Source organism: Vanellus vanellus (genome assembly GCF_965231255.1).
Source record: "Vanellus vanellus genome assembly, chromosome: 18".
Classification (NCBI taxonomy): Eukaryota; Metazoa; Chordata; class Aves; order Charadriiformes; family Charadriidae; genus Vanellus; species Vanellus vanellus.
The window spans coordinates 12,819,688-12,961,367 of NC_138923.1; the positions used below are offsets into that span (position 1 = coordinate 12,819,688).

Sequence of the window (141,680 nt, forward strand, 5' to 3'; positions counted from 1 at the left end):
CCGCAGGGTTGGTGGCTGAGGGGCCAAGCACTCGGGTTCTGTTCCAAAGCGGCACACAGGTATTGCACCGCGCGGTGTCTGATTCACGGGGGAGGCACGGCCAGGGCACGGGGAACTCACCACCAGCGAGCGGGAGAGCGGCAGCCGAGACCCACAGCCTTTCGGGTAAGGGGGAAAAGGCTCAGCTCCGGGGAGGCCGAAGCCTGGCGGCTGCTCCTGCCCGGCTGGGGTTGGAGCACCGCTGCCCCGGTTGCTGCCCGGGCACGGAGTGGGGACCCCGGGGCTCAGGCTGGTGTGGGGCGACCCCAGCAGCCGGCGACCGGTGTGTGGTGGGCGCTGTGGCCGGGGATGGCCGGTGGGCGGGAGGCAAGCGGTGCCTTGGGGAGCAGGGCAGGAAGGTGGCAGAGAGCCGCAGCGAGCCCGGCAGTGCTGGGTCCCCACGGCGCAGCTCGCAGTCTCCGTGCAGAGGCCACTGGACTGTCAGCAGTTTGCACGCGAAAAGGGTCTTATAATTTTGTCCTAGGTAATAACAGGTTGCTTCCCTGGCTGCGATCCCCAAGGGCGTAGGATTGGCCTCTCCTGGCCCTCTGCGAGGTTTCACGCCCATAAATGTCAGCGCAGGGCAAGAGGTGGACGCCGCCGGAGCCCCTGCGTGGGGCAAGCGGAGAGCTGGGGCTCAGGTGGGCTCAGCCCCCTCCTGCTCACGCTGCCCCGGCGCAGCCGCCCGGCCCGCAGGCTGTCGCTGCCTCGATCAGGAGCAGAATCGCCCGTTTGGAGCATTTAGTGCTGCTTTTCGCACACCGGCGGTTGCCGCCGCGCTGGCTGCGAGTGGCGGGCTCCCCGGGTGTCTCCCCCTCCCCTCGCCTGGCGCGGCTGTCGGCGCGGTGACATGAGAACAATACTTTATGTAAATAACTTCCAAGCGGAGTTACTCATTATTAATGCAGACAGTTCTGAAGGCGAAAGCAAACAGCATTTGGCAGCAAGAACTTTTAATGAGAATGTCATTAAGGAATTCAGACTGCGAACCAGAGAGTGATTCCTGGTGCACCCGGCTGACTTCTCTGCCTTCCCCTTTCTTTCCTGTCCACTAAACATAAAAATGTCATTTGTTTTTATAACCCCGGAATCCAGGCTTTCTCTCTCTCCTTTTATTAACCAATTTATTAGCAGGACAAGAGCAGCCAGCTGGAGTTGGAGGGCAGTGCCCTATGAACCCTTTTTTTGCAATCGCCCTAATTATTTATTGCTATCAGACATCAGTGTTTCTATAAATTAAACCTTCTTTTCCCAAAGCTGCCCCATGGGTTTAAATCAATACCGTGCATCTCACATAATACACGATTATTAATAAGCAATGGTTTGAGATCATTCTGCATAACATTACTCCTCAGTCTGGTGTGTGCTGAAACAGGGGGGAGCAAAGGGGGGGTGGAGGAGGCAGAGCATCCCCGGCGTGGGGGACGTGCCGCTGCCCACAGCGCAGGGGCTGCTGCGGCCTCAGGAACCGCATCAGCCCTAAAAGCAAAGCAAAACCTGGTGTTTGAAATGATCAGAAATCAGCGATTCTGGTCTGTGGAACATCCTGGCACTTTGAAATGCATTTTCCTCTTGAATTGGAACAAAACTTAAATATTCACCATAGAATAGGGAAAAAAAGCAAGCAACCAACCAAACCTTAATTTAGAAGACTCTGAGCTGCCTTCTTCATAATATCAAATTGTTTCATTATGTACAGAAATATATTATCAAATACAACATGCTGTATACTATAATGCTAAATATTTAATATTATATGCAATTTTAAGCAAAAGTAATTTAAGTAAGAACAGTGAATGTATTTATTTTTAATATTTTACCTTATCAAATCAAAATTTTCAACCATATATAAAAAGGAAAAAAAATGTTTAATCTTTCTCCCATCAAAGGTGTCATCAAAACTGACATCCCCACAAGTATTTCCATTTCAATGAAAATGCTTTCCTTGATGGAAAACTGCTCTCCTTAAAAAAAAAACAAAAACAAAAACCTAAAAAAAAAAGAAAACCAAGAGTGTTGCTGCCCTGTGGGTGCCTGTCCCACGGCTCAGCGGGGTGTGGGTGCAACGGTGTGAGCCGGGCTCCTTCCGGGGGAGCTCCGGGGTGATTCCACCCGGGGTCTGGCCCAAAGAGTGGCATTTAATCAGAACTTCTGTGCTGTGATGTGCACTGAAGGCAGAATGATTTTCCCCTGCAGGGATTTGCGGGGACAGCGACCGCGAGCAGGCAGAGCACGGGGGGACTGGACAGCTCGGGAGGCTCCGCATGGCCAGTGCAGAGCTGGGGGGACCCAGGGCAGGGGGTTCCCAGGGCCGGGGCATCCCCACACCAACGCTGGCAGCAGGAACCTGTGCGTGCTCCTGCTTCTTCCTCCTTTCCTGCTTTTAGGTTTAATTGCTCACATGATAAACATAAATATCATTTCAGTGTCATCACTGCCCGGGATATGGCTCAGACACGGGCAATGAAGGAGGCTTTAGCGGTCCAGGCATTAGCCGTGAGCGTACGGCTGTAGTTCACCACTCCCGTTCGCTGCCAGTTGCCGGTTCCCCGGGTGCGGGGAGGGCCCCACTCCCCTCCGTCCCGCTGTGATTCCCCCCGGGGTTTGCTTTGTCGCTCCCCTCCGAGGGCTGGTTTGGCCTTCGCCTCTCACCTGCCCATCGGGTTTGTTACAGGGAAAGAGCTGAACGCAAAATCTTTGAAGCGATCACGCAGCTGAGCTCGAGAAAATGAAAAATCCTCAAAGTTGGCTGTTTCTGCGCTGACGGGTTGGAGACATGCAGGGCTGTGGGACACGTCACCGCTGGCACTTTGCTGGTGGTTCCGGCGAAGAGACACCCCCTTTGCTGGGAGTCGCGGCACCCGCCTGGACACCGCGCTGGCCCGGAGCGCAGCGCCACTCCTCCCCCGGAACCCGGGTAAAACTGTAAACGTGGGGCGCAACATGGGTTTTCATGAGGACTACTCACAATTGTTAAAAGAAATTTGTGGTGCCCAGCGAGGGACCCGTTTTGTCAAGTTCCTCTGGGCACAGGTGTCGGGCAGCCGCGCTTTGACGCACAGCGTCAGCTTTTCCGACGGGATGGTGCCATTTGCATTTATTGTCACCGAACCTTTATCTGAGGTTTGAGCTCAGGGCGGGGGCGGCGCCGGGCTGGGGCTGGGGGGGGCGGGGGGGGGCGGGGGGCTCGGGCGGACCGGGGGCCGTGGGAGGAAGGGGCGGCGGGCACAGGCGGCACCGACGGGCGCTGACGGGGCGGCGCAGCCCCGGGTTACCCTGCGGGGGGCGGAGCGGGGGCAGAGCCCGGCCCGGGGGACACCGGCGGCCGCCGACCCCCCATCGCACCGGCCGCGGCCGCCGACAGCTCCGCCTGGTGGGCACTGCCGCCGCGCGCCGCGCGGGGACACGGGGCACGAGGGGACACGGGGACACGGGGAGGTGGGGCACGAGGGGACACGGGGAGGTGGGGCACAAGGGAACATGGGGGATGTGGGGGCATGCAGTGCACGGGGCACGAGGGGACACGGGGGACATGGGGAGACGGTGCACAAGGGGACATGGGGGATGCAGGGCACAGGGCAGACGGGGACACAGGGGACGGGGCGTGCATCGCCGGCAGCACAGCACGCAGAGCACCCGGGACAGGCCGCGCGAGCGGCACTGCACACACGGACATGCTGCACGGCAGCGATTGCTTATTTTCCTCCTTTTTTTACATCTTCTGCCTTTCCTCTCCTCCTCCTCTCCCTTTACTCTCTGTTCTTCTCTTTCTTTGCTTTCTTTTCTTTCTTCAGTCGAGATTAATTAGTGGGTCATTTCTTCCAGGGAGCGGGAGGCTCTGCCCAGCCATCGCTTGGGCTGCTGCCAGGGTTTCATTGTGCCCGTTCTGCAAATCCCATCTGTGGCAGCCTGAGAAAGAAGGGAAAAGCACCGGTTTGAAACACTCGGAGATTTTGCCCCTGAAACGAATTGCACGGTCTTTTCAAGGACATCTTCGGGAGCCACAAATATTAGCATAAATGCTACATGCAAATAGAACAGGAGACTGTACAGCTCTACTGCAAGAGTTGTTCTCTCCAGCACAATGCGCGGCATGATCACTGTTTGGGAACAGCCCTGCATTCAGAGAGCAGTTGAAAAAAACAACTTTTTCTTGTTAAAAATAATTATATCTTGTCAAGTACGGTGGCATCTGCAAAATATCTGTTAATCTAAATTATATGATACTTAAAGAGCAGAACTGGAAGCTGTACTGATGGTACTTTTTTTTCCTTACACTTTTAGAAATGGAATTAACATGTTCATACGGTCTGTGCTCCACTCAGTTAGGAGCTGTAGGAGCTATAGGAGCTACAGGAGCTGTAGGAGCTGCAGGAGCCAGCCTGTCCTGGGGGTTGGTCCCTGCCCCCTCCCCGTGCAACACCTGCCCTAGTGCAAAGCATCACCCTAAAGAATGCTGCATTCTGGCTGAGCATCCCCGCTGGGGGGTCCTCGGCTGTGGCCTGTGCCAGCAACGGGCCCCAGCGGTGGCTGCAGGTGGGGCAGAGCCCCCCGGGCTGGGCTGTGGCGCGGGGCCGTGTGGGGGACCCCCAGCGGGACCGCAGTAAAACGCCCAGCACCGCGGTCCCGGAGCGCCTCTGGGCGTGAGGCCCTGCCCGGCCTGGGGGGCTGGGTTTGTTCATCCTTCACAGGCTCAGGCGTCCAAATAAGAATCCCTTGGGTTTTGCACACCAAGTGAGCGTGGGCAACGGCAAAGCGTATTCAGCCTCCTCTCTGCTGCGCAGCAAAAGCTGTTCCCTGTCCAGGACTTCTGGGGCACCGCCTGCGCATCTGCTGGTGGGTGTCCAAATATCAAGGAGGGCTCCAGACATGAAAGAATCCTTCGGGGAGCCCCAGCTCTCTCCCCTTCTGCTTCTGCTGCCTGGGGAGAGCCCCTGTACGTGCAAAGTCAGGGTGCCTGGAACATCGCAGCTCCAGTAATAGCAGGAGTGGATGAAAATACCTGGTGCTACATCATGAGTCCTGATGAGCCTGTGCACACGTGCCAGGGAAGCAGAAGCTGGGAAGGACCAAAGAGAGGAACGTGGCTAAAAGCAGATTAAAAACACAAAGCCGCCCGAGCCGCCTGCAGCCGCTGGGACTGCGCTGGAAGAGCACGCGCTGCTGCCCCGAGCCGGCTGCGGCTGATTACCAGCGACACATCCCGGGCTGCCTCCGCAGCAGCACAATGAGCCCTGGCACGGCCGCCAGCCTCCTGGCACCTCTGCTCTCCGGCTCTATCTGCACTCGCACATCTGTGCCGCTGCCGCTGTGTGCCAGCCGGGGGGAGAGCCAGTCCCGCCGTCGAGCAACATCCGCAGCCGTCGTCCTCCCGGGCGCCCGCTACGCACAACACACTGCTCAGCAGCTGAGGCCAACAGCTCTCCCCGGCCTGAGAGGATGGGGAGCGTTCAGGGCGCGCTGTGCCTGGACGGTCCCTGTCGCAGCGCACAGGCAGGGGCTGTGCCACGGCGCCCGCCTGGGCCTGAGTCAGAGGGATGTGTGGGCAGAGGGAGAGGGGCTTTGGCTCCAGTGCGCCGCTCATTATCAAAACCTGTGAGACATTTGTTAGCTCGTTAGCACTCCCGCTCTGGACTGTGACTCGCGGGCTGGCAAGAGGGCACAGGCATGCGGCTGTGGCGCTCCGGTGCCGTGGGCTGCTCCCGGTGCAGCGGTGCCGGGCACCCGAGTCAGGGCACTCCTCTGCTCCCGGTGCTGCCGGTGCAGAGGCCTGGAGAGGAGTTTGCTCTCCCGACTTTGTGGTCATCATCCACCAAAGAGCAGAAAGCGGAGCCAGCTGCTCCCTTCTCAAGTGCCGGAGATGTCAGAGGGAGGTGTGGAATTCGGGTCTGTCCTTTGAGGGTGCTGACCAAGAGCAGACCCCGAGGAGAGGCCTTGCCTAAATTGGGACCTTGCGCTCACCAGTTTTCTCTAGTCCTTTTTACTGTCTGTGTGCAGCCGTGAGATGTGCTGCTCTCGCAATGTGAATGAGGTGCCACTGATGCAGAGGGGCACAGAAGCCTAATTGGGGCACGGCACAGTGCTACAGGGTAAAGGCAGAGGGTCGTGGTCAGAGGGTCGTGGAATGCCCTTAAATTCCTCATTGATGCTCAGCTGCCACAGAGCAGCATGACGGGGAAACCTTCCCAGTGAGTGCCAGGAGCCTCCCGTCGTGCCAGGGACGGCCCGGCCTCAGCTCCTCGTGGCAGCACCTACAGCGGGATGGCGGCCACGCAGTGCCTGCAGCCAGTGCCAGTCCCGGCCGCGTGAGCACGGCGGCTCTCCTCTCTGCTGCCACCCCGCTCTTCCTCAGCCCCGCCGCCTCCCCGGCTCTACCGAGCACAAACCGCAGACCCCCCCACATGGCACCCCTGCCCACCCTCGGGGAGAGGAGACCACCCGCCACCCCATCGCCCGCCACCGCAGGGCGGCTCAGGGCCAGACCAGAGAAGGCCCAAGTGGCGAAGGCTCGCTGGACAGCAAAAGGCATCTGGGCAGGAGGTGGGATGGGCTCGATGTTGGGCAGCAGAAGGATGGGATGTCCATGGGGTGGACGCGAGGCGGGGCTGGGCGGGAGGCCCCCGGCACCACGAACACCCCTCTCAGGCAGAGCCGCCTGAGGGCATTTGTGTCACCCGCACGGCGCTGCCCAGGGTGAGAAGAAACAGGTCCCCGAGGAGCGGGCGCAGATGTTTCGGGTTCAGCCACGGCCCGGCAGCGCCGGCAGCAGCACAGTGCCGCACTGAGCTCCACACGGAGCCGCTGACAGCGAGGAGGCAGCGCTGCCCCGAGCCCTGCCGCCGCGGTGAGACGGCGGTGAGTGACAGCAAACACCGGCGCCGCGCCGAGAGGCAGAGCGGGCTCTGACAAACACTCACTAGAAAATAATAAAGTGGCAAAATAATTCTGTATCGGACACACTTACCAGAGCATAAAGAGTCTGAAAAGGAGACAACATCTTGTATCATCTATCTTCCTTAAATACCCAAGCTGTGACAAAGTGGAAAGCAAAATTATGATGAATGATCGGACATATTTAGTCTGTACCTGTGCTCTTTAACTAGGCCTGGTGAAATGGGTGCTAATGAAAAGCAGAACACCTACCAAAAAGAGGAGATTTCATTGAAAACAAGTCTTTATTACAAATTGGCACTTCGTTTTCATAAAGTGCATAATGAAGGTGCATATTGTGACATAAATTAAAACAGGCAAGTGATGGGTCAGCACTGCAAAACATTACACAAAGACAAATCACCAGTGAGCCCTCGACAATGGCTGTATCTCATTTACAATTTTTCGAGTACATTTTCAGATTGTGAGGGAACACGGCTAGGTTTTGTTCATAAACGGCATGCCATCATTTATTTTACTGCCTCATTTGAATATGATGAATACTGTAGCCCTTTATTTGTTCACAACAACCAAATAATTGTAGATCCGTGGGTTTCTGGGCAATTAATCACATTTTTTCCTCCAACAATCCACTATAAACATGACATTGAACAATAAAGTACATTAACCTCTGCTTTGCACAAAAACTTTGCTTATTTAAACACGAGGGTATTGGCTCCCGTCCTCCTTCAGGATGGATCCTGATGTGCCGCCGGGCACTCTCCCGGTGGGGCCCGTGGGATGGTGCTCGCCCGCAGCCCCCAGGATGCCGGAGGGGTGAGCATCCCACCCCGCACCAGCTTCCCGGAGGGACGGGAGCCCTCGGGGCCGTGCCCGTGTCACACCTACGGCACCATCACAGCCATGCCGTGACACTTTCTGCCATCTCTGTTCAACGCTAAAAACCCCTCGGATCAGCCAGGGGCTGCGCTGGGTGGCAGTGGGACTGGCGAAGAGCCGGGCGCGTGCAGGGACACAGCGGCTCCCTGGTGATGTACCGGGCACTGGGTGGTTTCTGGATGGCATCCAATAAATACAGCTGCACTGGCAGCTTGGGAATCCCATGGTCAGTGATGAGGCGCTGACTCCTCCTAACTGCTGGTGACCGACTGCGGTGTCCTCTGGCAATGGGCACGTGGGCAGCTGTGGCAAAGCTGACCTCGGCACCCACTCCCGGCAGACATCCGTGTGCAACCCTGGGAGTGGGACAGCCGCGGGGACGGCAGCTCCTCTGGGATGCAGGGGAGCGCGTGAGGCTCTTCTGCTTGTGTGCGGAAGGCTCTTCCTTTGGGCCGTACATTAGTTGTGGGCAGCACCGCTTCATTGAATTTCCTGACTCCGAGGAAGTTGGCAAAAAAGTTTGTCAGTGATACAAGTGTTCTCTTTTTAAAAAAAAGGTCCCAAATTTTCCTGAACTGAGAAGGCTTTTTGGCACACAGCCCCAGCTCAGCCGGCCCGGGGGCGAGCCCGAGCAGCCCTACCCTGTGGCCAGTCCATCTCACCCCCAGGACGGTCCGGCGGGGCCGTTCCCGCTGCGGCCGCTGCCAGGTGAGGAGGACCCATCACCGTGTCTGTATGTCCAGGCATCCCCCCTGGCCTGCTGGGTTTCAGCTGACCCCCATCCCACCCCGGCAGCGGCATGAGGGGCTCACGGCGAGGGGGGCTGCCTGGAACCCACCCGCTCTGCCGTCTTAAACCAGAACATATCTTTCTTCCACGTTGTTGTTACTTTTAAAATTTTGAAAAATCCTGTCTGTGTTTTTTTGGTTTGGTTTTTTTTTTTTTTAATCCACTGCCTGGAAAAAAAATGGGAGTGCAGCCACTGTTAAGCCATGAAAAGCAGCAACTGGACTGTTATCTAACACTGTTGTAAGGTTACTATTTATCTAGAGCAACTGAAGTTGGCACTCACATCTGGCGCCTGGTACTTAGTGCAATTATTTATGATTTCCACCAAGATTTAAAAGCTCATCGCCGGCCTTGTAATGCAGTAACTGATTGCACTGCTAATGTAATTAAGAAAAGATTATGATGTCCACGTGGCACACCAGATGGTGGCATTCATAGCAATCGGCACACACAACTGGCAGACAACTGCACAAGGGCAGCGAGGCACAGGCAGCTGGAGCGCTTCGCTTTGCACCCTCCGCGTGCGGGCGAGGGAAGGTTTCACACCGCTCCTCGCACGGGACCGCTGCTGTGCCCCCCCCATGCACCCGTGTGTAGAGCACCCATGGGGATTTCTGCACATGGGCTGCCCCGTTCACCCCTGCAAACACCCCGTAGGGTGTTTGTGCAAGGAGGTCCCTCTTGGTGGGTACATGCATCCACCTTGCGCAAGCCCACCTTCGTTACGCCTGGGCAACCTTTTGGTAGGAGCGGTCTCCGGTTTGCCACTCATCACCAGTTTCGATCAAAGCTGTCCCCTGGGAGATGGCAACTCTTTCAGCTCCCCGTGGCATTTTGGGGAACAAACCTGGCTTTTTCCTCAAGCGAGCGCAGACAACATCATGATGCTACCACTGGCCAGGGCACCCTGCGGTGGGAAGGTGTGAGCCTCTCTGCACAACGTGCACCAGGCTGTGGAGGTCCATCCTCGCTATGGAGTCCTTAAAACAAATTAAGTCACCACCGGGTAGGCGTCGAAGGCATTTCTGCCCTGTAGTAAAGAGGGACTTGGGTCCTGTGACCCCAGTGCTAACTCCCACGCTAACTGGGACTGCCCCAACCCCATGTCGCTGCAGCAGGTCCGGGTTTGATCCCCCGTTTCTCCTGCCCAAATACTCAGGCAGCAGGAGGGCAAGATACAGGTCAGGCTCCGAACAAGAAAGTTTGGTATCTGCTCACCTGTTTTGTCATCTGATGATGGGCTTTAGGGAAAATTGTGTTTCCACTTAAACGGGAGGTTTCTGGCTTGTGGTGGGAGTCAGGTCCCCGAGGGAGACACGTCTCTACACATTTTGGGGGCAGAGGTGTACCCAGGGAAAGCGCCGCCGCTCCGCGCATGGCTGACTCAGCTTGTGGAGCTGGAGACCGGGAGGTGACCGCAGAGGCTCCCCGAGGAGCCGGCTCAGAACGCAGGCAGCGGCAGGGACCCGGCTGGCCCGTCACGGGGAGCTCCCTCACATCGACCCGCCGGGGACAGAGGCCCTTCTCCCACCACGGAGCTGAATTTAATCCTGCAAAAGGAGAGTTCTGCTGCGCTGCTCCAAAGCGTGCCTCGGCCTGGGACCCTGCCAGGCCCGGCAGGAGAGCCTGCCTTCCCCGGAGTTTTGCATTCCCCATGAGCGGGAGAGGTTCGTCCCTGACATTGCCGGATCCATTATTCAGGATTAATGCCCGTTTGCTTGTTGCACCTTCTGTTGCGGAAATAATGCCGCAGCTCTGACTTGCTTCCAGCAGGGCAATGGAGAAAGCAGAGTTAATATTGTGTCAGAGCGAGACAAGAGCGGAGCGTTTCTTCTTGGAAGCAGTAATGTATGCAAGGAGCTTGTGTCACCTAAAGCCCATTCAACATCGTGCGTTGCCTTCCTTGCTATTGCGTGTGAATTTAATAAAGTGGCTGTGACTCATTTGCTCGCGGTAGTGGAGCTGACATAAGTAAATACGCAGGCTGTAACCTAGCTGGAGATTTTATACCATCTGTATTTACAACATGAATATTTCAGCAAATTTGACATTTTGGAGACTTCTGTCTTCCAGGTTTAGTGACGACGAGTATCTGGGTCAGGAGTGCTGCAGGTTCACAAGCAGCATCCTGTCAATAATTTAATGCTCCGAGTGCTAAGCAGCGCTAGCAGGACGCGCGCCGGCACTGCAGGGTTTGTTGGCTCATTGAGCCGACACAGCTCCGAAGCAACATAAAAACAGTTTTTGATCTCTTGCTGCTGGCCTCTGCCTGAAAAGCATAAAGCAGGAGGCAACCCTGCGGCGGCTATTCTGCTAATGTCACCATAATATGGATGCTGTTTTACTGTCACTTTTAAGATGAAAACAGCAATACATGGGGCAGGATGGGACGAGGCGTTTCTCAGCCCTTTTTTCCCCGCTGTCCGCGTGCGCGAGCTGCCGAGTGCTGGGGGGAGGAGGGCAGCCCGGCGAGCGCTGGGACATGCTGCACAGCTGCGTCACTTGTTAAATCCCGGCACGCTCGAGCAGCCCCCGTCCCGGCACAAGGGCGGTGGTGCCACCCATGCTCTCGCCTCCAGTCGCTGCCCAGACCTGAGCAGGCACCGCCGGAGCACAGCAGGATTCCCGTGCACCCTGGGGACTTCACAAGGTTTTGTCTCTAATTAGTTTAGATGTTTTTTGCAGGCACAGGGTCAGAGTCTCCAGTCACCGTGTCACCGGAGAGGGCGGGCAGGGTGCCCTGAGCACGGCTATAATTGGGGTCCCTTTGCTGGGCTGTCACAGCAACACCTGACAGCCTCTATCCTGCTGAGAACAGGCACAGGTCATCACACCTGTGGGAGATGGCAGCATTTCCTTGGAGAGATCCACCCAGAGCGTGGGGCACTAATTGCCCCTCCTGGGCCCCCAACCCCCTGCCCATGGGCCATGGAGCCCACTGAAGCTCAGCTGTGGGCCCTCAGCCCCTCCCTGAGCTGTGTTGTACAGGGCCATGCCTCACAGACCCAGGGGTCCAGCCCCTGACCAGCAGACGGGCCTGGCGTTGGTCCTGCCTTGTCCCCACGGTGCTGCCCTGCAGCCACAAGACCTGCCCTGTGGGCCGGCTTAGTCCGGCCTCAGACTTGTCATGTGCCATGGACTTACCGGGGGGTCCAGATGGGGTGTTGACCCTGGCCACGGCCAGCCCTGCTCGCGCGGCTCCGGTGCTGCGAGGGGCTCCCGGCGCGTGGGGTCCCTGCCCTGCTGCCTCGCAGAGCCCCAGCACCTCCCCGTGCGCGCGAGCTTGCACACGTGTGCATGAGCTTGCACGAGCGCTCGCTGCACTGCTGCTGCTGCAGCGGGGAGCTCTGCTCCGGCCCCCGCGCAGGGGCACCCACCGCCCACCCGGCCGGGCCCCGGGACGGTGCCTGTTGGTGCCCACCGCGGCGCAGAGGCACGCATTCCATCCCTCCGCGGAGGGCAGAGTGGCACCCACGGGAAAATGGAAGAGCCGAGAAATTAAATATGAGAGAAGTTACTGTAGTAAATCCCACAGTCGCCCAAGAGACAGAGGAAGCAGTGTCCTGCAACAAGGCTTTTGACAGAAAAAGAAGGAACTCTGTGAAGGGACTTTCCTGTTAAACAGGTGAGAGTTTTTTCGTTCTTATAAAAAACCGTTCTTAAAATATTTACATTGAAAAAATGTGCCACTTTCCATATGAAAGCTGCGTTTGCACAAGCATCCTCTGGCTAGAAAGGAGCTGGAAGAGCCCTTCTCTCTCTAATGTCAGCTCATTATCGCGTTGTTGAGGCGCATTATCCGCCCTGAAAGGAAAAGCGCTCTCCTGTGTTGAATGTCCCTTTGGTTGGAGGGAAGGATGATTTCGGCAGCAGGGGAGCGGTCCCGCCTCAGAAGTGTCTGCGCTCTCGGGATGCGCTTTGAGGGAGCCACAGGCCTGTAATTGTGGAACAAAATCCTCAAAACTTACGTAGGAGTAAACGCAAAGCTGGAAAGAAAATAAAATGGGATGTCAAATTATGTATTCAAAGAATGGCTTCTCATTAGCGATGCCGGGTGATCTGTAGACTCTCCCATCACACGATACCCATCCTCTTGTACCTCCCAGCGATGCAGAGATCTTTCTGAGGGAACCAGCTGATGCGCTTCATTTTGGTTTTATCTCCCTCCTTGTAAGGATTGTTAAGTGTGTTTTCCTAAAGGGATCCTACAGACGTCAAGTCTGACTTCAAGTATGGGTAAAGCTGGGAGGACATTAAAGCAGGTGCTGAGAGTGCAGCCTCCCCCTGCCGCTGCTGTAGCTGCCTGCGTGGGGATCTGCCTGCGGTGGCACCACGGTGAGGCTCGGAACCACTCAGCAGAGCCAGGGCTTCTGCCTCAACCCCTGGCCACAGTAGGTTTAGGTTTTTCCGTGGAAACCCCATTTCTCGTCCTGAGCCTCAGCTACGTAATTCCCCTGGCCAGATCCTGCCCTTACCCAGGGGGCTGTGATGCCCTTGAGGGGGGGGTGACCTTGTGTTTGGGGACAGCCAGGCGAGGCTGGGGGGGCTCTCGCTGTTCCCGCTGGCTCTTCATTAAGGATATTTGGATTGCAATTTTTCTGCTCTCCCAGTGATACTGTAATTGTCCAGTTACGACTGACTTTGGCATCGTTATCCACACTGAGTCCTGTCAGACGGATGAGGAACTCACTGGGGTGCTAATATGCACAAGCCGCAGTAGCCAAGAAGCCGAGCAGGAGCGTCTAACGCTGCCAGCTGGCCTGGGAATTGCGACAGAGGGAGACGATGTGCTCTTGCGGGAGGGGACGGGGCGCTCGGCATCACTCAGTGCCGCTGTGCTGCCGCACGCGGGGCAGGGAGCAGGGCTTGGCGCAGGAGCAGGGGGTGTTCATTCTCTGGCTGCGGCAGTTTAACCAGTATGTTAATGATTTCTTTCTGTTCAAGAAGAGTGAAGGGTGCTGGCTGTGGCCCCGCTTTGGGGAGTTTGAAGACCAGAGCTGTATTTTTGGGGTCCTGCCTGGCTAAATGGAGAAGGGGCTGCACCTAGAAAGAGCCTTGCAGCAGCAGCTGAACCGTGGCTGACTTCCCAGCGCTGCCAGCCAAATGGTCGCCCATTAACTTACTCTCCAGCTTTCCTCCGCACAAACACCCCATCATCGGAACGCCGTCTGCTGCCAGCATGTTCCTGGGGCCATGGCTTCGCAGCCCTGATCGCCACCATCCGCGGACTCTCCCCATGCGTACCGCAGGGAAGGCCGTGGCGAGACAGTGAGCAGCGCGCGGCCAGTTCGGCTCCCTCCACCCCACCGGTGGCAGCAGAGGGCAGAGGCCCCGGGCAGCACTGGGGGACAGTGCCCACCCCTGTGGGAAAGCAAGGCAAGCAGTAGCATTTAATCAGAGGAGGTCTGCAAAGAAAACATTATTTCCCCAAATGTGTTCATCATTCAAAATTATTCAAGCAAAAGTTTCCATCTCGCTGTGGCTATTATTCATAATCTGAGAACCTGGAAGTGTGGCTCTCCTCAGTAATTAAGCTGCATGGAGCTTTTTTTGCCTTCTCTTTGGGGGGAATGGCAGTTGTACCTCAGTCCAGGGTGTCTCTGCGGAGCAAATGGGGATGGTCCTGGCTGCAGGGCCTCAAAGCAGTGCTCGTACATCCAGATGTCAGCCTTGTGCCATTAAATGGTGCCAGCTGCCCGTGCACCTCGGGGCAGCAGCTCCCTGACACCCAGGCGGGTCGCAGGATGCGCTGGGCCGTGGTTTCCCAGCCATGGGACGGAGCTCGTGAGAGTGCCTCCTCCAGGACCACCTCTGCAGATGAGGAATGCCTTAAGCCTCCTTAAAGGGCTGTTGGGGCCTGAAGGAGCTGCAACAATTTATTGTCATTTAGACAATCACTCTATCACCTGATGACCCCTTCCCCACCTGGGAAGGGGAATCAGGAAAAACAAGGAAACCTGAGTTTCGTGGTTTAGGTTTAAATAGAAACAGTTTCAGTAGAAAAATACTAAATAATTAACATTAATAATACTAAAGAACCAATGTTGATCCCAATACCAATATAAAATATACCACGATTATCCTCAGCCCATTCTATCAGCAGAAACTATGCGCTCCCAGCAGGGGACAGCAAGTGTGGCTTCGGGAGGAAGGGACGGGCTCAGGGCCCCGGCACCGGGGCGAGGAGTTCTCCTTTCTCATTAATATCATGTGCCATTCGTGGTATGAACTAACCCTTTTGGCAGCTTGGGTCAAGTGCCCAGGTCTCGCTCCTCCTCATCCCTGCACCCGGCGAGCTCGAAAACACCGAGACCTTGAAACTCGCACGCCATAGCTGGCTAGAAAGTCAATATTTTCACAAATTCAGAGTCTTTGAAAAATGCAGTTTTCCCAGCATTAGAAGAGACCTTACTGAAAAGTAAAATTACTGAAAGATAAATTAATCCTGTGTCGCTCAAACCAGGATGGGGGTCGGGGGGTGAGGCTGAACATCTGCCCTGGCTGGAGCAGTCGCTGGGTGCTACGTAAACCCGTTATCGCTGGCAGCCTTGTGTATTGCTGTTCTGTATGTCATAACTGAAACCGGGAGTATAATACAAATGTGAGGGCTTTCCTATGCAGCATTGAGGCTGTTTAGTAACAACTATGGGATAGAAAGTGAACAGGAAATAAATCAAGAACTAGTGCCTTTTCCAGATTGCTGTGTCCATTCCAGAGCTGATCCCTAAAACAACAGGTCAGACCAATTTTCTGCAAAGGCTATTTTGGTGACTTTCCAGGCATTGTTCATTCATGTCCTATGAGTGTGACGCTCCAGGTAGTGAATACACTCGCAAACAATATTTTCCTAAGCATGTGCGTGGTGGGAAGGGAGGAAGTCGGCTGCCGGCCAGAGCTGGGTCCCCTGCAAGGTCCAGGGAACATGCCTGCGGGCACCAGCAGGATTCTGACCTGCGCGAGAGGGTAAGTGTCCCCCCTACCCCCACAGCCAATGCGTTTTGGGGTGTCCAACGATCCCCTCCTTAGGGAGAGGGCTCAGAGCCAGTGGCCCAGGACCCCACTCGCCTCCACCCCGTGCCCACCAGGCTCTGAGCCCACCCACCCACGGCGAGGGTGCTGGCACGGTCCAAGTGCGCTCAGCCCCACGGCTGTGTGCCCCACGGCCGCGCACGTCCCCGGGGAGGGACTCACCCTCCCTGCGGGAGCCCGGCAAAGCAGGGACGCAGCCGTGGCTTCACCACTCCTGTTGGGGCTGTCTGACTGCGCGAGGCAGATGCGCAGGCTCGTTCCTTTGGGGCTGCTGTTGAGTCACTGACCCCGCAGCCCTTCCTCTCATTCAGGAGCTGGTTAAGCACATGCTTGAGACTGAACACTCTTTTTAGTGCTTTGCTGACCTGGGGCTAAGTGAGGAGCTGATAACACTAAATACAGCATTTTCCTTCTGCATGCAGGCTCCGCATGCACTGCTGCGTCTCCTCGGGACTCAGCAATAGCTGCTGCAGGAGCTGTGACACAAGCATGAGGGATGGGGCAGGGGAGTGCACCTTCCATTCTGCTGGAGGTCCACCCCCATCCAGGTCCGAGGTGGCGCTCCTGCCCCCGGGACACCTTGTCCACCGGGTAGGACAGAAGTCAGAACAGAAACACCGACGGGGAGACATTGCTCCAGAACCAGGGCTGTTTGTTCTCTGTGCTGATGGCCAAGCGGGATGAGCCCCTCTGGAGTTCCCAGCCTTCCCGGGGCAGGGGGCTGCGTGAGCGTGCTCCGCGCTTGCCGGGAGGGACCCTGTCCCCGGCTGCCCGCAGCACCCACCCACCACTCCGGTTCCCCCGGTGCCAGCCTGGGCTCCTCGCCCCCAGGACGCGGCCAGCGCCAGCATCGCCCTCGGTGGCACCCGCCTGCGTGGGGCTGCCGGGAGCAGTGTGGGGACCTCAAGGTGTGGTTTGCCACTGTTGGAAAATTTATGAACAATTCATAAACATGTTTTACAGACAGCTGTTAGTATGTGCTGAGCAATACTCATTCTGTCAAGGAAAGCTAGTTACAGGGTTATAGCCATGCCACTTAAATATTATGATCCATAATATATAAATAGTGGGCTGAGTGCTGCCTCTGCTTTGTGCTGCAAAGAGCCCTGTGCACACTGCAGTCCTGCGCCCGCTGAAGGTGCTGCCAGCCACGTCCTCACACACACACTTGGCACTCACACACACACTTGTCACTTCTAAAAGTCACTTTCCACCCCATCCTGGGGTCACGCAGCGCACTCACTGACAAAGCTGCGGTTGAGGGGAGGATGAGGTCAGCGGTGGGGAGAGGCTCTCTGGGGGGACAGCAGACGTAGGAGCTGTCCCACCCGCTGTGGGACAGGCCCCCGGGCTGCCACTCGAGATTTGCGTGCATTGCCCCAAAACTAAAGACGCAGTGATGCCGTGTGCCATTTCACTCTTCAGCTTAAATTCAGAAATGATCTGTTTAACCTCAGCTGGAGTCTCATGCTTCCTCGGTGCTGTGGCCACAGTGAACCAAAAGGGACAGAAGAAAGTGGTGGCACAGATGTGGCGGGGAACCAAACGCTCGGCCAGGCGGCGAGGTGCGTGCCTGCTCCGGCCAGCGAGGAGCTCTGCCTGGGCTGCAGCCTGGCGTGCCAGCCGTGCCACGCGCCCGGGTGCATCAGACAGACAGCCAAAAACGAGGACTGCAGTAGTGAAATAGTGAGCTATTTTCCCCGCAGGAAATGTTACACAGCCTTGTCGAACAAGAACAAAAGATTAAACTCAAAGTAAAATGAAATGCAAAAATGCTGTAAAACCTGGTGGGTGGTCTGGGGGTTTCTGACTACAGCGAGCTCCTGAAATATCCCCACATCGCTCCTCAGGATCATGTTGCTACCCAAAATGCTTTGGGATTGCTTTATTAAAAAGCAACCCCCACACATCCCAGTGGAAAGCAGGTGCCTACTGCAGTTTGCAGGTCTTTAAGAACCTTCGGAGTGGCTTATTTGCTTTAGTTGAGAACTTGCCACTATTGTAAAAGTGGGGGTTCAGCTCTCCCGTTGTTGATGTGCCAGGGCCAGGCTGTGCCCCAGGCTCTGGATACGGCTGAGAACAGAAGGATGGCGGTTCAGTAACTTCTCGGGGTTTCTGGCAGCCCCTGCCTGGGTGTCCGTAGAGACAAAACCACCCGGAGCCCTCTCAGGGCAGACCTGCTGCGCAGCTGCGCGCTTCCCTCCTTCTCCCTGCTGGCTCTGGTCCCTCAAGGTGCTGTGGTGACCGGGGCTGGATGTTCGCGGACAGCCACAGCCTTCCCACTGCCAGGGGCCTGAATTAAAACGTGCACAGGAGAGAGGAGGACTTTTTTGTTCCTTTTAGAATAGTCAAGATTTAAAATAGAAATATAGAAGGGAAGTTGTAGCTGCAAAGAGACATTTTGGTGCGCTAAGTTAGAGGCAGCAAGGTTTAACCTACCTCCAAGAAACCTTTAAACCAGGCAGCCGCTGAGCCACAACCTGCTGCCATTCCTGCACAAAACTAAACTCTGGGCTGATTTCTCTCCAAAGGCAAGCATGGAAAAAATGGTACGTGCAACAGTACATTAAATGTGGCTACAGAGAGAGATGAACTCCTGCAATGTAAAGGATTTCCAAGAAACAAGGGCTCGAGGTTACCATCAGGGTGAGGCTGCAGGATCCTTTAGGTTGTCAGAGTGTTTACCCCTGCAAACTGGGATCTTTTTTGATGGTGAAACCTGACCAGCCATTGCCAGGAATTTCTGCTCCCCCGTGGGGATGAGGGACAGTGCCCCCTGCGCTACCCAGCAGTGTCATGCACCCCCATCCTGGCACCAGCGCACCCTTCCAGCAAAGCCGTGCTGCTGCCGTCCAACGGAGCGCGTTAACAGAAGCAGAGCAAGTCCTGCACTGCAAACAAACCCGGCTAGCACGCACATTTGTTTGGAACACTGTTCTGGAGGATGCAAATTTTGGTGTTCATCCACTCAAGGATGAGTAAGCTGCATTTGTTCAGCCACAGCTACAGCGTCACGGCCAAGAGTGACTTAAATTCATCCTATTCAGCGTCCTGAAAGCAAGACACTGGTACGAACTGGACACCACGTACGTGACTGCAGAACTCGTGAGAAAAGACATGCTCTGAATAAACAGAAGTAAATAAATGCATTTTGAAAAAGATTTATGTAAAATATTCAGAGGAAAACATTATACTTGCAAATATTTATGCTTTTGAGTAACTTTACACTGGTAGATTAACCAACTCCAGTATAGTTACTCATGTACCTAACACCAAGCGTGCAAGTATTTGCTGATTTGGAGCCTGTGCTTATGCTCTGTGAGAGAGAACAACGGTGCCTCTCCACAGCCTCAAACTCTGCCGAGGTTTAAAGCTCTCCGTAGGGAGCAGTGCCGAGAGCTCAGCCGGAGCCGTGCATCCTCCCCGGCTGCAGCAGCGGCTCCCTCGTGCAGGTGGTGCTCTCTTCGGGCAGCTTCTCCGAGGGTAAAACTGAAGCAGCAGCTAAACTGCGCTGGGAAGTGACTGTCCCTTCGGAGAAAATGTTATTGCCGATCATGCCACAGACATGTTGGGATATATTTTTGCAGTGTATCTTAGAATATTTTGTGGATACTAAGCAGCAATTAGAGTCTTCCTTTGGAATCAATTCATTTCCTACCACCGTGGTAGCAGGGAGGATCTTACTGAAACTCTAGGATTTTTAATATTATTACACTAAAGACTCTCTCAGTATCAGCATCTCCGTGGGGGAGCATTAGCACACTGTAATGTGTAACAACTTCTCCAGTTCAGGAAATCTTGTTGTATTTGTAATAGGGCATTTGGGGCATATATTATGTATGGGACATATATTTCTCATTTCCACCAGGCATCATCTTTCCTTCTCTCTAAATTACTCTCCAAATCAAAAAAATGCATTGTATTCCTTATCACTCAAAATATATATATTTTTTTTTAATCTTTGGACCCAGAAGCCACTACCAGCCATGAGGGCTGTATGCGGTAGAAGCCAGAAAGCCTTGGCTGAACAGTGAGGGAATACAGCCGTAGTGAAGAATACACCATTATTACCACAGTTCAGCAAGCACGAGTCTAACGTGCTTTACTGGGGAGAAGCACCAGGAGGGAGGTTTGCTCCCAGTCCAGGGTTCTATCCAGGAGTAAGTGGGATGCCAGGATTCTGCTGTTGCTCCGTTCAGCCTGGCTGAAGGGATGTACACAGACAGAGAGTCCAAACAGGACGGAAGAAGCAAATGGTTATCCAGGTGGGAAAAGAAGAGGCTGGACAGAGTTCCCCAAAAGATGACCAAATCTGAGCAAAAAGAAGATGGGAGAGGGGAAAAAATCAGGACAATTTGGGAATTAGTAGTGTAGTTAAAGGCAGAATATCAGACAAGGAATTGCCCTGTAACAACAGAGATTGACCATCCATTAAATGTGCCATCCCTTCAGATAGTACCTGATTTTGCCAGGGAAAAAGAGGAGCAGTGGGAGGAAATTTGGGTGACACCATCCAAGTGAGATCTTTCTCCTCTTACAAGTCACAGAGGCCACATTTCCAGCACAAAGGAAATCGTGGCTCCACGCAGGCAGCATGTCACGAAAATAGAGGAAAGCAGCTCTAGAAAGGACCAGGGAGACCTGCCCAGCCCCTGCCCTGAGGGAAGAACTGAGTAAATGTCTGGTAAGTGCTTTTAGGAGGGCTTTCAACTTGACCAGTGTTAAAACCTCTCTGAGCTGTGCTTCACTGTCTTTGCTATTGTGAAGTTTGTCACTGTACCTTTGCAGAATCTCTTGCTGCACTTCACACCCATCACTTCCTAGTCTAGCCCCAAAGACAGAAGAGGTTACTGCCCTCCTCTCTAATTCACCTACAAATTAACATGTTTCCCCCTCTCCTTTATTTCCTTCTTCACCCCAGGATTTTTTTTCTTTAGATTAGCAGCTCCAGCTCCTTCAGTCTTGCACCAAAGGCCATTTGATGCCAACCCTTACGTCAATCCTGCTGCTTTCCAGGTTATCACTGATGACCTTCCTTGAGGCAAGGTGCTCAAAGCCAAATGCAGGACAGCTGCAGGATTAGTTCATATGATTATGGCTACAGGCCATGCTACTGCTCCAGGTTATGCTGTGATTTGCATCATCTGCTAATTTAATAAGTGTGTTCTCGATTTCATCACTGGTATGTGATAGTCTTGAGCAGGAGCCCCCTGTGACCATCAGGTCAGGCTGGCTGCCGTGCTGCTCATGGCTTGTGGTGACCCAACCAGCCTGGCAAATGCTGACCCCTCTGGACTATATTTGCTCAGTTTTTCATGCCGTGGTGCAAGAGAGCATCCAATATCTTACCGCAGCCAAGGTACCTCCAAAGCTGCTTGTCTCCAAACCCCGGGGGCTGTTTTCCCAAGAACACTAGCTTGTTTTGACACAACTTGCCCTTCATCAGCCCACGGCAGCTGCAGCCCATCTCTTACATGTTGGTTGTTTTCGGGGGCAAGACTGCGGTCACCATAATTCAGCTTTTTCCACCCGGCATCGCCCACCTCGCGCAGGGCCGCAGCTCAGGCCCAGGCCGCGCCGCCCCTCCAGCCCGGGGCACCGGCGGAGGAGCCTCCCCCCAGGCGGGGGTGATTGGACTCATCATTTTCTCTACGAGGTTGAATTTTTCGGGGCACGGCGGTCGCAGGGGCGCCTCCCCGAGCGCCGGCTTCGCTGGCGCCGGGAGGCGGTGGAGAGCGGGCCGAGCGGCGGCGCCGGGGGTGCGGAGCTCCGCGGAGCCCGGGGCGCGCCCGCCCGCCGTGGGTGGGGCAGGGGCCGGGGCCGGGGCCGGTTCCGCGTTGGGCCGTGCCCGGGCGGCGGGAGGCAGCGCGGCGCACAGTGAGTGCCCGTGGGACGGGACGGGACAGGACGGGAGGGGGGTCTCGGCGCGGCGGGGGTCGCGGTGCCGGCGGGGCGGGGCGGGCTCTGGGCCCTGCGCGTCGCGGTCCGGCCGCGGGCGGGCGCGGAGCGGAGGGGCCTGCGCGGCGGCGGCGGCGGGGGGAGCCCGAGCTGCGTCGCTGCGGCCCCCGCGGCCCCCGGCCCCGCCGCTTCCCGGGGCCCGGCGCGGCGCGCTCCGCCGGGTGAAGGCTGGGCGCGGGGCCGGGCCGCGGCCTGCCCGCCGCTCCCCGCCCCGCTCCGCTCCGCCCGGGCCCGTAGGCCGCTCCCCCGCGCCGCCGCCGCTCCTCCCGCCGGGCCGCGCCGCGCCGGCCCCGCCGGGCGATGAGGAGCTGCTTCTGCCTGCGACGGGGGAGCCGCGACCTGCCGCCCGCCGCACGGGCAACAGTTAAGTGTCCCCGGAGCCGCCGCGGCCCGGCCCGGCCCGGCGCGGCCGCCGCGCTGCCGGGCGGAGGGCCGGGCGCCCCGGGCTCCTGCGGGGCGGCGCGTCCGAGAGCGGGGCCCGGCCCGGCCGCCCCTCCCGGCCCCGCGGTGGCCCGGCGGCGGGGGCGCGCACAAGGCCGGGGCCCCGGGCAGGCCGGCATCCCCCGCCGGCTTGGGGCGGCCCAGGGCCCCGGTCTGCGGGCCGGGGCAGAGCTCCCCCGGGGTGGCCGGCTGCCCACGGTGGAGGGGCCGGAGGGGCCCCCCGGGCTGGGGCGGGGACCGGCGGGGGGCCGGCGTGGCGGGGAGGCCGCGCCTTGGCAGTGCTGCGCAGCCGGCCAGCGGGCGGCATGGCAGGGGTCTGGTCCCGAGGTCCCCGGTGTCCCCCAGGGAAGGTCGTAGGGCTCTGCTGGGGCTGGTGGTCGGTAGGAGGGATAGCGTCGGTGACCGGCGGTGGGGCAAAGCCCTGGTGACCTTGATCTGCTCAGGAGTTTACTGTGGGTTATGTTAGTGACTGGTTAGAGAAAAGAACAAAAAACCTGTGTTTTGCATGGTGTTTTGCTGCAAGTGTTTCCTGTGTGGGTTTAGCTGACTGCCTGCTTTTCTCACCGGTTCTCAGGTTTCCGGGTACCTGGCGGTGATAGTGTGGGGTCTCTCTTTACAGTGCTGGCCGGAGCAATGATACTGAGCCGCCCGTGGTTTATATACGCACCTCTTGCATTACTGAGGCCTGTGAGCTTTCACTGTGGTTTCTGGAGAGGTTCTCAAAGATTCACCAAGCTTCAGTATTTACAGTGCTTTCTCTGAGCTAGGACGTTGACGGCTTGATTGTGGTAATGCAAGCAGAGTCCTTCAGCTGGCATGAGATGAGCTGGGCTTCAGCAAGTGTTCAGCTGGGCAGGCTAAAACTTAGGTTTCTCCATCTTGTGTTTTATTTTAACTGAGTCAGAACATGCTAACGTGTGCCTTAGTGGAGCCTGCACATCATGTGGCAGGCTGGCAGTGTCGATCCTGTAATTTTTAGTTGAGATAGCCTTGCCCGCTAGATTTCCTCACCCTACTGGGATAAAGGCTTAGTTTGAGCTTCTGGAGGTGTGAAGCAAAACATACAACATTTCGGTCTTGTCGTGCGTGCTGCTCTGACACAGTGAACCTCAGGCTGAAGGGTTCCGCTAGCCCCCAGGGACTTGGTCACACACGTGCCAAGATAGAAATAACTGAACTGAATGTCATTTAAATTTTGCTGCCCTGGTGCAAGGCTATCTGTGTATGGAAACCTATTTTGGTTTGAAATAGGACACTCTTTGCAAATGCCTGTCCATAGTTAGAAGTGCTGTGAAGCAATACAAGATCTCAATTTTGCTCATTCCATGACTTAAGTTCCTGTTTCCATCCAGTTCAGTCACAAACTGTAGAGATTTCGCAGCTGATAGGGGGCAGCTGTCTTGAAGATGGGAGCCTGGGTGCAGGGGTGATTCCAGACATACCTTTGTTTGGGGCAAAATGCGAAACTGAAATTCTGCCTGCTTGTGATGGAGGCCTCTAGGGCCCTGACCCTGTGTCTCGCCATGGTCTCCTGTTTTTCTTATTGAAACTATGTCCTATTCCTGAACAGAAATAGAAAATTGGCTGCGGTTGTGTCCTGTTCCCGGACACTGTGGGAGGACCAGGCATGTGGAAGAGTACGTCAGTGTAACTTCTAAGCGACCCGCATTGTGCCAGCAGTACCTACCGCCTTTTCAAAATGATGGAGCGATAACCCAAGCGTGCGAGCGAGGGTTTTAGCAGTGTGTCTGCTTTGGTTTGATGGGATTGTTTCCCGCAGGGTGCCGGAACTCGGTGAGGTAGTTGATAATTTTTTTTCCAGTTTTGCCTTAGCTCATACTTTTCTGCCTGTGGGAAGAGCACGTCGGTGTCAAAGTGCAGGGCGTGTAGTTAAAGGAAGAAACAATAAGACCATTCTCTCTCCCAGTCCCTTGCTACTTAACTTCAGAACTTGACCTGCTTTGCTGGCAGTGTGATGCTTCTGTAGCAAATACATCATCAGGCCTGATCTGATCATGTACCCACCAGCTCTTGAACTTGCCTAACTTGTTCAAAAGGACCACCGAGAGGGAAAAATACTCTACAAATTCACAATAATGCATTCACTTCCGAAAACGTATTCCTTTGCTATGTATGTGTCCCAGCCAAAGCCCAGCAGCGTGTGTGGTCAGTCACCTCAGTGGAATACTTGAAACGGACAGTGAAGCCAGCAGAAAAGCATGCCTGAGATAAACTAATAAAAGTGGAGATGAGCTAGCAAGAGAATGGGGGAAAGCGAGTGAAAAGGGCGTAATCAGACAATCATGGGGGTGCTGGGAGAAGGGGAGGTGTGTATGACTGCAGGACAGCCCCTCTGGGGTGACGAGCTGCCCTCTGCTTTGCCGTCTGCGCAGGGTGCAAGGCTCGGGGTGCTGAGGCAGCTACCTGGAGCTGCACTGCCTGCCGGCAGAGGGCTTTGCACTGCCAGGGCAGCACGGGCCCGTGTTACACATCTCCTCAGGAGCAGCCCCACCGTGTGTGTTGGAAGTGGGTGCTTTGCATCAGGAGCACCGGTGAGCACTGTGTGTTGAAGGATCAAACCGAGACCCTGGCTGGGCTGTACCTGTGTGGCTTTCTGCCTAGCTGTCACTGCCTGCACTCCTCCGCTCTTCTCCCCTGCCCGTTCCTGCTGGTTTGCCCTGTGGGCTGGCAGCCTCTGGAGTTGGGGGTGTCAGGACAGGACAGGGTACCGCTTGCTCCGCTTTGTGTAAAAGGCCATCTGCGCCCTCTCCTCAGACTCCCTGGTGCAAAGGCTTCTGGAAGCCTGGTCGGCGGCTCTGCCTGGAGCCTGCCCACTGCAGGGCACCCCAGCACCCAGCACAGAGCCATCTCTGCTGGGCTGGAGCAGCGGGCCTTGCTGCACTGCTGGGGGAGCAGGATGAGGCCTGTGCCATGCACCTGCAGAGGTGACTGTTGGGGCCAGTCTGGCTCCAGCCATGCTGGCCCAGGCCTGGCTTGGTGCCACACGGAGCAGTTGGTCCCCCAAACACTGAGCAGGAGGAGGCAAAGAAGATAAAGTGGGGCCTTGGCTGAGGGCAGAGGGAAGAAGGCAGGATGAGGGCAGAGGCTGGCAGAGCCCCTGAAGGCCTTTCCTGCAGCTGGGCGTCAGGAGTCCCAGGACCCCTGTGCCTCCTGCCCCGTGACATGGCCGGTTCAAGGGGGCGGGAAGCATTCGGGATGGAGCCAGCAGCGTGGCAGCTGCGTGTCAAGAGCCTGTTCTCTGCATCTTGTCCTGTGGCCATCCCGCCGCGCTCTGCTGCATGCTGCTTCAGTCCGGTGCCGGCAGGATGCGGGGTGACTTTCTCTGATGGAGGCACATCCTTTCCCTGCTGGCTTTGTCTGAGCAGCCCCGTGGTGTTTTGAAGCTTCTTCCTGCCCCAGGGCTCGCATCCGGCTTCCCTGTGCTGCCTGGGCGTGCTGGGGGCTGGATGTGGCCCTGCTTGAGAACGACCTCCAGGGAGCTTGCTCCCAACTAATGGGAAAAATGTTCTTCTAATTGTTTTGGGCTGTTCCCAGAATAACCCTGCAGTGGGTGGAGTGGCAGAGGCCCTTCGGCAGAGCTTGGCAAAGGCAGCTTAGCACAGGATGGTGAAAGGCCATCTCCTGGTCAGCTGGTTTGAGTTCTCGGCCACCATGATATTAGGCAGGTGTCTATGTCAAACTCGTGTTGTTTAAAGAGAACTTCATTAAAATAACAAGCTGTCTAATAGGAGTATTTATAGAATCCCGCTCCTTAATTTAATCTGTTCTTTCAGTGTTTGTTTTTTATTTTTAAGTTCAAAGGCGCGATAGAAAAGAAAACCAAACTTTGCAGATGCCCTGAGGGAGAAGTGCAACGTAACTGATTGTCTGTATGATTGCCCGGCCAGAGACTCCCCTCTGACCTGTGCAGAGTTCAGAAAAACATTTATCTGAGTGTGCAAACTGATTGCTGCTGGACGATATCTGTTCCAGATGTGTGCCTGGTGCCACCCGCCCGGGGGAAGCTGCCCCGAGTGCTGGGCCTGGTGCGGCAGAGCTGTGTGGTGCGGCGGTGGCCGGGCAGATGCTGTGCTGGCTGCGGGCTCGGGCACAATCCGAGCTCCGGGCAGAGGAAGGTGCCGGGTGCGGGGAGCTGGGCTCGGCCCTCGCTGTTGCGGGGTGCTGCTGCAGGCCCTGTGCCGGTGCCACATGGCGTCTCACCCCGTGGTTTCTGCTTCCCGCCCTCCCTAGGCGGAAAGCCCTGTTCTCCATGTTTGGCTGCTGCTGCCACCATAGAGGGACTTTGTGTGAGCTGGCACAAAGTGGGGATTGATGCTGTGTCCCCTCCCCCTGCTGTGCCGAGCGGCTCCGACAAAGGCATCCTTCTTCCTCCTGCCGAGGCTGAGGGGGCTCTGCCCAGCGGCACCCCATCCTTCCTGCGGTGGGGCCGGAGACCCCCAGGGCCCTGTCCCAGCCTGCCCCAGGCTGACTGCGCTGCTGCTGCTGCTGAGGTTCCTGCTGGGGCCGCCGGGCCTCCCTGCAGCAGGCCCCAGCGTGGCGAGCCGGGGCCTGGGCAGCATTCGGTAGCAGGTCCCTGGCCTGTGTTAGTTCATCACCGCTGCAGAAGAGGAGGGAGTGCCGGGGCTGCCCGCCCGCCAGGGCTCTCCCAGGGCCTGAGAGGGCACACAGCCCCTCTGCCTCACCAGAGGTGGGCTGTCAGTGCCATCCCAGCCACCCCCCTTCCCCTCGCCCCTGCAGGGGCAGCCGGTGCTTCCGCAGGGCGGGTTTGGTGGAGGCTGGAGGCAGTGGGTGAGTGGATCTGCTTCCCCTCGGCGCAGCTCTGCTGGAACCTGCCGTGCGGTGTTCTTAGTGCGCTGGGGAATAGCATCACTTACCTGGATTTCAGTTCAAAGTGGCCGAAGAGAGGCTCATATCAGCATTCATTATCTCCTAGCTCCTCCCCATGTGTAATAACAAGTCATCACATTATTGAGAGTGACTTGGAAAAGTTTCAGAAAACGTGCATCTGTGTGAAAAACAGATTGTAAGTTCTTTGTTAAATTCATATTGTGTTTGCTTGGTACTGCGCATTTTAGGCAACTGGTTCTGGATTATTTGCAAGGTATCTGGATGAGCCAGTGGAGCAGCACGGGCAGCGGTGTGGCATTTAGCTGGGCTGTGCCGGGTGCCACCAGCGTTCTGCGGCAGGGTCCTCGGCTCCTCGCCCACTGGGAGGGGAGAGCGAGCCCCTACGGCTCAGGGTGCGCTTCCAGTCGTGCTTCGGAGGCTTAAACTGCAGTGGGAGCAAAGTGGGTCTGCATTGCTCTGTGCGTGCTGGATGCTTGTCTAGGTGCCGAAGCAGAGCCCTCTCCTGGGTTTGGTTCATGGGCAATAGTGTTTTCACCATTACTGGTCACTCGCTTCTGTTGTTCTGGACTCTGGGGTAGTCTGGCTGTTTGTGTGACACTATCATTATTTACATAGGGCCCAGACTTGCTCTTTTTTGTTGCCTGCAGCACGATGTTTGTTCAGACTGGGCATTGTGAAGTGTAAACCCAGGTTCCACTGGCACCAGCACTCACCTCTGCCTTTTCTAGAAGCAGTAAGTAACCAGCTGTCTACGTGGCCTAGAAATGCTGGGGTTTAATTGCTCTGAGGAGGGAATTGAATTAGGTAGCTCTGGTTCACGGCTTGTCTGGCTGCGCAGCAGTGATGCTTGTTTACACAAAGCACTGCCTTTTTATCTCGGGGTGCGTGGGGGGCGGTTTCCTGGGGCATTCCTGCCTGAAAGCCAGAGAAGACTTGTCCTGACTGGCTGCCTCTGCAGGAGACCACATGCTGAGGCAGCGGCACCTTTCCCTATCCTCCTCCTCAGCGAGTTGTTTGAGCAGCTCTCTTGTCCTCTCCTCCTGCTTCCTGCAACAGCATCTCTCCGAAATTGGTTGGTCTTACCTGCTTCTGTCCCTTTTTGCATATCTCCCTCCCCTGAAGTACTTGGTGGTGTCTCCCTTCTCCTGGAAGATGCTCGGGCCTCTTCAAGGCCTCTGTCTGCTTTGCATCAGACCATCCTGTGCTGTTTCATCTGTGTTCCCCTGGTGTTGAGGCTCTGCAGCAAGCGCAGTTTTGCATACAGCGCCAGATACATCTGTGCTGCTACACGAAAATGGTCTGGTTCAGGAGGGCGTGATGGGACTGAAGACTTGCGGGGGAACCCCCAGCATGTCTAACGCCCGTAGTGGATGGGGAACCTCCCGATAAAGGCATTAGGAGCAGATTTCTTGCTGCTTAAAATGGCAGAGCTGCTTCAACCAGCTTGACTCAGGGATGAAATTTGCTCTGTTTGGGAGGGAGGGGAATGAGCTTGGGTTTTGCCGTCATTGGTAGATGGAAACCAGCCTATGCTAAGTATCCTGGAAATGTCAAAATTAATCTCAGAATTTTGCTGGCCCAAATTCCAAACCTATTGGGCATTGCACAAATGTACCCTCTTATCAAAAGCAAATGAAAGTGCAGAAGGTGTGTCTGGCCTAATCCTGTGTTTAACTTGGCAGTCTGTGCTGTGTCAGCACAGGCACAGTGGCATGCATGTAGGCTCTCGGTGCTCTGTGTCTTCTGCTGGGGTGTGCTGCTGAGCAGCCCTTTAATTCTGCTCCTTTCTTCCAGGATCAGTCCATAATGCCTGAAGTGCGAGACCTCTCAGATGCCTTGCCCGACTTGCCAATGGATCCCATCACGGGTGTTGGTGTGGTTGCATCCCGGAACCGAGCACCGACAGGTTATGATGTAGTAAGTAGCGCTGTTTCAGCTGCCGTTGCTAATGCTTTGGCTCTGCACTAATGAGGCTTTACTTTGCTGGGAACAGCATCTCTTCCAGAGAGGGCTTGCCTTCAGATGTGTGCTTTGAGAAGTAATTTGATATCCAGCTGCCCACCTCTCAGCCCACAGCACTTAGTGCTTTCCCTCAGTGGAGGTTTGTGGGCACAATCGTGCTACTTCATCTGTGCCACTCCAGAGGAGCATAATTACCTGGAGGAGGGGTTTTCAGAAACAGCTGGCCACTGTGGCATGCAAATTTAATAATCCTAGTAACATTCATCCTGAAGGACTCCTAAGTATTGCACAAATTATATCTCTGAATAAATGGATCCCGCATCAGCTGTTTAATCCCACATATCAGCACTGCACAATGACGATGAGAAGCTCCAGAGTAGGAAGCAAAGAGTTTCACATCCAGCTGAAATTGAAAGGATGATTTTGATGGACAGAATGCAAACCTCTAAACTAGGGTTTGGCAGGAGGCTGGGCAGCAGAAGGCAGCTGGGTACAGCAGAGATGAATATGGGAATGGATAAAGGGGGGTGGTGTCACTGTTTAACAGCTGCTTGTTCCTCGGATTAGTTGCTGTGTAACCAACAGCATGATTTTTCTCCCCATAGATTAGTGTCCCAAACATTGAAATATCATAAAATACTGACCTTGCAGAGCTCTGTATGGAAAGATTTGGCCCGTAGTCCATCTGCTTGCGTCTCTGTGTATCCTACTCCAGCTGTGCTACATCACATCTTGGGTTTCCAGAGTCGCATAGCTTGTGTGGTTGGGAGTGGAAACCAGTTGACCTGAGGCTTTACTCGCACCTTTTCAGTTCTGGATCACTGCATACCCTGTTCGGTGTGAGAAGGAAGAAAATGGATCAGGCTGAAGTAAGGACATGAGGGAAGGAATTGTGAAAAGGCTCCTTAAAGACCTGGAAGGGTTTTTGCATTTACTGCATTTTTCTGAGTGCTGATTACCTGTGTGAGCCAGGCTGTGTAATTAGCTGCTTGCCCTGATAAAGAAGCACGGGACAATGTGAGAGTTGTGATAACAGAATTGCATTCTGCCTAAATGACTGGGCAGAGAGAGCGCTCACCCCAGATAGCCTGTCTGTGGTTTAATAGGGAGCTTCAGCACTAACACAGTTTAAACTAAACAAGATAAAAGAGTCTTCCTGTGGCTTAATCCAATTACGGTGGTGTTGTAATAATGCTTGTGAATGTGGGTCGCTCTCTCCTAGGGGGCACAGAGAGGAGGCTGCCTTTCCTCTGGTCCTTTTGCCTTCCTCTCTGTTTACAAGGAGCTCTCCTCTGACCCTGGGCCAGCAGTGCCCGCTGCAGGCCAGGGGGAAGTGCCTGCTGTCTGCACTCGTCCCACTCTCAGCACGGCTTCCGCACACTTACTCCTCCAGCCTCACAGGTGGCGAATCAGCAGTCCGGCTCCGTGCCTGGGTGCTGTGAGCCGTGGATGGCGTCCGTTCCACCATACAGCACCTGCTGTGATGGGGCTGCTCTGGGTGCAGCCCTGATGTGACAGGATGTGCTGATGCCCAAACCCACGGGACAGAGGTGCGCAGGGCTCTGCTTTTCTTTCCTGAGTGTCTGGGAAGGCGGCTCCTCTGTGCGAGTCAGGGCTCTGGAGCAGCGCGTGGTATGTGGGAGTGCCACTTCGCTGTGACCTCTCTGGAACCCAGTGTGTCCTGTCTGAAGGCATGAAGCTGAGTGTGCAGAAGTGCACTTCTCAGTGCAGTGGAGAAACTCATGTTCTGAGACGTGGGCAACGCGCGGACTTGGGTGGTCTCAGGCTCTGTGTTTCTAGATACAGTTTCCCTAATGAGACACCAACAGCTGATTGTTGCTTCAGGGTGTAAAGCCTTGATGAAGGCAGCTGTGGCAGCTCCATCCTAGGAGTGTGTTCCCTAAAGCCCTAACAGAGGTTCAGACTGTACCCTGAAAAGGAGAACCACTCTCGTCCTTTGGGAAGTGTTAACACCAGTTTATCTTGGGATGTTTTTGTAGTCACCATAGGGATCCAATTGCTTTGCCTTTTGCTACAGCATCCTGCAGCATTCAGTTCTACAAGTGGATTCAGGGTTGCGTGGGAAAGTATTGCCTCTTATTACTGATGAATTTGACGTTGTGTAGTTTCACTGATAGTTTTGAGTTTGGTGGTGGTGAAATACCCAGTTCTCTCTTTGAGAGCGCTATGTTATTCATAGGCTTTACCCAGTTTCCCTTTCATTCACGTCCTTTCTCCAGTAAACAACCATTGCCATATTCTTTTCCTTCCTTTTCCCTTTGCTACTCTTTAAAACCAACAAGCAAAGGTGCTTTCAGCCCATGTGTAAGTTAAATGCCATGGGGATGTCCCGGTCTGTTTCCCAGGTTCGCACAGAGCTCTGGGGTTCCGCCCGGCTGGAGGTGGTGGTGTGGCAGAGCCCAGGGTACCAAACCTGGGGGAATCTTGGTGAATGGGTCAGAGATCTTTTTCCCTCAGTAGTTTTTTAATTACTCAGAAACCTCCATTGCCTTTGTGTCTTCTTAGAAAACAGCTACTGATGCTTTTAATGACTAGCCAGGTCTTTTAACAGCTGAAGCACCGAAGACTTGATTTTGCCAAAATGTACAGAGTGCGTCTGAACTTAGATTCCTGAAAATCTGCCCAAACTGGCAAGACTGAGCATATGGGTGGGGAGGGAAGGGAGGAGAGGTGGGAGGCATGGAGCCTCGGGTAGGAGAGAGGTGTGGTTCCCGTGCAGCCGCGTTCCTTGCTGCGGGCTGGACGCCAGCTCTGCGGTGGGGTTTGCTCTGGGGCGAGAGCCCGGGCATGCTGCTCACCCAGGGCCGTGCTGGAGCAGGGACGGCGCTGCACGGCAGGTGGTTTAGTGGGCCCGTTTGCCAAAGCCTGTCCTGCGGTAGCAGTAACCCCGTACTTACTGCTGGGCAGCAGGTAGATCACCCCACACTTGGAGGGGTGGGCTGGGGGGACACCTTCCTTACTGAGTGTCACTCCATCAAATCATCTGTTTGTATGTAGCACGTGCTTGAGGAGTGTCTTCCCCCAGCTCTGTGAGGAGAAGGACCATTCCCTGTGCCTGGGGTGCTGGCTGCCCAGTGCCAACTGCTATGTCCTCCATCCTGCACATTTTTCACCTCTTAGCCAAGTGAAGGAGGTGGTGAGCTGTGGCTGCACATCACTGGTCCTGCTGGGCAGGTTGCCTTGGCCTCTCCAGGTTGGCTCCCTTCCTGTGTTGCCCCACCGTGGGCACACTGCCATCGTGAAGCAGCGCTGCTCAGGCACAGCTCTGCTTCGAGAGGTGGTGGGGATCCTCCTTGCCTGCAGGAGCCCCGCAGATGATGTAAGAAGTTTCCTGTTTATATTGCTCTGTTTTCTTTCCCCATGAGTTTTCTGACAAGTTAATGCATGCTTACGTTCTCCAGGCTTGGAAAAAGTCTTCAGGAGGATGATGCGGAGGCACATTGCTCAGGGTTAATTGCTGGGGATGTTGCCTGTGACTGTTGCGTTTCTGCAGAAGCAGGAATGGTTTTGCTGGCATTCCCATGGGGCCCCAGGGCTGGCAAGCTCTTACCCCGGCTGCTTTTTGCTCCGCAGCTCCCATTCTCCTGTGAGGCTCCACAGGTGGCACAGCATGGCCTGCTTGGTGCTGCTGGGTGGGGGAGCATCGAGTGGCTGCTCAGCAGGGACCCTGTCCCCAAGGGCAGCGCTGTGGGTCAGGCCTGGCACTGCTGGCTCCCAGGAGCTGAGGGTCTGGGTCCTGCCATCTTTGCCAGCAGTGCCCAGCTCCCACGCTGCCCGGGCCGGCTGTTGGGCAGGAGCAGGAAGGGGAGCGTGGGGTCAGCCTGGACTGTTGTGCCTCCCTGGCACAGGGTTGGGTGTCTCGCTGCGTGGCTCCCCGTGGAACCAGCTTGGGTCTTTCTACTAGATATTTGATGGGTTAGAATGGCTGGATTGTTCCTACAAGGATGTGTGGTGTGGGTTGGAGTTTTGGGGTTTTTTTTTCATCAGTAAGTCAGAGTAAAACAGTGCTGGGCCTCCCTTCCTCTGGAGGGGCAGCAGTGCCAGCGTGGGGACCTTTCACATGTCTTTCTGAATTCAAGGAATAATAAAGAAACCCACCAAAATCCTGTTTTAAAACTTTACTGTTTAAAAATGATTCGTGTTTCTTTGCAGAAGCCTGAGCGCAAAAGCTGCGTGTGTCATACAAGAGCTTGAGCTGAGCAGGGGCTTGTGAACAGCAGTTGCCGATATGTGAAGAGCAGCCAATGCACTTTGCTCCCTTTGCTGATCAGAAAATAAACATGCTTTTCTCTCCTGCACTTTGGATAATTTGAGGGTCTTGTCAGCACACATCTCTTGCTTCCTGCGCCCTGTGCAGTCACTGCTCGACAAAACATGGGTGCAAACAGTAACAACAAATGTCAGCTCTTTGTTATCAGGCTGCTCTGGGGCCAAGGTCTTACTCAATTCAGTAAGATTAGACTTGGAAGAGCTGCAGTGGAGCAGTTTGCCCCCATCTGAGAAGCATTAGGCAGAAGTTCAGCTGTGCTTCTGCATAGCTTCAGCCCATGCTAGAGTCTCCTGTTGGGAGTCATCAGTCAGGCGTTAGTCCGGTGGGATGATCTTATTTCTGCTACCCTTCTTCTTGTGTTTGCCTTCTTGTCTCCTCTTTTATTCCACAACAAACCGTTGGGGCAGGGGCTCTTACCAGCTCGCACCGTGCAGGCGAGTGCCTGGCTGTGGGTAGAGCAGAGCCCTTTCCCTGGGCGTGGGGCTGCCTCATGCCCACTCCTTGAATCAGCTCAAAGGTGAGATCTTCTCCTGCTGTTCTCTTCCTGCACGTGCCCAGATCTTTTCAGTAGAGGGCCCAACGTCTGTTTCCTTTGCCCTCCATGCCGTGTGTGCCACTGATTCGACTGGACACATGGTTGCATTGGAGAGGGACATTTGCAGGGTGCATCCTCGGACATGGCACTGCTGCTACAGTCTGCGAGTGACCAGGGCTTTCCCCAGCTCTTTAAAGCAGCTTTTTGGCCTGGGAGCCAGAATTCCTCAATGGCTTTTCTGTGAAAATAATGCTGAGATTTGGCAGTTTCCGTGCTTTGTCTACACAGACCCCTCCTCACAGCTTGCCCCTGTGTGCCCTTGTGTGTAGGGTGGTAATGAGAGCCTCGATATGCTGACTTTTCCAAACTATTGTTTAGAGACTGCAACCAAAGTTGCTCTTGCCTCATTAGAATAGCCTTTGTCAGAGCATCTTTAATCAACAGACTCCTGGGAGACAGCGTTTTTAGAACTTCTTTTTATACCTCCTCTTGGAAGTTCTTTGCACTGTACCTCGTGAAGAAACTAATGAGATGCTGTGAGAGTTCGGGCTACCGTTAATTAGAAGAGGTCTGAGGAAGAAGTACTGCACATATATTAACTTTATCTTGGCTCACATGTCTCCTCTCTCCCTGTCTCTTCTTTGCAGGTTGCACAAACAGCAGATGGCTTGGATGCTGACCTCTGGAAAGATGGCTTATTTAAATCCAAGGTCACACGATACCTGTGCTTCACGAGATCATTTTCAAAAGAAAATGTAAGTCTGTTTGCTGAGTGTCTGCATGATTTGCATCTGTACTTGGTATGCTCTTACCCATAGGATGATTCATTTTATGGAACCAATTATAATTCAAGCAGGCATTTCACTGAGTTTGGGTGAGTCAGGAGGCAAACTGCAATGACTAGATATTTACATTTTGTCTATGTTCTTCATGGAAAGAAATTTCTGGCAAAACCTGCAATAAAAGCAGCAGAAAAGGGAATGCTTGCATTTCAGCAACCCCTCACGCCAGCGTTTCCTGCTGTAGCAGTGGACACATCATGCTCATGGTTCCGATGAATTTCTAACTCCACCTAGAGAAGCACATGCTGCAGGTAGTGTCGATGAAGGAAACGTTAGTTTCTGAATCCAAGGGCATCATAGATATTTTCTTGCAGGATTAGCGTTTCTTTCTTTGTTGTTTTTGGTGCTGATTCTTGAAAATTTGCCCACATTGTGCCTATGTTACCATATTCTTGTAATCTTCTAGTATGGCTATGAAACATAAGTTAATTTCCAATTAGTGGCACATGTCTGCCCACATCTTCCATGGAGGAGAGGAGATGATGTGCAGTGAGAGCTTGATGCCTTCTACTGTGTTTTTGGTTGAGGATAGTGTGAAAACTTCCTCTTTTCTGGAAGAACTATTTAATTCTACAATGAATGCACTCCATCTAGTGGGTAATCCTGCTTTTCGTCGTGTTTTGGATATTCACAGTGACTCAGTTATCAGGGTATGGAGATACCATTTTGTACTCGTGCTTTCACTGACGATGGGAGCAGAACCGCAACTGCAACTTCAGAGGCTGATCATGGGTCCTGACAGGAAAGCCGGGGGCTGCCAATTTCCAGCATTTAACCTTTATTCCATCCGCTTTCCTGCCTGCCTCTAGATTAAAATAAAGCTCCTAAGCTATGGGAAATAGCTTCCTGGGGTGGATGGACAATAATTGTGCTTTTCATCATGGAGTACCTGCGATAGCAGGAATAATAGCCCCAGAATAGGCAGGGAGGGTATTAGAAAGATTTGTGATGGTTTGAGTATTAAGTTTATCTGTGGCTACCTTAAATGTGAGGTTGTCAAAAATAATTACAGGATAGCAGCGACTGCTGGCTACCAGAGACCATGTAAATACCCTCAGTCAGTGCCTGTTGGGCTTTTGGCATGAATCCTCTGCTCGGCGCGGTTTGGGAATACGTTCCTCATATTCATGAGGAGTGAGTTAAAGGGAGCATGGGGGGAGGACTGCCGGTCCCAGCAGCCTGGTGTGCGAGGTGGGGCGTGAGCCGCTGTGTCCCGCATGTAGGTTGTCTCGAGCCCTGCGTCAGTGGCACGTTAGACCCGCAGGCGCTTCTGGCAGCACTCCTGGGCAGCAGCCTGCGGGCAGTGCTGCCTGTGTTTGGGCGCTGGCATGGAGCCAGTGCTCCTGTGGTTCACTGCAGCCGTACCCAGTGGACGGAAGCAGGCTGATGGGCTGGGAGGAGGAAGGGGATGGGACCAGTGGGGAACAGCCTTCTCCCCTTGCGCAGGGAGCAGGACCCTTGGCCCCAGTTAGCCCAGCAAGAGCTTTCCCTCCCCTCTTGGTCCTCTCCGTCCACTCAGGGGTCTGATGTGCTGCCCAACTGCTGACCTCTGTAGGTTGAAGGGCCTGGGTCCTCCCCGGTAGCAGTGACCTAGAGCTCTCATCCAGGAGGGAGAGGCTCCTCTCACCTGAACATTGATGTGTTGCTGCACTTTCGTTTAGAAGTTTCACTGCTCAGGGGTTTTTGTTTTTAACAAAACACTGGGAACTGTTTGTCCTGAAGGATGTGTTATAGTTAAAGTTAATGCACCTCAGATACATGGTTTATAGCGGAGATGGTCTGTAGTGTCTCTTTATAAGAATCATCATTCTCAACAGTTTACAGTATTTGACAGATTATGAGGACGTTGCTGGTATTTGAGTGTCATGGTGAGGTGACCCCGAGTGGTGCGTCTCTCAGGCAGGGAGGCTTTGTGCCCTTTTCTCCTGGGTGTACAGCAGAGCATCGATGCTGACTCCCGGTGTTTCAGCAGCTAACGAACTTATCAGAGGCATCTCTCCTACCTCTCTACTGTTGATAGAGGAATGATCGTTGGTTTAGCTGAAAGCTGCACGCTGATGTAACACAGCCAGCCAGTTTGGATAAATAAAACATGAAAGATGAATCAGCAGCGACCACTTCATCTACCATTTGCCGTGCCAGGACCACATTAACTGATACATTCAGGCTTTGCAGCATCCAGCATTGCTCACTCTGGGATGCCCTGGCCAAAGCAGCAGCAGAGGCATGTGGGGGCTGCTCGGCCTCAGCCACTGTGTGTGAGCAAAGGATGTGTGCCATGCCTGTGTGTGGTGGGACAGGGCTGCAGGCGTGGTGGCCCTCCCGGTGAGGAGCTGACTATGAAATGCAGAACCTCCAAAAAGTAAACTCAGACCTGATCTCCCCTTATTTCAGAGGCTGCAAATTTAAGTATGTTTTAAAATAGTTCAGTGTAATAATCACAGAGTAGAAGTTTGTCTGAAATACTCTGCCAGATAAAAACTGAAGGAGATACTTAGCAACCAGTAACAGTAAAACACACTGACATGGTTTGATGGCTTAGGATGAAATTTTAATTGTTCTGTATTGCATTTCTGTTTATAAAGGCTGTGCAGTAACTAAAGTGTGTTTTTCTTCCATACATGAATCCAGATTATTGGCAGCAATGCTGGCTCTAACAAGAACTGCAAAGAAAATCTGGTCTCTGAACAATTGTGGAGGCTGTCATTCTGAATTGTCTTTTGAGCTCTTCAAGCCTTGATTAATAGGACGAGGCATCAGTTCAGAATTCATATGGACTCCAAATGAAGTTCTTCGTTCCAAATGGCCAGCTCTTCTGGAGTGCGCCTGCGTTTGGAGCTAGAACCATGTCTATTCAGTACTAATTAGCTAATGCATGTAATAACTTTGGCTGTGTCTTCATGAACCATCTTCCCGTAATGCTTTCTGCTGTTACGGTCATGGAAATGTCGTGTTACTGTTGTAGATGTAGAGTGTGTGAGAACTAAGGCGACCTGCTTAGTGGATGAGTTGGTGGAGGTAATACTTTGAACTGCCATGTTTCCAAAGGGAGGGATTTGGTTGTGCTTCTGAGGATCCCGAAATATGGCAGTGGATGAGCTGTAAGAATCTGTAAATGCTGAAGGTTTTCCAGTATCTCCTGGTCAGTCATCATGTAGTTCCTGCAGAGGGCACAGTTGCAAGTGTTGGCTTGGTACCTCCTTACCATTTTTAAAGTTGGTGATCAGATACAATGACAAGGCGTCTTGGAGTTCAGCAGGTGAGAACAGCTGGGCTTGAATTTGGTGACATTGTCATAGTCAACTGTTTCTTTTCTCTCTCCAAAGAGTCATTTAGGCAACGTCTTGGTTGATATGAAGCTCATTGATATCAAGGACACCTTACCTGTGGGCTTCATCCCCATCCAGGAGACCATCGATACACGTAAGTTGGCATCTGTTCTTCAATCCCGGGCTTTGGGAGCAGCCGCTCCACCGGTGCCGTGTGGTGGGGTCGTGGAGGGCTGTGTCCCAGGCAGAGGGACACTCAGCACTGCTGCTCGCTGGGGTTACGTGTGCGTGTTTGGGGGCAGCTCTGGACTGCAATGAAACAGCCTTCGGTTTTCCTGTACTCTTCAGGCTTTGTAATACTGCTGCCTGACTGTTGCCAGCTTGCCTGCTAGAGCAGCGCAGCTCTGGGGCAGGAAGGGACAGCTTTTCCTTTCATTTGTAAGGGCGGACTAGTCCTGGCAGGAGCAGAGCTGCCGTACTGAGGGGTGTTCACTAATGGATACCAAAAGGAAGGGTGTGTGCTCATGGTGCTGGGTTCATGCACACCGGCTTTACGCCTCTGTCATGGTTTAACCCCAGCCAGCAGTGAGGACCAAGTAGCCGCTTGCTCAACCCCCCTCGATTCGGATGGGGGAGAGAATCGGAAAAGTGAGAAAACTTGTGGGTTGAGATAAAGACAGTTTAATGGAACAGTAACAGAGGAGGAAAATAACAATAATAGTAATGGTAAAAGAATATACGAAATAAAGTGATGCAACACAAGTCGCTCTGACCACCTGATGATCAGTTGCCCAACCCATCCTGAGCAGCGATCCTGGATTCCTGGCCCCCGGCCAACCCCATTTTTATACTGAGCATAATGTCTGTGGTATGGAATATTCCTTTGGCCAGCTTGTCCTGTTCGTGCTTTCTCTCAGCTTCTATGGGAAGCTGAAAAAGTCCTTGTCTAACGTAAACGTTACTTAGCAACAACTAAAACAATATGTGTTATCAGCCTTCTTCTCATACTAAATCCAAAACACAGCAGCTACTAGAAAGAAAATTAACTCTATCCCAGCTAAAACCAGGACGACCTCTCTCCTGAGCAAATGAAGGCCCGTCTCGTGGCAGGTAGTGCTGAGGATGGTGGGGTGTGTTTGCACTTGCTGAGGGAAGGCGTAAGTGAAATGTCCAGGGAAAACACCATCCTCATTTTTGCAAGGCAGAAATGACTTTGCTGCAACATTTAAGCCAGCAGTTCCCAAACAGTGTATTCGGATCCCTCGAGACGCATGGCAGCAGCAGCTGAAGCCACGTCTGGTCAGAGCACTCCGCTCTGCAGCAGGCGTCAAGGGCTGGCAGCGCGGAGGAGCTGGGGACGAGCCCCGTGGGAGCCATGTGTGGAAGGGCGGCAGGACACCGTGCGCTGGTGCTGAGTGTACAGCTACTGCTCAAGAGCAGGGCTGGTACCAGTGCTCGTCAGTAATGAAATCCAGCCTAGTTATGAGTAGAAGGAGTTATATGAGCCTGCTTTGCAGGGAATGATTCAGCTCGGTCTGCAGCAGATGAGGATGGTTTTTCCGTCACTACCGGCCTGGTTCTGATTTGAACCCGTGACCTAGAAGTGAAATGCTCTGCAGCCCATTTCCCATTCCCCTGGGTCCCCCCTTCCCCTGCAGAATTCTTGGGCCCATGTGGCGCAGGGAAGAGTGGTCATCTTATCCTGCTGGCCCTCAGGAGTGCTGGACTCTTTCTGTGTTCTGTGTTTTTTGTGAAAGTCCCGGTGGAAAGGTGGAGTGGGACTTCGTAATTAATTTAAAATGCATTGGCTTGCGACCCATGCAATGTCTAAAGCAGAGGCACGATCTGTGTTAATGAAGTGGTACATATCCCTGCCTCCATTAGGATGAATGAACACGTTTCGATTGACTGTTTATAATATGTTTACTTAAAATTAACTCTGGTTAAGCATGTGTAATTAACGAATCCAGCTCCTAAACCAAGTTTGCTACAGACCACAGACTCTAGCCAAGTGTGGGAGACCAAAGACAAAAGCAAATAGTCAGCTTTGTATTACTGTGAAAGTCAAATAAGAGGCACTGATTTTGTTCAGAGTTAAATTTGTGGTTATATGTGTTTCTGTGCTCTTCTCTAAGTGAGAGCTGACTTGCAGTAAATACATTTAATAGAGTGCTCTTTACTAGGTTCTGACAAAATTTTCAGCTGCGGGAGCCTTAAACCCTGGGCTCCTAAAATCAGTTTTAGGTAGTTCAGATAAAAGCCCTACTTTTCCAAACAGAAGACTAGACTTCAGGGATACAGGTATTTAACATCTCTAAAAAACAGCACTGTAACTGCAAAGCTGCACGCACAGATGCTGTATTGTGACACACCTCGCGCTGCCTGTACGTTTATTGGCGCTGGTGTGACAGCAAATTTCAGAGGCCGGTATGGATTGCTTTCTGTGAGGTGCGGGTTTCAAAGCAGGAGGAGCCTATAGAGACAGGGCTGCTTGCCATCTGTTGAAGTGAGAGCACATTTTTAAACTGGAGGATATTTATTCATATTAAACTGAAGGGTTTTTAATTTGCAGGCACTTGTTTTGTACTTGTTGGTTGTTTCCAGATTTTCATTCAGTGTCGGCACTTTAGATTTTCAGTTTATCAATAGACTTCTGTCACGTCTTTCAAGTGCCTGTGTGCACAAATGGAAACCTCACCTTGCTCCCACTGAGACTCTGGCAGACTCTTCAGGGTGAGACAGAGCAGTGGTTTCCAAGTGCCGCAAACCTGTGTCTGTGTGCCGGTACTACCCGTTGTCCTGCGGCTGACCCATAGCTGGGTGCGGGTTGTATCTGCATGCAGACAGACAGCACGCATACACATGAATTCATTACACAGGTAAGCCTTAACTCTGGGCTTGAGTTTTTCTTGGTGGATAACATGGAAACAAGTGCAATTGCTCTTTGATGCGTAGCAGGAAAGGGCCGTGCCGCAGATCCATCCACCCTCTGAGCACAGGTCAGTGCAGCACAGTTGCCCCGTAGGAGGTCCTGGCAATTACGGCTTTGTAAAGCTGGTTTATCCCTACAAAGATACTGGGGCAAACACGGCGGGAGTATCATTTCAGTGTTTGCTGACTGAGTCAGGAGAGGTCATTAACACTTAATATGCCTGAGATTTGGGCAGACAGCTTTTACGGTTAGCCACTCTGCGTGGCAGTCTGGTTTTGTGCCTGCTCCTCCTCTTGGGGGGGTTGGCTGTTTGGAAGCACTTGGCAGAATAAACTGACAGGTTCTGTCAGCGGCTTCCAGGTATGTTCCTAGAGGCAATGCTTGTGGCAGGAGTATTTAGATGCGACCGTCCAGGCTGGTAAGGCAAACATTACCTGGGAAAGAGAAAGCGAATGTGAGAGGTACGCGGAAGTGGAAGAATCACCTGCCATGTCTGTTCTGTGGCACAGTACTCTGTGGCATACATGATGTCTTATCTTCTCTGCAGAGGGTAGTAGGGACTATTGGTTTATCGCAGTGCCTAATAACAAATCTCACACAGTGTGCAGAGCGCTCCTGATAGAAAATTTCTCCAGTCACTGAATGGCACTGCACTGTCTGGTTTGCTGACATATATCTGTTCTTTGGCTCCAGTTCCTGTCATAATTATCTGCCTAATATCTGGAGAGACAATAAATAACATTTATACCCTAATCTTGCATAAAAACCACCCTCTGTCCTGGGTTGTTTTTGCAGAAGAAATAGCTTTCAGAAAGAAGAGGCTGTGCATTAAATTCATCCCTCGAGATTCTACAGAGGCGGCGATCTGTGATATCCGAATCCTGGGCAGATCTAAGCAAGCCCCTCCTCAGTACACATTCATAGGGTAAGTACCCTCACTCCAGAAGCTGTTGTCATAAATTTGGTTGTAGCAAGGCTCAGCACCATGTTTTCCTATAATTAGTAAGTAGTAGTTTGTAAGAGCTGAAGCTTGTTGTTAGACAAGTCTACGTAAATACAAGTGTTAGTGAGTTTGAGGTAGGAATTAACTAACACCCCCCTTTTTTTTCCACTTACCCTGGTTCTCACTAACCAAGGTGTTTGTGAAACAGTGCTTGATACTTGTGCACATGTGAGGCATTTGCTTGTAGCATGAATGTCTTCCATGTTGGTTACACAGGGAGTTGAACAACATGGGCATTTGGTACCGGATGGGCAAAGTTCCACGCAACCATGAATCTTCACAGCCTGCGACTCCTCCTTCCCAAGTACCATCTTCGACCCCAGCTCCTAACCTGCCGAGGTAACTTTTCTCCTTTCCAGCCCCTTCTGCTTGATGCTGCGTGGTGTATTGTTACTAACCTTGCCTGGCAGAATCGAGACCACGGTACCATGTCAGTATGAACGATTACATGGCATGATCTGATAGGGAATGTTGTTGTTTCAAGTATTTGCCTACTGGAAGTTCCTTTGGCTGTTGTTCTATAAAAATACATGGGTGAAGAAGTCAAAGAAAAAGTCTGAGGAGGAAGGGAAACAGCAAACCACACCTTTTTCTTTGCTTTAAACTGTGTGGGATGTTGTAGTTTTCCACAAGTGTGCATGGGTCATCCCTGGAGGGTGGGCCAGAACTGCAGCCAAGTCCATTTCTCTCCTTGACCAGAGGGAGGGAGAAGCATTTGTACAGATTTTAATGCACAGGGAGACAGGTTTTGCTCGTTCTCCAGAATCGGGCCGCTCATGCTTTGAAGTACTGGCCCATTTCTTTCTTTTCTTGGTCCCAACTACTGTGCTCCAGTCTTGCAGCTGACATTGAACACGCAGAGCAGACTGCTCATCCTGCAGTGACTGACAGGAGCAGCACTTTTGGACAGACGCTGGCATGGTGTCTGTCCAGGTTGTTTTCTCTGTGCTATAGACTATATTTGTGTGTGTGTATAAATGTATGCATGTGTGTATACTTGCATATAACAGTATTGACAGCTTACTTGCTGGATTGCTCCAGACAAAGCAGAGTGGTGTTAAGCAGCAAACCAACCCAGACAGACGTTAAGCTAAATGCTTTACACTCCTGGCATTTGGCATTTGCTGTGAAAGCACAGCATCCAGCATGAGATGGGCACCCACTGATGAGGCTCGCGGACTGGGCTCCGGGCCGGACTATTGCTGGGGCACAGCAGGTTCTCTGTGGGTCCCTTTGGGCTTTTGCTTAATTAAGCCAATGTGTATTTGTGCACTGAGCATTTGGTATACTGCAGATACGTTTACAGTATTACACTAACTGTTGAGAGCTCGAATTTCGAAGGAGACAGCGGAGGGGAATTCTAGGGGGATTGGTTTGTATGCAAAGGTCGTTGTATCGTGTGGGTGGAAAACACTCGTGTCCTTCGGAGTCTTGATTTACAGGTCATTGCGGAGAGTGACACTTTTAAGCTGCTGTGAACTGTTCCTGGAAAAGCTATTAGGTACCTTTTAAAGGCAGGTGTGTACATTTGAGCCTTCACCTATGACCCAGACTTAAATCTACTGTCTTGCGGAGGCTCTTTGAACTCTCCAAAGCATTTGGGCGTTTCTTGCGCCGAGAGTTTTGCTCAGTCGCCTGCCATGCCTTGGCAGGCTGCTTGCTGTCCTGTACTGGCAGGTGTGCTGCAGGCAGAGGTGCTGTCTTGCTTCTCAAACAGAGATGGAGGCAAAAGAGATGAAAAGCCAGCAGTCTTCTGGAGATTTCAGCCTGTCCCACTGGGAGCTGATTCGTTGTTTTGAAGCTCTGCTGGACATAAGCTACATGCTAGCACAGGCCATGCGAGATCAGAGGAAAAGATGTCTTGATTTTAGGGCACAGATCTTCATTTTCTGTCGGCAAGAAATTCCTGCCTGGGCAGATTTCCACAATAAAGAGAAAAAAATTATCATAGCAAGAGAATGTCAATGGCAGTCCTTAATCACCGAGTGTGGAAGGGTCACTTTATGGCCGAGCAGGGAAGGCTGCAGAGCAGCGTCAGAGCTGTTGGGAACAGGGCCAAAATTAGAGCTCAGAGTATCAGCGACAGTCTGAAAAGTGTTTACAAGGCTTATATATTTTATAACCTCTTGTTGTACAGTTTATGGTTTACAATGGCTGCAAGGAAATTGGATCAGTTTTGTTTTACTTGCCAAATAAAGCAAATGTCAAAATAGTCAATATAAAATGTATTCTAATTTGGCTGAGTTAAAACAGCCAGTATGCAGTGGAATAATTGAATGTTACATTAATGCCTCCTAGTAAAAACCACCTGTCTGTAGCCAGCTCCACTCTCATGCCCTGTGCGTGATTTACAGGTAACTTTTACACTACCAGCCTGATCATTCAAAGCATCTTTCATGTCTGTTTTTTTTACTCTGATTATTTATTATCCAATATATTTTTTAAGAAATAGAAACGTATGTGAGGGTGCATCCTGCAAATATTTCATTATTATGGGGAACACATACTACTTGAAAGCCTTTTCTAATACTTTATCAGCAATGTGGTAAGTTACTCAACACTTAATGTTTGTGGAAGATTGTAGTCACAAGTAACCTCTTATTTTTACATCACCATAGAGAGATGAGATTACACTGGTAGCCAGTTTGCTGTTTTATTCCATGTGGATATATCCTGCCAGGAACAGCAGTGAGTTATTCTGACACTGCTGTGAGTGCTAAGAGAAAATCGGTGAGCAGTGCCGAATGGAGAGCACTGTGGAGATTCTGCTGCTAGGCTGGTCAGGTATTTAAGCTATTCTCTTCAGTTGCTGTCTAATATTGTAAAATAATTTTAAATCAAGAGTGTATGCTTGGGTGCCTCAGAACAATTGTTAACACTGGGTATAAACCACACCAGTAAAACACACCAGTGAGCTTCTGCACAGCAAAACCTTCCTGAATGGAAGGACTTTTTGCTGTAGGAGATGTTTATTTCTGCGCCAGCCGTGTTTCCTCCTCGGATCCATAATATAGGTTACTGATGGCAGTGGATGGCGGCACATCAGAGTTCTGTCATGCGTCAGAGGTTTGACCTCCCCAGCTTGCTGCACGTCAGCAATGCTGCTTCCGCCGCTTGTGTCGCGGGGTTACGGCTCACAGCCAGAGCTGCACAAGGGGAGGCTTTGTTTGATATTCATGCTGGACTGCATATGTTATTTTTCAGCCATTTCTTCTCCTTGGTTTTTCCTACTGCAGGCATCTGGCTTAATGGTCTCTAACGGCAGCCCTTGCGCATCCCAGTGAGGATGGCGTGCTGTGCTGTGGAGCACAACCGGGCCATTGTGCAAAGCATCAAGCTGCTTTACTGTCTTTCCTCTCCAAATTCTGCGACAGCTTCTTGGCATTAATGGCAGCCTGGAGAAATGCACTTGCAGTTTCCCATCCTAGAAGGCTGCTGCTAAAGAACTGCTTTTGTTGACTTGATTCACCAGTGGGAGTTTAATGTGACTTTCCTCAGTACCTCTGCTCTGTGTTCAAGGCCTGCAGTCCCCGGTGCTGCACAGTGACATCGCTTTGGGGAGCAAGAAGGTAGTCCTCCCCCAAAAGAGGTGCTGGTAACAGGTAGCTCGCCTGGCCCTTTGCGCACTTCTGCTTCACCCAGCCTGCGGATGGGCAATGGCCAGTGTGTGGGCTGAGGACATGGAGGAAAGCACACGTCAGAGCACTTGAGCAGCGTCGCAGGGCTCAGCCCCTCCATGCCTCGAGCTCTGCCGGAGTAGGCTAGAGCAGGATTTGTGTGTGACATTCTCTTCGTGAGTCCAGTTCCAGCCTTTTGGGAGCAAGTCTGGGACTCTCGATGTACGCAGAGCCAACCTCGAACCATTTTGACTTGTGGCTGACTACGCAATGGCTCCCGTCAGAGCCGCGGAGCTTTGTGAGCCTGTGTGGCTTCTGTGGTTCGGGAGTGCGTTTCACATCCCTTCCCGGGGTGCTGCGGGAGTCTCTACCACTGTCATTCAAACAGCCCTCTCACAATTTGTCAGCTGCAAGCAAGATGTCAGTCAGCACTGCTGAAGTGTGTTTTACAGTGACAGACATAATTGCACTTAACTTTTTGCGTGGATGTTATCAATCTGTGATGGATACTTTGGGAAATGGAGCACTCTGATTGCAGATGATGTGTCACAGGCGTTTAATCTTCCTCTCGAAGAGACCGGGATTCAGTCACAACTTTTACTTGTTGATGTCAGGTTTTGAAAATGTAGATTCGCGCTGACCCTGGGAATCGTTCAGTCACTTAGTTTGCAGGGCTGTCATCTGAAAGGTTAATGGCTTACCAGGGAGGAGGAAGATCTTGCTGCAGTCCGCTTGTGTTCATGTCATGCGTTGGCGTGGCTGGGCACTCAGCGTTATGGTTCAGAGGGGCAGAACCCCTCTGGCTGCCTTCCTGGGCTGCCTGTGGCACGTCTCCATGGCTGTTCTAATTGAGAACCACAGGGGCGGGGGAGAGGGCAGGGGGGCAGCCCGAGCTGCAGGTCTCGGTGGGGCTGATGGAGCCCGTTGCTGCCCGGGAGGCAGAGCCGTGAGTCGGTCGCTTGTGCTCTGGACTGACCAGAGAGACACATGGGTGAGAAAACAGTGTCGGCCCCGAGTGCTGCACCTCCGAGTGTGGCTGGTGACCAGGAGGGGTGGCAGAGCTGGCAGGACGCCTGATCTGGCCAGGAGAGGCCGGCGACATAGGCACAGGCGCGCTGCAGGTCGGGAGGGAGTCGCTGTCCTGGTGGGGTGGCAGCCGGGAACGCTGAGCAGCTTGGCCAGGTTTCCACACGAGGGGCTCCTGGCGCCGCCTGGTGCGAGCTGTCATGGGCACCGTCGGAAGGAGGGACCAGGTTGCAGAACCAGACGGAGAGAGGATGGGGAGAGGGGCGGCCACTTCCCCGAGAGTGGCACGGCGCTGGTGCAGCGTGGCTCCTGCTCCTGTGTGCATGGCCATGGGGACAGCCGAAGCTGGCACAAGCCAGCCGGATCGGAAGGGCACGGTTTTCTCCTGGTTAAACCATGGCAGGTGAGCTGGAGTGTGGCAGCCGGTCACGGTCGGGGGGAGCCAGGCAAAGCCACCCTGGGTGCCGGGGTTCTGTGTCCAGCCGGGCAGTGCGAAGTGCCCACCGTGGGAAAGCAAGGAACCGGGCTGATGGTGCTGGGGCCCAGCTGGAAAAGGCCGTGGGTGCTCCGTACCACCCCGGCTGGAGGGGGCTGCGGGTGGGGTGCTGGCCCACATGGCTGCTCTGTCCCAGAGGAGGCGATGGTCCCTCTGGACAGCGGCTCTGCCCCAGCCCGGGAGCAGTGCCCAGGGACAGAGCAGCATGTGTGCCACTGCCGCCTCCTCCCCGCGGGCCCACGCTTCTGCAGGGAGAGGGGCTGCGCACCATGCCAGACCCGGGGCCCCAGCGTATGTCTGCTGTGCTTGTAACTCCTGCCTGATCCGCATGGCTAATAAGGTACAGAACCGGCTCATTAGTGCTGCAGCTCACAGCCCTCGCAGCTGTGGGTCTGCAGCATGGCTGGCAGCCGTCCCTCCCGCGCGCCCTCGCCGTCCTCTGAGCGCAGTCGGTCTGTGCCACCAAGTGCTCAGGTCTTGAAATACTGATCTGGCAGGAGTACTGCACAGGGAAGCGCTGCTCTGGTTTTGATAAGAAGATAACAACTGCCCTACTTAAACCCCTGAAATAAGAGCAGGATGTGTAAATTTTTCTCCCGTGCTCCCAATTACCTTTTAAATAGTTAAGCTACCCCTCCTTAGAAAAGGGAAATGATTTGCTCCTGTTCCTCTGCTCCCAGCGGAGCTTTATGTTAAGGAATGTAAGAATTTCCTTTCTAGGCAGAGAAGTCTGATTTTTCAAATTGATTTATTAATGGTGTTTGAACTTTGTCGTGTAAGCTTGGAAAGTGATCGGTGTGTGGCTTTCCGCTGGAGGCTGATGATGTGCAATAGGTGGCAGCTAATAAAGCAGCACCAACAACCCGGGATGTTGGAGACCTGCACTCGGTCTCACTCTGTGCAGCGGGTTAATCGAGGGAAGTGGGAACCCTTTTACTTTCCCTGGGTTTTAAGTAGCAGCAATATTATTTATAAATAACTATCTTATTTATTTTTTTTAAGACATTTAAAATAGATTTTATGGGGAGTCTGTAGAGGAGAAGGTTCCAGGGTTTCAATGCTTTTGTGCTCCGTTGGGGAACAAAGCCAAGACTTGAGAAAGCTGCCATGGACGGGAGGCAGAGGCCGCTGGTAGCCTGCTGGCCAGGAGGCTTTCGCAGAGTCCTTAACGTCCCTCATCTGAACCAGATGCAACCAAATAAGGGGTACTTTGGGATGGGTGTTTCTGGTTTGACTGGAAACTGCTCTGAGAAGCATTGCCAGTGGGATCTCCTGACAGATCTTTTCTACAAAACGCTGCCTTCTTGATGGAGTTGCATTTCCTAATCTGTTTCATCAAAAGAGCTCTAAAGTAAAACTACCTTCTGATTTACAGCTAGTAAAACCTATTCTTTGGCTTGAATGCTCAAACCACTTGTATTGTGAAATACAGCACAATATTCCTGGTTTTTAAATGTGTACCCTACAAGAGGCCAGGGGCGGTACAAGGCCTGGGTTCACATCACAGTAGCTATGGATTAAAAATCCCCAACAATGAGATTATGAGGTTGAAAGAGTAAGTGAAAGCTTGGAGGAAGTGCTTCCATAGATAGACCCATTCCACTGGGTATGGTAAGAAGCACAATTCAAGGATGAAATGTCTGTGGTGTGTGTATGCTGTGCATATCCGAAGGGGCTGGTTGGTTTGAGCGGGTGAGGGGTGCTGGCGTGCATTTACCTGGAGCCTGTTTCCCATAAGGAATTTGTTATGAAACTGCACTGACCGTCTGGCTTGCATCCAGCTCAGCTGGATGAAGACGTGCAAAAATTGGTCACAGTCCAGTATGTTTTAGTGGTAGAAAATGATGATTAGGAAAAAACGTTTAAACAATATGAGTGGTTTCCAGCCACAAGAATCCCTTGCAGCAGCTGAGAGAGAGACATTAACTGTAGTTAGAAGCTTGATTGATTTAGCTGATTTTGAGGATGCATTGAAAAATTTGTGGAGTGCTCTGAGTGAAGAGGGTTCGATATCCTTAGAGTAATTTTTCTTTATAGAGCCCCATTCCTGGTATAGTAATATTCCTGGAGGCATATTTTCTTTAGGGTATAGTGTAAGGTCATTAAGTACAAACCGAAGGTATTCATTCAAAGAAGCTATATGCTCAGTTGTTAAATAAGCCCTGCAGGGAAATTGAGCGTTTTTCCCCTAAAACTTCTGTGTTGTCTGCTATTTAATATGATCTCTGCCACTGTTGATTTGTAATCTGTGCTTTCACCCTGAAGTGCATGTGGTTGTGTTCAGATATTTCCTTCTTTAAATCAATCACTTTCACCATTTTCCAAAACACTTCTTGAGTTTATTGCTTTTAGTAAAGTGTTTGGACTGTCATTATTTATTACTGGCAAAGTGCTGACAACGTGCTCTTCCCAAATGAGTCTTTATGTGGAATATTTGTTTAACGGGTTTTGCAGGGGAGGCGTCGCAGCTCCCCGTGGGCTGGGCTGAGCCTGCGGCACCCCGGTGCTGCTGTGGGGGCTGCCCGGGCTGCGGCCCCCCCGCGCCCGCCCCACCACGCGCTCCCCTCGCAGGTACGCCTCTCGGCCGACGCGGGAGCCCAGGCTTTGTTGTGCTGATTAATTTGACAGAATTTAAAATCCGAACCGAGGAAGCTCACTCCGTGTGTAATTTATCTTTTTGGAGTATTTCTGCTGTTTGGCAATTTTTCCCTACTGCTTCATTATCTGAAAACTCCTGACTCTGGAGAGCAGCTAGTGAAGGATGTGGAAAGCTGCGCTCTTCCCGCTGCAGCCTCCAGAGACGCCGCGCTGCTCATCTAAGACAACCACTTCATAAGCACTTCATGCTTACAGTATGAGGTCTTAGTTCTTTGATGCAGTCCTCTGCCTATAACGATTTAATGGGCTACAGCTCAGACTTTCAAGCAGTGTAAATTAAACTTGTTGGGGTTTTGCGATTGTTTGGCAGCTGTTCTGTCCTGGTTACTTAAGTCCTCTGATCTCAATTAATCCTTGTACAGAGGGAGCTGCAGGAGCTTCATTCTGCACTAAGCCTTACATTTTGGGCTGCTGGGCTGCAGTAGATCATGCTCCCTTGTTAGCATCATCGGGGTTCGTTCCGTCCGGATGGTGACGGCTGTAGTTTTGACAGAGCAGCGCAACATCGTTCTCCCCTGTCGTGGAGGCGTGGTGGTGCGGGGAGGGGGATGCGCGGAGGCACTCTGCGCGTAGCGCGTTGGGTACACGTGCTGCGGGCAGACCTGTTCCCCTTCTACAGCTGGGAAAATGAAACGGGTAAATCTAAAAGTGGAAAGAATCACTCACTCCCTTTTTCATTCTCTCATGCATTTGGGCTGTTATAAAATCTGAATCTGGCACCACCGGCTCTCATTGATTTTTGGGAAACGGGATATTTTAGTAGCTTGGAATGAGATGAAATGCTTGCAAAGCCCATATGTTGCTTGTTTTAGGGAAAGGGTCAGGAAGGTTTTAGAAAGTATTTAAATATTTGGTTTACACGATTAGAATAGATTGTCTGGAATGAAGTCCATTACCCGAGGTGATTCTTGCCTCACAGCTTTGTTTTTCATTGCAGTTCTTTGGAGTATGAGGTAGGTGTTCTGGCATCGCAGAGCCTGAGCACAGTAAAAGTTAAGGACTGTGAATAAATACTGTCGATGGGGTCCTGGACACCGCCAGAGCCGCAGGTATCTGCTATGGCGTTGTCTCTGAGCTGCAGTTTGGAAGACGCGTGCTGGCGGAGTGAGCGGTTGCAGAGAGGTCCTCTGATGTCTGTCAGTGAAACGCCGGCAGCTCATCTCTTGGAAACGCACTTTTTCCTCCCTCCGTAGGCAAAGCTCTCAAGTTGGATTACGTTTCTTGAGTGCTATGGCCTGATATTAACTTGGTGTAGGTGTGTTTTTAGCTTTCTACAGCTTGGAATTTAATTGTTCTGTCCTCAGTTTTTCATGAGGCGTAATCAATGGCTTATGCAAAGATCACGGGAGATACGATTCTTTTTATTTGAAGGTATTCCTATGAGACTGCAGCTTTTGCGGCACTGTTCTTGAGTTTGTTTAAAATAAATTGCAGTCATGGCAGTGGTATGTGAAAGAACGGGACAGTTCAGTCTACAGCGTGCGGTATGGTTTCTAATGTATTTGGTAACGGACAGTTCTTTAAAAGTTTTGCCTGATTTCTCCACCACATTCGCCCAATCCAGTTGGAAAGCAAAAACTTACGTTCTTTTGGCTGTGGATTGTTGATATTTTTATATGAATTATGAAGCATCCTTTGATATCTGGCATTTCCCCTTATGATCCTCTGTTACTTTTTATGAGTACTTGCCCCCTAACTTCAAAAGCAGTTCATCACCTTCCTGCAGACAGATATTAATAACTGATTTGGAACTGTCGGGCATTCCTGGGCCTGTTTTATGCGAGTTTCTCTCCAAAAACTTTCAAAAAGAGGCCATAATGCGCGCAGACCTCAAACTGCCTTCGCTAGCATGTGAAGGGTCTCGCTCAGCACGTGCTGCTTCTGTTGCTGTCGTATGTAGACTTGTTCCGTAGATTTAATGACTAAAAGAAAAACTGAAGTTAAGAGAGTAATTAAATCTACCCTGTCCTGAGCTGTGCTGTTGAGTTGTTTCATCCTAAATTGCCTGGAAATTATCATATGCTGGGGAAAAATATTTTTTGTCTTTAACTGGTGCTGGAACAGTGTGGGTTTGACTCCAGCGTTGGAGAGAGTGGGCTGGAGCGCTGGCGGATGGCCTCGCTGGGGCATCCGTCCGTCCTGGCAGCGCCAGATCCGCTGTGCCGCTGTCATGTGGCAGGGAGGCAGAAAGCTGCTTTTTGTGACAGTTCAAAAGGGAAAATAATTGGCATGGGGATAGTTAATGTGAGTTGCCATTCCTTAACGTTAGAGATTCCACTAAAGTACTAATAATTACTGTTAATATCTTTCAGTGGAAACTTTCAGAGTAAACGAGCGCTGGTTGAAGCAGTATTTAGCGGCATGCTGCTGGCATGATAAGAATGCAAATAAGCGTTATTAGCCTAATGATTTTGCTGTCGCCATGGCTGTGCAGCAGTAGTGTTGTGAATATGTCATGCAGTACCCGTGAATTTGGAAAGTGTGTCAAAACACAACTTCAATTAGTTTGCTCTAATTATGGCTCTAGAGAGTTCATAACTGTATCACTCCTCATTAAAAGAGATTTTCTTATATGGATTAATACAGCACATAAAGGGAAGTTTGAGCGATCTGAGGCAGAGCTGCGAGGAGGGAGGATGCCCACGGTGTGGCGGGAGGTGCAGCGGGTCCCGAGCAGCGCCGGGGTCCAGCCCCGTCCCATGGGCAGCCGGTGCGGGGCTGGGGCTGGGAAACCTCCCGGGGGCCGCTGCGCCAGCTCAGCCGGTGGGCGGCTGCTTCGGTGTCCCTCAGCCCATGGAACTGGCAGATGATTCTGGACAGGCTCTTCAGTTTTTCTTTTTTTTTTTTTTTTTTTTTCTTCAAAACAAAACAAAACCCAAAACCAAGCCCAAAACAATAACAACAAAACCCAAACCAAAGCACAAAAGCCCTTAGCCCTTGTAAGAACCATATGTGATGTGAAAATAGAGATCTGGCGTGAAAGCTTTGCTCTGATAAAGGTCGAGGAGCGTAGGCAGTCGAAAGCCTGTGTTGGTCCGAAGGAGCCCTGCAGGATGCCGAATGTCCGTGTGCCTTTCTCAGAGTATTTGTAGCATCTTTTAAGTACTGTCTTTTCTGATTGCCTGAGCGTGTTCGTGCTTTGCGGAATGGGGAAGAGAGTCTTGTGCTCACAGGTGAGCAGTTGGTGAAGGGTTAAAGTAGTAATTGTTTAAATCTTTTAGGCTTTCCTCCCAGTTCTGTGATAATTTGATGAAGAACTTCACCCTAATTAAATATTCAAATTAGGAATAAGTGTCAATATGGCTTCCCATTGCCTGGAATGATGATTAATTGTATTCAAAACTCTAGTGGCCGCTGTAATCTAAACCAAACCGTTGTTCTTGATTATTTCTGCAACACATTTACCATGTTTTTGTTTTAAAATTTAAACTAGTAATTGATTTGCCATATGCCGCAGAGCTGCACATACTTTCACGATATGTGTTTAGGAACTTGGGGACTTTGTAATTGGGATTTTCTTGCTTTTCAATGGCAGCCTTTTTTTTTTTGTCTTCTGCAATGCAAAATGATTTGGCTTTCACACGCATAAGGAAAATGCATTATGCAATCAACTTAGTAGGTATAAGTTATATTGATCCTGGCCAAAGTTTGCATTAATTTAAAATAAATTAGACTTTGTTTCCCATTTTTCCCTACAATGTCATGCTTTTAAAAAGGGAAGGGGGAAGGGAAGAGCTGATCTCCTCCTAGCAGTTACTGCAGCTAAATGTTCTCCTTGGAGAGACCTGGCTCTCCTCGGTGCAGCTCGATGGGAGTGACGAAATGCCCATTGGTCCTACCTCTGATGGAAAGTGGCCGTGGAGGGGGAGTGTGGGCTGTCGTTTCCAAACGCCCTCGTAACCGCCTGCGTTTCAGGCCCCCTGGGGCTGGCTGAACTGGCGCTTTTGGCTCGGGAGCCCCATGAGCAGTCGCAGGAGTGCCGGCCCGCCGAGAGCAGGTCTCACGGCACATCCCCACACGTGGCATTTGCAGTTCCCCCGCTGCGAGGGGATACCGCGGTGTGTCTTTCAATGTTGATATGGCTGAAATGGTGAGCGAACAGGAAACCCTGTGGAGTTCGGCAGCGAGGGCTGGGTATGTCATCTTCTGCCGCCGTATTGGTGCGTGTGTGGTCGCAGTCCCTCGGATGGCGAGCGATTCATTTTAATTACACGCGTGGAACGTGCGCACCGCTTCAGCATATGGCGCTCGTGAAACCTGGTGCTCGTGTGAGCCGCCAGGCACGCTTGCGGCATCTGGGGACGTGGTTCAGAAAGTCTTTTGCAAACTCAGGATTCGGAGCTTTACTGGAAGGATGCTGCATGACGGCCCCTTCGTGGCGCTGACGCAGTACCTGCTGCAAGCTGGCTGTGGGACCGTCCCCTCTGTCCGAAGGGATGCTTGTCACCTCCCTCGCAGCCTGTGGTGGTCCGTCTGGCTCTCCTGCAGCAGGAGCTGGTAGAAACTTTTAAAATACTCTGCTCAGAAATGGGCTTTTTCAGTAGATCTGCTTTGTTTACTTCCAAAACAATTCCTGCTGTTTTGTTTGGGATGAAGAGAGCGGTCCCCCGTACAAGCAAGTGAAATTCAAAAGTCTTTGTTAGCTGTTTTGGTGCCTCAGAAAGTATTTTTGGATACTGCTATTAAAAAACAAATGAAAAGCATGTAATGCCTACAGGCAGTGGTCTTTGGTTTTAAAGTGTGTTCATGACAAACCTGCCTCTGCTCACAAAGAGTCTCATATGGATTGTGTTTTAAACAGCAAACTGTTAGCCAAATTTGTAAATATTTTCACGCCATCTTTTTTTGGTTAGAAATAGCTTTGGGAAGCACAAGCAAACTCAAACTGATGTTTGCTTTTTTTTATTTCATCCGTGCTGTTCACCATCAGCTGCATCAAGGTCTAAAAATATATAGTTCTTCACAAAATGTGTGCTGTTTTTAAAGGCAGATAATTTCCAGATGATTTGCTCAATAGATAAAACCTGCTGGCTAAGAGCGTGGGTTTGATGCCGTGCTGGAGAATACGCAGGGCCCTTTCTCGCAGACAGGGCGCTTGTCAGGGGACACGACGGCCGCCTGGTTTTCCTGGCAGGAGGGCGATGCCGGGGGTCTCGCCGGGTCCAGGAGCTCTCACTGGTGGGGAAGGGCAGCTGCTGCCTCAGCTCTCACGCTACACTAAGCCCTTCCGTGGAAAGGCAGCATCTTGTAATCTTCTTTACCTATGGCAACGGGATCCAGAAGATTGATAACACTATAAAAATTCACACAGACCTGGGAGCAGCATTAGAAAAATACAGATTTGAATTAAAAGGGAAAACTGTCTCATCACAGCATAGAAATCTGTGGGCTATCAGTAATGGTTATTTGCAAAAGCCTTTTCTCACAGCAGACTTCTCAGTGGAGCCCCTCGGCTGGCCGGCGGCCGTGCTGGCCATGCTGGGGTCAGCGTGACAGCAGAGGCAGAGCCGTGTCCGCCGCGGTGAGCAGCCCCGCTCGGGCGCTCCCATGCCGCTTTCCTGGGATGCGTTCCGCTGGCCGGAGCACCGGTGCTGGCTGTTCGCGCCCCATCCGCAGGGCTGCTGGGTCCGTCGGCGGTGCCAGGGGCTGGGACCAGTGGCTCCTGTGCAGCCCCCGCTCCGGCCTCCCGCACCGCTCGTTCCTGGGAAGGTCGCCCACCTCGTCTTCCAGCCTGTGCCCAGTCTTGCCCTGTGCTGGGGTTTCCTTTTAGTAAGCTCTGAGCCACTGAAAATAGCTTCAACTTCACTTCCATGAGCTGTTTTTTCCTATTTATAGGAAGCTTTAATGGAAGATGTAAAAAATCTCTCTGCTGCAGGAACGCTGAGCAGAGCGTTGTTGGGAGGGCGGGTGTTGTGCGTTGCTGCAGCTGGAGGTGACGAGTGAAATTTGGCTTCGCTTTTCTCAGGGGCTGGTGTAGGGAGCTCAGCGTGTGCATCACCCCGGCCTCGGGGAGCTCGCAGCAGGCTCTGGGTAGGTTTGGAGCGGGCCTTCATCATCAACAGAGTTTCAAAGATCTTACCTATGAACGTACTCAGAATTTTTTGGCACAGATAAATCCAGAGCACTTGCTGTTAGCGCTCTCTGCCTTGAAGGAGGCACAGTTGAGTCCCAGAGGGTGTTTCTTCTACTGAGACTGGTGTTGGCAGTGGGGGACCGTACTGGCCAGCCACCGTGCAGGCTGTCCCCGGTGCCGGCTCGTGGGGAGCTGCTGTGTCTGCCGAAGGGCGATGGATGCCTCTGCGGTGCTCTCGTTGTTGGCCGAGTCCAGTGTTTGGCGGGGCGGAGGGGGCTCGTGCCAGGGTGTAGACGGTCCCGCTCACAGCTGGACTGAGGAGCGGGTAAAGCAGCTGAACCAGCGTTGGCTGTAGTGGCTGAATCACCGCTTCCATCTCCTCCTGGTATTTGGGGCCCACTCCAGCTGTGACAAGCAATGTTGAGATTGAAGTTTGTCGCTTAACCTGACCGGAATGGTCAGGCAAGAGCGAGCTGACAGCAGCAGTATCTTCCACGCTGTAGTAACGTCATCTCTGTTTCCCATCTCTCTTCCTTAGGCATATCTCGCTGACGCTTCCTGCCAGCTTCCGGGGGAAAAGTCACAGCACTCGCCTGGACTTGGAGCACCAGCACTCAAATTTGTATGCCATATCAGGTAAGCTGGCGCACGCAATCGATTCTCTCATCTTCTGTGTAATCAGAAGCGTAGCCAAGCAAAGCTGCACTGCTTGCACACACAGCCGGGTGTGTGGTACCCATGGAACACACATCCAGCTCTTCCTCAGTGCCATTTGAGTGTCGAGAGCAGAAGGGGTGCAGAGAGACCCCAGAAAATGCCCAGGCACACATGCTACTGGCAGCAAACGTTACTGATCGCTGGAGAGATCGCAGCCCTTGGGGAGGGATGCTGCTGCCCGCGGAGGTGCTGGGTGAGAGCTCTGATGGAAAGCAACACTGACGCAAACTTTGCTCCTGATCTTTTCCATGGTCTTCACAGGTGAGTCATAAGAGATGGCATCTCTGCCCATTTCACAGGAAGCTTTGTTCTGCTTAGCAAGGGCGAGTTTTGTATATACTGTTCTTTGCTACACTCAACATAAACGTTGAAAACAGGTGAGGTCTTTACTCTTTCCCATTTCTACATTCTGAATACTGGCATTGTGTAGATTTGCCAGCATGGGGGCAAATTTTAAATTAGATGTTAGGATATGGGGGGGTTCAGCATTATTTTTAAGAAGCACACGCTTGCACATGCACGCTTGGTCTCTCTAGCTGCAGCTTTCTCTGCTCACCATCCCAGGCTGGTACACAAGTGCTGGAGCTAGCGATAGTTTCCAGATGTCAATGTGGAAAAAAACTGCCAATGAATATTTTAGCTGGCTTTTATTTTAAACTAGTACTAGTCTGCAGGGAAAACATGTATTTAAATAGAGTGGTAAGGATCAAGCACATTCCTTCGCTCGTGCAGGCACAGGTACTGGTGACTGCACTTCAGGACTATGTAGGGGGTTGGGTTTGGGGTTCAGGTCCCTGTAGCTGTCCCTGACAGCTCTGCTCCTCTGGAGGAGGTCCTGCCTTTAAGTGCTTGCTTTCTTGAGGGGAGGAGCGAGCTAGGAAGGAACGTAGCCTGTTCTCTGGGCCCAGGAAGCAGCGCCTCTGGGAGCGAGAGGCAGGGATGCTTTAGAGTTGTACCTCATGGAGTCCGTCACTCCTGGATGTGTGGGCTGGAAGCTATTCACCAACCGCAGAAAAAGGACGTTTCGTTCTGCAAACTGAAGAAAAATGTTAGTCACAGCCGGGGCACAGCAGTGCATTTTACCTGCCACTCCTCTGACGGGGCGTAGCTCATGTTCTGTGCGTCAGCTGAGTACTGCTGGGGTGCAGCAGAGTTCTTAGAATTATTTTTTTTTTAGTAATGTTACACCTGAACAAATATTATGATAGGCATGGTAGAATCACACTTAGCCACAGTTTTCTCTTTGTTATGTCATTTTGCAAGAGGAGAAGAATACTGGCTTTACACCTGACTGTCAAAACCTAATGAAAGTACAGTCCCTTCATCTGGCTGAAGGAGAGTTTCAGGACAGCTTTGAAACCCGGCAAAAGCAGCAGTGGATTCGGTGGGCTGTACAATAGACAGTGCTTGTGCATAATCAAGGAAGAGAAGATGGCAAAAACGTGCCATTCACAGGTTCTTGCTATTAATAGTGAGTGACACTTCTAACATGGGAACATGGCATTAATTCATGTACCATAATCAAAGGGTTATTTAAAAGGTAATCTCTGACTGAAACTGCAGCTTCGGGTTCCTAAATAGATGGAATATAACAATTGCATAATTCTTGTCAGTACTCGTTTTTCTCGTTACTCTCCTGCCCTAATAGATTTAGAAATGTAAGGGAAGGCGTGTTCTTGTGCTCACATGAGACAGTCCTGCCCGGAGGAGGGAAAGCTGTGCTTTCTCTCCTGAGAAAGCATCAAATGCACAAACAGCGAGGCAGCAACTCTGCGTGAGTGTTCCTGAGAGCGACGCTCCTCTGGGCCTTCCCGCGCAGTGCCTCTGCCTGCAGTGCAGCCTGCAAAGATTGACCCGCTTTGCAAAGAACCTGAATACTTTACCAGATATTTATAGGCGAAGCACAAAACAGGCCTGCAGAACTGGCATGGCATTAGTCCTCCACGTTTGCAGGAGCACACTTCAGTCAAAGTATAGAACTTTCTTTTTTCTCCCCAACTGCACGTTCTCCTCCAGACACACATACGCTATACGCATTGTTGTGCGTACGTGTGCTGTAATGGCTATTGCAGCTGCGAATCATTTCTGGAGAAAGGCTCGTGTCATATGAAACATCCTGCGCATTGGCAGGGACCTTCATGCGTAACTCCTGACTACCGCTGCCTTTTCAGCAGCTGTGATGAGGTGCTGTGACAATTCCCTTCGCGTGCTGAAGCATTGCCGAGGTAGATTAGTCCCCAGACGCACTGTGGAAACCATTCCGAAGTTTCCTGTTACGTTGCTGCAGTTCGCAGCCAGTCCGCTTTAGCTGCGCCGCAGTGTGCGTGCCTTGCTGCAGTGCCATGGCAACGGGAAATTTATTAACGCGCTTCCACTCTCGTCCCTAATTGCTCTGCCGGGATGTGGTTTGCCGCGGTGGGTCCTGGCTGCGGTGTGCTGCGAGGCCGGCGGTGCCGGGGCAGGTGTGGGCACGTGGACGGTGTGCGGGTTGCGGCGGGCGAGGGGACCGAGGCTCCGGCGGATGCAGGACCCTTCTCCCGTCCCGGCCACGCGCATGGACGAGCCTGCGGGCTCCCTCTCTTGGCTCTCAGCAAGATGGAAGGTTTCCTGGTGCTGGTGCAGGGAAACAAAAGCTGTTATGAACCATCTCTTATCTTCCAATTTTGGATCGCCTCATCCTGAGTTCTTGCGGGGGACAGGATGGGCCGCAAAGGAGGGTGAAATTAAGAGTTGCAGCATGGCCCTGGGTCTCTGTCTGTAGACACCCAAGACTTTCTCAGTAGTCAATGAAAACGACACTTCCGTCTGGGGTTCAGCCCCTTTATGGAAGGTGAAATGAATTTTGGCTGTTAAGCGGACTCTCTATCTCATAATACGTTTGGGCAGAAATTGCCAGATCCCCACTGGAACTGTCCTGTTACTCCTTGGGGTGTGCCATGTAATTATTAGCACAAAGCTGGCATTGAGGGAAAAAATGGTCCTGAAAGTAGTAATTAGAGTTTTTAACCAGCGTTTTGTCATTTCCAGTCTTGGCAATGAAACATTGAAAGTTAGGCAGACTCCTCGTTGCACAGTAACCAAAGGAATCAGGCTTTGACAGGGCGCGTATAGGAAACTATTGCCCCGACCTCGCAGCCCCCCGCCGGGAGCCCTCCACGTGCTGCTGCGGCACAGCACTGCCGTGTGGGCTTACCATGGCGCTGCTGGCATCATCCTCCGAGCCTGGCAGGCTGCCTGGTCCCACCCTGCGCCACGCGCCCGAGACCAATGGGCAGAATTGCTTCTAAGCTGATGGGCAGAAGGCCTCTGGGCGCTGCAGGGAGCGCGGTGTGCGGGGCTGACAGGTTCCGGATGCGTGTTGGAACGGGCGGCTGCTGGAAGAAGAATGCCTTGCTCCAGACAGACCTGTCGGCAGACGTTGCTCAGTATTTCACAGTGTAGGCTTTCTTCATGGCCTTCAGCTTAATTAAGATGTTGTTGTGACTACATACTGCCTTCATTTCAGACTTCAGCATCTTCTGGCTGCATATTGCTTTGGCTTATCAGAGCCACAAGGACAGCGAGGGAGAGAGGGAGCCCTCTCAGGCAGCTGCAGATAATAACGTACAGGGAAAATTCCTGAATGAAGTGGAAAATTATTTATAATAATGGTACTCAAATAGAAGGGAAATAAGTCACTCTAAAGGTATATAAATTTTTATGATAGTGTATAAACAGCCACAGCTTGCCTTGTCCTCCATCTATCCCTGCAGAGAATGAGCGCAACATCTAGCATAAAGAAAAATATAATAAGAAAACGAAGAAACGAATGAGAAGAGCTGGAGGATTGATCACTCGGTGTATTTGTATATCCTGATGTAAAAGGTGCTGCTGACAGGTGGCCAGGTTTCTTCTGTATAAAACCATGTGTGTGCTGTCAGGGCGGTGTGAGCAGCCTTGTTTCGATTGATGAATTGCCTGCTTTCTTGATTAAACCTTCCGTCACTTAAGAAACAAAAAGCCTGTGTTTGGATGGCAGAGTGGGACATGTCAAAAAAATCTGTCTGCTTTACCTTTGTGCAGATGTTGGGCACAGACTGTAACATGTATTATTAAAATGAATGTGGCATTTACTGTGCATTATTTCTTTCCTGGGAGAAAGGACCTGTAAATTATATGCTAATAATAAGCTTTAACCCTTTCAGAAACCAAGAGATTTAGGAGTGTAAATACTCCTGCAGGCCTCACTAATTGGATGGGCTCAAATACTGCTGTAGCGCACTCTGAAGTTAATAAACGGTGTGTTTCAGACCAGGATGCTGATGCCTCTTGGGCATCTTGCCTCCACTAGTTTTCTGCTGTGTAAGTGCCACTGAAACGTAACCCTTTCAAATTACAAAATCTTCCGTTGAAAGCCCCCTTCAAATCCCGATTAGAGGCGAAAGCCATCTCCTGCCTGGGGACAAGGCGGCAGCGGAGAGGCGGCACAGCCAGCCATGCGCGACCTCCTGCGCAGCGGGGGACAGCGCTCTGCTGCCCGTCCTGCCAGAGCCGCCCGCACCGCCTCCGGCCTTTGATTGCGCTTTCGGAATCGCTTCAACCTGCCAGTTTGAGACGTACTCAACCGTCTCGTCACAGGGAGGGATTAGGGATGGAAAAAAGTCTTCACCCACCTTGCAGAGCACATGGCAGGATGTTGCGTTGGAAACTAGTGACCGAGTTTGCAAAATGAGATTTTTTTCGGTCTCGGCTGTGGTTTCTGGGAAGTCACACAGTGGTCCAAGCTGCGTGCTTCCCCACAGCGTGGGCTTCTCGGCTAAAGTCAGGTGGGCAAAGCCATGGCTGGCTTTGGTGTGCGACCCTGCACGCTGCGGGGTAGGGTTGTCTTCCCCCCTCACCCCCCTGAAATTTTACTGTGGCCAACTTCTGAGTTGTGTTGCAGATAGACGTGTTTGTCGGCTGTAGCATACAAACTTAGGAAACTTGAATATAGCATAGTCAATACCTGTACCTTCTCTTGACCTGCTCTCAGACTGTCAAGACAGAAATCACATTGCCTGGAGGGTATCAGACACTTCTGCACAGCCCCACCAGAATGTGGGTACAAGGGGATTGGAGACTCTCTGTACCAATTTTGTGTACGAAGCAAGTGTATGAGCTTACAGATACTGCTACAGCTGTCATCTCGTAGCCAGAAATGTAACTTCAGTCATATAATCCTATCTCTAAGGGAGGTTGTTCTAGCAGAAACCTGGAGATAACAAGGTGATCAGAGTTTCCCTTGGATAGGACAGTTTCATTTTATGAACAGTTAAATATGGAAATTGTACTGAAAAAGCAGCAGAACAAAAGTAGAATGTACTTTGATACACGTTTGTTGATAGTATTTTCAGATAATACTTGCCAGCTGTCAGCCCCAAACAATTAAAACTTTTGTGCAAGTACTTAGAGATAGTTGATGTTGGCTTGACGTACTGATATGCTGTCCATCAGTTTGGTACCTGAGGTCATGTTGATCCATAGAAATAAAACAGGATCCAGAAGCACATATTAATTTGTATACAGTACAAATAACTGAGTTGTTTTTTAAAATACACCTAAGAATCCCATACCGTTTGAGTCCCCAGCTCAGCTGCAGGTCCTGCAGAAAGTGCCATGGTGCCGCCGGAGCGGGGACAGCAGAGCTCGTCGCCCGCAGCGGTGGGGCCCCCTGCCCACAGCCTTGCCCGCCACACCACGCTCAGCCACCGCTTCTCCTAATTCCTTTTTTTTGTGTCCAAACTATCCATGATTATGGCTGCTGTTCTCTGAAAATGCCAGCGTTCTTCAGTTTTGCTGATACTGGACTGAAGGCGAAGGTTTTCATCCTCTGTTTGCCATTCATTTGCGGTGGGGTTTCAGAGCAGTTATTTGGTGCAGGAATGCCCTTGTGTATATTTCTTATCTGAAAAGTACTCTGTCGCCGTTGTCTTTAACCGCATTGCCAACACAGTTACTTATGTGAAGTGTTTTTCCTGGAGAAACTGGACGGAGCGTCAGGAAGGGAACGCGGCCAGCTGCCACGTGGTGTTGGCTGCTGCGTGTTTGCCAGCTCGCGGTGAAGGAGGAGGTTTTTGTGGGCACCTCTTGGAGGCGTCACTGTCTCCACATCTCTAATTTGTTTGGTTTGGAACTGTGCACCAATATTTGTGACCTTAATATTTACCTTAAAGAGGTCAATATTTAAATGTTTATTTATTATTATATTTCACATGTAAATATTTCTTTATTGTACTTAAATATTTCTTTTCCTCTTTAAGAGGCTTTCTAGAAAGGTCAGACTGGACTCAGTGACCCGGTGGGGTGGCGGGACGGGTTTTGCGGCTCTGGTGGGTGGTGCCTTGGGACAGGCACGAGGCCGAAGCAGCTGCCGTCGCCGAGTGGGACAGGTTGGCTCATTGTAGAGGGAAGCGTTTGCAAGGGTAGGTTGGCCCTGCTGGGTCACCCGGGGCACCTCTCCCAGCGGTGGCCCTTCTGAAGTGGCGGGAGCCCCCAGCGGGGGGCATGGGGGGGCTGCATCTCCTGGAGCCCGGAGGGGACCAGGCACGGCCGCGGGAAGAGGGGGATGCTCCTTAGCGCCTGTGGGAAATAGGGGAGGATTTGGTGTTCGTTCCACACTGGTTTATAGCCCGGATCTCTGGAGGCAGCAGAGAGTGGAAACTGTCGGTAATGGTCTGGAAAAACATCAAAGCCAGTGGATTCCTGAAAAGGAAACGGAGTTGACTCTCTGTGTTGGATAATGTGGATCTTGGCAGGGGGGAGTTGTAATTTGTCTGGGTAGCTTTGTTGGAAGCGGTTATTTCACACGCTGCTCTTAGGGCAGCAGTTTGCTTCCAGATTCCTCCTTCCTCGCCGGAGCTCAGTCCGTGCGGTCAGCGGGACCGCGAGCTCTGTCCTGCGCCGGCCGTGGCACCGGGCTGGAGCGCGCTGCGGGGCCGGGGGCTGCGGCTCTGCTCTAACGCTGCTCAGCGACGCGCTCCAACTGCCTCATTGCATGGACCTCCCCTTTTTTTTCTTTTTTTTTTTTTTTTTTTTAATTACAAAAGAAATCTTTCAGAGGTCCTTCTAGATTAAGATATGGAATCAAAAATAAGATTTCACTGTATTTCAGTGCCCACATGTCAACTTCTTTCTCATTGCAAAATGTCAGGTTATGTGTGCCACAGCTGCCACTTACTTCTCTTCAATGTACGTTTTCTTTTAAAAGATACTGTATCTTTTATCTGTATGTAATGAGGACAGACGTTTTAATCAGAGGTTAGTCATTTATTTTTGCAAACTATTGTTTTGCTGCATCATTTTTGCAGATAATTAAATGGTTCACTTGGCACAGTGTGTCTGCTTTATTAAAACAGGTAATTTTGAAAAAAAGGAAGATGCTATTTTTTGGATCACTGCACAAGAATTGCTTTTATCTTCATCTTCCCGCATAGTTTCTGGTGGTTTTGCGATACCCTCCTATGCTGAAGTGTTTTGGAACACTCCGCTCTCTAAAGGGGGAGGCACTGTGCTACATTTGACTGTCGATCCCGCTTCCCACGTGTATGTTCTTTGCACTTCTTAAGAACAGAAGCGGAACTAAATTTATTATTTGTGACACTGAATTTTAATCAGGATGGTCCAAAAAACAGACAAGTTGTGGCACAAGCTTTATTCTGCGCTGAAACCTCCTTACGGAGTCTGAGATTAAAGTCAGGCTGTTCTTTGCCCTGTTGCAATTTCCAATTTGGACTAAGAGACCTGGATAATCTTCAAAATATAAAAGGCTCTATTAATATCCAGCAGTTCGGGGAGACTGAAGTCTCGTGTAAAGTGCTGCAGCTGCGTATTCCAGAAAGGGAAATATGAGCGTTACTTAATACTGTGTTTAACAAGATTCAAAAAAGCATGTTTCTTGTTAGATTAGCTCATCCACAGCGCACAGATTCTCTGCCGCCTGCCGCTGCGGTGCACTGCCCCGGGTTATCAGGGCTGCGCTCAGGCACGCTTGGCCCAAACCGTGAAAGATGAAGCCACGAGTTCTCCCGCCTGTATAATTTTTCAGACATGTGATTTTCTGATTAACCTGCTGTCTTCCGAAGTGGCAGTCTTTATCCTCATCTTCTCACTTTTGCGTCCTTGCACAAGAGCGTGACAGCGCTGGCTGCGGTGCTGCTCGTGCTCTCGCAGTCTCGGCTGTCCCGCGAGGCTGCCGTGGCACGTCTTGCCTTCTCCTGCCGTACCGTACCGGGCGAGCGGCTTCACCCGTGTTTCTCAGATCACACGTCACCTTCCAAGGAAGCTCCTGCCGATCTCTGCCGAGAGGATTATGTGGCTGCTGCCCCCGAAGCCTTGCATTATGTATGAGCAGGTGTACCGGCAGGGACGCTCCCGTCCCCTGGCGTGGGTGGTGGCGAAGGCGTTGACGCCAGCGGGGCGTGCAGGGTGCAGCCGACAGCGCGCGGCGGCGGGAGCAGGGCTGCGTCGGGAGGGAGGGAGAGAAGGAGGGTGATGCCGGGGGGGACCCCGCCGGTGACGCGGAGCCCCGCCGGGGCAGGGGTGCTGCTCTGCCCGGGCTCCGCGCGCCCGGCAGCGGTCGTCGCAGGAACGCGGCTGCTGGAGGAGGAGCGCTGGCGGCACTCGCACCGGTTGCTTGTGGAGCACAACCTTTGCGGCGGGCTGCGCTCTATTTGTTTTGCTTTTCCGAGTGCCATAGTTTAATTTTTTTTTTTAAATAGGAAGCCGCTCTGTGGTTCGGATATTTAAACAGTTATTAACCGAATGACAATTAACAGATTGCATAGACAGATTTTCTTTTCAAAACCTCTGAAATTGAGTACAGTTTGCAAAACTATCACAGCATAGTAATGACAATGAATTTTGATTTCCCGGAACTGATATTAGACTCCTTATTAAACTATGTGCATCTGCTTTTAATTTACTCCAAATAATTGGAAAATGCAATGAAGCTTTCCAATTAAAGCACGGCTTTATGCTGTTTAATAATACCCCCATAATATTATAGCTTATGAAGTGACAGGTGAGTTGGTGTATGAATAAAACATAAAGGCAGCAATAAGGGACAGAAAACCGGAGACAGTTGTTGGGGATTTTAAATGCTGGATGTAATTTGCATATATTAATCTCTTCTTTTCAGCCTTATCAGGCGTTCTTCAGTATTTGAAGTTAAAATAGCGTTGACAGGCGGGAGTACGCTTAGTTTTTTCAAGGATTTATTACTTGTATAATTTCTGATCTTTAATAAGCAGATATGACTGATCCTCATAGTTCTATAGAAATCGGTTAATTGTTCCAGATGGCGTGTACTGATTATGCAAAATTACTTTTCACACCATTTTTTTTTTCTGATGGAGTTTGGAGTAAAATTAAATTTTTTATAGCCTTCTTATCATGCTGTTTTACAGTGGTTTTTGCACAGAAGTTGAATTTAATCTACTATATTACATTGACCAGCAGAGTTATTCTAATGTAGCATTCTGTGATTTGACAAAGAATAATAGAACACATTGCTCATTGTTCGTTACTGTGCTGCTAATAAAAAGGAGTTCTAGTGCAGAAAACCAGGCTGTTATTTATGAAGAATGCTTAATTTGCACAGTTAAAAATGCAAAATTGTTACAATGATATGTTCTCTCTTTTGGATAGAAGACTCGGGCAGAACAAATGAAAATAGTCTTGTTGCTACAGATTTCATCTAATAAAGAAGGATTTTTTTAAACGAGCGGTGTGGCGAGGCTGTAGCTGATTGGGAGGAGCAGTCGTCCCGGCAGCACGCTCTGACTCTGATCAAGAGGTGTCACTGGTGTTTTCCCTGATTATCCTCATCCGGATATCTCAATGGCATAATTCCGTAATTGAAAACATTTATAAAGGTTGTTGGGCTTCATTTGTCTAATGAAAAGCTGTGTATACAAAACAAACCACACATAAAGCCCTCTTGCTAATACGGTTATTGCGATGCGTTTCGGCGGTGACTCGGTGGTTGGCGGAGGTGTCCCACCGCCTCGCTGTCCCGGCCGTGCCGCGCTGTGTCCCGGCGGCGGCGCCCATCCCGTGGCCATGCCGTGGGCAGGGGATCCTGGAGCAGGCAGGACACCGCCATGGGCACTCACGCGCTGCCATGGGCCCTGGTTAATTTTGGGGTGCGTCCCGTCCCTTGGCGTTCCGTGCTGCCGCCTTCCTCCCGACGGAGGCTTGTGCGAGTGTGCTCCGTTTCCCTCCCGCGCACCGGCACCAGCGGGCGACCATGCGGTGCGAGGGTCCTGCTGGTCCCTCGGGCTTCGTCCGGGGGTCTCTGCCGCCGCGCTTAGACCTCCGCAGAGGGGCTGAAGGGACAGTCGGGGGCTGAGTCCAAGACGTCTTACTGGTCTTTGCAAAGCAAACCAGCGAATGTTTAAAAAATGACCTTGCGGTTAATGGAATTAAAATCTCCAATTAAATTAGAAAAGTGGGGATACAGTCAATGGACTTTTAAAAAGAGTGCTTCTTTTTAACTCGATAGAAAAAAGACAAGTAATTAACTCAGCCATTAGAAAGCTCAAAATTTCTCCTGCCTCCTGTGGAACTAGAAAATTGTTTTGTGTATACTTTTAAACATATACGAATAATATATATGGAGACGACTAATGGCATAAATCAGAAATGATTAGAAAATATTTGTTCTAATGAAGTAATAATTTGGTAGTAATGCTTTTCATCAGTGTAGCTTAAGGCTACATTAAGTGGACAGACTTTATATGGATTCTCTAATTTTAATCTTCAAAATGCTATCTAATGTCTCATTAAGACTTGCATATAATGTATCTTAAGTACAGTCATTAAATATAGTTTAGGGAGATTTATGTTCAGATATTGCTTAAAGATGTTTTAATAGGCCCATTTACTCTGATGATATTAATGAGCTCTTAACACATATTAAGCTTCTAAAACTAGTGGTATTCCTCTCGCAGTGAGCAAAACAACTTCGGAATTGTAAATGAATTGTGTGCTCCAACAAGGCTGTTTTTCAGCTGAGGCCTCAGACACCCTCTGCCGTGGGTTTCGTGCCGTAAGCGTGGGGCCGCATCCCTCTAGCGCGCGGTCCCTGCGCCTCAGCAAGGGTGGTGAGACCTGCCGGCGGCGCGCGGCCTGCGGTGCGTGCCAGGGCTTAGCGGGGGTTGCCGGTGCGGGATAACCGCTGCTGGGGTGGGGACCGCAGGGTGGGAACAGGCGAGACCTGCGCAAATGTCTGTAACGAGTTACGCAAATTCGGTTGTGTATCTACTAAAACAAATAAAACGGGTGCTTTAAGGAAAGAGCTGAATACAATTGTGCTTTTAGATAAATGCTGCTTTTTGATCATCTGAAGATGCAAGAATTATAATTATGATAATAAAAACTGTTCATTCCCCTGTTGTCGCTTTAGTTCCAACTCAAAAAGTTATTGCAAACAAAATTCTCCGGTTTCATCACTCAGCTCTTCTTAAAAAATCCTTCTGAGTTCAGAGACTTTTATAATTACTAAATTGGTTTGTTAGAAGGAGATAATAGCAAATTTCTTCTTTTCATAATTGGACATTTCTTCCCTGTAGGCTAATGTATGCGCGGCACTTGCATACACAATAAGCTGTGCTTTTGAAAAGCCATAACTAGCTAATAAGTGCTGTGGTGTCATCGGAGAGTAATGGTTTGCTGATTAGCATAATTAATGACAAATGGTGGTGCGGAGCGGGTGGATTGGTTTAGCGGATGATGAATGCGCTGCCGCTGAGGCTGAGCCCTGCCAAGGCGGCCGCGCTGTCTGGCGGCGCTGCTGGGTGGCGGGGAGGTCTCCTGCGTCCCCCAGCCTGCCCCGCGTCCGCCGCCGCACGAGCCGCGCGCTGTCGCGGCTCCACATGGCGGCTGATGGGCGCTGCGCTGCCCGGCCCGGCACAGGGCTCGCGGCTGCTCCGGGCAGGGGCTCGGCCGAGCGCGGCGGCACTGCCAGTGGTCCTTCTCCTCCAAGGGCGGAAGAGAAGCTCCAGGCGGCCGGCCGTGCTACGAGACGGGTGCATTTATCTGTGACTTGATTAATCAGGGCTAATTTGCATTCGCAAATGAGACTGATAAAAATGGAGTTACCTTTTCACCTTTAAGGGGGAGGAGGGATTATTTCTAGGTTGTCTCTTTTTTAAGTGATAAGCAACTCTTTTACCAATAAGGATGAAAATACTTAATTTGCATTAGCAAAAGAAGCTAATTATTACATAGTTAATTAGCATCTGGAAATGAGGATTATCTTAATTACAAAGCACAATTTCCTTAATAGCTACAAAACTGTAAGTTTGATCTGTGTGGAGATTGGTGACTATTATTATGTAATTAGTGATCATATTAATGGTGCGGTGTATTTAGATATAATTTGCATATGCAAATGAAATTTACCTGATAGAAATATGTGGCGCCACTAATGACTCTGAGCACTTAAAAATTAAATTACATTAGGAGATCTGGATCCCGAGTTGCTGTGCGGCAGCAGGGTGGATCTCCCCCTGCACGAGAGCTTTGGCTCTGCGGGGCCGCGGCGCGGTGGCCCGGCTGCTGGGGGGATGGGGAACCTGCCCGCGCGCTGCCCGGCACCAGGTCCTCAGGTCCCGCCGGGCGGTGTCGCCCTGGCCGTGCTGCCGTCTCTCCGGAGCTGGACACTGCAGCTTTGGCTCCCTGTCAAAGCTCTTCTGGCTGGACGAGCGTTGCATCCCTGGGTGGTGGGAGCACATGTTCGGGCGTCAGTGGGGACCCGCGCAGGGGATGGGAGTCCCACGTCCTTTGCGGCCGAGCTCGTGGTGAGTCTCGGCTTCCCTCTGGCATTTAGGGGTGCCCGTGGCATGGAGAGCATGGTGCTTTCGGGACAGCTGATCCGTCTTCTTTCCCCTGCTTTTACTGGAAGGAAAAAGCTGCCTGTGTGTTTAAAAAAAGTCCCTTAAAACAAAACCGTGTTGAGAGGGTGCTGTGCTCCCCCCAGGGAGCCCTGTGGGACAGATGGTGGTGGCCCAGTGCACGGCTGGAGGTCACGCAGTGCTGCTGCAGGGCGGGTTCGCTGCCGTCGTTGCAAGCGTGAGCGTCTGTCGCTGCCCGGTGACCTGGCCCCCGTCCGCAGAAGTGTTGGAGTCGGGGAGCCCGGCACCCTCACAGTGACAACCTCTCTGCCCCTCTTGTCTGAAGTGACACCTCCGTGGGTGTCTCAGCAAAGGAAGAGCAGAGCTTCCAGCTCCAGATGTTGTAACGCGCTGCAGCGTGTTTCTGTAACGTACCCTGCTCCTAACCTGCAGTGCTGAAATGACTGCAGTGCAAAAACCACCGGCGCTGGAAGGAAACAGCCGTTACCCGACAGGATGTTTCTCTCATCAAGAGGCAGAAATTTACAGCCGCCGGCCGGGGAACACTGCAGCTATTGTGGGTGCTGCCCGAGATGCTGTTCGCAGCCGCCTGCTCCAGCCCGAGCCCTGCCGGCCTGCGCCTCCCTGCCTCTGCGGCAGACAGGCGTTACATGTTTAATGACTTCCACGGAGTCTGTCTGTCATTACAGCTCGAGCTAAAAGTAATTGAAAAGCGTCTGTGTTTCTCTTCAGCGCGGCGGCCTGTGCGCGGAGCCGGAGGAGCGCCTCCGCTTCGCCTCCCTGTCCTCGAGCGGGACCTGCCCCGGCTCTGCCGCGGCCCCGCACCGGTGCCCTGGTTTGTATCTGCTCTGGTATAATTAATTAAGGGTTGTTGCTTGGAAGTAGCACATGCTTAGGTGTGATCTTTGAAGTTTAGTGTGGTGCGGAGACTTCAAAGGGGACATTTTATTAAAAAATAATAAAATCAAGAGCTCCTAAACACTTGCAATTTGAAGAGCTTGTTTGAAGTCTCTCCATGTTCTCTGGTGCTGATACCGCCGCAGCTCTGAGGTACTACTTAGCCGTCACCATGCAGTACTTAACCTTCACTTTATTTAAAAAAGAAAATAATCAAAACCAGGAGTATTTTCTCAAGTGTTTTCGTGGCTTGATCTCACAGTAAAGAACTAATTGTGCTGTGTCATGAGCTATGCAGGAAACAGAGAAAATCAAGGCTGACAATCAAATTAGCAAAAATGAAAATTTAGTCCAGGTCTGTTTTTTTAATCAAAGTCGTTTCAAGACGAACAGGAAAGCTGTAAACCTTTCCCATCGCGGAGGTTTCCTCCCACAGCCCGGGAGGCCCCTGCTCTCCCGCTCACCGCACCGAGCGGCGTCTGGGTCGGTGCTGCCGCCGTCCCGCGGCCTGGCCCAGGGCTGGGCACCGGGCACGGGGCCGGCAAGTTTCCAGCTGCGCCGTGGTGCCACTTCCTTGTTTGCCCGCCACAGCTCCCTGGTGCGGGCTCCAGCTCCCCCGGAGCTGCGGGACCAGCAGTGTGGCTGCCCCCGGCACTGGGTGCGCTGCTCGAGGCCGTCTTGAGCTTTGGGCTCGTGCCTTGCTCCGGAGGAGCCAAGCAGGGGACGAGGTGGCCACGGGCTGATGGAGGCACCTCCACGGCCGGGTGTGCGGGCAGAGCCCACCCCGTGCTGCCAGCCGAGCCCGCGGCCCCATCGCTCGAGCGGAGCGTGGGACCATCCCAGCTGCTCTGGTCTCCTCTCGTCAGCGCGTTCAACTAACGAGGGGCCGCGCAGGGCCAGCAACCCACTGATGCCCTCGGCACAGCCGGCGACGGCGGCCTCTGCGGGAACAGCACAGATGGCGAACCCGAGCGACAACGCAAACTGCAATATGTCTCGGAGCCGCCACCGGGCTGCGGCTGGGTTGTCACATCGCGGCGGTCTGCTGGGCTGGGGCAGCTCTGCCTTCCGCGGCCCCTCGTCCGGGGGCCCCTGGCTGTGGGGCTGAAAAGGGACTGGAGAGGAGCCAGAAGAAAGGGGGTCACTGTCTCAATATTTGGGTACTTTTGTTTATTAGAGAAAGAAGTGTGTGCATTTTGGGGGCGGTGCCTGCAGCCGGGGAGCACGGCCCGGGGCAGTCGCAGCGCTCCCCATTGCAGCCGCCTTGGCAGGAGCTCGCGGGAGAGTTTGCTTTTGTTTTCCCCCTGAGGTTTTGCTATCATTAGCGATTTGGAAATGCAGAGTGGTGGTGGTGTTCCATCTGGGACGCGGTGCACGGTAGCGCAGAGAGCACACACACATGTTTACTATTCCGACTGCTATTTAAATGGCTGTGTACAGAAATACAGAAGTAGGAGGCTTAGCTGTACATTACGGAGAGCGTGGTTTATTTTGAAAAGCTTGCATCCTTCTCTTGATGCGTTGCAGACTGTTGTAAAACATTTTTTCCATACTCCTGAGTGGCTTCCCCCTGTCCTGAGGTCACAGGACATGCCGGGGTTGGTGCACGTGCCCCGTGCCGTCCTGCGGGCGCAGGTGTGCCAAGCTGGCGCCGGGGCGCTCGGCGGGAACCAGAGCCAGAGCTGTGCGTGTGCTGCACCAGGGTGGCCGTGGCAGGCAGGGGCTGGGAGGGGGCGGGAAGGGGGGGGATATCCTGGTCCCTGCCTGGCCAGCGCGGGCCCACGGCTGGTCAGCCCACCCAGGTAGCAGCACGAGTCCTGGCGTGCCGGCTGGCTGGGGAGGGCCGTGCCGCGGGCAGCAGCAGCCCTGCTGGGTGGGCGGGCATTGGACCCGGCCGCCCGCGTGCCCTACAAGGGCTTGGGGAGTCCTCGTCCTGTTCCGTGGAAGGCCACCAGCCTAGCCCTGGCACCCCGAGTTGACAGTCGTGATTGCAGAGAGCGGGTGTCCCCGGGACAGAGCCATCTCCATCTGCTGTGGGGTGACTGCGTGGCTGAGTCACAGCCTCACCCCATGCGGGGCACCGCTTCTGATGGGCAGAGCTGTCCCTTGCCCTCCTCGGCCGGGGGCAGGACCACACGTGGGCTGCGCTTTCTCCCTTACATGGCAGTGGCACTCGAAGGGCCCTTCCTCCAGCGGCCAGGCTGGGTGCTGGCGTCACCCCTCCGCGCCGGACGGGGGCTCACGTGTCCCTCCAGTCTGACCGCGGCATCCCCTGGCGGGCGCGTGCAGCTGCCCGGTGCGAGCCCTGCTGTGCCCGCGCTCTGCCAGCCCCCTGCTCCGTACCCGCTTCCATGCTCCTCTGGTGTCATTTAGCTGAAAATTAAGTTTTCTCTGAACAGGTGAGCTTTGCTGGTTTTATGGTATTGCTGTAGGCTGGTTTATGAGATATTCATCTTGGTAAGACATAAACGCTCTGCTAGTGCTTCAGGTCTGGGGAAAACCTGAAGACTTTTGCAGTATTACAGAAAGCTCTTTCTAAAATCCAAGATCATTTAAATTTTAAAGGTGACAATAGCACATTCAGTGTTGGGAGGGTTTTGTTGGTTTGGATTAACAATGCTTAGTTTTCAAAGTCATGCAGGAAAATGTTTTGCAAGCTATTTATTTATTTCAATATTTTTAATATCAGCAGTTGAAAATTCAAGTGTAAAAGGCCATGCAAAAATAGCAATAAAGAAATCCAAAGCTATAAAAGCTTATGGTGAGAATTTAAATGCAGAAACAGCTGTTATTTCCTTGGGAGTTGAGGTATATAAACTCTTCCGTGGCTGTGTATCCCCACAATAGTGGTGTGAAGAATTAGCGCTCACTGCAGTGTGCAAACTGAACCCGCCAAGCACTGAGGCAGCTATTCATCTATACCCAGGAGCTAAATATGACAATGTTAGCATTTTTCATTTCCCTGACGTTACCATTAATAAAGCAATGATCCAAAAGAAGCTTTGCTGAGTCTGTTCTTTATGCTTCCATCACTCACGACTAGATAATTTCACACAGGATCGTTTTTAAATTAAATGACGATAAAAGCGCTCTGCTGTCCTGTGTTCACTAGTTCATAGAAGTCTATCAAGTCATTAATGTGTCATGACAAACTGCTAGTTGGATACAAGAGTAATTAATTATTTGCATAAATAACAGGTTGAACTTCGTGCTTTGAACCGCAATGACATATGCGTCACATCACGGACATCTTCAAACCTCTCGCAGAGTTCACGGGAGGAGTGGAAGCGGAGCCGGGCGCGTGTGCAATCACGTCCTCGCTCGCTTCAGACGGTCAGGAGCTTGGCTTGAGTTTTGATGCTTTTTGTGTTCCCAAGTTCTTCATTAATGGCTGTTTCAAGAAAGCATCTGATCATTGGAGATTTCAATGAACAATTATACAGATTTTCATAATCACCATTAATCACCACATATTTTTCAAGATAATTACAGCAATTATTATTTAGATTCCTCTTTTATGTGCGCATTGTAGAAAAGAACAAGTGCTTATTACCCTGGGTAGTGTAGAGAACTATGGGCTGAAGTTCTTTGTCATCCAGAAACTCATTATTTTAGCTGATGCTCCCTGTGAAAGTTCGTCAGCATGTTTAAATTAGGGTAGCATTGGCAGGTCTGATTATTTAAATCTGGTAGCTTTGCTAAAAATATAGTTATTCAAGAAAGATGAATTACTAATTTGACAACTGAGGTTTAGTTGGAGTCTACAGCACAGAAGGCAGCATCTATCGTGTGCTTAGAGGAGGGTGACAGTACTTTTTCAGATTAAAGAGAGAATTTCTAAGCGAGCTAACAAGTTGTATTTATAGAGCACGGTTTTGTGGCCTGCCCCTTAAAGGCTGAGTCTTAGTAAATCATCATGAAGAAGTAGCCACCGGTTACTGGTGGTCCTGCACCGACGAAGGGGGTGGCTGCGGTGCCCTCTGGGTGCCCCTCACCGGAGGGGTCCGGGCTCCTGTCGGCTGCCGCCGGGGATTCACAGGGACGCTGTCCTTCAGGCTTTGGTATTAGCAAACCTGGCCGCTGGCTCCTTTCGACTCTTCTAATTGCAGTGACTGAGCTAATTGGATGTGACCCCCACGGGGGGAACTGCTCCTGGGAGACAGCAGACAGCCATTGACAGTGTTTTTCTTTCTGAAATCCCTTTTTATTTTGTTCCGCTGTGAGGGAGAAGAGCGCAGGCACCTCCCGAATCTGTTGCAGATGCTGTGGGTGCAGTTGCAGGGGGAGAACCTGCTGCCTCCTGACTCGTCCGGAACCGGCGCTGCAGGCGAGTGGCCATTCCGCGTGCGGGGCCGGGAGCCGTGGCCGCCCGAGGCTGGAGCTGCCGCCGGAGGTGCCAGTGGAGGTGGTGTTCCTGCTGCCGCTGGCCCTGCTCAGAGCCGTGCGGGGCAAGAGCAGCTTTGCCTGCCTGTGCAAGGAGGCTTTAAGTGCAACGTACAAGGTGCAAACGTTTTATAGGTCTTTAAAAATAATTTAAAGTTACAGCCTTTTGAATATGCTAAAACCTGCACAGGTCGATGCGTGAGCGTACTCCTATGGTGGTATGAGTAACGCTACTGGTGGTAATGCTGTAAAAGTGGGACCTTGCCCGCCTTTTTTGTTCTGGATCAGCACATGTTGCCTTTGGAAAGAGAGCTGTACTTTGTCGTTCACCACCACCAATTCTTTTTATCCCCTTGTGTTACCGTCTGCTGGTCTCGAACATGGCACAAATTGACATGGAGGAGCGTTGAATAGCTCTTGGCCGGAATCAAAGCAGAACTGCAGCTCCAGGCCAAAGCCTGGCTGGCAAGTCTCGTCGCTGCCGGTGGATATGGTAACACCGGGCAGAATCTCAGCACAGCGCTCTGCTCACCAGAGTCTGCCAGGAATGCTTCAAAAGCAACAGGGAAAAAAAAAAAAGGAAAAAGAGAGGAATCAGAGGCTGCTGCTGATGTTTATTTACAGCACAACATCAGAACAAGGGACATGGAATTAAAAGCCTCCTACAGTTCTGGTTTCATTTAATTTTATTATGAAATTAACTGGCTGCTGTAAACGGCAGTTGCGTACTGTCTTGCGGTGCACGGCGGGAGCGGTGGCACCCACGGCCAGACCCCGGCGCTGGACACCCCAGCAGGCAGCGGCGCAGCGCGGGGAGCTCGGTCCTGCCTGTCGCTGGAGGTGCCCTGGAGATCCCTTCCCTGCGGGTGCCGCCTTCCGCTGCTGCGAGTCCCGGTGAGCGGGTGCGTGGTGCGGGAGTGCTTTTAAGGGCTCAGCCCACACGAGCGCCGAGCGTGAGCTTGCACATGTGCAGCCCCATCGCGGCAGCATGGCTGCTCATGCTGCACGGCCGTGCTCCACCTGGGAAGCAGGGAGAGGTGGGCCCTGTGCGGGGAGAGGCGTCTGCCGGGGCACGCACGTGCTGCTGAAGCAGCGGTGATGGAGCCGGGGCTGCCCAGGAGCAGTGCCCTGCAGTGCGCCGGGAGGGACCGGTGCTGCAGCGTGGCCTCAGGAGAGCGCTGGGCCCCGTGGCGGCCGGGCAGGGGTGCGCAGCGCTGAGCCTCCCCTGTAAAACCACTGCAAAAATGCTTTGCTGCAGCCGGGGTTTTGCTCAAAGCGACGTGGTGCGTGGGACCCTCGCGAAGCACGCTCTCCTCCACGAGGTGTAAAAGCTGACGTTGGCCGGAGGTGGTTCAGTGTTGTGCTGGAGCAAATTGTCACTGCATTTGTTAATATTCTTGGATTTGGCTTTACACTGCTCGAAGGAGGCTGGGTGCCTCACCCTTGAAGTCCTTGTGAACGTGAAAAAACCCTTCTCAGGCAGCAGTAGTTTGGAACTGCTCTCTCCCCGTGGCAGCACCTCTGAGGGCGAGGTGGGGACACGGGGGTGTCCTTCCTCCGGAGCGTTTGCTTTGTCTGGGGCCATCGCTCAGCCTGGAAGCAGAGGCGTGGGATGAGCAGCCGCTCCCCGCGCGTCTCAGGGGGTCCCCGCCGTCGGCCTGCAGCCCCTCTCGCGCCCGAGCAGCCCCCGCCTGTGCCGGCACCGCGGCTGCCAGAGCCCACCCGTGCCGCGGCAAAGGGGCTGTGGCCCTCCCAGCGCTGGGGGACAGCCGGCGGTGGCGCCCTGCTGCTTTGTTTCCGTAAAGTTTCCTGAATCGGTGGGTATTTAAATCCTCGTGACTCCCGGTGCCTGGCTGTGAAAGGAGCCCCTGAATGCGGGTGTTGTTTCCCGGTTTCTCCCTTTAACGCGTTTTAGCGGCAGCCCGGCGACGGGCCTGACACGCCAGCTCCTGCGCACGCTCCCGCACGTTGGGAGCGCAGCATTAATAACACACTTCCATGCATCATGCCATTTTTAAGCATGATCGTTATGATAAAGGGCATATACTTAATTACAGGCCTGCTTAATTACAGCTCTGTTGAAGCTCGTTTGTTTAGGAGAGTGCTAATTGCGCTGCTGAGCCTTTGGCACACCCTGCTTTCATCTGCCGCTGCGCTCGGCAGTTCTGAGCGCCGGCGGGGCCGGAGCGCGCGCGGCCGAGGGGCGGATGGAGGGGTCCGGCGGGGGCTGCCGGGGAACGTGCGCCCTCATCGCTGCTTATTCTTTAAATTACTGTACAAAAGCTGGCGTGTGACTGATCAAAGCGGGTTTCTGTCGGGATAACAAATGCAGATGGTCTTTCAGGTTCAAAACTTCCTGGATTTGGTGATGCAGCTTTTCATCTGTTTCCTTTTGTTTCACGTAGCGCTGCGGCTGCCACATAGCACCTTTGATAATGAAATGACTCCAGTGGAGGGATTTTTAAAGTCAAAAATGTACAAAGCAAATGTAAAATGCTAAGTATTCTTAACTAACCCTTGCTAACTCACTAACCTGGTAACTCACTGCTGCTGATGGAAGTCAGAAACAGCAAGCGGAGAAACGCCGGGTTTGTGGGTGCAGATGCTTTGTGAAAGAAAACCCTAGTTGAGGATCATGCGAGGTCATTTCAGGGCTTAAATTTGCTCTAGTTTGAAGTTTTGATTTCTTTCAGAGCTTCTTTAAAGACTTAAAATGTTAAAGGTATAACTGAAATAAAGCGGGTGTATTTGGGGCTGCACTCTGCCTGAGCAGTGTGCCCTTCTCAGTCATGTGTGGGAATTGCTGAGTTACATGTTCTAAAAATAAGTGTCTCGCTTGTACTGACACGTCTTGTCAGAGGCTTTCCGTGATGTTTCCGCGGTGGTGATATCAGGACAGAAACACTGAACATCGTTGCACTATCTAAGAAGTACACACAAGCCAATATAAAGTCAAACAATCCTCTCGGTGTCATTAAGGTTGTGCTACAGAGAGAGCGTGGCCCAGTGACATGGGGCTCTGCCCTCGTGTCCTTGTGTCTCCTCACACTCCTCTGGTTTCCGTCCCCAGATGGGGTTGGCAAGTGTTTGAGCTCCGTGGCTCCCTCTTGAGCACTGGCAGCGGCCGGGCCAGGCGGGGTGCGTGGCCCCGGGTGTCGGGTTCGCTCTGCCCGGGCAATAGTGCCTCTGCTTTGGGGAGGTCCAGGTCTCCTGCGCCAGGGACGTTCCCTATCCCCCTGCTCAGACACCACCGGGCTCGCTCCCGTGGTTCCGGTGGTGGTGGCAAATAGATGTCTGTCCTCTTACACTGTTTGCATTTGTTTTCAGTTTCCAACGCTGTCCTTTGGCGGCTGAACCAAACGGGAAGATTCAAAATTGAGACCATGAAATTGCGTATGGATAGAGCGGGGAGGGTTCATTGAATTCCTGATTTGGTAGGGACTCGCCCAGCTGTGTCTCCAGCTGAGAGAAACCACTGGCAGGTTAGAGGGAGGAAGAGGCTGACAGTAACTTCTGCGAGCTATCAGTCATGTGTCAATGCCATGGACACTTGATCTGTCACTGGGAATGTGTGAAGTTGCATGTCAGAAGTCAGCTGGAAATGTGACGTGTCTGCTCATTTTGTCCCTTTCAGCAATGGATGGAGTGCCTTTTATGATTTCGGAGAAGTTTGCCTGTGCTCCTGAAGGGGTGAGTTGCCTTCGTGTTCTCCCAGTGTCTGAAATCCATCTTTTCGTGGAGAGCCATCACAATGCGCCAACACAAATTACCTGCTTCTGGGACCTTTTCTTTTGTGGGGCCTTATGTGTACCCAGTGCTTGAGATGAGCCAACATTGCGCTTCACAGTACTTTTCCACAGGGTGGCAATGGCTTTTGCCAGATCACTTCTAAAACTGAATTCTGCCGGGAGGTGAAGGTTTATCACCATCAGAAACAGGAATGGCAGTGGGACTCTCTGGAGCTGGAGGCATTTCTAATTTCTGAGCATAGATTGTAAAGAAAGCTGCGAAAGTACAGCTGTCCGAGATCTAACCTGCTGTGGGGGTGGCGTGGTGTGGTCAACGCTACGACTTTGCTTTTGTCCCCGAGAAGTTCAAGACAGCGGTTGTGGCATGGCACTCCGCGGAGCTGGCTGCTGCCACCACAGCTGGGCTGGCTGCCGCGAGGCTCCTGCGGCCCCGCGCCCTGTGCGTGCAGAGCCGGGCAGCGGCGTGGGGGCGAGGATCTTCCCCATCTTCCAGAGCTCAGTCTTGGTGGGCGCTGGTGGTTCTGCAGGTGAAAAACCTGTTTGATGGGGAGGCTGCACCCTCCTTTTTACCAGTTCCAGCCTGGAAAGTTTGGGGAGGCGGCTGTGTCCTAATGCTGCCGCAGCTGGACCTCAGCTGGGTTCCAGGGAGCAGGATTGGGGACAGAAAAATGATTTTAGGATTCCCGTTGCCCTCTGGCATGGGAGATTATCTGAGCCAAAGCGTCCCAAGTGCAGCAGCAGCAAACCATACTGGGTTGTTTTCACACACGACACATTTCTAAGCAAGTTCACTCCCCCAGCAGCATCCTGCTCGGCGTGCCTGTGCTGCCGGCGGCACGGCTCCTGCCTGGCAGCGGGGCGAGCGCAGGAGCACACCATGTCCTGCCCGCTTGGTGCCGAGCGCTGCGTGCCAGCAGAGGGTGCCGCCAACGGCCTGGGCAGGGCAGGTTTGCTCAGCTGAAATGGAAACCCCGGTTCCAATTCAGAATGACTTTTGAGTGTCACTGGCCCAGCGCTAATATAAATTGGTGATCCAGAGCTCAAAGGCTCAGCAACCCACTACCAGTTCCATAACCCATCCAATCCTAAAATAATATCTCTTTAAAAATCAGTTTACAAGAAGCTGTTACAGCAAACACCGAGCCATCAGCTGTGTCTGATTTTTCACATCGTGCTCCCGCTCTGTGCGTTCTTCTTCCTGCTGACACAACCCGCATGTGCAGCCGGACACAGTTTTTCACAACCATTGCTTTCTGAAAGGGTTGTTTATGGGCCGTTATTCCCAGAAAGCTGGAGTCCCTGCTGCGAGGACAAATGCAGAGAGATTAGGTCGTGCTAATCCTCCCCTCGGATCCTTTAGACACCATTGCCACCATATGGTCAGTTTGGTCGGGGCTTCCCACAGGCGGTGCCGCTCACACCTCTGTGCTGCGGCCATGGGAAATCCATGGGGTGGTAGAGAGTGCCGTGCAGTCACAGCCACCCTGCGGCGGGGAGACGGGGACAGACCTACCTGTGCAAAGCGACACCGAGAGGAGTGTCAGCTGTCCCCGCTGGGGAGAAGGGCGTTAGAGCTGTTATCCCTAACCCGCCTCCTGCCTCTTCACTCTTGCCGTAGCCTGAGAAGCAGGATTATGCGTGTGGTTACAGATGGTGCCTCTAAATCTCTGGTGATAGAGTATTTGCTGACTTCAAACAAAACAAAACCAAAACAAAAAAAACTCTAAATTTGACATTTCTTTTTTTTTTTTTTCCTTGCCAGATGCAGCCAGTTGATCTCTTGGGCATCACAATCAAAACCCTCGCGGAAATTGAAAAGGAGGTAGGTACCCAGCCGGGCGCTGAGCAGAAGTGTCACGAGAGCTGTGTTTGCTTTGTCGTAAGATCCCCTTACGGAAAAGGCCTCTCTCGTCTGTCCCGAGTCAGTGCTGGGGGATAAAGTCAGCGCGGAGTCAAACAGTCAGCTGAGAATTAGGGATGTCCTCTGTGATCTGTGCCAGGTGATGGTGCTTTAGGTGTTGAAGCGAATGGCAAAGTCTGCTGCCCTCTCTTTAATTCCAGACGTCTTTATCACTTAACCTTTCGTTCTCATTTATTAACGCAACATGCTATGTGCAGGATGTTGTTTGTGTTAGGTTGCTGCTTGTATCTCAGGGAAGCAAATGAACTTGATTAAGCAATGTCAGGGAAACTACTTCATCATTTTTCGGTTTGATGGTGCTGGAAAAACAGGCTGTGCTTCCAGCGAGCGTGAACCCAGGAGCTCAGGGAGGAGACAGCCATCAAATCGAGGATGCACTCCTGTTCCTGAGGGAGCATTTTGGCATCTGCATGACTTGGGCTGCATGGTGCTCTCAGCTGAAGTCTCAGACCAGGAGAAAAATTGTCTCAGCAGCACGCGCTTCTTTGGGCACAGTCGGTCGCAAACATCTTCTCTTGTGCCACGCAGCCGGGTTAGCGGCAAACAGTAAGAAGATGACATAGCAAAACTTCCAGACTCCCCATGGCTTCTCTACTTTGATTCCAGTTGTGAGTCCAGTTTCCTAAATCCATCCTCTTCTCCTGCCTGGAGGTTTTGTCTGAGTGTGGAAAGGTGGTGGTGGGTTGCCAGGGCTCTCCAGGCACCGGGCGGGCCGTGCCACGGTCCTGCTGTGTGCCACACGTGCTGCACTTCTATTTGGGACTGCGTGCGCCTGGCACAAGGGCACCGTGCGCCGGGAGCCGGGGGTGCCCCAGGCTGGTGGTCCCTGCGCGTGCCTGCCTCCGTCCCCCGGCTCTCGCAGGAGCTGGCCGCAGGGCAGTGGGTCCCTTTCGCCAGAGGGGAGGCGAAGTGGCATTGGATTTGCTTCCGCAGCCCTCCGCGTGTTGCCTGGTGTGGGGGGAGGTGTCGGCAGCTCGGGGCGCTGCCCGGAGGGGTGGGCTGTGCAGCCCCCCCGCGCCCCTCGCCAGCCTGCGGAGTGCGGGGACACCGGCACCGGGGTCGTTTGTGCGGCCTTGGGAGGAGCGGTTGATACCTGCTGGCTGTCCCCACACCCGCCTGTTCCGTTACAGGCTGGGTGCGCTTCAGAGTAATGAAAAATATAATTATGCAGCCCATATTCCTTGATGAAGCATCTTGTCTGCAAACAGATAGCTGCGCATATAAATATTGTGAATTTCTGCGTGGCTTTATTTCCCTTGCAAGCAATAGCACCATTACAGCAAATCTGCTGGATTTCCAAAGCAGCAAGAACCTTTTCCCTGGAGCTAGATGCCTTGCAAAAAATATTCCCAAAGAATTGCAAGAGTTATTGTTCTCCGTCGCCGCATGTGCAGATGTATGCACCTGCGAGGTGAGCGGGATGAAGGGACTACACCCTTCCAGGGAAACAGATGAAAATAGGTGCCAGTGCCGTGCCGCACACGCGGGCTGCAGCTGGAGTCACGCCGCGTTGCAGCAGCGCCTGCAGTGGTGTAGGACCAGCGGTGACGCCCAGCGGGCGCAGGCTGGTGTACGCCCAGGGTGCCGTTCTCCCGTGGCGCTCTCGGTGGCTGTAGGGCAGAGAGGAGCAGAGCCCCGGCAGTGCCGCGGGGGGGTTCTCCTCCTGGTCCTGCCCGTCCTGGCAGGGGACTGTCACCCAGCGGGCGCGCAGTGCAGGTGGTACCATTTGTGGCCCCGGCGGCAGCGGGTGCTGCGGTGCCACGTGGTGGTCGGCAGTGTGGCCGGCCGGTGGGCCACCCTGTGCTGCGGGCACTGGCGGGTGCACCCGTCCTCCCTCTGGGGTGGCATTGGGTGGAAAGTCTGGAGGGGGACTAATTAGTGACGTGGGCATCTAATACTGGTCGTTCCTGTTAGCCTGACAAGGAAGGCAGCTCGTTTAACCAATTAATCGCTACAAGTTTTCATGGGCCGCTCTTTGCAAGTATATTTAATGAAGAAGTTGTAAATCTAAAAGAGCTTAAAATTTTAATTTTACACAGAAATATTTTTCCTTGTTCTGGTGTTTGTAGTCAATTCTCCAGAGCGCAGTCACATGAAATGTTCTTTAAATGAACATATTTGCTAACTGGCATGATTTCAGTTTTTAAAACATTGGTTCCAGCAATTAGGCATTTTTTTCAGTTCCCAAATGACTGGAGAAATTCGTCTTGATTATAATTGCTCTTAGCCACGCATATCTAATTTGTGTCTTTTTAAGTGTTAATTAGTAAACAGTTTGAGCTGACATCTTTATGTGTTTGCGTGTTGAAAAATGAGCCTTATTGCCTGTTTAGCTGGGGGCGGCTGGCGGTGACGTCACGGCGCGAGGCAGACGCGCCAGGGACGCGGTGGCCGGATGGGGGGGTGGGAGGTGTCGGTGACACCTCCCGGCGCGCGGCGGTGTCGCGTGGTGGTGTCGCGCGGGTCGGGGGCAGCGCGCGGGGCTCCGCTCCCGCCGGGGGGCGCGGGGGCACGCGCCGCGGTCCGCGCGCGCCCTCTGCCGGCCCCGCGCCCCGCTGCAGTCCCGGTCCCCCCCCGAGTTCCCCCGGCCCCCCCCGGGTCCCCACTCCGCCCCGGGGGCCGCTCCCGCTGGCCGGAGGCTCTGGCGCTCGGGCAGCGCGGCACCGCAGCGGGGACAGCGGAGGGGACAGTGGCGGCGGCCCGCTGGCTCGCACGGCGGCTGGGCACACCGCACTGGCACCGCCAGGACGGTTCGGCATGGGAGCAGAGGCAGCCAAGGCCACCCCCGCCGGGAGCCGGCCGGCGCAGCGGGTCCGGCTCCTCTCTCCACACGAGCCCGCGCGCAGCTCCGAGGGGTCTCAGCACCGCGGAGGAGCCCGCGGCAGCCATGGCACAGCCGCTCATGCCGCACCGTGGCTCCGTCCCCACGCGCGTGGCCGGGTCAGGCGCCAGCAGAGTCGCTGAGTTCCCCCGGCCACCTCGCTGGCAGCACGTCCCGTGCCCCGGGCTGGCTGCCAAGGGGTGGTGACAGACGGGCCGGGCCCAAGGGAGCAAGGGAAGAGGGCAGTGTCTCAGTGACACCCCAGGAGCCACAAACGGGACACTGGGAGGCGTAGGGGAGGACGGTCCATACCCGGAGCTGTCGCAGCGGGTGTGCCGGGGCCGTGGGCCGCTCCTGCCCGAGCAGCCCCAGCGCATTGCTTTGCTTTGATCGCACCACCCGCCATGGGAGACCCACCATGGCCCATCCTCTCCTGGGGGTGCCGTGGCACGCCAAGGGGCCGCAGCAGCGCCCGGGGTGGCCTGTGGCTGTCGGGGTGCGGCCCACCGTGTGCCACGAGATGGCACTGCTACGGCGCACTCCGCGCAGGCCGCGCGCCAGGCCCACACCGCGGGGACATCCCTCAGCCGCGGGGACATCCCGCGGGCTGCAGCAGCGTCCGGCCAGCGGCAGGGACGTCTGTGGGGTGCAGGGTGTATAGGTGTTTTCACTCACTTTGCCAAACCAAAAATGTTAATTTTGTGTAAATGAGGCCCACAAAGGGGAGTGTTTGTGACAAGCTGCTTAATGCACAGGGTGAGCGCTCACGTTTGTGTTAACGCTGGATTGGGGGGGGGGGGGGCAGGGATCCGACCCAGGACAGTCTCAGCCAGCGTGGCTCTGCCTGGGACAGGGGGACGAGGTCGCAGCTCAGGGTGCTGCCAGGCCCAGTTCTTAACTCATTCTTCTGCTGTTGTTGAGCACGGGCCGGGGAGTGTGGCTGTGTGGCTGCGTGGCCGCGTGCCCCAGCCCGGGCTGCCGTCCAGCAGTGCCCCATGGTTCCCTCTGTCTCGCTTTGTCCCACAGTACGACTACAGCTTCCGGACGGAGCAGAGCGCGGCAGCCCGCCTGCCGCCCAGCCCCACCAGGTGCCCGCCAGTCCCGCAGTCCTGAGAGGCGCCACCGGCGCTGGAGCAGGCGTGTGCGTGCATACTACTGAGCGGGACGTGGCACCGGGGCCGTCCCGGCAGACCTCCGCTCGTTTGGCCATCGCTGCCCGCCCTGCGCTGCACCACCTCCTCCTGCACACGCCACTCCACGCGTTGGGACTGCGCAACCCTTTGGCAGCTGCCCCCCCCCCACTGCTGTGGACACCTCTCCACGTGAGTACGTGACTGGGATCCTGCCAGCAGCCCCTCGGCTGTCCCCACGTTGTAACCCCTGCTGCAGGACAGCCGCAGAAACCAGAGCTGTGACAAACTGCTGCGAACAGCAAGCCGTGAGCTCACGGACCATCAAGAAATGTGCAGCAGCGGCCCTAAAAGTAAGGAAGAGTGAAAGATACAGCCAGTTAATCTGCAAACCCCCGGGCATCCCGCCCGAGCCAGCACGGAGCTGCCGATAGGACCTCCACATCTCGTGGCGGGAAGCCCCTGTGGTGCTCAGTCCCGCGGGAAGCACTGAGCCGTGGTGGATGCCCCGTCTGCCTCTGCCAAGGTCCAGGCACGCAGCGCTCTGCCGCGGCCGGGCTCACCCCTGGACTGTGGTCACTCGTTCCTGCTGCCGGCTGCGGGGCCGGGGCCGCTGGCTCAGCCCTGCCGGTGCCCTCCTTCTCTCCCGGCACTGCCAGGACGGAGGGGCGCAGAGGGCACGACCTGCGCTGCAGTTCCTGAGGTGAGGCACCTCCGCTTTGCACAGGGTGTCCGTGTGTCTGTCAGCACCTAGAGCGACAAACATCCCCTATTTCTTTCCGGGCTGGATGCTGGCGGCGGCCCGGGCAGCCCCCGGCAGTGCCGCGCTGAGCCCAGGCCACGGCTGCCTGCGGAGCGGGGTCCTGCTGACAACGTGGGTGTCACCTGCCCGTCACTTTGGACAGTTTTCTGATGTTTTCCCCGCTAGCTGCTAAAACAAGAGGTGTGCCTGCTCCCTTGTGCACCGACGGGGATGCACTGAACTCTCACGTAGTGCAGGATGAGAGCGGGACGCATTAAACCCCGACCTCGGCCTCCCTGTGATCGCTGACCTTGGCTCGCTCCCGAGTCAAATGCATGTCTTGGAGAAGTCTGTTGCTGTAATAAGTTATTTAGAAGTGCCCATCTGACTCCGTGCTGCTTTTTCAAGTCTCTGCTGTAGAACAAAGCTACATCATGGCAGCAAAATGGCAATTTTTAAGTAAGTGTTAAAACGTACAACTTTTTATATTGTAAAATCCTGATTACCTAACCCTACTGAAATGCAATTGCCATAGTAACAAATGACAGTATTGTCGCTCTCGGTGTGGGTCGTACGTATGCCCTGACCCGCTTTGCACTGCTTTTGATTGATCTTGCATTTTCTAGTTGGACAGAGTGGTGACGAACAGTAGGTTTTGTACTGTCAGCTTGTATTTTTTATTTGTACATATGTAAAATATTTCTTGTCCAAAGATTCATTTCTGGTTTTAAGGCACCATAGCGTATCGCTGGGATAATGAGCACAAAATACTGTAACATTCGGGACAGACTGATTCTGAATCTTTGCTTCAACTTCTTCCAATCAGGTAAATAATTTTCTAAACCCACCTCTGTAAAGCAAGGCTGTGCGATTGGAAAGCAGAAGCCGATTTGGTTGCAGATGTGTCGTCGTATTTGGGCAAAAGAATTAAAGCTGTGCTGTTTGCACCAGCTCTGGAGGTTTGGGTGACCCCCTGGAAGTGCTCTTTACTTGGAGGCTGCAACACCATTTTTAGTTCTTATTTATCCTGCAGGAAAGCAAAGCCAGAGCTCACCGCCAAGCTTCACAAAGGCTAGATTGATGATGCCGACATCGACAAATGAACACACCATGGCAGCCTGGTCATTTGGCTCAGGTTCACTTGAAGTTCAAATCCACTCCATGCTGTAGTACTATGCCCATCTCATCTATCTTTCGTCTTTCTATTTTTCTGCTTGTAATTTGTTCTGTAGTTTCTGTGGCATCCTTCTCCTGTGGCTCAGTGGACGCGGCAGGTCGGTAGAAGCTGTCTGCAGCGGTGCGTCCTCATCGCTTTGGGATGACGGAGCTGCAGAGAGCTGACCTTCCCTGTCAGCGCTGGTGGAGGCGCGAGGGCTGCGGGCTGGCGCAGGGCGGGCAGCGCCGTCTGCAGAGCTCCAGGGGCAGTTCCTGCCACCGGGAGAAGGGGAGACAGCTGCCGGGAGCCTCTCCTCGAGCCGCGTCTTTCCCGTGCCGCAGGCAGGGCTGGCTGTGCCGCGGCTGGAGTGCTCAGCAAGGAGCAGGTTTGGATTGCTGCCGAGCCCCGCGTTCAGTGGGGCACTCCTGGGGATGTCGCGGAAAAACAGGCGCATAGCTTCGAGTCCCTTCCTGTGAGATTTAGCTTAGAGGACATTAGTAGATAAAATTGGTGCTTCAGTATTTATAGCAACAGTTACATTTGCTCAGCCTTCTCAGAGACAGCGAGCTCCGCTTTCTCTTCAGTGACCTACAACAAACACTGGATGGCTCAAAACGCTGCAGCTGGGACAAGCGTCTAAGGAATCTTCGGGATAGATTTGTGTAGTTGGTTCTCTCTCTTCCCTCTCTTACACTGGCCTAGCACAGCTGCTTCAGGGGTGCATCTGCAAAGAAACTTGAGATCGGTTTGATTTTCACAGTGTGTTTCTGCACCGCAGCACTGCAAGGATACCCTGTGCTGAAAGCACGGAGAGTACAAATGCAGTTCTCGGGGTACAAACGCAGTAGAGGTGTTTTAAGCAAAGAGCTACAGCTGCCGAGAGCCAGCCGAGCTCTCCGATCTGGAAAACTGGGCGTTTCCGAAGGGAAGAGTGCTCAGAGCAGTGCGTGGAAGCCCAGCGAGACACAGTGCGGGGGGGGGGGGTGACTCTGTGTCATCTTGTGAGTCCACCGATTATTGGAAGCTTTTTTGTTGCACCTCTGAATTCCTGCGATCTTGGGCGTCAGGTCAGCGTTTCCCAGGCAGGTTTTATTTGCTGTTCCGTAACTTTTGTACTCGCAGCGACTCACGGCAAGGCTGGTCCTTGCATCTGCGCAGCAAGTCCTCCCCGCTGGCATGTGCCATAGCCAGTACCAGCATCTCTGCATCTCACTCCCTCCCTGTCCGAAAGGCGACTGGTAGCACTGGCCCAGGCAGTAACTGTTCAGGGAGCCTGACACTGATGATGTCTGGCTGTGGAAAAGCCTTCTGGAGGAAGGGATGAGTCAATGGAAAGCAACAGAAGTGAATTTGCCGAGCTTTGCCAGATGTGCTTGGCCTCCTTGCCTCTATTTCTAGAACAAAAGTAGTCTCCAGGTAGGTTAATCTTGTGGCTGGTGGAGAAATTAGTTTGCCAAATTATTGTATGCCTGCAACAGAGACAGAAAAGCAGCAGTGAGGGGTTTGCTTACTGTAAAATACACCTTCTGATGTGAATTAGTAGTGACACGCTGCCTCCTGGATTTCTCACGGCAAAGAGCAGGTAGCGTGCCGAGATGACTCGTGGGCCATCCAGGCCAGGCTGTGCTGTCTGGTGTGTTAACAATGGAAAGGCAAGAAATTAGTCCAGAAAGTAACGTAGAGTGTGAACTTTGTGATAAAATTCAAGTGTGGACAGACGTAGCAGGTGTCTCCCCCAAGGGAGCATCTCGTAGCTGTAGTTACATAGGAATAAGCTTTGTCAAACTTTTTTCCCTTGGCTGTCACTGAGTTTGCCCGCGGTGTTGGTAGGAGAGGATCCCCTGGGAGCCTCCTCTGTCGTAAGTGGTCGTTTGTAGTCTGTAGCTTTGGGCTTGTTTGGTTTCACACCCGCCCCTGCCCCCACTGGTTTCCTGAGCTCTTCAGCCTGAACCCGCACACGCAGAGCCTGGATGAGGTCCCGCCGCGGGCATGGCACGTGCCGGGTGGACGCTGGTGGGGGAGGCGTGTGTCCACAGGCCTGGGTGCCTCCTCTGCAGCGGGGCCCTAAAAATCTCCTTGGGGGAGGGAAAACGGGACGCGGCGCCTTTGGAGCTGGCCGGTCCCTCGTTGGCCTTCACCTCGCTGCCCTCGGGCGGCACGGCGTCTCTCTCCCCACATCTGCCCGCTGGCCGCTCGCCCGAGGCTGCCGCGGGAGCCTGGCCGGGGTGGCCGTGGGCACGTCCCGCAGGCGCTGGCAGAGCAGCTCACCGGGGAGCCGTTACCGCTCCTCCTGAAGGGCACGAGCCTCTCGCTGCATCCCACTGATTACCTCAGCCTTCGAGCCTTGACGAACAGACGGGAGTCTCTCCCGGCAGCGGGGCAGCCACGCGGTGTCGGTGTTCGTTGTCCTGAGCCATAAAACTCTGAGAGCGCTGCAGCAGGGAGGGCGCTCCCCTGCTCCTGGAGAGGCTCAGAAAGGTGCTGCTCAATTCATTCAATACAGGGAAACCAAACAGTTTGGGTATTCTGGTCGTTTATTGTGAAATTGTTTCCTAACAGCAACAGTTTTAAATGTCATCATGCAAATGGAAGAGAGAAACCTTTTATGCAGTCGCAAAGTGTTTTTCTAAGATGCTATGCATTTTTTTGGGTTATTGAAAGTGAATTTACTGTGCATTAATCTTATGAATGTTACTACATTTTATATTTATTTTAGATGACCCTCCTGTATTTTACAAAGGGAAGTTTCATTGTGTGATAACTTAGTCTGTATTCTTAATATAATTTGTTAAATAAAACTTGTTTTAATCAGTTTATTCTATGTGTTTTGTGTTTTAAATTTGGAGTTTAAGAAGCTTGAAACGCTGCAGCTCTGAGTTGTGGGAGTGGAAAGCGGTGTCCCTTGGGACCAGCCGCTCTTTTCCCTCTGTGCCATCATTGCATTGACTTCTTCAGATCCCAAACCTGGATGTTTTTAAAGTAGTTAAAAACGTCAGGTGGAATGAAACATGAGTCAGTGCTGATTCTGAGCTGAGCCGCTGTGTAGCGGTTGTAGCTGTGGCACCTGGAACCGCTTCTGTTTCTCGATGGGATTGCGGGTTTGGTGCAGGTGATGCTGCTTCCAGCGGGTTTGGACTTCAGCAGGCGTCGGGCTTTGCACCCTGGCGGACACTCGCTGAGGAACGCGGATGGCGTGGGGTCAGCCCTACACACTGCGGGGGTACGAGGTCAGGTCTGTCGCCTGCGGGGTGTTTCCAGTGGTGTCCGCAGAGGTGAGCGTTCTCCCTTCCCGGCTCCTGTTCACTTTTGGAAGAAAGTACCAAATCATCGCGCGTGTCAGTCTCAGCAAAGAACAGAGACTGCTTTAATGTGAGACTCACTCACAAGGTGCTTCTCCCTCTCCCGCAGCCGAGCAGATTCCCTTCTGCTTCTGCATGGGACTGGCGGGGACTTCTTGAACAGTTTTGGTGGGACGTGGGGGCTGAGACCAGACACACCTTTTCCTCTGCTCTCGAGCTGCCCAGGAAGGCGAAGGACGCTGCAAAAGGTGGGACCTGAGCTCAGGCACAGGAGGAATAAAGAAGTGGGAGCAGAAGTGTCAGTAGAGTTGGAGCAGGGGCTGCAAAGCCTCCGAGGAGGAGCCGGTGAAGAGCAGTGACAGCGCACAGCGCCGGCCGGTCTCAGCTGACCAAAGCAGCTGCGGTCTGTTGCTGGAGCCGAAGGACCAGCTTCAGAGGGGACGGCGTGCTCCCCCTGGAGGGAATTTGCTTTTGTTTGTGTTTTTTTGTCCCTGGAAATGAGACATAAAAGCCTTGGAAAATCTGTCCAAAATGTCTCAAAAGGTGTGCTGCAAAGTCAAAACACAGAAGTCAAAATGGCTCAACTGAAGTGTTTTCTGGAGCATAAGGGACCACACGTGACATCTACGCTGCCACACGGGCAGTGTCCCAATATATGTGGCAATAAGTGTGTCACTACAGTAAATGACAGCAACATCAGTGAAACAACTTGTTTGTCCTCTATAGACATTAACAACTTTAGTCACCCATAATTATCAACTGCACAATGTGCATTGTGTGTAATTACGAGGAGTCAGGCTCAAGTCATGGAGTCAGCCTCAAAGCTTGGACACGCCAGCACCAGCTGCGCTTGGCAGCGCACGCTTTCCTGCAAATAACTGTCTTTACCGTGGGCGTGCTTGTGCATGGCCGGTCCTTCCCCGGCCGTCCTGTACAGACGTGTTCCCCTGTGCCGGGGCTGCCGCTGCAGCCCAGGAGCAACGGCTCTCGCTGGGAACCTTGCAGCCCGAGCAGCAATGGACTGCTGCGGCCACGTGCAGTGTGGCGGCAGCGTGCAGCAGGTGACAGCAGTGTGCAGTGGGTGACAGCCATGTGCAGTGCGACAGCAGCATGCAGTGTGACAGCAGCATGCATGGGGCTGCACCATACCTCGCCACAGCCCCCCAGGTTCCCGGCCGCTGCCTGCTCTGTTGCACTGTGACCTGGCAGCACGCAGGGCTTTCGGGCAGCGCTCTCTCACCTGGAGGCCACTGCAGCTGCTGCCCTCCGGTGCAGTTTCGGCGCAGAGCTGGCGCAGCGGGGAGGGGTGGTGAGAGCGTTTCTGGAGGCTGAGAGCGGCCCTGCCCGGCTCAGGGCTCCACGGTCTCATTTCATACAAATATTATAAACTGGGAATCTGCAGAAATAAACAGGGTTTTATAACGAACTCTGAAATACGGCCGTGTTTTAAGAGAGGCAGTGAAGGGTGGCAGTGCGAGTTGCAGGGGAGCTGCTGTTCTTTTATGACTGACGGTCTGTCCCACATGTCGCGGCTTTGCTGGTGCTCTGCCGAGCACCGAGCGCTCTACGGGCACTGCAGGGACGCTGCCAGGATGGGCCTCGGCTCGAGCGATGGGAGACGGCGCCTGGTTGTTGGTGCGGTGCCAGAGGGTGAAGTCCCTTTGGCCACCTCCCAACAGTGGGGAGATGCCTCATTGCTGGGCAGGATGGGGCAAAAACTGGCAAAAGAAATACCTGGCGCAGGGACGGTGCCAGCAAGCAGCGAGGGCAGCGCTCCGCTCAGGGCAGAGCCCTTTGCGTCGGGCTCAGCAGGCGGCCACAGGGCTCCCAGCGGCGGTGGCTGCAGTGCCAGCAGCGAGCCCCTGCGGAGGAAACGGACTTCTCCACTAGGGAGAGGCTAATAGCACACCACCGAAACTGAAAATTGTTATTCTTTGTGCTAAATTATTATTCTGAACTTGACTCAAGCTGGTGGTGCACAATACGACCTCTGGCATCTTCTCTCACCCCAGCCAATATTTCTGTCTCGCTTATTTTGAGTGGCCTTTGAATTAAAGGAGATTAATACCCAAGTTCCCGACATTCTCTTCAGGCACTTGTTTTCATAACCTCCTTTTGAAAGTGAGTACCACTTGTTCCACCAAAAACTAAGAAACTGCATCTTGGAACTGCTGTGGGAGCCGTCACCGGCACCTGATTGAATATCCCGGCCAGGGAGGAGGCGGCGCGGGGGGGACATAAACCAGAGTGGGTCCGTCCCGTGCGCTGGCTCGCGTGTTCCCGTGTCGGCGTGTGGCGGGCAGGCACGTGAGCTGCCTCGGAGCCATCGCTGAGCGGGTGATGCCTGCGGACATCAAAGCCACTTTGCCTAATTAGCTGTTGCCACCAGAGGTGGGCTCTGTTCCGTGGCACGAGCGGCCGCATGGGGCTGCACATCCATTGCTTGGAAATAGGGCCGACCTTCCAGGTACGCCTGCCGGGGAGGACTCTCATCCTCCAGCCCTTGGTTCTCTTTGCGGTTGGACCCAGGACGGCTCTCATACAGCACGAGGGCCCTTCCTCCCGTGCCGGGGAATGGCACTCCTCCCCCAGGAGGCCTCTGGTGTCGCTCTGCTGTTGAAATACTCCAGACTTGACCAAAATCCCAGTATTTCTGCTCAGCCTCTGATCTTTGCATTTCCTAATTCAGCTGCTTGCAATTTGGGGGTAATTATTGAATGTTAAAAAAAAATATATTTCTTCACCGAAACTCACTGCTGTTTCTGCATTTCTTTTGCAACAGCCATAATCGGAAAAGTTGCTGGTGGTGGTGGTGGTGAGCTGGAGTGGGGTCTCCACCGTCAGGAGCAACAGTGATGCTCAAAGCCTGGGGAAACGAAGGGTCCTCCTCCCTCTTCCCTGTTTGCCCCTCTAGACATCATGTGAGGCTTTGGCCGGGGGTGTTTTGCTCACAGACCAAAGCCGAAGCGTGGACATAATGTTCAAAAGCACAAATTGGCAGAGATGATAAAAACCACCAGAAAGAAAATGCAGAGCCTCACCTGCCACGTCCCTCGGTGCCCTCAGAGGCTGAGCCAGTGCCTGAACACCATTTCCTTTTGTTATGAAAATATAAATCTCCACTCATTGAACCATCTTTTCCCCCTCAGCTAGAACAATGTTCTCCTATATTTCAGTATGTTCTCCTGTGTTTGTCCCTTGTTGGACAAACTAAATTTAAATTTGTCTGAAAAAGGTTTTTTGGCACCAAGCGGAGAGCTCAGCTGGTGCCGAGAGAGGCCATCACCATCGCCCTGCGCAGGGTCTCGGCCGATGCCTCGTGCCCCGGCGCAGAGGTCTGGGCGGTTGCAGCACCGACCCGCCGGGCCATCGGCTTGTCCAGGCACTTGGCGTTGTTCGCTTGATGCGGCCGCTCGTGTTGCGCCACAGGTCACAGTACCCGCAGGGACTGGCCCACCTGCCCGGGGGTGGCCCTGGGCGGGGGCGTAGGGTGAGACCGGAGCTGGTTTACGTTGTCCATTATCACGGAATTTGTTTTCTAAGGAAAACTTACTTCTTCTGCTCCGCTTAGTGCTCCCGGCACCAGGAGCAGCCGTTTGTCCCTGTCGAGGTGTCCCCGGGCCATTCCCGCCCCACGGAAATCCTCCGTTGGTCAAAAGGCGCAGCAGCAGGCGCGGGGGCTGGAAGGAGCCAGCGGCGGTGCCTGCGGCGGTGGAGGGTTGTGTTTGGCTTTGTGTGCCTCTGGCTTCGGTGGTGTTTGTTTTCTTTTCTCCTCTCCCTCCTACAGCTTTAAAAATTAACTTGCCTGGGGAGTTTCCCAAACTCTTTTCCTTTCTCTGAAATGATGGATAAGCCATGTAACTGATTGTCATGGCCCTGGAGAGGATAAACATCTTCTGCAGTTTAAAATAAAACCTCCTCACTTCTTGGTTAATAAGTGTTGAAAGAAGCATAAATAGAAATAACACAGGATTTCCATGACTAACAAGATGACCACATCAGTGAATGTTGTTTGGGGTTAAAAATGACTCAGCTTTTGCTTCCCTAGGGTAAGATGTTTTATCCCGGCGCAGGAAAGGCTGCCAACAGTACTTTGAAGGTCTGGCAAACTCGACGTAGCCTGGATTGTGAACTGGGAAGTGTTTGAATGCATAGTTAAAAAAAAAGACCTAAACTCCGCTCCATGTGTGCAGATTTCTCAAAGATAAAGGAGCCCACAGCTTTATCCAGCTTGTGCTGACTCTTTTCTTTTCAAAAGCCTTTTCAGATGTTTTCACTTTTCTGCTTGCTTTGTTGAAAGATGTAAAAATTTAAGACGACCACAAAGTAAACATTTCAAAACTTTCTATTCTGAGAATTAGTGACATTTTCAAAATCCCATAAATTCCATTTCTGCACTATCAGAAAGGAAGATGTTTGGGGTTTATTTTGATTGACAAATTTTCCAGGCAGGTTTTTGTTTATTGATAACCTTTCTTTTATTTTTCAAAGAAAATAGATTTATTATTCAGTAGAAACACTAGATAAGTAGATGTCTTGTCAAAATAAAGCAGGTTTTCTTTATTAGAGTGAAATAGTAATGAACTCATCTGCTTCCAATATTTATAAAGAGTAGGGAAGGCCATTAATTCTACTGCTTGTGAATAAAACCATCTGTGATTTCTTTCCATTTGATGTGTTTTGGTTTTAATATACATTTTTCACAAATAAGTGCAGGGATTTTTTGTGAAAATGTCACATTCAGAATCTCATAAAGAAGGAACGCAAAGAGGGGGAAACGAAATGTTTTGTTAGCTAAGTAATTTCTCACCTTGCACAGAGAATAAAATTCATGCCAACTTTAACACATTAGGCGACAGAATTACATGTTCAGCTCTAATGCAATCCATGACATGTAACAAGGCAAATAGAGTATGTTTGGAAGTTTGTTTTCCTTTGGGAATCACACAGTACATTTAACCTAATCTGTCCTGACACATGAATTATAACATTATGAGCTTCTTCAGGGAAGCAAAACGGTAGATACCTCTTTTTAAAGCAAAGCAGAAGTTAATAAAATGGGCGACGTGTCAAGGAGAAAAAGCCCGATCAAACCGTAGCGCGATTCTCTGGAGGAAACGGGTTCTAGGATGGCTTTTTTCCACCAGAAACGCTGGAAGTCTCATGACATACTTCTACTGAGGGTGAAATTTGACCTCTAGAATTTTGCTCGATTAAACCAAAAACTGTGAGAATACCCCAAGTGGGACCACTTTGTAGTTTGACTTGTGAGTGTTGGATCTTAAATTAAACTGAGTATTCATACAGCTGCTCTGCCAGATTTTATTTTACAGTCTTCCCACCAACTCGTTCGATGGAGACCGTGCTGTATCGTAGCTTTCCAAAACTATCCCTGTACGCGGAAAGGAGCGCGCCGTCACTCGCTTGCCAGTGTGGGCTGCTGGTAAAAAACGTCCAAACCCACCTCCAGGTAATCCTCTTTGAGGGACTTTTACGGGAATAGGCCTTTAAATGCTTTATGCTCAGCTGAGTGTATCTCAGGAAGGTCACCTATAGTTATATATTTTAAGGCCCTGATTTAACATCCATCGTTCAACAGAACCAAAGGAGATCCTCAGGGGTTCCTCCAAAAGGAACACGAGGGAGTGAAGCAACCTGGAATCAAATATTGCGTATCCTCCCCCACAGTCCAGAACTGGCTGCCGTCACCACCACCACTGCCGCTACCCCGCACTGCTGCCACCGCTGCCGCCACCCCACCGGTGCTGCCCTGCGCTGCCCCGGCTGTGCGCCGCCCTGCGTCAGCTGTGCGGTGGCGGCAGCGGGAGGCACTTGTGCCCATCAGCACCCAGGCGAGGCTTCGAGGGCGTGAGCCCCGGGGGAAGGAGAAGCGACTGGTTTTGGCGAGCGCAGCGTGAAGCCCTGGGGATTATGTTGATGATTCACACAGTCATCGTAAACTGACCTGTGAACAAAATGTTGCCGTGAAACCTCCTGTGTTTCCTCGGTCCTCAAGACACTGCAGCCAAGTGTTGAAAAAAACACATCATCCTTCATTTGTTTCTTCTTTTGCAGTTATAGCTACAATCTTGCTTTACATAATCAGAAAAAGGCTTTTCTAGAAAGGCTTGGCCCCTGTCAGAGCTGCTGGCGGTGCGCGGAGACCGGCTCCGGTGCTGCCCGTGCAGCTCCTCGCGGGAACCCTGCTGGCACCGGGCAGCCCCCGCGCCTCGTGGCCCATGTGAAAGATTTCCACTGGCGCCTTTTTTCCCCGCATTTTTAGTTTGAAGAATATTAAAACCAAAAAGAAAATACATTAAATCATAAGCAGAAATTCACTGTTGGTTATTGCCGAAAAAATTAGCAAACTGGTCGTTCCTGCAGCCCTTTAGAAACCGTGGGAGGGAGGGGAGAGACGGGAGGACTTTGCCCCAGGTCCCGGTGCTCTCCGAGGCGGCAGAGCTCGCCGGCCGCGGCGGTGCCTGTGTCGGGGCGCGGGCTCCCGGCCGTCGCCTGCAGCGCTCAGGCCCTTGCGGCAGCGGAGAGCAGAAGCAGGTGGGAGGGGGCTGAGCTCTTCTCTTTGCAGTTTCACACCTATGGCAAACAGGTGGGTCTGCCCACTGGTTTGCTTACAGTTTAGAGTTTTATAATTTAAACTAATCTGGCATGGAACAATAAAGATACTGATTGTCCAGAACAGTTTTTTTTGACCAAATTGAACTGCACTGTCAGCTGGGCAAAGAAAGAAAATCATATTTTCAACCTTAAAAAGTTTTACCGGATAGTTTCCAAGAGGAGGGTTGTGCCTTAGGTTAGGCCCGGTTCGGGTGGGTTCGCAGCAGGTTTTGCATTGCTGGGGCACCCCGACCACGGGACAGAGCTTCGGGGCATCAGCAGAAGAGGCTGAGGAGGGACACGCTTCCTCGGGGGTGGACTCGCGACCCTCTGTGGGTCTCCTCTCCTTTGACAGAGAGCACCAAAAGCGTCAGGTTTAAATGGTAACGAGGAAAACTCTTACTGGATGTTAAGAAAACTTCCCCTTTAGGGGAAACAGGCGGTGCCTGAGAGGGCCGTGTAGTCTCCATCGTTCAGTCTTTGCCGCATGCTTGTGGGGAGCCGTAGAGGTAAAGCCGAGGCTCCGCGGGGAGGGGAGAGCGGCAGTGCCCTTCCTCTGGGAGCACACCAGTGGGCTGTTCCCACGGTCGTGGCAAAGGTTTGGGATTTGGGTTGTTTGGGTTTGCTGGAAGCTGGGGGAGGGTACCTACAAAGTCACTGAAGCATCAAGAAAACAGGGAGCCCGAGAAGCCGACATGCCGTAAGGTCATTTCAGGTCACGTCCCTGCCAGGGAAATGCTCCCAGCGGGAGTCTCTGAACGCATCCTGCTTCAAACACTACGCAAGCAGCCCGTTATCGCTATTCCCTGTGGCGCGTCCCGCAGGAGCACCTGAGGGCTCGGTTGAGGCAAAAAGCAGAGGGCATCAGGTGAGCAGGGGGAGGGGGACAGTGACTGCGACTGGGCGGGCCCTTCTCCGGAGCTGCCTGCCCAGCGCCGGGCCAGGGACCCGGTGGTGCTCCGGGCACTGCATGTAGCGTGAATGCTGTGGCAAGGGGCACTGCGTAGGGAGTGAACGACGGCACACCGACACGTGCTGCTAAATTGGACTCGCTTCTGGAACAACACTTTTCTTGCCTGTATAAAAAGCCCCACGTACAAAGTTCCCCTCCACCCCCAGATGACAAAGCCTGAGTTGTCCCTGGCCACATGGCACAGAACCCACGGCACTGTGACCCCCGCCAGCCCCCACCAGCGGCACTGGGCAGGACGGGAGCAGGGGGCAGCCCGGGGCTGGCAGCCGGCGCGGCGCAGTGGCACGGCTGCCTGATGCCATCCCCCGCGGTGGGACACGGCTGGGAAGCGTCCTGCCCGCAGCAGGGCTGAGCCGCGTGAAATTGCGATGAACAAGGGAAGCAGCGGATGGGCCCAACAACTTTTGTATTTTATACTGACTAAAGAGTTCGCCACTGACTGGGGAAAAGCCATCGTGCCCGTGGATTGGGCCACACTGCCGGCAAAAAACAAGTACAAACTTCAGGGATACATGAAAATCAGTTTGTTCCATGAGCTCTGGAGGGAACGGAGGTGGTGGTTTCCTGTGACTGACTTTATCCGAATTATACAAAGATTTTCTGCTCTTCCCACCTACACCTAAAACTTTTCCCACAGTCTCCCGGCAGTGACCTGTTGCAGTTGGCAGAAGCCAGTTGACGGACTTAAAGCCCTTAATGCAAACTTTTTGCCTGTTCTAACTCTGAATTCCTTTTTCTGCCCAAATGCCTACTTATATGAAACTTTTAAGAACTTAATTATCCTTGAAACTTCTACCTCTCTGTGAAATCTGGTTTAAATCAGTAAAGAAAAGAGTTCAAAGTTATTGGGCAGGACAGGCAGACAGACAAGCACACAGGGATCACAGGAACCTTGTTTTCATAGGAAACTAGATTAAAAAAATCCCCCAGCAGTTACCAGCCCTTGCGGTGGCACCCCCCCTCGGTCTCGCGCAGGGCGATGCTCGGGGCGGGGGGCACGGCGCAGGCACGGCTGTGCGGGTTTATGCGCTTCGTAAAAGGGGAGGGCGACGGGAACAAGATGTGCCTCCCCCGGCCAGGCCGTGCCGCGGCGGTGACGGTGCGGCAGCAGCGATTCCGCAGCCTGTCTGCTTTTCCCAGCTGGATGCAGATTCATGACATCCCTGCTTGCTTTGGCATGCAAACCTGTACCTAATTTCTTCTGAAAAGGGCCCTGAGGAAGTCAGCAGATGTTATTATTAAAGCATTGAGTATCAGCAGCTCCTGAGATATTGTCAGTCCGTTAATGAGCTGATCAAACTGGGGAAAGCAAGGGGTTTCCCAACTTCTTATTAAGGAAAATAAGACCTCCAAGGTTAAAAGACTTCTTTTAAACTGCACCAGGTTTATAGGTTGCAAAATGTTCTTTAATCAGTTTATTCTTAGAAGGCTTTAACCATCCAGGCACAGGAGTGGGCGTTATCTTAAATGGTCCCTGTAAGGAAACGCAGCAGCTCTGTTTTGGTTGTGTTTGCTGGCATTCTCGCTTGCTAAGTTGTATGCTTAACAAGCCAATTCTGTGCAGGTTCTGTAATTCTTTTGTGAATACTTTGTGCATCACTGGCAGCAGCTATGTCCCAAGACTGCTGCGGATTTGTGAATTATTATGTTTTGGTGTTTGAAATTTAAACTGATTTTCCTATCAATGCATTTGTATTCTCAGTTTGGCAAACCCTAAATCTCAGCTGTCTCCCAAGGCTGCAGGAGATACAAGATGCACAAGTGAGCAAGAAATGACCCTGAATCGAAAGTCTCCCCACAGCTCTCCTGTGCACTGGCTCCCTCTGAGCCGGTTTCTATCTGGGGGTGCACCCGATACTCTTCTCCTAAAAGCAATGGTTAATGGAGAACCCACTTTGTTTTTTTTTCTTAATCCCGCACTATCTGGAAGGTTCCTTGGGGTTTTTCAGCTGTGGGGATGTTTAGAATTTGGACAACAGTGCTAATGAGATTAGATTAAATTGGTAACAGCTAAAAGTTTAGGAAGACCGTTTATTATTTCTGTAGTTCAGCAGAGGAGCATGACATGCCTTAACGGTGCCTTACCACTAATATCAGAGGAGGCAGGTCCAAGACCTGACTAGGATAAGCCGAGACAAACCCTTGTCTTGGGGAGCTTCGTTATATCCAAAATACAATCAGGTAAACAGCTACAGAGGGATGAACAGAGAAAGGGAATAGAGAAAGGGCTCCTCTTAATCCTCTCCATCTGCTCCTTGGTGCAAGTACAAAAGAAAACAAAAAGGCAAATCCGCACGGCAGTGCCCGGTGTTCCGCACCCCGACCTCCCCTCCCCACGGGGAACCCGCCTCTGCGCGGAGCGCGCGCAGCCTGCCCCGTGCCCACAGAGACTCCGCGCTGCCGATGGCCACCAACATTCCTTCTCGCTGTGGGTCGCCGAGCTTCACATCCACCTCTTGATTTACTTTAGCACGGACATATTTATACCATCCGATAAGCAGTGACTGCTATAAATATGTCTGTGTGCTCCCTTTTGCTATGCACCAGTGAGGAAGGGGCATGTTGTGATAAATTGACCCTGAAATATAGTGTATGTACATGATTTTAAAGATGGAAAGGATTGGGTCAGTTTGGTGTCTCTCAGTTGTGGTTCAATTAGTTATTTTTAAAGGCGTCTGCTGAACTGTGGCTTCCAGGGAACATTTCTGACATTACCTATATTTTTAATCCCAACGTGTGTCACTTGGTGAAACTTTATGGACACTAATAAACAAACAGGCCCTGAACTATGTCTCGTCATCAAAGCAGCACTATTCTTTTCCTGCTTTCCCACCCTCTGCACCCTCCCCAGTGCCGCCGGCAAAGGCAGGAATCTGTGCTGGCAGCCCGTGCTCCCCATGCCGCGGCGCAGCGATGGCAGGGCACTGTGGCGGGCAGCGCTGTGGCAGCAGCACTGCTCCTGCCGCCCCGACTCAGGCTGCCCCGAGACGGGGACTCAGCCCGAGAGGCACAGGCGAACCCCCCCGGAGCCCCCGCAGTGGGTATCCTGCACTGCAGCCTCGGCCGGTCTCCTCCTGGCCGCGCGCAGCAGGGGCAGGAGGATGAGCCCCAGCGGGACCCCCGGGGAAGGTGTCCCAGCTCGGCCGGCAGCCCCGCTCCTCCGCCCTGGACGGGGAGAAGCCAGGTCAGCGCTCGCCCTGGGGACCCGCTGCCCCCTCAGCGGGAGAGCGGCGTCCTGTGAGCAGCAGGGACCTGGGTCCACCAGCTCCTCCACCCCATGCTCCGAGACCTTCAGGTAACCCAGAGGCGGCCTTCTGGCCAAGAACATCGCACACATGTTTATGGTCAGCAAGTGCCTTTTCTCTATCCTGGGTCATTTCTGATGGCTTCAAATGATAATGTGTAACAGAGAAATAATAAACCTGAAAAAAGTCAGCAGGAAAACAACCCCAACAATCCAGAGCCGGGTCTGTTTACGGAGGAGGATGAAGGGCACTGGCACGCCACGCGCGCAGGAGTCCCACGGAAGCCAGTGTGACCACAGGCAAAGAAAGGTGACCAGGTGCGAGCCTGCAAAGCCAGGCTGTGACCCGCGGGGAAAGGAGGGACGCCACAGGGAGCTCTGCTCTGCGGGAAGGGCTGGGGGAGCCCTTCTCATCACCTCCTCCAGGTGTGGAGCCAATTAGCAGCCATTTGCAGAATGGCTGCGTTAGGGTTACTGCTGGCTGCATCTTCTCCCAAACTGTGAGTATCAGCTATATTTTTTCATCTTTCAGAGGAAGTTTATAATTACGCTGGAATTCTTCAGGAAGAGGCAAAGGCCGTGCTGGTTTGGGTTAGACTGTTTTGTTAAATCTCAAGGAAAAACTGTTCTTCATTAAAGAATGTGTGTCGGCTTCCGGAGAAATGGCTGAAGATGTTTCCCCTTTCTGGTATCCAGTCTTGTGTGTTTCTAAACTTGAATTTGTTTTCTATTTAAACATTTAAAGTTTGACTTTACTTTTGGTTTCACAAAACTTGAACCCACCTGTAGAGGCGGTGCGTGGTGCAGCAGCAGAAGCCCGGCTAGCCCTGGCTGCACGGGCCGCGGCCATACGAACACTTACTGCGTGCGCGGCCGGTGACGGAGTAGACCTGGAAGGTTTGTCAAACTAGTGTTAGAAGGAGAAGGCTTGTTTCCCATGGAGTTTTGGATGGTTGGCTGTCTCTACACAGGGCAGAGCAAGAAACCTCAGTAGGTGAACTGGGTAAGGTAAAGTGCACCCTACTGCTCGTGCCTTTGAGCCTTTCCCCACTACACAACTGTTTGCTTCGTTCATGCTTGAATTGCGTTTGAGTAGTGACACTCTGGGTGTGCATGGCCAAGTCATAACTCTTCGGATATGTATTTTCATTTTATTTTTTAAAACGTCCTTCAACTTCAGCAGTGTTCCTCCTATATTTCCCCCGGGGGAAAGAGCCCCACCTGGCTCCCCAGAGAGCAGGGAGCCAGCTGAGCCGTGTGCGTATGTATTTACATACAGCACGAATTAGCCGCTTCCATGTTGAGCTGTGTAAATCAAGACAAGGAAGGTGGTTCTTCACACAGAGTGTCATTATACCGTGAAATGCGTTACCACAGGTTGTGATGAGAGCTGGGAGGGAAGAAGTTCATGGAGGGCTGCTGGACACAGAAACCACTCGTGTCTCAGGAAACTCCTTGGCCACAGAGTGTCGGAGGAGCATCCACAGGACGCACTGCTCTGCTTCGGGCATTTGTTCCTTTCCAGTGTCGGAGACTTGGTCAGACAACTCTTGCTTTGACCTCTGGCAGTTGCTTTTGTGGTTTCCATTAGCAGGTCACAGACTTTAGGTGGAAAGTTTTTCTGCAAACTTTGCATCATTAAAGATGTAGAGCAGGAGAGAGAAGTAGGAATGTTGTTACTGCTGTGAGCGTAGAAATGTCCTCCCTGTGTTGGGCTGGAAGACAGACCTGGGAACATGGCCAGGCCGTTTTCCCACCCCCGTGTTGCCTGTGCTGGGGATGTGCGGTTAGAGCTGTCCCTGCGGTTGTGGCGGCTCCAGAGGCGAGAGCGTCCTCGGGGCGGGAGAGGAGAGTGGGCGATGCAGCCAGAGCTGGACACCTCTGCCGGGGGCAGCGGGGCAGGTGCTGCCACACCAACCCCGGTTTGCGTACCCCATAAAATGATGCAGTGGTGAAGGCTCCAAACATGAATTCATTACAAGGGTTTGTTTTTTTTTTTTTTTTTAAAATAAACCTGAAAGGATTAAAGTGGCAATTCTGCGCTCTTCTGGTAAGACGCAGCAGCCCCTGTGTTGTTGATGGTTGTGTGTATGTTGGTGAGGTCACCAAAACCTTAGAAAACACATAAGCACTTCATGTAACCAAAAAGGACACTAGATACAGGCCTATTTCTCTATTCACAGAACTATTTTGGACAAAGGAATTTAATGATTTAAAAAAAGGAAAGTACCAAAATACAGATTATTTTTTTTCTTATCATAACACCAAAAGGAAACTAGTGCAACTTTTGGCAAATTAGAAACAGTCTTGAGTATTAGACTTTACATTGATGGTACTCGGGTATTAATCCATTAAAGTAATCAAAAGAGCTTAAATAAGAATCTGAAGGCTGCAATATATATGTCAATGAACAAGCTGTAAAACTTCCTGAAAAGGTGATTTCAAAGCCATATTGCCCAAGCTTGGCAAATTGCATATTTAATTATTTTGTCAGTCCCTCTTTCTACTCTAATCTTTTGGTGAAATACCTTTAGACATATGAAATCAGTTAAGATAATTAGGGTATGATGGAATTAGGTGTTACGTGATTTTTAAGAAAGATACCATCCTCTGCCTTGGTATAAAATGTGTGCAGACCCCAAAAGCTAGACTGTATTGTAATGTTTTCTTTTCTATAAAGATCAAAGGTCTCCAGCCCCTTTCAAGATGTTTGCAGAATTTGTTTCCTAATTATCCCACATTTACTTATTTGTGTGCTGGGACATCAGAGTTAACTCTTTGATTGTAAAGATGAGATGGAACCTTCATCCAGATGACTGCAGGCCAGCAAAAGCCTTGCATCTCTAAATTGTTTTTTAGATTACCTGGCTTCTCTAATTCCAATGTTCTGGGGCAGTTTAAGGCATGGCAGATGAGGTGTTGTGTTTGCTTTATTTAATACCGCAGTCCTCTACAGCAAAGATTTGTTTTTCCTCAGTGAGAGTTTACACCTTCATTAATATCCTTTACAAGTTTACATACTCTTCATAAGCAATAGTAAACTATTTAGTCTTTGATTTGTCTGGGAGTTGGAATTGTTTTCACCAAATCTTTATGATCTTTCCATGATGTGGTGCCTGAGTTTCTTCAGGAGAAATTTCTATAAAAGTTTTGAAATTAGAATTTTTTGGCTCACTTCATTGACTTTATTTTCCCCCCATCTAGAGAGATATAAAAGACTGACAGGACACACCAGAAATGTGAAAACAGGCTGTAAGGTTTGCAGTTTCAGTTGTGAAGTTACAAAAATAAAGTTGATTAGAATAGCATGAAATCTATAAAATAAAAAGTAAAACGTTTATAGGGGAAGTCTAATATGAAACATTTTTAAACAATGTGTTTTATTTACTTTTTATACATTTCCTTTCTCATATTCTTTTGAACTTTTTTGAATCTTCTCATATGTTTCCTAATTACATTTGCCTCTATGACTTCTGTCTCTATTTTTTTTCCTTAGTACTGAGGGGGCGGACTGTTTTCCTTGGTTTGTTTTTGTTGTTTGTTTGGGGTTTTTTTCTTTGAAAAATTAAGATGCTGTGTCAAGGTTTTCTGAGGGAATATTTGAAACGGCAGCCACAGGGATTCGGAGATCACAGCTCTCGGGGCAGCCCCGCGCAATGCAGTGTTGAGATAACAAGCCGAGGAAGCGCACCCAGCTGCTTAGAGCTCCGACGGGGGAAGCCTGGGACCCGGCAGCGTCTATAAATCCTCTCTCTTTGAAGACGATCGTTCCTACTATTTGACCCCTTTAAAAAGCAGCTCAGTCAGAGCCGGAGGTAATGTGCGTTGCCACTCTCGGCCCCGTCCTGCACGGCACCGCTGACCCCGGCGCCTCTGCCCTTCTCCCGCACCTAGCACGGGGGCCGCAGCACCGCTCTGCTGCGACAGCCGCGACCTGTCCCAGTGCCAGCGGCTTTGTACGGCGTCTGGGGGAGGGAAAGGAGGTGGGCTTGAGCCGGGGCAGCCAGCAGAAACAGGGGTCTTTCCCACCAGAAATGATGGAAAACCGCTCATGGTGGCAGCTCCTTGTTTCCACCCGCCCAAGCTTGTGCCTTGACCAGGGTTGCCCAGAGGGGCCGCCAGCACTGGCGCCCCCCACCACACCGCGCTCCCGGAGAGCCGCGCTCGGGCCCGGCTGCCCGCTCCTCTGGCCGGGGCTCCGTGGGGCAGAGGGTTTCCCTGCAGGATGGGCGCCGGTGGCCGACGGCTTGCACGGTGCCTGCGGGGGATGCTCGCCCGCTGCCCATGGGCAGCGCAGCCCCCGGCACGGCACAGCTTCGGGACACCTCCAGGAGCTGCACAAGTGTAAGGAAATACTTATATGGCCATTTTCAGGGGAAACACTGCCCAAATGCTGCCTGCTGACAAGTATAAGCTCTTTTCTTTCTATCGTTACGTCCTGCTGGCCTATTTGTGGTTCAGCACGCGAGGCCGGGCCTCAGCGCCGGACATGGCTCGGGCCGAGTGGGGCTCACGGGAAGCCTGCGAGGAAGAGGAAGGCAATGAGCTCTGCTGCTCGCCATGCTGTCCTCCAGCTCCTGCCCAAGGGGACGGGGGGTCCCCGTTCATGTCACTGTCTCCGCTTGTGCCCAGACTGGGCACCCACTGATCATGGCCATGGTCCTGGGAGTTGTTCTCTCTCCCATCCGGGCCAGGGGCAGCAGGGTCCCCCTGGCACCCCCTGCTCCACCGCGCAGCCCCCACCACCCGTCCTCTCCCAGGACGGGCTGGGACCGCCGGCACAGGGACATGCGTCTCGGCTGCCCCTTCACCAGCCCCATCACCAACACCAGTGGGTTTTCCTGGCTAAAAGCCCCCCAAAGCTGCCTTTTGTTGGGTCTCCCCACCCGGCCTGGCCGAGCCCGGGAGACGGGGCAGCAGTGGCCCCGGGGGGGGGGGGGGGAGGGGGGAAGCGGTGCCCCACACGTGGCAGGGCGCAGAGGGAACAGCCCTCGTGCCTCGTGCTCCTTCCCGTGGCCCAGTCCCTGGCATCACCCGCTGCAGGAGACCCGCAAAGCCTCTGAGCACCCCCACAGCGTCCCCCCATCCGCTCTCCCACACCACCCCCCGCACACCAGGACCTCCTCCCGCCTCTGCAGCCCGGCGCAATATTTTCTAATGAGCCCCCGTAGATGCCGTGCGTATAATTCATCAGCCTTCTTGGGCGTGTGGTGTCTTGGCGGGGTCAGAGCGCAGGGCTGGCTCTGGCAGAGCCCTCTGAGTGCGCACAGCCCCTTCGGCCTTAATGGGGCTGCGCACGAGTGACTTATGTCTTTAAATGCTTTCCTGATTTTTGCAGGGCTATTTATTTCTTTGCCATCTTAGCTCAGGTGTGAGGTTACTTATTGTTTCTTTTTCCTCTGCCTTTTAAATTCAGGGAGATTTTCTTCAGAATTCACCATCTTAGTCTTTGTTCTTAAATTTTTTTATTCAGTCCTTTTTTTTTCCTACTATTTATTATTTACTCACGTAGGACTCTAAGTTTGTCTCTTTTTCTCACTTTGATAGGAATAGTTTTCTTCTAACTCACTATTTACTTTTTCCCTCCCCAAGAAGTCAAGATTCATTTTAGTATATTTGCTAGTTGTTATTCTTGACTTCAATAACATCACAGCTGAGTTTTTACGTTATGTACCCAGTTCAGGAAGGTGTCGGTGAAAAGTAAATAATTTTTTTTTAATTAAACACACACCTAAAATCCTTCTCAGATTCTTACAGACTTCTGCTGAGCTTAAATGCTTCAGTCTTTAATAAATATTTCAGGACTGTCCAGTGCATGTCCTTCTGTCTGGGCTAGTCAAAACATTTAAGTCTTAATCTTGCATGTGGTTACAGATTTCAAAAATTTAAAGATGTGAAATGAAAAAGCATCTTAGGTGTTTTAGTGGTAGTCCCATTAAAGGGACTCCTATGCACTCGGGTAAAAATTTTAAGTAAACTTGGATTTTTAAGCATCAGGGAACTTTTTCAAAAGTCTGCCCTGTGCTTCCCCAAGGGGCGGTGGAGCGACTGCACCGCTGCCCTGAGCAAGCTGCTCCTCGTGCCGTCGTGACCGAAGCCGGGGCAGTCGCAGAGCAAGGCATTTGGTCCAGTCTCATCCCAGAGATTTCTAACCTGATCTACTCAAGATTTCCAGAACCATTTATTTGGCTTTTGGCTGCAATTTTGCCTTGATATTCCTTCCCTGGGAAATAGTATTTAGAAATGGGGGAAAAAAGGAGAGGACAGGAAGGAAATATGCACAGGTTTTACAGAAGAACTTTTGTAAGTTCTGGACTTTGTAACTAAACTTAGAAATTCCTCAAAATTACATACTCTGCAGTATTGCCTCAAACAGCGACACAGAACATTAACTCTCTAGTTTTCTGCAAATGTTGCCCTTCAGACGTACCTACTGCGTTCCCCCAGGAGGGGCAGCGATTCTTTGCTCGCAGGTATTGCCAGTGTTCCACAGAACACGGAGAAGCGGCAAAGCAATTCCTTGAACAACAAAGAGCTTCAACATCTGTATGCAATGCTGCTGCTAGATGGGGATTCTCTAGAAACACAGAGTTTTCATTCCCAGTAATTACTGTGACAAGCAAAATAGCCCTTTTCAATAAGCCTCCATGGAAGAATATAGGTACATCTTTGTTCAAATGTTTTTTAAAAAATAAACTTTCAAAATAAAACACTTAAGGCAAAGCTATCCCCATTGAAATACCTAAGGTATGTTATTACTGGCAAGAATTATGGTGAACTTTCTTTATACTCAATTCTAAACAGATTAATTAAGTATATTAAAACCATGAAGAGTCTTACACAGATAACTTCCTACAAAAGGAAAATCTGCCATGCGTTATTTTCCCTGTCCTTCAGAGTGTGTTTGTTTGATTGCAATTTATGCTGCAGTTTTAGCCAAAGCAGCAATAAATATATTTGAATATATATTAAATTCACCTAGCATTTATTTGTTAAGCTGGTTAAACACAACTGTAAAAATCCAAGCATTTACCTTGCTGTGATTAGAGGCAGCAGACGCCCTAGAAGGTGAGGCTCGGTGATGTGCCTACGCGCAGCCGAAGCAGCCCGTGGAGGATTAGGGTGTGCTAAGTCTCCCCTCAGACAGGTGCACAAACACTTCCCCCTTTTAGGTGCTACCTGCTCTTTACTGGACGTTTATTACAAGTCAATGCAATTTCACAAAGCACCTGCATGCAATAAAAACCTATTACATGTGTGAGGCCTTAAGGAAATTAACGGTTCCTCCCTAGGGATGCATATTTTGTTAAGATGTTTATTACAGATGAAGTGGTCCTGGGGTAAAACATTAACAAGTTGTAGAGTGATAAAAGGAATTTTATCATTTCTCAGTGACATAAATAGGAAGAAACCTTTAACTAAATCTATAAAATTCCTGTTTCCTAATGAATTTGCTTTAACTATTTATTAACTGGATGAACTTGTTCAGGCTGTGACTTGTTTTTCTTCTTCCTTACCCCCTCCCCTTTCCCCCGGCCCCTCAAAAAAACCCAGCAGAAGCAGTCCAGGCTATTGTCTGTTAACTGATGTGAGCTCTGGTACCCAGAAAAGAAAATCTATCTCAATATCAATTTTTTAAAAAAATCATTAATTTTCTCTCGTGAGTTTAAGGCAGAGCCATAAAACTCAGCTCACTCTTGTAACACTGAATTTAAAATTAAATATAACCTTTAAATTCTGTGCTACTATAATAATGCTCACTCATATCACTTAAATTACATGTTATATCTTAGGGTCCAGTCCAGCAATTTATTTTTGGTTACCATTACAAATGCAAATTCTTTTTTTAACACCATATTAACCAAGCTTGTCTGTGCACCATTATTAGAGATGAAAGCATCGAATACAGGCTTTGGACTAAGAATGCTCAATCTAATTGAATTATATGAATGTAGTTAAATGTCTACTTCAGAAAGGCTATATTCACTTTCAAGATTAGTTACTCCAAGAGTTAATGGGCTATTTAAACAACATAGTCCAAGAGCCAAACACAGGTGGGCTGTGTTAATAACTTTATTTAAACCGTTTTTTCCCCTTTTGAGAGGCACAAGCCATCCATTAATGCATTCATTAGAGTTTATGGCATAGTTCTGCTTTTCTCCTAATGACACTATCCAGACTCAAACTTGCTCAGCTAATTTAGCCCAGCTGCCCTTTGCCTCTCAGCAACAGGTCTCTTGTTCTTCGGTCATACATGCTGAAGTGTCATGATGATTAGTTTTTGGTCATTGCTGCTCTTTGCAATATTGTTTTGTGTGTTCTCTGCATCAGAATTTACTTTTCCTTCAGGTTTTTTGCTGAAAAGTTTGAGTGAAGCAGCCTTTGGAAAGGGCATGGCAGTGCAGAGGCATCCCCACGCTCGCTGCAGCCTTTGCATTCCAATGTGATTGAACATAGTGGTTTATTACTTTACTTTGACCAAACAAGCTCACAGGTTTTAATATCCAGCTCTGCTGAAAGTATTTGTGGCAGTTCCTTGTAACTGCCGCATCTAAGCTTTGCCTTGACTTTTCGGTTTTAAATCCGATACAAAAATGCTTTTTACTGATGTCATTACAGTTGTAAAACATAACTGAGGACAGAAGTGCCTGTTTCTTCCAGTAGCTACAATGCAGGTAACCTGTATGTGTTTAGTAACAAATTCCCCAGGTACTAATGAACATCACAATGAATAAGAATGACCAATGCGTCACTCAGAAATTAACAGCCGGCCTGGATTAGACTCTGCACTGTCAGCTGCTGACATCTGCAGGCTTTATTTTCAAATATCTTATCGGTTTGGGTTTGCATGTCTGATGTTCCTGGGAGCGCTGTCTTAGCTGTTGGCTTCCGGTCTGAAACGCCGCCTCTGCCCTGTACAAACAGCGAGAGTTGTGTTGACCATTATGAGGTGCTGGACTAGCCCCGGTCCAGCTCAGGGAGGGTCCCAGTGACACTGAACTTGTGCGACCGCAGGGGTGACTGTTTGTAGATGCTCACTAGCAGATGTATTACAGGGAATAATGGCTTAGAACATTTCTGTACCTAGAGATAGGAACATAATTTTAGCGGGAGTAGAGGATACTGAAGATATAACGTGTTTCACCCTTCTCCTGTATCAACTATAGAAATAATTCCTACTGGTTCCCACTGCAGAATCTCTACACTTGCGAACCACAGCGGTGAGACATGCGCGCCTCTGACACCATATGAATAATAATAATTATATATGTTGCCTATTAGATTGCTTGATGCAGTGCCCGGTCCCGAGTGATGCTGCTGGCGGCTGCCACCAGGTTCTGCTGCACTTTGCAGGTTCAGCAGGGGTTGGGCTGGAGGTGAACTCTGGCTGGACAGACACCCGGTTAGCTCACCGCCCGGGTGGCGTTCAGCTTGCCTAAGGTTCCTCTGACCTCGTGTGTCATTGCCCCGTGTCACAGGCAGCACATGGCCCCTTCCCAAAGCAGAAGTGCTCTTTGGTGATGCAGCAGCCTCCCAGAGGAAGGAGGATGGATTCACATACCCTGGTGACACTGTATACCCTGGTGACAATGTATACCCTGGTGACACCATGCCAGGCTCAGGGCTGGGCTGGGCAGGGCTTCACAGGGCAGCGGCCACCCAAAAGGAGAAAGTGTGAACTGGACTGGTGCCCAAAACTGGCCCAGTTCAGACAGCACTGGGACATGTGCAAGGTGTTGTCTAGGACCAGCGCATGAGGAAGGATGCTAACACTTGTGCTTCAGTGCGTGAGGACAGGAGGAGGAGACTTTGTTCATATCTGATTTTGTTCATGGCCAATGTGGAACAGCAGAGACCAGAGAAACCTGTGCCAGGTCCCCTCCAGTCCTCTGTTCAGTGCTCGCCAACCTCTGTCCATCTGTTGTTGCACCAAATAGCTCTTCTGAGACAGGTGAATGCCTGAATGCCAAGCATCTCCTGCCATGAAGAAGTTTGAATGGCTGGTGGAAGGAGGCCTGCACAGAGCAGGGGAGGGCGGGAAATGTGGCATCAAAGAATATAATGAACCTCAAGACCTGTGTGGTGGTGCTCCCATCTGCATCCACCCATTTCCAGGAAGGTTCATGCCGAGGAATCAGGGCCTTGCCAGCTGTGCTAAATGCAAAATAAGTGGCAGGGTACTTTATTTTTCTCATTCCTTTGTCCATCCCAAGAGAGACAAATATTTTCACCTGTGGTGAGAGGTGGTCTGGGGCCAAGACCCTGCAGTGAGTCAGGGTGCTAAGGCAGATAAGTAATCGTGCACGATGTGCTTCCCAAGAAGAGCTGCCAGGGTGCAGGCTCCATAGCCCCTCAGCCTGCGTGAGCTGCACACTCCAGCCAGCCCCACCGCCAGTCGAAGCAGGGCAGACCTCGCTCGCTGCCAGGGCCGTTTCTGTTCTGCGCTGCCAGCAGCACGAGCTCCTGCCCAGGGCTCCCGTCCCTGCTGACCCCTCTGCTGCTCGAGGCACCCACAGACCTGCTGCCTCCAGCCAGTTCCCCAGCGTGGACCACGGCTGGGCCATGGTGGAACCTGCGAGAGCCTGGAGCCCTCCCATAAACCGCGTGCGGATTCCTGGCATGGCAGAGGGTGGTGCTCTGTCTGGTAACGCGCATCCTGCAGCTCCTTAGAGGTGGTCGGTCTTCTGGGGCTGCGAAAGCCACGGAGGGAGAAGGAGAGAGGCAAGATTTGAACAGGCATAAATCTGCCTACTCATCTGCTCATCTATCACTACCTGGAAACCTGCTGGGGAAGGACACGTTACCGTGAACACAAATGAACTGAACGTTTTCCACGCATCTTCATTTTGGGTGGTCTTAGGTTTTGTCTCTGATTTACCATGATTTTGGGTTTTTGCTCTGGGGAATCATCCTGTGCTGCTCATTGCCCCTTCGCAGCCCCTCTTCGCGCCCCGTCCCGGGGCTCCGCCTGCCCGCAGGAACCCACGGCGCCGGGAAGGATTTGGGGAAAGGAACGGCAACTTCTTCCCTTCGTCTCCCTGCCGGGGCCGGCGGCGGCGGCCGTTCTCCTGCCGCGCTCCTGCCGCGGGGGGGCGGTCCGTGGGGGCCGGCAGCGCGGCCGGGGCCGCCCCACGCGTGTCCCGCCACGGCCGCCAGGGGGCGGGGGGGACACCGGCACTCACGGCCGAGCGCGGTCTGTCCGGTCCCGCTGCTCCCCGGCACCGCCGCGACCACCCCCGGGCCGGACGGCGCCCGGTCCCCCACAGCCCGGCACCGGGGGGTGGGGGTCGGGGGGCGCGGCGCGGCTCTGCCAGCCGTTGGGGTGAAACGTCCCTTCGCTCGGTCCAGGCCACCCGCCGGCGGCAGGCGGCACCCCCCGCACCCCCGGTGCCCCGTGAACGGCTGCTGTGGCCGGCCAAGGGGGGGACCACTGCGTCCGCGGCAGGGCCAGCGCCCTGGCTGTCACGACAGTCTCCCACAGCGAACACAGGGCGTCCCACCCACGACAAGGTCATCTCTCACCCACGAGTTCTTCTACAACGTGCTCTCCGGAATTTCTGCGAGGCAGAAGTTTGAAGATGTTTTCACCTTTTGGTACTTTGGTGTGAATGGCTTTACCGCTCCGCGGAGCTCGTCTGGCACAGGGAACTGTCACGCTGCTGCTGAGATGTAAACCATCTGAAAGCAGCTGCAGCACAAGTCAGGATTTGTCACCCTGCCCAGCTAATGGGCTTGTGCATGTGCTGGGATCCCTGTTCTAGCAGTGAGAGCAGGACTCCAGAATTTTGCTCCCTTGCAACACTGGGAGAGTTGTGCCAGGAGAGGTGATGCAGTCAGCTGGAGCGTACAGGTGAGAAGGGTGATGTTACCGAGCCAGAGTGGTCAAGCCCTTAACAACAGCCCAAGCAGTTGCTTCTAAAGCCGCCTTTACAATGGCAGTGCAAGAAATCAGAAATTACTTTATACTTAGCACCAGGGACAGACGTTCAGTTTGAATCATTGCTCCCTCGTGCAGCTCTCCTTGCGGCTGGACAGGGCAAACAAATGCCCTGAGTGACCCCCCAGCGGGGACGGCCTGTCGAGCTGTCTGCCATAGCACTGGCCGGTGAGCATCCCTCCTCACCAGCCACGTCTGCTGCAATGTTTAACTGTAGTTGGTTGTAACACTTGCAGAACAGACTCCAGCAGGTCAGAGGTAGAAATAAGAAATACCATGGCAGGGTTGCTCAGTCTAGAGCAGAGCAGAGGCAGGTGGCACTGGAGGTGCTGTTCCTCACTAAATTCTGTTTGTAAATGTTTGTTATTCAAAGAGTGTATGAGGTCAAAACATCGTTATCTGCTGTTACCATTATGCTATTGCAATATTTCGTGCATTTGTGGCACAGCTGACGGCAGGTGCTGGAGCAGGGGCCGCCGGAGTGCTCAGTGTCAGGGGAAGCGGCTTCCAGCAGCCGGCACCGCTCTGCTGGGGAAGGGACTGGGCACAGCGTGCACCTTGGTAGGCTCACAGATGGATTTATGCCTTTTTTAAAATGTATCTGAATGCAATTCAGTGCTGCACTTCGCTAGACGTTCTGCAGACAGTCATGTCCTCATATTAATCAATATTCCTGAGGTCAGACGTGCTGTCTGGTATGCGTGCCTGGCAGCGGGCCTGCCTCCTCCCCCTGCTCGCGGGGCTGCTCTACTGCCTGTTGGCTTCCAGGAGGGAACAGGCAGGTTCTCCAGCACAGGACACCAGCGCTCAGTGACGCTCCGAGTCTGATGAGGTTTCCAGCAGTGAAAACGAGGAGCCAGGCAAGGTCACTGTAGAAAGCACCCATCTGCTGTCCTGCTGCTGGAAGTTCCTGTTGGCCCCAGCACCCGCTCCCTCTGAGCCACTCGCTCGCGTCTCGCCCGGCACCACTCCCTCCCCGGCCAGAAAGGGGCTTTGGGGTGCCCTGACCACAGAGGTGGGGCAGCAAGGGAGCAGCAACCCCAGGGAAGAGTGCAAGGTGGCTGAATGAGCACGATGCGTTTCACATCGCTTTACCCCCTCTGCGACGCCTCTGCATTACTGAGCTCATGCCTGAACCAGCCGCGTTCTCCATGCGCTATTCAGCGCAGCAAGCCCCATCCTTCTCTGTGCCACACACCTCTGTCCTCACTGCAAAGTTGCGAGGAACGTCACACTCTGAAGGGTGGAGGTGAAACCGCGGAAGCCCCTGCGAAGTGAGTCCAAGCAGCAGAGCTGAGGAACAATATTAAGTCATTAAATAACGAGCACTCTGTCCTGCTGCAGCCAGGAGTGCAGGACTGAGCGCTCGGGGCCGGGGATCTGCTCCAGCCTTAGCCCAGCAAACGTGATGTGCCCACCTCTGGTACAGCTGCATCGTACGGGGCTGCGCCAGAGCTCGCCTGTCGGCATGGGACAGGGGGCGGCGGGCAGGACTGGGATGCTCTTGCTTGTGGGCATTTATCTCTGCAGGAGGTGTAAAGACAGCTTGGAGTGTACCACAGGAGCACAAGGAGTCCTGTGGCAGCACTGGCTGAGGAAAAAGCATTGAATGACAATTATAGATGATTATATATTTTTTTTAGCCTCTGTGCAAGAAATGCATGTTGCAGGCTATGAGTATCATTATGAGGGATTACCAGTAATCCCTTTCCCTTTTTCATGGCTTCTTCATTTGATGACTTTTGGCAGAGTTTTGTGTAGACACATGAGTTCCCTATGTTTTCTGCAATACTCTAATGATTAATTAACACTCTCAGCAGTTTTGAATGTGAAATCTCACTCTGCAGAAAGGGGAGTTGGGTCCAACAGGCACCTACAATATATCTGGATGAATTGGAGCAGGATGTTGGAATTGTAACATCTTGTGACCCTAATGCTTTCATCTGCAGTGGCAGTGAAAGAGTTAATGCATTAGTTAAAAAGATTTTTAGCATGGGTCTGAACTGAGGCTGACAATCCATTATTCATAACTCCTCAGAAACCTGTAGCCTAATTCTTTTCTCTTTCTTTCGTGATTTACAGAATATTACAACAACTGTAAGCACTTTGCAGTTGGATTTTTATTGCATACTCCGAAGTGAAGAATTATGATTTGGGATTCACGATGAGCAAATGTGTTCTGGTGTTTGTACATCCTTTTCATCTTCTCTGCCCCCATCTATCGCTTGCCCCTGCTCCAAGCAGGCAACTTCTGCCGTCTGTCGGAGTGAGCGCTGCTGCAGCAGCTTTGCCATCGCTTGCGCTTGTGAGAGGTGAAGCGCCGCAGGCCCATCTGCAGCAGGAGGCTGTGTCCTCCACCCAGGGCAAGCCGGCTCTGGGCACAGATGGAAGCTCCTTGCAGACCTCAGTGAGCAGGCGGGTGGGCTTGCGGGGCCTCTCGGCAGTGCTGGGACGAAGGGGAAGCGCTACGATGGGTCCAGCGCAGGGTTTTTCGCAGCTGTGCCCGTTTTGCCCTTGCGCTGGACCCTGAACACCAGATGAGCCCCGAGCAGCGGTGGAGGTGAGCCTTGAGTGCGGCCACCACTTGAGTTGTTTGAGGTTAAAGTCCGGTTCTCACCGAGGCACGGGCCATTGGGAGGTACTAATTTCAGGACTGGTTGGAGAATGACAAGCTCCGTCCCCTGCAGCAGCCAGCGCTGGGGCGTGCCGTCAGCGTGCTGCCAGCGTGCCGCCCCGCGGCGGTGGCTGACTGGGCAGCAGCTCACTTCTGCGCTGGTCCCCTCCTTGAAGAAGAGAATTGGCAAGAAATTGCAGTTACAGTCCAGGAGCCCCTCCCTCCAAGGGGGTTTGCAGGCACATTTGAGGACTCCTGTGGCAAACGTAGTTAAGGGGTGGTCCACCATCCAAAAAGCATTGGGGTGCCTTTGCTGCAGCTCTCCTTGGCTCTGGAAGGACAACTGCAACAAGAGATAATTTTTCATTATGGACAAGAGAATTATGAGGTACAAACGAGTGCGCACAAGAAGATTAATAAATTACTCGGGATTAGCTTCGGTGATGGGTAGATCTGCTGTGTGCAGCATTAGCCTGGCAGGACAGACAGGATCCTGCGCAGTGTTTGTCACAGATCAGAAACACTAGCCCTTTGACAGATGCCACGTAGATCTTCATTTCCAAATTCGCCCATCTGAGAAACATCTGTGTGCTTAGGCTGGCAAATCTCAAGGAATGCTCTGCCAAGCAGTCCGCTTCCGCTTTTATAGCTCCGTAATCCTCGCTTGGGACTCCTCCTCTGAAAGGAACAGAAGTGTGTGCAGCTCTTCAGGAAAACTGTGTAGGTCCAGGAGAAGTCTGTGAGGAAAAGATTCATGGCATGATCAAAAAGCACCCAGGCCTTTTACAGACAGGGCTCAATAGGTGCTTCAAACAGCCATAAATAACAGCAAGGAGGAGGGGAACAGATTAAAGAGCCAAGTGCTGAGGTCTGCGCCGCGCTAGAGCAGGCACAGCCGCGCTGTGGATCGCTGCTGCGGCACAGCGGGGTGGCCCCGGCCCCTTGGCAGGGCCGTGCGCACGCAGCAGCATCACCCAGCACCGGAGGACGATGCGGGCTCTACGTCTGTCCCTGTTAGTCACGCCAAATCACAGAGGGCTTCAGGGCTCCGCTTGGGCATCTGATGTTCAGAGGCTGCAGGACTTTCCCTGGAAATCCTCCACAAAGTGAGCTCCCATGCAGGATTCTCAGTGGTTTGCTGGTCCCGGGTATGACACAACTGCTTTGTAACCAGAGCTGTTAGCCAATGTCTGGCCCCTGGACTGTCGGCCTGGCCTGCAAAAGTAAACAATCACCTGAAGTACTGAAAACGTGGGGAACTCCATCTTAGGTGCGTTAAAGGCGGGTTCCAGCTAGCCCAGGTTGCTCAGCCCAGTTTGTGACATCCCAAGGCAGAACATCCCACTGTCAAGACCTTTGGAGCTCTGAGGCTCTGCTGGTGGGATACACGTGCCTGTAGGATGCTACAGTGTCTTTTGCACTGTTTACAAATTGCTGGTTTATTAGTCTGGGGAGAAACGTCCCTGCTGCGTTTACTGATAAGTCGAGGGAAAGGTAAGGGATGGGAGAAAACGGGAGCAAAGAAAGTGTGGGAAAGTCACCCTCGCGTAGTATGCAGCTTCGGTCTGTTTGGGATTTCCTTAAGGGAAGTCCATGTGGATACAGATGCTTCTCTTACCAGTTTTTTATCAGTTTGATTCAGTTTTGTTCAGCAATGTTTATGCTTCTGAGCAGTTAGACTCGGACCCCATCCTGCCGGCGGGGTGACCATACAGACAGATTCTCAAATGTCATAGGGGCATTAAGTGTCTAACACTGCTTTGCTCTTAATCCATTTCTATTTTGTTTCTTCCCTGCGTGCTTTCCCTTTGCCATTAAACTGCATCGAGGAACCCACTTCAGCTCTATGCAGCTTCTCTCTGCGCGTGGCCCTGTCCTGCCAGGCAGACCCCATAGCTGAAATCTGGTTTTCCCTGCAGCTTGGCAGAGCAGCGTTCCTGCCAGTGAGCACGCACCTCGGCGGCACCGGAGCCACTGGCCTGTTCCCGAGCCGGGCTTCTCCTGTCAGGCGTGAATGCCCGCACACCCCCGCAGCTCTGCTGCTGCAGCACTCGCTGCCCGCAGAGTCTGGGGCAGAGGCGCAGGGGGGGTAAATGCTTCCCGGCTGTGCCCAGTCTCAGTAATATCGTCCATGATTGAAAAAGCTAAAAGCCCAGTGAGTGCTACTGCAGGGCAGGCAGCAGCACTCGGGGGAAGCCAGGAGTGGTGGCAGGAGGCTTTGTCTGAGCGCACGTGCTGGGAGCGACCTCGTGGCCTCGCAGGAGGAAGAGATGTGATGGAGGGAGGGCTCGCCCCTCCAGCGCTGGAGCTGGAGGAAAGCACAGAGCTGGTAAAGGACCACAATGGAAAGGAAGAGGAGGGCCATAGCCAGACAGACCAAGCCCGGCTGCCTCCCGACTGCTCAGGTGATGGCATTCTCTGTGCAGGAGGGATTTGGAGATCTCAGCAGCTGTTCCATTAACACTAGAAGCACCCGTCTGTGGAGTGCCACCGTCCTCACTGGTGCAAGAGGTCTGGGGAGAACAGCTCTCCCTGCCCACGGCTGGGTGCGGTGTGGAGAAGTATATCCCTCCAAACCCTGCACCTGCTGTGCTTTGTACACAAACCCCGCTTCCAGGCAGGAAAGCACCTGATGGGCTGATAAATCCTTCACGAGAAACTCTCGTTTGTCTCAGTTGCAGGCACGTGAGGGGGGCAGGGCGATGGGCATTGCAGCCTGCGGGGCTCCACGGGAGGGAGGCAGCGGTGCAAGGAGCGCAGCGGTGCCCGGCAGAGCGAGGGGGGACAGCCAAGGGGACAGCCGTGGTACCTGTGGTGAGCTTTGCCGTGAGCTGCTTTGCCGTGGGAGACCGGCCTGGACCCACGCTCCAGCCACTAGTGCCAGGGCAGCGCCCTACCCGTGCGGTGCCGGGGGCAGGAGCATGGCGGGGCTGCCCAGCGGGAGGGAACAGGGCTCTGTTTCCCAAAGCAGGGGTGGCTCCCTGTGCGTCCGTCCTCATGTGGAATGAAATGTAGTTGCACAAACAGAGAGACAACTGAACCCACAAGACAAGCATCAAGGTAGCCTCAAGTTTCCATTGGTGCTTTTTGTTAGAAAGGTAATTATGCAGCTCTGCAGGACACACGAATAAAGACAAGCGTGCCAGCAGGACACCCCGCAGCAGCCTAGACGTGTGTGAGCAAACTGTGTGTGCACGAAGGGCACAGGTGGGAGATGGAGGCTTTGCCGTGCTTGCCATGGGAGTTACTTATTTAACCACAGGCACGTTTTCCAAGCTGCCTCTAATATTGGCACGTAGCATTTTGGGAGTCCAAAAGGTCTTTTTGAACCCCCATTCCCCAGGATGCTAACAGCACCACAGCCATCGTGCGAGAGTGCCGGGACAGCTGTTGGACCAGGGGTGTTTGCTGTTTCCCCAAGGCAAGGGCAGCTCTCCCCATCCACCTCTCCTGCAGCAGCGGGGCTCCGGCTCTCAGAGCGGCCGCTGGCCCCGTGCCTGCCCAGCCCCTCCGGCCGCAGGGACGGTGCTCGCCTGGAGGGCGGGGGAGGAGGCGTGAGCCAAGGCGCAGGTATCACTCGCTGCGTGCTCTGGAGCAGGTCTGTGAGCGTTCCTGTGTCCCTGCTTTTCTCCCTCCCCTGCACAGCCTGTGGATGCATTCCCTCCATGCCACGTCTCCCCCCGTGTCCTGTCCCGTGTGTGCCTCCACCCCTTTTGGAGCCACCGGCTCCTCTGCCAGTTATAAAACAAGGCCCATTTCCCCAGGGGAATTTGAATTTGGAACAATTCCGGGAAGTCTCTGGATTTTCCATACAGTCACTAGGGGGGGGTTATGCTTTTGGTTTTTTGTTTTATTTTGAGAGAAACCTCTGGAGAAGTATTAATAGCCTAGGGGCTGCCCCAATTTTTTCCATTTGTGCAGGCAAAAGAATATTGATAGGGAGGGGCAGAGACACCCACAGCACCCTCAGGGCTAAAGATCTTTCATAGGAAATTGTTGTTTTCAGACAGATGAAAGCAGATCCCTTTCATTTTTTGTAACTGCACGCAAGGAAAAAAAGAAAAAGCACTGTTCAGGTGTGCTAATATTATCCCTTTGGGTTCAGGCTCTGTCTTGGTGGAGCTTGCTCCCAACTAGTCTGAAAATGAGACGTTAAAAAAGAATAGGAGAAGCGTTTTGTTTTTAAAAACGTATCCCCTGAAGATGGGTCCCAGCAGGTTATCGGCACAGCGAGGCTGACGGGAGCCCTGGCAGGGACTGGCGAGGACGCAGCAGTGAGGACGCAGCGACCGGCTATGGCGGGGTCCGGCGGCTCCGACGAGAGCGGCTGCATGGGTCCGGCTCGCCCGGTGCAGCTGGCCAGAGCTCAGGCTGGCTGGGGCCGCGGCCGCTCGCCCACCCTCCTGCCCCGGCAGCCTTTGGCCTGGGCACCGGGGAAGCCTCACCTAATCCCCTGCCCACATCTGTGCATCTACTGTATGTTCTTTTCTTCCCTCCTGCCAACAAGGAAGGCAGTGTGTTTTCTTAACATTTGAGGGCATGATTTATAAACAACCATTAATGCGCCTTTTAACCTCTTTTTTCATTGTTTAAATTTCAGATTTTTTGGATGCAAACTCCTTAAATCAGTTCAATATGCTCTGAAGGGCTTTGCTAGAATTCAAGTTGAATTGCTTCCAAATGGAAACACTTACAACACAAAAAAAAGCACGTCAGTGATTTTAATTGACTCTCCACTGTGCATGTACTCTTAAATAATTGAAGTGTTTCCAATATTTATAGATGCCTCGATTTGGCAGTGATTTGGGTATAGGCATTAAAAAAAGGCAGAATATAGAAGTATTATACCTAGGGCTTCACAAGGGATTCGCTCTGGATTTAATTGAGATTCCTGTAAAGCTATGCATAACTTTGGCAATGAAACTGGAAACCAGGTGAGCTCTTGGTGAACCTGTGTGAGTTTTGGTACGACCTGAGTGGCTTTGAGGTTTTGGATGGAAACCAGTCAAAATTCACTGATTTCACCTGATCCTTCTTTCCAATTTGGGGTTTTATTTTTAACTTGATACACACAACGAAATCTGAGGGCTCTGGATTTCCCTGTTTGAGGACCTTTTTGAATGAGGCAGATTGAAAACTGGTCATTTGAGGATTGGGCTGTTCCTCCCTGGAGGACCTGTGATGTTCTCTGCTGGCTTGACCTGCCCCAGGGTTGGCTTCTGCACTAGGTCACAACAGGCTGGTGGTGTATGTCACGTGCCAGCTCGGCGCAAGCTTGAGCTCTGGTTGTGAACAAGAAAAAAGTCATCAAGAGAACAGAAAATTCACACCTAAGCACCATAAAACAGCAAGATTTGCCCTCATGAAGTTTTACTGAAGTGAATTCCTCTTAATCCATCTAATATAAAATTTCATAGGTGTGATTTTTACAGTTGCAATACTACTGGAAAAAGAGAGAAGGTATCTTGTACAAAAGCTGCTTTCTAGTGCAATAGAGGCGCCCATCTAGTGCGCTGTCAGCAAGATTGGTGTCTGCTCTCCTTGGCTGGGCTGGCCAGGGGCTGCCCCTGCCCTCCCCTTTCTGTGGAGACACCCGCACCCCGCGCAGAAGGACCCTTCCCCAGGGCACGGGGGGGCTCTGCTGTCTCTCCTGCCCCGCACCTTGTCCCCATGTCGGTGGAGCACCCTCCCCACACACGTGCAGCTCGGCCGTGCCCACAGGGAGCTGGAGGGTGTACGGGACGGGGAGGAGACCGCCCTGCTGCTGGGGCAGGATGGGGGGCAGGGGAGGAGGTTTTGGGGAGCGGATGGCTCCCCTGCCCCACTGGACTGCTCCAGGGCGTGGGAGGAGAGGGCAGACCCCACACGCCAGCTGGGAAACACCCAGCGAAGGGCTTCATGTGCCAGCTCCCTACTTCTAAATCAGCTTTTCGCCCTCTCTCCATCCCGCGCCATTGACAGGCATGGGATTGCCGTCCACTGCCGAGGACCGGAAGGACCGCGCCGGTGCGTGTAGAGGGTGTCAGGGCTCAGAGACCACTCGGCAGGAGAGGACACTCAATAGCAGAGGATGCTCTGTGCTTAGAATAAAACCGCTTCAGATTCAGCCAGAAACTCCCATCTAACCATTTGCCATAATAAACAAAGTTGTTTGCTTTAAGAGCATCATGTTACATTCAAGTAAATTTGCGTAGAAATATAAATTTTGTCATAGGGGTTTATTACTACAAAAGTTGTATTAAGAATTAATCTCTCATTTTAAAATAAGTAGAAAAACTTCTTTTTTTCCACTGTATTTTTACTTGTTTTCTTCTTTTTGAACACTTAGTAGGGGAAGAGGAAGTTAGAAAAGGGACATGGAAAGGGGACTCTGTCTCATTTCTTTCCTTTTCCCTGAGGAAAACTGGGGAGGGGGATAATTTTTCTGTTGTTTGCTTACTTTTAAAAATCAGTGAAATAGCAGCTACTCTTGCGTCTATTTTCTCTTATTTAAGGCTCTCACACTAGAGTGGAAAGGGAGAACTGTAAAAGTGAGACTGGATACATGAAAATGCAAAACATAAATGACTGCAATGCTACTTGTTTATTTAACTGACAATAATGTTTTGTTAAAATCTGAATGTTTTCTTTCAGTGACTTTAATATAACCATACAATGTTTTAACAACAACGGAAAAAAAAACAAACTAGTAAACCAAAGTTTCAACAACTTCTACCTGGCTTGCAGAGCTGGGAGGCTGAATACACCAAACACGCTGCAATAAGACAAAACTGGAATAATGCATTCATCTTTAGTAATAAGAGTAATTAAGCTTTTCTGCCGATAACCAAAGGCAGGGCAAACACTGCCTTCTGTGGAGGTTTTAACTCTGGATGAGGCACAGGTTCACCCAGTGCAGCATTACTTATCCAGATCAATGCAGAATTCGGCAACAGTGAAAGCTCAAGCTAGATTGTCCGAATCATCTTTGCTGAGGATAAAACATGTGAAAATGTAGAGGCTGAGGGGTTTTTCTTTAATTTTCTGCACACTAAAAGCTTCTGTGTCAGATTTTAACATACAAAATTTCATAGACTTAGCTGCATCATTCATGCTTGAACCCCTGTGGAAATAGTTTCCAAAAATCCACTTTCTTATCAGACAGGCTGGTTCCTGGCTGCAGATGCTGCCCTGCTGCTGGGGGGCTGCGGCGTGGTCCCGCGAGGGTACAGGGCTAGAGAAAAGGTGGGTTTTCAGCTGCACATCCATGCCAGCAGCCCCAGGGGCTGCAGGCAGTGGGGGCAGCAGGCAACAGTGCGGCTACTGCAGCAAATCCTCAAACTGCACTTTCCTGGAAGCTTAAGCACTTAGGTTACATACCAGCGGGATGTGAAATGCATCTCGCTTTTTTTCTGCTTGTGTTTATTAGATATTCCTCTGACCTTTCTTATTTTCCCCAAAGAAGGAAGCTGTGGTTTAGTAGTACAAACACTGTGAGCACGCTAAAGAAATGCCAAAAACATTCAAAACACATGTATGATCCTGTGTTAGCTTAGGCTCAGCCTGAAACATGTCAGGATGCTGCTCAGGGCACTACTGGGCCTATGTGTAATCTTCTTGAGTTTTACTCTTGCACAATAAGTTTAATGAAAACCTCCTGAAGTCCTCGTGCCCGGCGCTCGGGGGCCGGGCTGGCGGCCGGGGGGACGCAGCCGCGCAGGTGTCTCCTCTCGAAGCCCGGCTTCTCGCTGTCACTGGGAGCAGCGGGTGTCAGTCACAGACATGGGGCAGTCACTGCACTCCCTCACCGACCCACCGCTCTCGGCAGGAGTTGCGGTCTGCAGTGTTGGGGTCATTAGCTCAAGTCAGACCCATGGGAAGGGCCTGGCCACTCCTGTCATGGCGTGACCAGGGTGACGGGTGAGGCCTGGCTGCAAATCCCAACTCTGAGTCTGTCCTCATGGAGTCATAGAATGGTTTGGGTTGGAAGGGACCTTAAAGCTCATCCAGTGCCACCCCCCTGCCCCGGGCAGGGCCACCTCCCCCCAGCCCAGGTTGCTCCCAGCCCCGTCCAACCCGGCCTTGAACACCTCCAGGGATGGGGCAGCCACAGCTGCTCTGGGCAACCTGCGCCAGGGGCTCACTGCCCCCACAGGGAAGAATTTCTTCCTGATATCCAATCTAAATCTCCCCTCTTTCAGTGTCAAACTGTTTCCCCTCGCCCCATGGCTCCCCTCCCTGGTCCAGAGTCCCCCCCCAGCTCTCCTGGCGCCCCTTTAGGCACTGGAAGGGGCTCTGAGGTCTCCCTGGAGCCTTCTCTTCTCCAGGCTGACCCCCCCACCTCTCCCCGCCTGTCCTCCCAGCAGAGGGGCTCCAGCCCTCCCAGCATCTCCGGGGCCTCCTCTGGCCCCGCTCCAACAGCTCCGTGGCCTTCTGCTGTGGGGACCCCCCGAGCTGGAGGCAGCACTGCGGGGGGGTCTCCCCAGAGCAGAGCAGAGCGCAGCAGAGGGGCACAGTCCCCCCCTCGCCCTGCTGGCCACGCTGCGGGGGATGCAGCCTGGGATGCCGGTGGGTTGCTGGGCTGCCAGTGCACATTGACAGCTCATGGTGAGCTTCTCACCCATCAACACCCCCAAGTCCTTCTCCTCAGGGCTGCTCTCTAGCCATTCTCTGCCCAGCCTGTATCTGTGGGTTTCACCCTCTTCCCCCTCTGCACAGTAATGGCACCCATGGCATGGGGTGACCCTTTGGGCATCCCAGCTTTTGTTTTCACTCTGTTTGCACTTGTTTGTCAGCTCTGGAGACAGGGGCAGGCCAACCCGGTCAACCCCAGCTGCAGGTGCTGGAGTTTGCCCAAACAACATTGCCAATTCTGTGATAATTGCCCATGTTTGTGATGCCTCATTTACTGCTATCATGAGCAGCTAGAGCCCTTTGATCAGAGAGGGGGATCTAGTGTGATTGAGCAAAACCGAGGGGAAAAAAGGGGCCGAGGCCCCCATGCCCCAGGCCGGGCGGTGAAGAGGGTGCTGCCGGGGCACAGCTTCTCTTCGAGGTCAGCAAGGCAGCAGCTGAGCCACCGGGGCTGCTGCTGCCACGGGCATCCCCAAGGCCTGGGAGCTCCCAGCCCAGGGCAAGGTGGTCCCCGAGGCCACAGGACAGGCAGGACCAGCACGGGGGGGAGCGGGCGGCAGGTCACAGCCTGACCTGCCCGCACAGCACCAGTCCGTCCCTGTGCTGAAATCAGGTGTGTGAGACTTCCCGGAAAGGAATTAGCCCTTCAGGTTACTCCTGACACTGTGAAATAGCGGTAGAACGTGGCCCGCTTTTTCATGGGCACAGCTGAAAGTTTTCACTAATCACAGAAGCACTGAATTGCTGATGTAGAGTGGATGATCTCTGAGGGTCTGATACATGCTCGTACATTTAGATGAGGAAGTAGAAGTACTCAGAAGTTATTTTCAGGATTTTTAAAACCTTAAGGTGGGAAAGTTATCCACAGAGTTAAGTCATTAGGAAGGAAATGTTACTTTCAAGCTTCGTTATGAGCAAATGCAGTTCTTGGCTAGATTGCAGTTTGTTACTGACAACACTGACCATGTCAGTTTTTGCTGCAACAAGAGTGGAAGCCTCAATCAGTATTAGAAGGAACCAAACAGATTTTTTTTTCTTATACCTTCATTTAAAAAGACTGCTTTTATTTTACTGTATCTGTTCCTTTGATTTTAAAAACCTCAGATGTGAAACTCATTCCAGGCCAAGTTATGGCTGTCTCAGCTATTTAATATCACACTTTTTTCAATAGATTTCTAGTATAGATAAAATAAGCAAAGTTTGGCTTTTAAAGCGTGTTTACTATACAAAACCATACAATCCTCAATGGCATAGTAATTTCCCTCTTATCTTATTGCAGCGCACCTCACAATCTGGCTTTAGCATCCCACAACTAGACTGTATGTTCAGATTTCAGACAGATTCACCAATTCCATCAGAACCCAAATGCCCAGGTAGCAGAGGGATTTGGCCCACCATAAGAGACTCAAATGTTTTTTCTCAGATACAAAATGTGTCTGTTATTTTGACAGCATGAAATATCCCATTTCTGAAGTATGCGTTGTCTGTGTAACAGCATGAAACAAAGGCATTGTATAGATTCTTCCATCATTCCATGCTAGAAAGGAGACAACACTAGCATGCTATGCCATAGCAAAACATACACATACCTGTATTTTCCAGACCAAAGTCCAAAACATCACCTGCTCCTGCAGCAATTAGTTCATTAGATGTCATGGTGCTTTGGCACAAGTTGTTAAAGCTTTCCATGTCCACAAACCAAAGAGAAAAGCATGTGGGCAGAGAAGCTCGTCTGCTGGCGTGCAAACTATGCACACGGGGGGAAGATGCAGAGGAAAAAGAAAAAAGCTGGAATTTCCAATGACTGTGAGTCATGCTGCCCAGAGCACATCTCGCAGGATGAGTGGGCTAATGAAGCACAGAGCACGCAGCCTTGCTTTCCGGGGCTCAGGCAGTAACCCCATCCTCTTACCCGGACACTGGCTGCACATCATCAGCTGAGGCTACATCACCAGGGCGTCCAAAGCAGAAAAAACAGGTGGTTTGCTCCTTTTATTTCCTGTTGTTCCCTGTGACTTTGTGCATTTCCTCTCTCCCCAGCCTCAAGGTCAGATCCTAACGAGGTCTGGGGTGGCTGAAGGGCACAGTTCAGCCAGGTTGGGGCAGCCTCAACCAAACTAGTTAAAGATTCTAACCTCTCTACAGCCTGGCAAGACAAACTGTAGACAAATAAAGACAAACTTTCCTTCAAGCCTCAGAAGGGAATTGCATTTGAAGCCTGAGAACATCCTGCAGGCACGTGCATAGCAGGAGGCTGCGTTTTTGCAAGGCTCCCGCCCCTGCCGGAGGGACCCCATGGTCCTGAGCTGCCCCTGGCAGGGTGGAAAGCAGCAGAGGGGCAGCCCAAAGCTTTTGCTGTCCCAGCTGCCCATCACGGCCTCAGCGATCTGCCTGGTCCCTGTCACTGCCCTCTGTACTGAGTAGCTTTGTCCTACAACTTAATTGCCTTCATCCTGCCTCCTGTGCCCTGCGCTTCAAGAACAGAGGAACAGTCTGAATTTGGCCAGGAATTAATAGATACTAAAGCATCTCTGCTCTAGCTGTTGACATGTTTCCAACCTGGAATAATTAGGAAGTATCAAGCATCTTGGAAAGCAGTTGACTCCCATTAGATTTCCAGCCTGATCTCTGAGCCAAAGGAATCAGATAAGACATGGTGATGTTGGGGAATGCTTATACAAACCAGACTCGCCCTTCTTGCGTGCTGTATACATGACTGCATTACAAGCACTGATCTTTCAGTAGACATCTCAATAAGTAGCCTCCAATGTATAAAGTAATTAAATCCTCTTCATCTCTCTGTTAAATCCTTCCTGTGTTTTTCTCCTTTGTGCTCATACCTCTCTTCCTGAGCTTCCTACGCTGGCAGGATTTCTGAGCGATTACAGACCCTTGTGCCAGTGTGGTAGGGCTGGCTGCGCATGCATGACCGTCTCCTCCGTGTCCCCATGTCATGGCCCTCCTCTGCCTTTGCATAGGTGCTGGCTAACTCTACACAAGGGGCCAAGAGGTGGCAGCATGAGCTGTGACCCCAGTAGTGCTGGGTGCTGGGTGCTGTACCCGTGCTCTGCACCCCGCATCCGTGCGCTGCATCAGCCCGTGTGGCGGTGGCAGGAGGCTGCTGAGCTGTGGCTGAGGTCATTCGCCAGGTTCTGGGTAACACTGGCAGCCAGGGCACGCCACATGCTCAGCTGCAAGAAGCCCCCTGCTTGATTCTTGTTAGATGGCGAGACCCGTGACACGCTCTTGGTACAAGGCTGGGTACCCCGAGCGGGGTGGAGGTGGGCTACAGCTCACGGCTGAAGCACCCCGAGCTCAGGACAGTCTCCTCCTCCTGCCTCACGCCTGCGCAGCCCAAGACACAGAAGCGCAGCGGCGCATTCAGCCTCTCCCCAGGTCAGCTGCAGCATACCTGGAGGCAGCCCATCATGGTTCTCACACCTTTCAGGTCCTGACAAGAAAAACAAGTGTTTTGAGGTTTCTCTCTGTGTCACACATATAGGACATTTGCGTCATGTAATTAATTGTCCCCACGGTGCAAATATCCAAGAGGAAATAAATAGTTTTGAAGGTGCATAACGTCTGGGAAGCATGCACTGCGCTCTGATCTCTGGGGAGCAGCTTGATTTCCTGAATGCGTTTTGAACCTACCACTTCTGACAGATCTCGGTGTTTCTCTAAGCCATTTGCCCATCAGTTACAGAACCCACTTCAAGCCCGAAATAAGGTTACCAATGTTTTCTAGTATTTTTTTATTAACCACCTCCACCATCTTGTAATTTAAAGCACCTGTCCATTTAAATTTTCCTTCTGACCTACTAAATAACCCTGCATGATACATACAATGAAACTAATGGCTTTTGGATGATGTTGTTGAAAACTAGCTTATGAGAAGTGAGTTGAACGAACCACACTGCAGGAAATCCTTTTCATACCCCCTGGAAAACTGAGCTGGAACACCTTTCTGGTTCAACGTACGGGGCTGAATTCTTAAACAATTATCACTCACTTTGCACTTGAAAAATGAGGACTGTCTTGTGATTTCTCAGCGTTGTCGGTGTCACTGTGCAGCCCTTTCCATGGCATTTTGTGAGAAATGCCAGAGGCTTTGCACGCCCAGGTGCATGGCGAAACCCAGAGCACTTGCCCACCAAAGACAGAGCCGTGCAAAGAGACTGTCTGCTGCCTTCTGCTTCACTTACTCTTATTCTTACAAAAATAGAGCACTTTGGTTTTTTTCAAGGAGTAATGAGTAGATTTTCTTCCAGCCGGAGCAAAAGCAGCTCTGTGCTTTTACTCCAATTACCGCTTTAGTATCTGTGACTCCTTAAGGCACGAGCTTGGCAAGTTCACGGGGAGGGCACAGACAGCGCCGGGTGAGATGGCCATTGTTGTGGTGCTCCAGGTGTGTTCAGATGAGGTTTCTGGAGTCTCGGGAAGCGGGGAATGCCCACGCTGGCGCAGACGGTGTGGGAGGCAGAATTACGGACCCGTCCGGGACCCTCCTGCACAGGGGTGTGTGGAGAGCACGGGGCAGCCAGCCAGGCGAGCAGCCTGCGCGGGGGGCACTGGGGCTCCGACCCCACTCCCCGCAGTGGGCAGGGCTGCCCATGCTGAGGGTTTCTCACAGCGCTCTGCGCAATGGGACGGCTGTGTCAGCCCCGGCCATGAATGCCGGGGCCTTGCCAGGTCGTCCTCTTGCAGGTGTCACTGCGCAGGGGACAGACCCTGGAAGCAGGTGGGTATTGCCGAGCGCTGGAGCGCTCACACTGCGGCAGCAGCTGCCCCGGGTGCAGCACGGCCCACAGCTGCTGCAGGGGCAAGTGGTGACAGCCTCAGCGGCGACCGGTTTACCGGGGCAGAATTCCCATACAGCTGCAGACAGAGGGGAACGTCCTTGCCTTCAGAACAAAGCGTGCAAGTAAACTGCTACCGCCCCAGAGTGACAGCAGCTTTTTGCTGCTGTCGGGCAGGTGCCCGCCCCGCTCCCGTGCAGCTTCCCCACGGCAGCAGCGGCGATCGGCTCCGCGCACGGGGACTGCCGGGGAGCTGCAGCAGCAGCTCCATCCTCGTCATTGCACGGGGCTGCTCAGACACTGCGGAAAGTGCTGGCTCTTGTCACGGGGAGGCGAGTACAAGCACGAAAAGGAACTTGCTTACAGAAGGCTTTCTCTTCATTTTCTGTAGTGGGGCATCACATTTGTAACAGAGCTGTTTGTTAGAAAAAAGTAATGCCAGAAGTGGGGGTTTCGGAAAATATTTTTAAACTAATTTCATTATGGAAATTGTCAGCGTTGATTGGATTTTTGTGATTTTATTTAGAAAAAAGTACTAAAACTTCTGATGTTGTTGCATTTGGATTTAAAATTACTTCTTAATTCATAATTTAGTGTGAAAAAAAAAAATGGTTTATGCTGAAATTACCCTAATGAAGATTTTATTCTTTATGAATTGAAAAAAAATGCTTTGGCTGCATTCTAGCTATTCTAAGTGCTATCCAGGAACTTTTCCATAAAACAGCCCAGCATAAAGACTTTATAGTCGAGTCATATAGATCAGATGTAATCTCACTATTTTATACACCTTTTGAGATACTTTCACAGGGGATTTTTTCATTTATTCATGTTTTTCATAGAGAAAATTGGACATGGGGAGAAGTAGAGATTTGATTTCTTTCAATCCTGAGGAGTTTTACTCAGGCAGGGAACCACGCTGTATGTCTTCCAGTGAATTGGCCACACCACATTTAATTCCATTTTCTTATTTGGCCACTTGTTGTTGCCCCCAGCAGCGCCGCATCGAGTGAGATTGCGCGGAGCAAGGGAACCCCGGCGCCTGGCCAGCATGGGCGATGCCATCCCGGCCTCCTGTGCCAGCAGGAGGGCAGCGGGAATCCCCGCGGGGACAGTCCTTGCACGGGTGCCTGGGGGTCAGCGTGGGGCAAACCCCGCGCCTCGCTGGGTGCGCCTGCTGAGAGCCGCGCAGACGGGAGAGGAGCCGCAGCGGGGTGGCTGTGCCACAGCGCCGCACCGTCCTACTCGGGAGAGCACGCTGCTCCTGCTGCAGCAAGGGCATGGGAAAAGCTGCTATTTTAACTCTGAGTCGTGATTTTGAGCCTTCTGCCTGCTTGTGCCAGCTTGCTGTCAGGTGACCTCATGTCATCGCCAGCAGCCCCAGGAGGGGCTGTGCATGCGCTCACTCTACCGCGGCGTGCTATCAGCCATTCCCGCTGAGCTCCCGGCTAGCCAGCCTCGCCTCGCTTTGGGAGTCAGGGGATGCCGGTGGCTGATTTCTCTGGCAAGTCTGTCCTGTGGACTTGCAGAGACAGCGGCTGGGTAACGTGTGTCCGCTGCCCACAAATGAGCCCTGTAATAATTCTGTCCACGCAGATGCCAGATAGCATCCCTGACCCCTGGATCAGCCCTCGGCAAGCTCAGGGACGGTCCCTGGCAGAGCGTCAGAGCCTAATGCCACTAGACGGGCTGTGACAGCTGGGACAGAAAGATTACCAGTCATTCGAGATGAGGGAGGCCCAGGAGTCTGGGGTTTGGGTATATATTTAGAAGCTATTCTTAGTAACGGTGTAGGATAACACTATCCATAGTTAGTTACAGATTGAGGTTATGTGGTGCTTTTTGGTGGTGTCTGTGGATCATTAGCGACATCCACTTTTGAATTCAATGCAGCATGAAATACAAATAAATAAGGCAGACATTAAGGTGACCGTACACAGTGCACCATGCAGGAGAACAGCTATAGAGAGAAAAGCTTGGAAGAAAAACAATAACCATGAGAGCACAGAGACTAGCTGAAACAGACACCTCAAATTCTCACAAGCAAATTCTCACAGGCAAAGAGAGCTCCCGGGCCGTAAGGAACACCCTGGTCAATACTGGACAACGTTTGATGGGGTTTTCCCTTCTTAAGCAAGGTCTTTGGATCTCTGAAGGCTCCAGCACCAGCCCTCAGGTGCCTCTCAGGCTCAGCCGCGCGTGCTGCCCGCGGAGCAATAAAGCCGACGCGACACCCCGGAGTTTGGGGAACCAAGGGCGGGGTCAGGCGCCCGCGGATGGGCACAGCTGCTGTCCTGGGCACAGCGTCCACCGGCGCCTTGCACGGGCAGGAGAAACACAGGTTTCTGTGCTGTGCTCCCCACAGGAATCTGCTCCAGTTTGGCAGAGCATCTTGTGCTCAGACAATGCCCAACGCCAGAGGCGCCTGGCAGACAACCATATCCACAGCCCAGATCATGAAAGCAAGGAGTTTCTGGTTTTTCACGGAAAGCCACCTCTCCTGACGGCCGGTCAGGCATCGTTAGCTACATCCTGGCAAGGGCTTGCCACAGGCCTCTGAGCTTTGTCATAGCGAGTAAGAAAAAGATAGTTCAAGAGTTAGGTAATGATGTGCGCTGAGAATTGGAGACTGCAGAGATAAAAGGCAACTAGTAGCAAAGCAAAAAGACTGACACCACTTAAAAGGGCAGGAGAAGTAAAATGGCTAGACACATCATAGCCTTAATAGGAAACACATGAGAGATGTTGATCAGAGAATGCTGGCAAACAGATGAGGTCTCCAAAAAAAGAAAAAAAAAAAAGAGGAAACAGAAAACAAGATGGAAAGATAAAATTTCAAAGCAAGCCCTAAATGGGTAGCAGTTCCAGCTAATAGGAAGACCTGTAGTGATTTTGCCAAGTAGTACACAGAGAAGCTGATGATCATTAACATCTTGATAAATTTATTATCAGACAATTCGGTCCTGTCAATGTCAATTCCTTCCAAGAGACCAGAGGTGGTTTTGTAACATGAGTAAAAGTAAGTGAATCCCTAAAACAACCAATCCTCATTGTTTACATCTTCATATACTAAACATTCAGGAGTTAGCAGTATGACAGGCATGAAAGCGACCACCGCCAGAGTTGGAGCCCGCAGCCATATCACCTTCCTTCATCTTCTCCCAGCATCTCCCATGCCCCACCACAGGATTGCCCACCAGCTGCTGGCAGAGATGGGGAGTAACAGAGCGAGTCCCCGCTCTGCGCCACAGCTTCCTACCTCCTGCACAGTTTCTGGGAAAAACTCTTTTTAACATCCACCCTGTGAAAATGGGGAAAGGCAGAGAGGCCCCAGCAGCAGCGGGTTCAGCAGCAGCAAGCTGGAGGCACATCCGTGGGCCCAGTACGGCTGCAGGGAGATGCCGACAGGGCTGGGGGACAGGATCCCCTAGGGAGACACTAGATGCGTGTGCGTGCCACTGCTGGTGGGGGTTGTGCAGTGCAAAAGCTACACCTCCACCGGCCCAACTCAGCAGGGAGAGGAGCCTCTCTCCACGCACAGAGCCACCGAGCCCCATGGAAAGAAGAAAAACTGAATTTCAACAGTCCCATCTGCTCCTGCCGCCACCTGGAGAGCCTCTCTTGCATTTCTCCCGGTTCTTTCTGAAGGATTCACAGTCTCTAAAACCATGCTGGAGTTGTTCACGGGGCAGGGAGTCGTTAACTTGCAACTCACTGCCAGTAAGACACAAAAAAAGCACAGGAATTCCAATGGGAGCCAAAGAGTTGGCCGCTGCGCGGGAGTTGCGCCTGCTGCACCCTGCTCCGCACACAGCAAAAGAGCGCTCTGGGGTGGGTTCACTCGTGTGCTTTATGGAGCTTGATATACCTTGATTTTTTTTTCAAAGTTAAATATTCATGCCTCACACCATGTTTTGCAGCGAGGCTCTGCCACATTCTAAAACTAAAAATAATCTTCTTACATTTTTAATCAGGCTTCGTTATGAATGGCAGATGCTTGAAACCAAAGTGAAAATCATCATCAGTTGTATTTATTGGCTAAATTCCTGCTACACTCAAAGCTTGAGAAAAATCAAACACATTTGACAGCTGGTAGAATGAAAGGAAAGGATAAATCTTACCCTGACAACATACACCATATTTACCACGAGCTGTTAAACTCAAAGAAGCATCAGCCTTCACCCAGAATACCATTACTGCTGTAACAGGGCCCTTAAATTACTGTGCCATTATCAGGGGGAGGAGAGGTTTGCTCTGTGGATGCTGGGGTGCGCCCGCGGTCCTTGTCTGCGCGGTGCCACTCTATCCAGGAGCTGCGGTGTGGGAGCACGGCTGCGCCCGCCGGGACGGTGGGATGGGCAGGGGTCCGTGTCTCGGCCTCCGGCTCCCTGGCAGAGCCGTGGCTGCCGCCGGCCACTCTGCAGCAGCGCTCCCAGTCTCGCCCGCCCGCTCCCGAGCAAGGCTGGCAACCCTGCGCCGATGGCGTGGGCATGTTGGAGACGTGGAGAGCTCCTGAGCTTCTCTTTAGCTTCTTGCTTTGCAGGAAGCCACTCTTGTTGTCTGTAGGTAAATGCCTAATGAACATGACCGCTTGGAAGGCTTCAGGAGCAGAGATGGTTGCCGTGCTTGCTCCAAATCCCACATGTGCGAGACAGAAACCGCACGACGCTTCCCGGTTGCGGGGCGCGGGCTGCAGCGGCTGCGCGGCAGTGCCGGGAGGGCCAGGGCGGCTGGGGCCCAGCAGAGCCGCGGGGCGGGGGACGCCCAGCCGGGACAGCCACCGACCCCTGCAGCCCTTCTCTAAACAAGGGGTGATCAATATCTCTTCAGTCGGGGCAGCAAGATGATTTCCCAGTAATTTAAGTACAGAAAGATAAAGTTTCAGCTAACTTGTTAACCTGATTGGTGAGCACTAACTCGAGAGTCACATTTCACCTCCAAATAATTGGGGAATTATGATTTGCATTCATTCCCTCTTCACCTGCGGGTCAGAGGTCCGCGGCATGTCCTACAGCATTTGAACAGCTGTTTTGAGGTAGCAGTAATGCGTCGCGCACTTCGGAGTCGCTCGGGTGGGTTACATCACAGTGAGCGAACTTCACAGGGCGACCCCTTCCATCCCGCCGCGCGAGCACCACGTAGCCTCTGCCTTTATTCCTTATCACAACTAGCTGTGGGACTCTCTAAAACATTTGCTAACTTTCTGTTGATACATATTTTATGGGCTTGTATTGCTTGAAGACTGTCTGTCTGTGAAATACATTCCTAAAGAGAACACAGAATAAAAAAAATATGTCTGAAATAGAAGTGCATGAGGTTACAGAAAAATCCCATTTTACTACCAGAGGTTTGCAGATTATTATTTGGGTCTGTTTTCACTTGATTTCACACTATGCAGATTTATTAGGTTACAATTAAATATTGGGGTAAAATAATTCTGCAAATGAGTGATATACTGTATTTATAGCACAATGCTCTGTATCTATAGCAATTAGTATGTTACAATTTAAGTTTTATATTTAGCTTTCTACTGAATGTAATCAACCTCAAATTTCAGCATCTTTCACAAAATAAAACCTGTCTACAAAGGGCAATAGAAGTGGCTAACCTTATCCAATTCAAAAATGAACTACAAGTTTACACTAGTAAGAAACAACCCCAGCTTTTCAAAGTAGAAAATATTTTATTTACCCAAGCATTAACACTTCTGAGCTTCAGATAGGATTAGAACACACAGTGCCACTAAAAACCTAGGCAAGTGCGTAAGAACAGGGCATTATTTAGGTCTGGAGCATGTGAGAGGCAGCGTGCCCTGACAGACAGATACATTGCTGTGCTGTGACCCCTGTTCAGAGGACGTTACGGCAAGGATGGGCTTTCGTCTTTGATTTCCTGTCTGCATTGTCAATCATGGACCGTTTTGCCCTGGCCCAGTCTCCTCCCCACGTCCCTCCTGCACCTCCCACTCTGCCCCCATCCCACTGACCCGTGGCGGTACCCGAGGTCCTCTGCCATGAACCATTCGCCCACCTCATCTCCAGCAGAAGCTGTGGCGAGATGGTTCTCGCGCACTGTGGTGCATCTGCTTGGCCTCAGCTCTCACCGCACCCTGGTTCCTCATGGTCTCAGGAGCCCTTTGCTGTGCCACAGCACCTTCAGCAGAGGAGGGAGGAGAGATGCTCCAGCAACTTCCAGCTCTGACATTGGCATTTATGGGTTAGCAAAGGAAATTGGTCTTTGTGTCCCTACCATGACCAGCAGACCGAGCTCAGCAGCATCCTTCTTCCCAAACTCGTTTTCCTCCGCCTTAGGACCTTTGCATCTTTGTCTTATGAATTCTCCCACCAAATTAATTTTGATCTCCCATTTCCTTCCCTCCACTCTTGCATGGTGCAGAGGGAGTGACCCCCCTTCTGCGCCGGCCTGCCATCCTGCTCTGTCAGCTCCCGCATCTGCAGGCAGAGAAAGGGCTCCCAGAATGGGGGTCCGGGCAGGTTGTGGAGCTGTGACAGGACACGTTATCGACTGTTCACTTAAAACCACCAGGCGAAGTTATCTGAAAACTCTGGCTGCTTTCTGAAGCCAGCGGTTTTCCCACATCTTTGTATATGTACTTTTTTCCCATGTTACTCGCTCGGTTTGCTCCTCAATCACACCTGAGGCTCTGCAATTACTGACAGGTTTCGCCAGGGTTTCCTGCTCAGATGACTCTTTTCTTTGTGAGGGGCAGCACAGAAATCATTTTAAAGCCTGCATTTTAACTAAGCTTTTGCTTTTACTCCCTTTGGGATTCAGGTGAAGAGTCACATGAGTTTGACCTTAATTAAACAGCAATATGGGCTACGGTAGGCTTCCTCCTGATCCTGTGGCTTCTGCTCGGAGGCAGTAACTTCATGCCTGACCCTTCCCTGTCCCCGCTGCTGCATCCCCTCCAGAGCTGCATAGCTCGAGGCCGTTGCTGGAAGAGGCAGGGGAAGCTCTGGGCAGCGTGCAGGGAAGATGCCGCCCTGGCTGGTACTAAATGCTGTGACTGGGGACTTCATTGGCACTGTGGGGGCACAAGTAAACAGCCTGTGCTGGAAGCGGGCTTTTGCCAGATGTGGGGAGATTAGACTGGCAGAGAGAACAACTGCATTTTCAAACTTCAAAGCACATTTTGCCAATTATGAAACCTATTAAAGTCAGTCGCGAGGAAGTGTCCCAGAGAGGGTTTGCGGCGTGCCCTCTGCCTGCAGAGCGCGGGGTCCGCCTGTGCTGGGTGGGCCCCAAGGAGCAGCGTCTCCCTGACAGTCTCCTTCTGTTTGCAGAGTGGCACTTTGCACAGAGCCGTAGTGTAGACAATGTGTAAACTGTTGGGAAAGAAGAAAATGACTTTGGGTTGAGCGCTTTGTCTGAACTTTGTCCTTTTCTCAAGCAAAAGAAAATATTATTTCACCCTTTAAAGAGCCACACATAATAAGAGGCAAAATGTCAAGACCAATGTTGATATAAACCCCCAAGGAAAACAAACATCTATGTGGCTTCTCCAAAAGGTCTCACTTCCTCACCCCTCTCCCCTAGTTTAAACGGATTTAGTAACGGATGAGGAAGGGGGGAGGGAGGGCTTCTCCTCTGGTCGCTGCCGAAGGTCCTCTGCACTGACCCAGCTCCGCAGCCCCCACGCTGCAGGGGTGCCTGCCCAGGCTGGTAGAATCCCCGTCTGCCCCGGGAAAAGCTGGGTGCACGGGCAGAGAGGGGACCACGGAGCGGGACAAAGCCACCCACCCATTTTACCACACAGGGCAACGCAGAGTCTGCAACAGAAAGGGTCCTGTGCTGCTCAGGGGGACGAGTGCCAAGCGGCACGCACGGCGTGGGACAGTGCTGCGAAACGTCTTCGGGCGGCACGGGAGGGCTGCCTCCGCAGAGCCGATGGCTGCGCAGAAATGGTCATGGGTCACCTGTTTGGATCTGTTGGCTTTTTCAAGAGTTACATGGGGTCAGAGCTGTTGGCAGCTGCCGCTGAGGAATAAAAATTTGCTGATATGTAAAGTCATCCTGTCCTTGTATTATCTTTAGTAAGAGGTATCATGAAGTCTGGGGCAACCGGGACGCTGTGCTGCACCTTTACAGAGCAAGGCGCCCTTCCGCTCCCACCACATATTGTCATGGTGCCTGTCGGTCCCATCCTTCCCCTGGAGCTCTGCACTCCTCAGCGTCCCAATGCTGCAAAGGGCCTCATTTTAAATGACATTCGTTCCGTTGCTGGGGATATGTTCAAGCTGTTCCAAAGCCATTCGGCAGTTAGCCTGAAATACAAAATTCCCAATGACAGTGCTGTTACCAGAAAGTACAGACACAGTAATTCCTACCCACAGCCGCAATAACTGTCACATGATGCCACACAAAGTACAGGAATTAATAATTAAAAGCCTTGAACAGGCTTTGGAAGAGCTGTGTTATTATGTGCATCAGAAACAGGATAAATCACAAGCATTTCAGAAGTATATTCCCAGGTTCACTCATAACCATCACGGTATTTGGAGTCCCTTTGGGAGCAATAAACGACACAGAGTCCATATTATAAAAATAAACATGAACTTAAGTGGCAAGGATTCATTTAAACCAAAAGGGAAAAGACTTCACTACTTACACTATCAGTTTAACATAAGTAGAACAAGTTTTACCTTGGCGTATGTGCCCAGTGCTGGGAGGAGGGGACCACAGTGGAGGGAAACGGTTGACAATGTGTGCTTCTCCTTGAAGCTGTTTGCCCCACTTACAACTATGGGTTTTCTAACTAAATTCTGCAAAATATGAGCCCTCAAAGTGCTGCTCCAAAGCGAAAATAAAAGGCAAAATACAACTGTGTGATCCCATTGCACTTTTATTCAGCCTTTTCTTAAATGAGTGACTATGACCCCCTATACACAACATTGGGGTTTTATCACAGGTGTCATGGGATTCAATATTGCCTTTAAAGCCCCGGCCCCAGGAACCCTCAGGCTATACGGGACTCCTAGCCCTTACTTTAAAATGTGAGCGTCTGGTCCTCATGCTAAGAGCTGACAGTGTGACTCGCAGTACTCTGAGAGCAGGAGGCAAACTCAACCATTATTTATTGATCTTAATGGTTTTAGGCCACCTGAGTGGATTTTAAGAGCCTGATTTTGAAGCTTTTTTCTGAATAAGGATTTTAGCATTTTGCCCCAAAACGCTTGTTCGAGTTTAAATGACGACAGGCTTTTCCAATCTGACATTCCTTTTTTTTCTTTGGTAAAAAAAACAAGCTTAGAACATCCTGCAGCACAGACCAACAAAATAACAATAGTCAAGCAATACCACTGGACCAAATGTGAAATGCCATCACCTCTCTGGTCAGTTCGCGCTGGGGTGACACAGCTGGGCTCAGTGGTTAGATCCTTAGCGAACTGGAGAAGGGACTCCGAAGAGCCAAGAGGCAGAGGGAGTGCCGGCACTTGTGAATGCAGAGCTGCATCACAGCCCAGGAAGATTACCCGGAGGCTTGAGCTAACAAGCCTTTCTCTGGGAAACCCCTCCTGACTTCAACCCGTCCCATTCAGTGGGAGCTCTGCCTGGGCTACCAGGTTTGGCCTCGTATACACTCTTCGCTATTTCTGCCCACAAACACCGCCTTTTCTCAGATCTTAACTGCATCTTGCCTCTGATGTCGGCTCCTCCTTACAGGCTTCATTTCAATTAGCTCCCTAAATAAATGCAATTCTGATGTGTGGTCTCATGGTGGGTTATTGAACTGGCTCCAAAATGCTTTTCACCAAGAAGCAGCTAACTTTCCTCTGGGTTATCGTACCCTGTAATTCACTTCACACTTCTGATGTAAAAACCCCGTGGGGTAAACATACAAAAGCACTTGTCTTTTGTTTGATAGCAGTTTTTTTCTAATCTCTTGAAGAATTAACCTTAAAATTATTATTGATGGAAGACAGAACGTGTCTGGTATGTGTAGCGCAGCTCTGCAACCATGTGCAATCTGCTGTGATATCAGTAGATGGAGCTAAGTGAGAAAAGATCCGAGTGTTTCTCCCACGGTGCAGGTTTCGCTCTTGATTTGACCTGATTAGGAAAAAAATCTCTCATTTAGTTCCTGATGCTTTGAAAGTAATATAGGGAATAGCTATGTGTAGCTCTGCCAGCATGATACTCGGAGGGAAACGGTGACTTTTGGAAAAGGAAAGACTTGGAGGCAGCTTAGCCTGAGGGACGAAGTATACAGGGGAAGGGAAAGAGAATGGTTGTATTATTTTTCTGGGAAGCGAGAGATGAGGAGGGTAATCTGCGAGGGTGACAATAGGGTTTTGAGCACTGAAATGTTCATTCCTCTTCAGTGAGCCCCAGAAAGTTACTCAGCTGGGCATTAATTATCCTCAACATCTCAGGGGATGCACTCTTGATGTAACAAGCCTGGGAAGCAGATTCAGAGAGTAGGTGCGGCATCAGTGCCACCATCCACCGTCACAAAGCTTCCCGGAGAAGCTCTCTTCGCAGCAGCGATAGCAGGAGGTACACCATCCGAGGTGAAATCCATCCTCGGTAGTGGGCTTGCACAAGCCTGCTATGTTTGAACAAACTGAGGTTGGTGAATGGTGCAACATTATCTAACTGTGGACCGTGCGATTCACCAGGCTGTGGAACACAGGCAGCGTGCTCAGCAAACCTGTGGCAAAAGGCTTAGGGTGGAGGCACATGAATCTGAAAACGCTTAATATTGCTTGCATCAGTAAAGATGCTCACATGCAAACTTATACTCCAAAGTCATCCATCATTTTTGTCATATTTGATGATGTCTGATAATCTTTTCCGACCTCATGATGGTGATTTTATTTGTCTGTACCTTCTCAACAGCACTGTTGTTTTAACATATTGACCATATGAAAACATCAGACAGGAACCCAGGAGGAGCCCCTGACACTATCATGCAAGGCGCAATACAGAGAACACAGGGATTAAAAAGCAGTAAAAGTATGACAGAGCTCCAGGAATCGGGAAGCCTTTTCTTTTGCTTCTTTCTGCTGCAATACAACAGTAGTAGTCTGTGAGGAAAAAGGATTATAATTACCAGAAAAACAGAGGAAATTTGCTTTCTGCACACTGAGTAAATGGTACATCAGTACCTGTTGCACCACAATGAAAGGCCACATCCATGCTGACCGTCAGCCTGCTTCATAAGGAAAGATGTTGGAACCGTAACATTTTGCCCAAGCTGTGCTCTAGAATCCGTGCTGTTCCGCTTACACCAAACCACCTGTTCGTGGAAAAAAATTTTACTTTTACTTACCAGGAGAAATGGAAAACCTGTGGAAAAGAACTTGAGTGCTCGCAAAAGTCTGCGTTTTCCGTGCAGGATAGTTACTGAATGAGCTGATGGTTTCCCAGAGCTGCCGCTGGCTGCGGAGGCGGTGCTGCTCCCCCAGCCCAGCGCTGTCCTGCCTGGCACCGGCTGCTCTGCGCTGCCCAGCGCGGGGACGGGGCGGTCGAGCGCCCGGGGGAGCGCTCAGCGTTTGCCCCACCGCCCCGACGGCCTTGTGCCAGGCGGGACGGGTCTGAGCCCCGGGAGCAGGAGGGTGAACGGGGCGAGGACAGAGCAGAGGGGGGACCATCAGCACCTCCCTGCCTCCGAGCAACTCACAGCAGCTTGCTTGAGGTACTGTTACTGGAGCTGAAATGGTACGGGACAAAGGACATAGTATTGAACCCTCCCCACAATTCGGAGAAACTGAGAGTATTTCTTTGTTTAATGTCTTTAACTATTTTTAGCTCTTGCTGAATGTTGCTCTATGCAGATGTTGTTTATTTTGGAAGTTGCTGCATTCTACTGGTCAGCAAACACATCTCGGCATGTTTGCAGGTTCTCTTGAATGCCTGTGGTGCAAGGCGATAAAGAAAGGCAAGATGTCATTTAGTACGGGTCTTTCTGGTTCTGCATTTGTTTGATTTTCAGCATCTGAAGTTTATAAACCTTACCAGGAATACTTTGCATGTAAAGAACAGAGAAAGCTAAATGCTTTAACATTATTCCAAGCTTGCTCTGCTACTCCCTGTCTTCCTCCCCTCCTGAGACTGCGTTGGGTGCGACGAGGCCAGCGTCACGCTGCAGGCTGGAAGTTGGAGGGCAGCAGTTGTCGGGCACGTCTTAATTCTCACACCACACACTTTTACACCTTTAGTATATGACCAGTGGTACCAACAGATCTAAAAGAGAATAATCAGATGATTTAAGGAGGTATAGAGAGTGCACAGTCTACACAGCTGAATGAATTATTAAAGCAGCGTTTGGGTGGATCTGTTGGCCCCTCGGTTGCAGGCATTCTGGGGGGGAGAGCGGCAGCGGGAGGATGCTCGTGTGCTCGCGCTCTCCACGGGTCCCTGGGAAGGGCCGAGCCCGCGCAGGCAGCTGGAAGGGCTGCCCATGCTCCGCTCTCCTCCGTGCCTCTTTGCGTGCCGAGATCGTTGCAGAGACAGAAATGAATAATTAAGATCTTTTCATGCAAACAGGTAAAAATTCTGAAGATATTCTATTTCTCTAAAAGTATTCAGAAGACTAATAAAAAGAGTAGAAGGGTGGTTTTAAAAAGCCCTCTAAAACTCCAGCCCTTTTTCCAGTCCATTACTGCAAACAAATTATGACTGTAGCGCTCAAATGTAAGTCAGTCAATGCAACTGGCAAGCAAACTGATGCTTTACAGTTGTAATTATCCAAATGTTCTACACTTAGCTTATAAATATTAAATCCTCATAAATAATGTTGTCAGGTCTATTTGATTTCAGCTGTATTGTATTGTTGTTAAATGAAACAAACACTAAATTTATTCCCCTTGCATTTCCATTGTTCAGCTTTATTTTGATTTCTTTTAAAAGACAAAGAGAAAAAGCACATCCATCCTATACAGCAGGCTACAGCCAAAATAAATGCACATCAAATAAGTTTATTTAAACAGACATGCTCATAAAATGTTAACAAGACACCAAATAATTACAGGAAAAGGCTAAAGTCCAACTCTGTATGGAGTCCAAAGGTCTGAGTTGTATTTAAGACAGAGATCAAATAAAATATGCATTGACAGTATAACACCAAGTCTTCTATCATCAGTGATGCATCCATTTTTTCAAGGCCAATAAACTTTAATGTGCTAGTGGGGCTGTATCCAAATCACATAAAACACCGTGCCATAGGACATGTAGAATAGACTAAAATGGGGTTTACAGTTCGAATTATTATCCTATTACTTTTTGTTCCTTCCCACTCCCATTTTGACACAGGCGGTAAGTTGCTTACTACGTTATGGTGCTGTAAATGTTAGTGTTTCTACTACAGAGAAAAACACATCCTTATTATTTGCAAACTACTCATCTTTGTTGACATAAATCAGCCCACAGGTTATGTTGATCACTTTAGGTCCCACACAGGATTTCACAGCAGGCAGCTGGTGGACATTTGCTCTCTCAGTGTCACCTGTGAGGGTCTCTGTTACACGGGATGCCATCCCCAGTATCAGCAGGGAGAGGGTTGAGGTCTTGAGGAGCGGGTTACTACAGGATTTAGGCTGTTTGTGCTGTTTGTGCTGCCTAATTGCTGGTTAGCATTG

The 141,680-nt window shown here is 51.9% G+C and overlaps 1 protein-coding gene across 1 annotated transcript; it reads left to right on the forward strand.

Moving 5' to 3' along the window:
- The first annotated feature begins 27,494 nt into the window (after positions 1–27,494).
- MVB12B (multivesicular body subunit 12B) lies at positions 27,495–88,800 on the forward strand. Its single transcript, XM_082492607.1, has 10 exons — positions 27,495–27,628; positions 28,690–28,812; positions 34,331–34,438; positions 37,852–37,948; positions 41,522–41,651; positions 41,946–42,068; positions 56,138–56,235; positions 78,103–78,158; positions 79,980–80,039; positions 83,986–88,800. Exons 2-10 carry the CDS (start codon positions 28,702–28,704, stop codon positions 84,070–84,072), a joined length of 870 nt encoding a protein of 289 aa, XP_082348733.1. The 5' UTR covers positions 27,495–27,628; positions 28,690–28,701; the 3' UTR covers positions 84,073–88,800.
- Positions 88,801–141,680: the final 52,880 nt, after the last annotated feature.

What these genes read in the sequence shown, in the direction of transcription:
- MVB12B (XM_082492607.1), top strand. Translation starts at nt 28,702, where the DNA reads ATGCCTGAAGTGCGAGACCTCTCAGATGCCTTGCCCGACTTGCCAATG. An exon ending in GATCATTTTCAAAAGAAAAT is followed by an intron (nt 34,439 to 37,851) that starts GTAAGTCTGTTT and finishes CTCTCTCCAAAG; the next exon opens with AGTCATTTAGGCAACGTCTT. An exon ending in AAATTTGTATGCCATATCAG is followed by an intron (nt 56,236 to 78,102) that starts GTAAGCTGGCGC and finishes TGTCCCTTTCAG; the next exon opens with CAATGGATGGAGTGCCTTTT.